This window comes from Pteronotus mesoamericanus, unplaced genomic scaffold (assembly GCF_021234165.1).
Source record: "Pteronotus mesoamericanus isolate MK-2021 breed Mesoamerican mustached bat unplaced genomic scaffold, CSHL_Meso_final contig_20, whole genome shotgun sequence".
Classification (NCBI taxonomy): Eukaryota; Metazoa; Chordata; class Mammalia; order Chiroptera; family Mormoopidae; genus Pteronotus; species Pteronotus mesoamericanus.
This window is the reverse complement of record NW_026555085.1, coordinates 55545864-55671175: the sequence shown is the minus strand read 5'-3', so window position 1 is coordinate 55671175 and position 125312 is coordinate 55545864. Positions and strand designations below refer to the sequence as shown.

Here is a 125312-nt window from a genome sequence, read left to right as displayed (position 1 = left end):
ACATGCAGAGACCAGGGATTGAGCTCTAAACCTTCTGGTGTTCAGGACGATGCTCCACCCAACTGAGCCACCTGGCCAGGGCTATTTTTTCCTTTAAATTTTAGTTTGTTGGAAAGCAAATGGGTTGTTAAATATGTGCTGGATTTGGATTTAAACATTAAAATTAAGAAATTCAGATTATGCTGAACATACTTCTCTATATTGTTCCATAAATATTTTATGGCACCTTTTTTTTTCAGTAGAACGGATTATTAAAAACTCAATTTAAAGTTTCAGTTATGGAAATTTACTTTTTCAACTAATATTTATAATTAGAAGGGCTGACTCGAAATATATTTTTTGCCTCTTGATGTATGCAAGTCTTTGGCTTTTTTTGAAGTTCATTACTGTGTAAGGACATTCACAGGAAGTGTATTAGGGCACTAAAAATTAGGAGCTCCCATTAGCCTGCACTTACAAGTTTGATTCTGAGTCCTCATTCTGTTAGGAAAAAAAAAAAAATGTTGGTATTAAAGACTAATCTAAGAAAAATGTAATGGAATTGATTAAAAAGCAGTTCCCCCCCAAAAAAGTGCATTTATTTTAGAAAGAAAGTTCTAACTTTCGGATATTAAAAGTATATATTAAATGCTGAGAATTGAGGATCATTCATTCAGTAATAGTTACTTCTGTGTTTCACTTGACTACCTGTGGAAGAACATACGAAAATTGTGTGCCTCCATTTAGAATCTCATCTTTCAGGCCAATTTTAATCAAACTCCAGGAGAAATAGGCTCAAAAATACATTGCACATTTTCTTAAAAGATTTATCTATTTTTAGAGAGAGGGGAGGGAGGGAGAAAGAGAAAGAGGGAAACATCAATGTGTCAGAGAAAGATGGATAGATAGCCTCTCACATTCCCCCTACCAGAGACCTGGCCCGCAATCTAGGCACGTGTCCTGACTTGGAATGGAACCTTTCATTTTGTGGGACAGTGCCCAACCAACTAAACCAGGTCGGTCAGGTTGACACCACACATTTTTTTAAAATGCATCTGTAGGGTGAGGATTGCCCAGCTGGAAAATGTTAATTTTGAGAACTATCTGCTTTTAAAAAGTAGTAATCTAACAATTAGTGCTACGGTGGGAAGTTTAATCTGCAACCCTTCCCTCAGGAACTCTGGGTTCATGAGAGTCCCTTGCAAGAAATAATGATGGAAACTTTATGGCTGATAGTCCCACAGAAGAGATTGCACGCTTGTCTTAGAGTGGACAAGAACAAGGCTGGAGAGAGCAAGAAGGTGAATCTGCCCAGGATCTTGGTTTGGGTTGAAATGAACAATTGGGGGACGCTGGGCCGTGACCCGGACCACCTAGGCTGTGAAGGGAGTCCGATCGCTCAATGCAGCTATGATTATAAGCGCTAAATGGCTTAGGGTTGGCTCGAAGCGCTAGGAGTGCTAGGAGTGCAAAGCTCTCAGCACTTAGAAGTAGCAATAGACAATGGCAGTGAAGGTCACACAGCAGGCAGGTGGGGCGAGAGAGAAGTTAAGTGGTAGAGCTTTTTCCAAAACTCCCATGAGGAACAATAGCACCCTTATGCAAAATTCCCATAGAACCCGAGGAATCTTCTGGAGGCAGGATTCTAGGAACTAGCCTGGGTAGCAGACTAGAAAAGAAAACTGTAGTTGTTACTGAAGCTTTGATTTGTCCTCAAGTTGCTATGTTCTGAGGAAAATAAGTGTTATGCAGGTATGTAAAACTTGGCTATATTTGTGTCTTCTATACTTTTCCTGAAGACAAATCATCACACAAAAAAATCATCTTTAATTCTTTTATTTATGTCTAGAAGTTTGTATGAGGTGCTAGGAATGTCACGTGTATCCCCTAAATTATGCCTGAGTGCTCTCAAAGGGAAATGCCAATACCTTTGCAATGCTGACCTTAGGAAACTTTCTACTTTGTGACGATCATGTTTGGATTTGGAAAATGGATGACATTTGGATAGTAAGGCTGAACATTTTGTTTGATTTGGCTATGCTTTGTTAACAGTCATTTTATAGATAAGCTTAAGTCTCCACAAAGAATCTTTCTTTGTAATCGTGTTGCCTTAGAGATTTGTTAAGGGAGTTCCTATTGTTGCAGTGGATTCCACAGTGAAAAATGGGGAAGCTTGTAGAATGAAGTGTGTCCTTTCCCCACCCTAACACAGCCAAATATATCAAAAGAGTTGTCCCCATTTTTTTCACTTTCTCACTTCTCAACTCATTTTGGTCTGCCTTCCTCCATCATTGCTTTGTTGAAACAGTTCTTGCCAAAGTCACAAATTGACTGAGTGACTATATCCAATTTTCAGCGCTTATCTTACTCTTTTGACATTGGTTAATTACCCCATCCCTTAAACATTCTCCATTTCCATGACTTCACCCTCTTTGACTAACTACTCTTTGTCAGTCTAAATCTCCTTTTCTTCCACTTACCCACCTGTTGGCTTTAGTTGGATGGTTCCCTAAGTCCATACTTTTATAGCCTCATGTAAATAAATCTCCTCAAATTATCTTGACAATGCCATCTGTTTCCTTTTGGGACCCTCTATGGTAAACTGACCCACACCCAACCTGTTCTTAAAAACCTTTCAATTTCTGTTGCTCCTAAGATGAAAGGCCTAAATTCCTCAACATGGCTACCAAATCCTTACAAAGTCTGTTTCTGCCTACTTCTCAAACCTCATTGTTTTTTTTTTTTGACAACTTTGCTTAATTTTAATAACAGAACAGTTCTTCACCGGCATTTTTCATTATTTTAAACTTTAATTTTTAAGATAATTGTAAAATAATTTCAGACTTGTTGGGGACCGCTTTGTGTGGTATTGGAATTGTAGCCCCATGCGAGCCAGGCCCTGCCTGTAAGTCTTGACTGGACAGCCCGGGATGCCGGGAGGCAGACATGACCCGATATTAGCACCAAAGTTTCCAGTGGGAGATCGGACCTAAAGAGTGCATTATATTTACTGAAGCTTGCTCTGCTTAGTACTGCCCTGATAAGGAAAAACCAGGTACCTGACTTCAAAGCAGGGGAGAAGATTCCTGAGCCCCTGAACCTTGGTTTCATGACCATCTGGCTTCAGTATGTCTGATAGACCCTAACCCAAGGCTGATCTATTTGTTCCTTTTATTGTTATCTAGAGTCCTCTGACATAAATTGATAAGTTTTGCATGCACCTATGCTGTATACGCTGGCATGTTTCATTTTCAGTAAAAGTCACCTCAGAGACGGGCTCAGGGAATTCTCCACTAGAGATGATCACCACCCGCTTTTCCCAACAGGCAACTCATATATGATACAATTTATTTCTTTGTCTGTGATTGTTGGGAGAACTCTGCGGGACTGGGCCTCCCTCACAGACTTACAAAAAAATGTCCAAAATTAATCCAGAGGGTTTCCATATACTCTTCACTCATCTAATTTTTTTTCCTCTCTCTCTCTCTCTCTCCCTTTTTTTTTAAATCCTCACCCGAGGATATATTTATTGGGTATGTGCCATGACCGGGAATTGACCTCTCAACCTTTTGGTGTATAAGACAATGCTCCAACTAACTGAGCCACAAAACTTTTTTTTTTTTACAGAGGGGAACGAGGAAGAGAAACATCAATGTGTGGTTACCTCTCTCACACCCCCTACTGAGGACCTGGCCCACAACCCAAGCATGTTCCCTGACTGGGAGTTAAACCAGCAACCCTTTGGTTCACAGGCCAGCGCTCAATCCACTGAGCCACACCAGTCATGGCTACCCTTTGCTCATCTTCCCTAAATGTTAACATCTTTAATCACAATACAGTAATAAAAATCAGAAAATTAACTTTGATCCAGCAAACCTTATTTGATCCACCAAACCTAATCTACAAACCTTATTTAAATTTGTAAATTGTCCTACTAGTGTTTTTTTTTTGGAAACAAGATCCCACATAGTATTAAATTGTCATATCTTCTTAGTCTCCTCTAATTTGGGACAGCTCCTCAGTTATAACTTTGACACCTGAACCTAAATAAATAAAGCTTTTCTTGAAGTTCTGAAAAATATTTAATCTATCTGTCTTTATCCAGCTATTCTCATTTATACCTTATCCTTTTCTAGCAACGTTGCCTGGATCTGAACCCTGGAAGGCTGATTCCCAACCCTGTGCACTTTACCACTTTTATACTTCTACCTAGTGTCTGTGTCTTACTGCACTAAAATACTACATGGTCATAGTAGTAGCATAACCACGCATAACTAGATTACTATCACACACTTGAATTGTCTGTTTTCAAGGTAAATCAAACAAAGGCAAATCAAACAAAGCTTCACAAAGTCTAGAGCCTGGGCTATTTGCCTCAGTTCTCTCAGAGCTTCATTACCCTTCCATGTTTACAATAACTACATGCTATTTATTGCAATTTAGTGCTTTAAATGCCCTGAATAAAATTATACTCTTTCTATGTTATAGTTTATACTATAGTATTAATGATAAATTGAAGAAAAGTATTGAGTTAAAATACTACATATCACAAATAGTCAAGCAAAAAAGTCAAAATTTTGGAGATTATTAGAAATGCCTTTTTGATGTGTGCCAGGGACACTCACAGGGCTTCTGAGCCATCCTTCATCTGGAATACAAACAGCATTGAGAAGCATCAAGTAGAGATTTAGAGAAACTGCTCAGTAACCAGGGGCAAGCCATGCTTGCTGGAAATATTGTTTAAACCCGATTGGTGAGTTTCTTGCAATTCCATAAAATATTTGCATCATTATGGGGTTACAGAAGTAGGTCCAAAACATCTGAGAAACCTAAGGAAATGTTGATGTAGAAATAATGATGGAAACAAGACCAAATAAAAGAAAGTGTTAGTACAGTCACACACAGTTGCTTTTATTAACTTACAATGCAAGATTATGAGAAGGGAGATTTTTATTTGACTTTTTTATTAAATTTATTGGGGTGACATTAGTTAATTCTCATTTGACTATCATTAATGAGGTGCAAATTACATGCAAGCCTCCTCTGTGTCAAGGAAAAAAAAAATCCTGACACTGATGGTTTACATGAAATTCAAGCAAAAGAATTTATTGTGAGATCAATAAACTTCTTGTATCTCAGCAAGAAAAGGATACAATCCATATGAATGAGCCACTGTCTAGAAGCAAAAAGGCACCAGTTGGAACCAAAGAAAAGGATATGTTCTCAAGATGATGTGGGCAGAGCTGAGAATGGGGGATGGAGAGTTACAAAGCAAATACAGACACCAGATGTTTCCACTTCACTGGATTTGAATCCTTCTGTCTTGTTGACAAGACCTAAGGGACATAGAACCACTGACAACACATGAGATCTCCACTGGTCTTTTCCGACCCTAAAGCAGACGCTGTACCTGGGGTGTGCAGAAAGGTTTGCAAGGTTCCAGGAACCACCCCCACCTTGGAAATAGGAAAATCGTGCTGAGAATGTCTCATAGCTTTCGTCAGAGTTTCAAAAGTGTTGGGAACTCTCCAACCTGGTTTCAGGAACTGCAGCTTCACCGACAGGCGAGAGGGCCCCAAGGCTGGAGCTGAGCAAGGAGGCCTTGGGAAAACAGGCCACTGAGGAGACAAAACCTGTCCCTCTGGCAGGGGCACAGCCCCTGCCTCCCTCACATCACCCTGCTTGGCCCCGGAGGATGGCTGGTTAGTCAATGACGGATAAGACCCCTCGATGGCAGGGGCAACCTAAGGCAGGCACAGCCACATAGGGGCCATCAGGGTAGGACTTGGGGGACACAGAGAAGGGGAAAAAGTCCCTCAGCCCTCAGCTTTGTCATGGCCAGAGTCCTCACTCTATCTGAAAGAAGTTTCCTTATCTCTTGGCCCCTCTGCTCTGCCTGCCTGGCTCAGGCTTGAAACAATATTAGAGGCAGGTACAGCCCTAAACTGGATTGGGTGGTTCCCGGGGGGTGGGGGGGTGGGGAATCATGCCTAGAAGTAAATTACACTCCTTGAAGCATGCTTTGTTTTTCCCTCAAGCTGTGATAACCAGCTCATGCTGGGAAGGAAATTTACATTATTCATGGACCCTGACCCTAAATCTTTTGGTGCTCTTATGTTTACCCATGCAAATTGGCGTGTTCCTGCCCTTTGTCTTCTTCAATCATCACCTACACTCTGTAAACTTAAGATACTGCTGTAATTAAATTACCTATGTATTCCTGCTACCTAGTCCCACAGATAACCCTTTCAATAAAAGCCATCGAGCACAGGGGCTCGGGGCTTCTCCACTAGAGGGAATTTCCCACCCCTTCTCCTGACAGGCAAATTGTGTCGGGTACAGTTTTTTTCCCCATCCGTGGCGCCCCGGAGCAGCTCTGCAGGACCCAGTTTCCCCCATCACAAAAGGGTTCATGATCACCCCCCTACACACATAAAAAAGGTTGAAAATTACTGCACTTAAATACTGCTGTAGGGAAATACAGAGTATGTCAGCAAAAGTATGGTCACTCTATATTCTACCTGTATTTGGTAAAAGTTAACATGAAGTCTGTCAAAAGTTATGAAAGACAGAAACTGGGACATGATTTAAGTTGTTTCTTTTTGGTCCTTCTTCAGATATTGAATTGGAGAGGCATTCTGGGATGCTGTTTTGAGACTTAGTTTTGTCAGGATGTCATGCTGGAAGAGCAGTCTGGATTAATAATCAGACTTATGTAATGTTTAAAGAATTTGAACTCATAAAAAAAGAATGCTAAGTTTATTTTATTTTTCTCTCTGTCATAAATGATTTTGAAATGCTGTGTCATGTCACAGTATAATACACTTTAAAGGGTTGAATGAGACAAGGGGTATAATAGTCTGGAAAATATGAATATAATAGTAAAGATCATTGTGTTTTTATTTTTCATTTTTTAAAAGATTTCATTTATTTATTTTTAGACAGAGGGGAAGGGAGGGAGAAAGAGAGGAAGAGAAACATCAATGTGTGGTTGCCTCTTGTGCGCCTCCTACTGAGGACCTGGGCCACAACCCACGCATGTGCCCTGACAGGGAACTGAACCAGCAACGCTTTAGTTCACAGGCTGGCGCTCAATCCACTGAGGCACATCAGCCAGGGCTGATTGTTGTGTTTTTAATTTCCTATATGTAAAAGTAACTTGTCAGGGTCTGAGTATGGGATTTCACTGATTTAGATGTTGAAATAATTGAGCCTCAGTCTTGAGGTGGCTCCTTCTTTCTATCCTTAGTTCTAGGACTTCCGTTCAGCTAGTCTTCAGGTGCTTCTCCAGGTTGATTGTTTTGTAATTTAGTTTTAATTTTGATGTCATGGGAAGAGGCAAGTTAATGGGTAGATAGTGGGGGGGGCATGGACCGAGGGATTCTTAGATGATGAGGGATACTCAGCAACGTTATCAAAGAGCCTACAGGCCTTAGTGCAGTGAGATATCTGAGCAGCTGTTCTCTCCACCTCTACCCACCCCCACCCTCACACATACCACCAGGTGGTATCTGCACCCACCATGCAATGACCAGACCTTTGTCCCCTCAGGCCTCTGCTGTCTACCTGAGCACCCACAGGTCTGGCAGTTTTGCACCCAGTACTTTCCCTGAGAACCAGGCAAATCTCTCTATGTTCTTGAAATAGCATCTTCCTCTGAGATCTTCCTCTGAGTTAGTTTAGGCCTAATCAAAGGATCTGCTGGGGCCCAAAGCTTATGACATTTTTATAGCCTGATGAGGATCCATGCTATCCCTAATCATTGCCCAGGATTTAAACACCCCACACCCATCCTTCCCTATAATCTCTTCCCGAGGCTCTTTCTTGAATTGATCTTTTCTGACTCTACTTCCCACTGTTCCTTCGACATTTTTCTGCTGCAACTTCTGCAAGTCCCGTTTCATGATTTACTAATTGCTCTACATCTCAAGTCTTCATCAAAGTTTCCTTTACTTCCTACATTAACTGAAACCTGGCTTTCCTCTGAGGATATAGTGTCACCTGGAGCCATTTTGAGAGGAAGTTTCACATTTTCTGTGACCCTCAGATTTGGGCGATGACGTTTGTGCCCTCTTCACTCACTGCCATCACTGTTCCATAAAGGCTTCCATGTCTCAAAACTTCAAGTCCAGCTTTCCTGTGCTCTACTTGTCTTCTATTACCAACTCCCACTTCTGGTCACTCCCCTCAGTTGCAGGTCTTTGTTCTTCTTCCCCTCCCTAATTGCTCCCACCTTTCTGAGTAACTCCCATGCCTATGGGGAAGCACATGTCCTACCTCATCAGCAACAGGACATTGTCTCTAGAGACATGTGCCTTCATGATTATGCCCCCCCCCATGAGGTCACCTAAGAACATCTGCAATCATAGATTGTTGGAACATCCCATTCAGAGGAAAAGCACCCCCCCCCCCAGATTTATGATAGAAAAACAAAGAAGCCATAGAAGAAAAAATTAAAAAATAAAAAGTTGGGGGGAATATTTGCAAATCAATTCAGAAACAAAGAGGTGTTTTTCTCTAGTAGGAGCTCATATAAATCTAATAACCCAATTTAAAAATGAACAGTTCACAGAAAAGTCAATACAAATGCATCTTTCAAAAAATATACTCAATCTCACACATAAGAGAAACATAAATTCGAAACTACAACGAGATACTTCTCACTTATCAAGTTAGGAGAGATCAAAACATTTAAGAATATGTGTGGTAAGGGGATGCATGAGGGAACAGTCACTTTCAAAACTGTTGAGAGTGTAAATTGCCCTCTGTGGAGGGCAATCTGGCAACACCTATCACAGTTTCAATGCATGGCTCCTTTGACCCAGAAATTCCATTTGTAGAAATGCACATGTATGTATGCATATTTATTTATTTCTGCTCTATTATTCAGCTATAAGAGAAAGAATCAGGAAGCTTGGAAGTTTTATGTCTAAGATAAAAAAAGAAAAAAGGTTAAGGTACAGGATAGACAGGTAAGTGCAACAATTTGTGTATAAATAATTTAAAACTATATATGTACATTGAGACAGGTGCATGTATATATAGGAAATGCTTTTATAATGCATAGAATATCTCTGGGAATAAACACTGAATCTGATGACTGTATTTGCCTCTGGGGAGGGGACCTGGGGACCTGATTATGATGTAGAATGTGTCCCTTATTTTCCCAGCAGGAAACTGAAGTCATGCTCAAATTGGATATTTGGAGGAGCATTTAATAAAAGGACTATTTGCTAAAGTGCAGAGCCGCAGGGCCAGCAACAGCCGAACACCACTAGTACCCCCATGGCAGAAGGAGAAATGTGTGGACTCAATTCCTGAAACCCACAGAGGGTAGCAACGTGGAGAGCTGCCTGAAAGGGGCCGTGGTGTAGGGTGACTCTGCAGGAAAAGATACCAAGGGTTAGACATGCCTTCCTTACTCTCCTCCTGTCCTCCAATCCCCATCTAAGGCAAACCCCATGAGGGAAGTTGCAGTCCATAACACTGGAAGCCACAGTGCCAGAAAGCCAGTGATGTTCTTCATGCAGGTCAGCCTCTGGGGCAAGGAGCATGGTGAAGAGTCAGTGGCAAGGGGAGAATATCTGGCCTAGAGATATACTTTTCATTGCCTTCTTCTTTGTGGCTTTTGAATTATGTACTGTGTTTATGTATTGATATTAAAAACAAAATCATTCTCTTTTAAAAGGATGAAGGTATTTATTTTTATTATTTATGTTTTAAAGATTTATTTATCTATTTTTAGAGAGGGGGAAAGGAGGGAGAGAGGGCAAGAAACAATGCTGTGTGAGAGAAACACTGACTGGTTGCCTCTCGCATGCCCCCAACTGGGCACCTGCTCCACAACCCAGGCATGTGCCCTGACTGGGAATCCAACTGGCAACCTTGTTTTGGTCTGCAGGCCGGCGCTCAATCCACGGAGCCACACCAGCCAGGGAGGAAAAAAAAAAAGTATTTTCCCCTCTTAACTCTATTATTTTTGCTTTCCTCTTTCACAGCCAAATTTGTTGCAGGTATTACTTGCACTTACATTCTGCCCTTCATCTCTCAAGCCCTGCTTCTGCCCCCTTGACATTTGAGTGCGCTCACCCACCAAGGTCAGCAGTGTCCATCCTGCTGGCTAAATTTGTTTTACTTGACTTTGGGGGAACATATGATACTATTGATACCACCTCACAGTTTCTGAAACAACATCCCCCTTCCTTTGGCTTCTGCCACCCCAGGTCCCTCCTGGCCCTTTCTCTCTCAGTTCCCTGGATGGGCCTCCCTTGCTTTGGCCATACTTCAAATGCGGGGCCATCGGGATTCTGTCCTTGGCCCTTCTCTCATCTCACATAGCATTACCCTCCCATTCTCATGTCTACTCCCTGGCCTTTAATGACCTCTAGCCATCTCAATCCCAGGCCCAAACCTCTTATCTAAACTCAGTGGCAACTGAGCACCTCCCCCCAGGCATTGCACAGGCTATTTGTTATGGGCCAAACTGTGTCCCCCTAAATGCATGTGTTTGAAATCCTAACTCCCAGTACCTCAAAATATTGATTTATTTGGAGATAGGGCCTTCAGAGAGGTAGGTGTTGAAGGTAAAATGAGGTTGTTAGGATGGCTCTAAACCAATATGATCAGTGTCCTTATAAAAAGAAGAGATTAGGGCACAAACATACAGAGGAAATAGTCTGTGAAGACACGGGGCAAAGATGGCCATCAGTAAGCCAAAGAGAAAGGCCTCGGAAGAAACCAACCCTGCCAAACCCTTGATCTTAGATTGCTGAGCTCCCGAACTGTGAACAAATATCTGTTGTTTAAGCCGCCCAGTCTGTGGCACATTGTTATGGCGGCTCTGGCAAACTAATACACTGCATAAGCTGTGTATCAAAATGTCCCAAACCGTGCTCATGACTCGCTTTCTCAATTGCCCCTCACTCATCTGAGCCTGGCTGTTCTTTGCATACCTTTTCTTACCATCAAGTCAATCTTGTAGGTAGTGTTTACTGAGTTATAGAATGACCTATACAATGCCCCAAGTCCAGTGAGTCAGAAAGGAGACAGGCAAAGTCACCTCAGGGATTCTTAATTAGGATTCAGGATACCTCGGTAGGGAAATATGAGATCTCTTCTCTACAAATCAAGCCAAGAAAGCAGAAGCTTTATGATAAAATTCAGGGTAATGCTATCAGGTACATCATTTATTTTTAACATAATGTTGAGATATTTAATAAAATGGCACCATACATTTCATTATGTAAAACTGGCAATAGTGCCAACATCACATCCACTTATTACCACAGCAGCAAGGTCTTAAATCTCTTCAGCTATATTTTGAAACATGAAATACATTCTTATGAAAGAAAATTTCCAGAATCAGTGAAATTGATCAAACATCATATGTATTTATGTTTTTTTTGTGTTGGCACCTGACAAAGGTGCCGTGATATCACAAACCCTCCAGGAGTCCATGTCCTCTCAGTCTCCTCTCGGTTCCCCCGACCCCGCGCCATCCCCCTGCCCACTGGCTTCCTCCACCAGCCCCTGTCACTGGGGCTGGGGACTCTCAGGAGAGATATGCATTGCTCTCTGTTCTAATTGCTCTTCTTGTGTCTTGATTCATTTTCTTTCCATGTCTATTCTACTTCTGAGCCAACCCTTTTATCTGCCTGTCTGGTGTCTAAACTCATCAAGAACAATGACTTCATGCCGATTAAGAACCATCCAACCTGTGGGGTCCCTTTGGGTAGGGTCTTTGATCCTCCGCATAGGCCAGTGATCTCGACCATTGTTAATAAAAGGGTGGTCTGGTCTCATCTGGAAGCTTGTCAGAAACACAGAAACTCAGACCCCACCCTAGAACTACTGAGTCGGAATTTGCATGTTAAAAAGATCCCCATTGATTCACAGGCGCAGTAATGCTTGAGAGACACTGATCTAATTGTCCGTTATTTGATTATTATGGCAGAGCCCTCCTACTCTTTAAAGTTTGGGAAACACTGCTTTAGTTGTTGTTGTTTTTTTTTTTTTTGGTCCTATCATCATGGCCAGTCTTCAGAGTCAGGTGGCACAGACATAGCAATATTTGTATAAGGGACTGTCTTAATGTACCCTCTCAAAAGATGACGCTGTAACTGGTAGGCATTTGAATCTTTGTAGCCATTGAATTTAGACACAGTTCAGAATTGAATGGTGTAAAGAAGACTACCATGGACAGCGCTCCCCCACAGGTACCTGGTAGTGAGAGCTCTCTTGGGCCGTCAAAAGCTGGAAGGGCTGGTGGCCAGAGACACAGGGGGTTTGAATGCTGGGTCCGTCATTACGTAGCTCTGGAGAGTGAACTTGTTCATTTCTCTCTCTGAGCCTCGGTTTCCTTACTTGTAAAATGGAGATGACAATACTTATTTAATACATGTTGCTTTGAAAAGTTACTGAAAAAAAATCACTAGACATGTAGGTGTTTAATAAATATCACTCCCTTCCTTTTTCTTGTCATATTGCAATTAAAGTTGGTAAAACAAAGTCTTTGAAAAATAAGAATAACAAGTTGCCTCTAGCCTGGAGCTAATGTGATGATGCCAAGGCTGTCAGAGCTGGTGGTCGGGGCGGGAGGGCGGGAGTAGAGGTCCACTCTGGCTCCCAAGCTCTTCATTCCCTTTCACAGGCTGCAGGGCCCTGGGAAGGGGATCTGGGTGCAGACATGCTCAGCACCCCCCCAGCCCCCACACTCCACCCTGCAGGGCGGGGCTCCGCACAGCCACTTGCAGGAACCTGGGGTTTGAGCCTGGAATCTCACTCTCCGTGGGATTCTAAGGAGCCATTCTTTGAAGAGCTGGTCTCCTCTGGTCCCTTGTTAACCCAGCTGTGTTCAGTCCCCCCCCCCCACCCCGACGGTTAGTCACACCACGGCCACTCCTGTGGGGCTCAGTCTCTGTCCCTGTGCCACACCCTCCTCCTTTCTGTGGCTAGATTGTACCCGTTTGTGAAGCAGCTTTTCCACGCAGGGCTCAGTCTGATCTTGCATGAAGAGTTGGCTAAGGCTTGCATCGCTGCTTTGCCTTCTCAGCTGTAGCTGCTTTCCTTGCTCCCCAAAATTTTGTTTTGACATTTTCATACCAAACTTTTGCCCAACTCTGAGGTCTCCTCAGAGACTACCCTGCCTCCTTTCACCTTTATACAAGCCCAGGTTCTAATAATATTCTGTATTCTATGCCATGGATCTAAAGGTTAAACATTAATCTGCATCAGGTTGTTTAGGATTATATTTTAGCTTTTCTTATGGGAATTTATTTTACCTACACCTTCATCTTATAGGTGTCCATTTTAGGTTGTCTGTGAAAATGTAAAGCATATTTGAACCAGAGACCAGATAATGCTCAAAGATCATCTGATACTCCCAGGAAGCAGCAGTGGGCCCCTAGCCTCCATGAGTGGGTGTGATACAGAGAGATCTGATCAGATCGCTGGGGAGAAGACGGCAGGGGCCGTAGGAGGAGGTAATGGTAAACAGTTTAGGACGGGACTGGCCAAGAAGCCGAATGCCTCCAGAGTGCACGGCATTGTGGGCTAGAAAATTTGACATAAAAGATGTCTTGCTCTCTGGCTCTCTTCTTCCTCGAGGATGCCTGGGTCATCGTGCTGAAGCTGCCTGCCTTTCCCAATGGATGGTATTTTGGATGGGAAGGAACTCCGGGCACAGCTAGGATCAGGCTGGCCTGGCAGAGGGTGGCAGGGTTATTCTCTGGGTGTTCTAGAGGGAACAGGCTCTGAGGAAGAAGACTGACATTTTCCCAAAATTGTGTAACTTTTGTATATTGTGGTTTTTTGTTTGTAAACTAACCCTATAGAAATAACTAAAAACAGGGGGGAAATGCTCGGAGAACCCAGGTGTTAAACGTTTAGCCTTAATTGATAGGCTTAAGTCACTGCTTTTGAATACAGACTCCGTTCCTTTATCGCCAAAACTTTGCCTCTGGAATTTTGCCTGGAGGGTGGCAGTGGGCAGTGATCATTTCATAGCATATCAAATGATATGAAAATCATTTGATAATGATTTCAAAGAGGAAACACTTGAAGCTGGGTCTGTCAGAAGGAAAAATCTGCCTAGAGGGCAAACCGCTGTTTGGTAACAGGTGGGGCACGTCTGCCTACCAGAGCGGCTGTGAACGGGACGCGCAGTCCGCGGCTCTCCGCAATCAAAGTATCAACCTTCATCTGGTTTCTAACTTGTTTTCGGGCATAGCGTTTGTCACTGTGGATTCTCCCTTTTGCTTTCCTTGTTCCTCCACTCAAGGCGAATTATGCCCATCCCCATGGCTGGCCCTAGACAATCCGGCAAATCATTTGGTATGAAATATCAAACTGATATTCTTTAAATAATGGCTTGACATTTAACGAGAGCAAAGGCTGAGTGGTATGGGGGAAGGACAAGGGAGAAGGGTGGAGAATCCCTGGTGCCAATTGTCCCGTCTCAGCAGAGAGCATTTCTGCTCTCACCCCAAACTGGCCCACTCGGCCTCCTACGGACACAGCCCTGCAGCCTCCTGGTCCCTCTCCCTGGACGACAGGCGGGTGACCATCTCCCTGCAGCAGGCCCTCGAATTCCTCTCCTTGCCACCTGCTCAAGGAAGGTTCGTTTCTAATCACACACCGCTTCTTCCAGGGAGGTCACACACGCTTGTACAGCAGTGTTTGGGACTTCTCCGGTGCTAGTGTTTGGCCATCAGCCTGGCCAGCCCCTCCCTTTACCTCAGGGCTGGCAATAAACCCATATTCTAACCCTATGACTGCACTCACTGCCTGTTTTAAGGGCTGTGGGGTCAGAAGCAGAAAGGAAGTCCCCCTTCACCACAACTTCTGCTCCCTCAGGCACAAGCCTGGCGGCGACCTCCCTCCTTTCCCCCTTAGGAGGGATAAATCCCCTGCTTGATTTTTTTTTTTTTTCAGTTCCTCTAAACAATCCTCAATTGCCCATGCTCTTGCTAAAATTTGTGTGTCCATCACAAACTTGTGTGAAACGTGATTACTATTCTTTGTACTTACAAGCCTTAAAAAAAAAAATGAAGTTAAAAGGAAAAAATTGAACTCACACACAGTTTGACAGATTTTCCCCACCGAAGAGGAAAGGAAAAACAAAAACTCCCCACATTAGCGAGTTTCATGATAATGATTTCAAAGAGGAAACACTTGAAGCTGGGTCTGTCAGAAGGAAAAATCTGCCTAGAGGGCATTTTTGGTATTTGTTACACCAGATAGCCTTCCTTGAGCACCTGGCCAAGACCTAAGTAATTGTGTAATGTAATGAGAGTGTTTTGACGAGTTATGCAAAAAACACACAAAAAACAAAACAATCCAGCGCTTTGATGATGGCCAGAAAAATCTAATTCCCGACCGTGATCCGGGTCCTGGTGACCAGCCCCGCCGGGTGGCGTTTCCTGCCCGCAGCTCCGCGCGGCCCCAGGTGAGTCTTGCGCGCTCCCCTCGCTCGGGCCTGCGGGAGGGGCTGGAGCGTAGGCGGAGGGCGGGCCGCGGGTTGCGGGGACCCAGATCCGGGCCCAGACTGCAGCTTCCCTTCCTCGGAGCCTCATTTGCAGCCACATCCTCATCCCTTTCCAGGGCGTGCCGCCTGGAGGCGCGGAGCCCGCCCGGCGCGCCCCAGCCCTGTCGCTCCGGCCGGGGCGGAGGCCGCCGGACCGCGGAGATGCAGGGCGGGGGCAGGGCGCGGGGTAGGTGACTTTATCCCGCCTGTTTCCCTGCCCCGGGGAGCAATGACATCACGCGGCCTTGTCCAGGCGCCGACACAAAGAGAGGCGCGGAGAGGCCGCTGCGGGGGAACCCGGCGGCCGCCCCTGCCGCCCTGGACCCTGGGGTCCCACCGGCCAGGCCCGCCGCACGCGGCCCAAGCCCTTTCAACTTCTCCTTTGCCGCCACCGCCTCGGTCGCCGCTGCCGGCGCCCGCAGCGCGCCGCTGAGCCCGCGCCCGGCCGCGCCGGCCCCTTCTCATGCGGGCGCGGGCCCTGGGAGGGGCGCCCGCAGCCAGCCGCGCAGCATGCACTGGGGGGTTGGCTTTGCCTCGTCCAGGCCGTGCGTGGTGGATCTGAGCTGGAACCAGAGCGTCTCCTTCTTCGGCTGGTGGGCCGGGTCCGAGGAGCCCTTCTCCTTTTATGGGGACATCATCGCTTTCCCTTTGCAGGATTACGGTGGGATCATGGCAGGGCTGGGCTCCGATCCCTGGTGGAAGAAAACACTTTACTTGACCGGGGGAGCTTTGCTGGCCGCAGCTGCGTATCTGCTCCACGAACTCCTGGTCATTAGGTGAGCCGGAGAGGGCCCCGCGTAGGGGCGCCAGAGGGGCTTGGCTACGGCAGGGCTGGCGCAGGGCGGGTGGGGGGCGTGCCAGCCCCTCGGTCACGCTGCCGAAATGACCAGAGGCAATCCATGGGCACCTGGTCGTGAGGGGCAGTTTAGAGTTGACAGGAGAATTAAACTGGTACTGGGAGGGAAAAACGTATGTCTCCCAATCTTTCGGTGCTGAAAGCAAAAAGACTCTGGGTTGTTTTGGACCGAAATAGTCTAATTTGAAACGCCCTTCGGAAGATCCTAAGTGTAGTGTTTTTGCAACAATAGAATTAGGCCCTGTAGGAATACTAAGTTACACTTTTATGAAATGCCTTATTTGTTTATAGATAATAATGCTCGAAAGTTAACCACTAACCTTAGCTTTTACTTAAAGGTTAGTTCTCCACTGCCCCTCCTCAGATGTTAACATCATGAAAAGGCTAAAATTGCAAAGGTCCAGAGACCTCTGTGCCCCTGTGTAGGGATGTATGGCCAGGTGCAGTGGTGTGCAGTTTGCTGTTTTGATGCAGCCTTAACCTGGGTCTCTGCTAATCTGATATTTAAAGCTGAACACCATCTTCAGGTTTAAGTGCCATTGTTGTGTGAGCTGTAGGAGATCCGAGGACAGGGCTAGCACATGGGCCTGCTTGACAAGAACACGGGAGTCGCCAGTGCCATAAACGGTTGCATCGGCTGCCTGCTGCAGAATGTTTACAGGATTGACTTGGGAATACCAGAAAATGGAGGCCCTGCTGTTGGTACATCCAGCTGGACACGAGATCTTTGTCTGACTAGGGTAACACCATCGGCTACTGAGATAGTCGTATGGCTAATTGCTATACTGATTTGTCATTAAAATTTCTGTTCACTTGAACCCTCTGTCACTGAGAAATGACCAGAAATGAGCAGTTTTCAATAGCTTAGAATGTCCCTGTTGGCCAGTATTTTGTAAATACTGAGAAATGGGTCCACACTGCCTTTTTCCAGTGAGTCCTACACAATAGGTTGTAAACAAAGATGGTGACAGGTGACCTTTAATAGGCCTGCAGGCGTTCCAGAAGGACATTGTGACAGGCTAACTCAAGTATGGTGAATATTTCTAGTCTCAGAGGGAAGGAAATCACCTAAGTCTGGGGAAATGTATTGGCTTTCATATTATTTAGTCATAATTGAGAAGCTTTATTTTCACCTTATTATACATTGAATGCCCTCACTTAGCACAGTGCCTTGAATCTAGGTGAACCAAATAAATTTTTAAGTGAACTTATCTCTAGATTATTTAATGTTTTTGCTGCTTCTAAAACCATTTCAAGTTAGGTTTCAAGCTATATGAAAAACTAAACCATTTGTGCAGTAATTTAAACGGTAACCCCATTGTTTCTCAATTATATTCCAGCCCAAAGACTTTTCAGGATCCCAAACCAAGTGGCTTCTCACCAGTTGTCCACTTTGTGGAGGGAGTGAAGGCACAGCTTCACAGGAGTGAGTCCAAACCTTGCTTAAATGACCTTGCAGAAATAGCAAGGAGCTCAGAGCTCACCCTGGGAGCAGGCCACACCCTGGTAGGTGTGGTCGCTGGACACAGGAAAGGCCTTAGGACACAGGAAAGGCCTTAGGACACAGATGTGTCCTTCCCTTCGTAGGGGACTCCTTGGATACTTAGTTGAGATGTTTTCAATCCTTGGTTTATTCACTTTTGTTCTTTGACAAATGCTTAAATTGAGTTGGAAAATCCTGTTACAATGGAAGTAATAAGAGTGCCTGCCCATTTTTGAGCCCTTAGCAGGGTTTCTGCATAGAAATGCTTTATTTGCATGATTGCATTTATTCCTTAAAAAACTAGCTTTGGATGCCTATTCCTCATTTTATGGGTAAGGAAAGTGAGGCCCAAGATGGTTAAGCAACATGCCCAAGATTACACAGCAAGAGTCGTGGGATCCGGATTCAAATCTGAGAATGTGCATCTGCTGAGTCTGAACTTTTCCACCACTGCCTCCTAGAGAGTACCAAGTCTGCAAGAGGTTTCAATGCGGGGAGAGAAAGAGAAATGTAGAGAATTGGGGCATTGCTCCAGGAAGACAGGCCTGTGGTAAGGACCTGAGTTTTTGACAGCCTCTAGGGGCACAGAGAGAGAGGGAAAAACAGACTGGGGAGAGGTTCCGAGGTTGCATAATAAGAGACCTCCACTTAAAGTGAAACCCGTCAGTTATCTGTGTAGTTTAGGGAAAACACAAAACAATGCGATATATGTGAAATGGACAATACACCTTGAAATGGTTACACTAAGTTCACTGGCAGGCGTGTAGTCTTCACCACCCTGCTTGGATTTGCTCCTGTAGGGACTTAACCTTAATGTATGGCTATGTCTCCAGAGTGGAAGGTGAAGTCGTCAGGTGAGAGTTATTTATGAAGTTTCATTAATGAGTATAACCTAAGTAGGTATTTTGGATTTTATTCATGTTTTCCCCACCACAATATTTTTAAACAAGTGTAGTTCCAACCCCATGTTTTTCTCCCTGAGTGGAGGTAGCGTATGTAGCAACTGTCTTTAATTCAATTTGGCATTCGGAAATGTATTGTTTGTAAGTTGAATGACTAAATGAATGACTTTGTTCCTGGCAGCTCATTTGCATTTAAGGCACAGGGGCTCAGCCTGTACTAGAAAACTTAAGGAATCAAGAGCAGTGTCATCTGATCTCCACAAACAGCTCGCCAGCCATACTCAGCGGCCTGGTCCCTGGGCTGTGTTTCACCACGGGAGTAGGGGCGAGTCTCGCTGCTCCACGGGTGTTCTCACAACCCTCATCATAAGGTCACTTGATGAAATACAGCTGTCCAGGAAATAGGTCACCTGCTTCTCTGATCCTAAGCGAGAGAGGTTCCTGATGTGTGGAGGGAGGGCTCTGGGGCCAGGTTGGGTTCAAATTCACTCCGCTCTTAATCAATCATGGGATCTTGGATTGGAGAGTAACCTTTTTGACTGCTGGGTTTTCTCATTTGTAACATAAGGATGGTAACAGTAGCCTTCCTCACAGAGTTGATGAAATGAGTTAACACATATGAAGTGCTTAGCACACCGTTTGACATATAGTGAGCATACAACAAAAGTTGGATATTAGTTACTATAGACATTCATCAGAAAGTTCCAGGCTTGAGTGATCTGAGTCAAACTGGCTCTTTTAATAAAAATAACTGAGGAATTGTCCGTTTTTGTGTAGTTGAAGTGCTTAAGAACTGGGGAACTGGAGCTATAACAACTTGATCTTAAAATGATATTCCTTGGGCAAGTTATTAAGCTCTCAGAGCTTCAGTTTCCTTGTCTACTGCAAATATAAGTATGGTGTAATATACCAAGTTTAAAATATAATATTCATTCTATAGTGTTACTGAAGTCATTTAATATGTGTGTATGCAAAGTCATTGGCATATATGCTTGTCACATAGTTAGCATCTATTCTTATGACATGGCCCAAGTTAACCATTAGAATTAGATTGTTTTGGCCAGTGGCTCAGGGGATTTTATATTTATCTCCTAACCTTTCAGTTCTTAAAATTTTGCCTGGCTAATCTGCATGAAAATACCACTCCATGACTTGAATTATTTGACTGGAAAAAAATCAGTTAGTTGTCAAATCTACCATGTACACTTTCTAGGAACATCGCCTAAATGGCTTCCTAATGTTAATATCTGGTCTTTCAAATATGTCATTGAAGTGAAAAACTTTGATTCATGGCAAATACTGCCAGGAAGCAGCCAATATTTTTATTCTTTTGACCAGTATTTTCAAAATGAGCCATTATCTCTTGAAGTGGAATGGGCACTTGAGTGGTAAACTTCTCCAAAAGAGTTTGTTATATTGAGTGGAGATGCCGCCCGAAGTGGGCACCCGAGTGGTGAGGACACGAAGAGCTTGTCTTCGCTTGCTTAGATAGGAGTTCTGGAGGGATTGCCCTGGGAACAACTGAGGGAGCCAGGGCTCAGGGAAGGCCAGGGAGAAGAGTGGAAAGTTGGTGGGTAGAGTGAAAGATGGAAATTGCAGAAGGTTCCTGTGGTGTATGAGTGGAGCTGTGTGGAATGATGGGATTTTATAGCATAGGGGAATAAGACCATATCTCTCTGAATAAGAATAAAGTATTCTTATGTAATGCTTGATAGCTCACCAAGTGTTTACAGATATTAATTTACTTAATTCTCAGGATAAGAATCTGTACAGGAGAGGTACAATCCTCACTTTTCCTGTGAGAGGAGAGAAGAGGTTGAGGGTCACATGGCCCGGAGAAGGCAACACTTGGACTTGATCCCAAGTGTCCAGATGTGGAATCCAGTGTTTATTTTGCTTTTTGATGGCTATTGAAAACATGTATGAGGGAAGTCCTCCCCACCCAAAAAAAGCAGCCAAAGAAAAAGATAGATGTGTGGCTGAGATGAAGAAGGGGACAAGGTAGGGGCACTCATATAAATGCTGTGTAGTAGAGGTGGGGACCATGTGAAGGTAGAGAGGGTGAGAGAGCCCAGAAGCCAGGTTCCTTGGCACCACAGGTGAAAGGCCAGGTGAAGGCACAGAGAGTTTGAGAGCGGGACCAGAGTGCTCAATGTCTCAGATTCCCTGAAGACTTGGGTCATCTGCACTGTTATTGCAGGGGTCTGTGGCTGAATGGACTGTTTCACGGTGTAGTCTAATGGTCAAGAACATAGGCTCTGACTACCTGGTTCAGTCTAGGTTCTGCCATTTACTAGTAATGTGGCTTTGGGCAAGTTAATCCTATGCCTCAGTTTCCTCATCTATAAACCATGGATAACAAAAGCACCTACCTCATAAGGTTATTGTGGAGGTTAAATGAGATAATACCTGTGAAGCCCTCAGAACAATGTCTGACACATAATGAGCCCAGAATATCATTTTTATCCATCCAACTTGTCCCTGACAGGTGAACAGAGACAGTAAGGGGAAGAGGGGGCCCTGTACCCAAAAGTACTCTTCCTGTCCATTGGTATCAGAGGGAGGTTGATACATAGTTACTTTTCTGAGCTTTTGGGATATGGTAATATCAGAGTTTGTAAGGTTATTTTGTGTTTCAACCAAGCTTCCACTCTAAGTGCTTCTGGGTGAGGTAAGCCCCGTGCCAAACCGATCAGCTTGTTCATTGAGGAGCTACAGCCCAGCAGCGATCTGAGAAACTAAAGGAACTGCATGTATAACACGTGGGTTGTTCTTTATTTCTGTTCTGGTTTTAACAGGAAACAGCAAGAGATTGACTCCAAAGATGCTATTATTTTGCATCAGTTTGCAAGACCTAACAATGGTGTCCCCAGTTTATCTCCTTTCTGTTTGAAAATGGAAACTTATTTAAGGATGGCTGACTTACCCTATCAGGTACTTGTGTCCAAATATGTTTTATTCTCCTGACAGCAGTATTGATTAGAGGGCGGCACCTAATCTCCCATGGTGGGAAGGGCTGGCATTGGTGCTGGGGGGCGAGTATGAAAGCAGCAGTGCCCAGTCCTTGCGTGCGGGGGCTGTTGGTTTTTACACCTAATTTAATGTGGGATCAAAAGGGTTATGAACTTTTGTAGGGTTCAGGGCCATGTTATTTTTTCCTGACATAGAGTACAATTTGGTTAATAGTTTGGATAGGCTTACTGAGCAGCTGTCATCCAGGTGGGAGCACCAATGGCTGACGGGGTGTTATCCCTTAGGTTTCTATTTATTGACAGCATTGGATTTTGTCTCATGCCTCCCGGGGGCAGAGCACCCAGCACGCCACCAGAGAAATACGTACAGATTTTGTGAGAGTTTTCCCAGAGTGTTCCATGTTTTGTGTGGGTGACTCTCAGGGGAACGCTAGCCCAGTTCGGCATTAGAGAGTGAACAGAGGAAGTATAGGGTGAACATTTTCCTCTGAGTAATGCTTGAGCAGTGTCTCACAAATTTGACGGGTTCTCGTTTTCATTGTCATTCAATTCTATGTATTTTTTAAAAAATTCCTTTGTTTTTCTTTTTTACTTAAGTTCTAGCCAAATGCAATTTTTAAAGCTTTATTTTTGTTATTTTTTTTTAATTTTATGATCAGAGCAGGTAGACTTTGTGCTATTAATTCCTTGGAATTTACTGACCCTTTAGCCTAGTATGTGACCTTGTTTTATGAATGTAAAAAACAACTATGTATTCTCTGTGTGGGTGTATAGCTCTCTATGTACTTGCTCAAGCATATTTAGTGTATTGTTTAGACCTATATCTCTGCTTATATTTTGTCTGCCTGTTCTAGCAGTTTCTGAAAGGAATGGGTTAAAATATTAAAGTGTATTTGTTTATCTCTCTTTTTCCTGTCACTCTGTCAGTTCTTTCTTTAAGAGTATTTATATATTTGAGGTTGTATTGTTGGGTTCATTTAATATGAAAGATCATATCTTTTACTGTTTTGTTTCTTTTTCCAGTATACATCGCCCATCTTTTTTCCTTATGACTTTTTTAACCTTGAATTCTGTAATATCATTTATTGAGAATGATTCTTGAGCTTTCTTTTGACTCCTATTTGCTTGGGATATTATTCTTCATCCTCTTTCTTTATATTTTTATTTTTATTTTTTGTCTATTTGTCTCTTTTGGGCAATGTATTACTTATAACCAATCCGAATTGATGAATTTAATACATTTATACTTATTATTGTCTTATTAGGAGTTATCTCTAACATCTCATTTATTACTCTTCTCCTCACTATTCTTAATTTTCCTCATTTCCTGCTTTCCAATGATAGCTAAAATTGTTTCTGTCATTTAAAACAAATTCTATTTTTGTTGTTATGATGGTTGCTCTTAAGCTCCTAATGTGTGTTTATTTATCCCTATTTCTTAAATGTATCCCATTCTGTATTTGTCCTCTAATGATACATGCATGTTAGCAGGTTCATGGGAACCTTGGGTCAGTTTCTCCCCAACCCTCATCCCATTTGCGTTGCTGTTATGTAATATTTTACTTCTGGAATTTTGGAAATGTGTGTGCGCGCGCGCTCTCTCTCTCTCTCTCTCTCTCTCTCTCTCTCTCTCATCCTTTGTCAGACAACAAGCCTTACTAAGTTATTTGACTAGCTTAACTTCCTGTATCTCTGGTCCTACAGGACCTGTTTAGTTTTTATTGGAGTACTTCCTTGATGAGTATTTTTGGCGGGAGCCTTTAAGAGGCAAACTGTCAGTAGCTTTGCATGCCTGAGAACATTGAAGGGCAGACCAAAGAGGTTTGCCCTCATAGATGATAATTCTGTGTTCAAAATTCTTTTCAGTGACTTAAGAATTATATTTTCTTTTTAATATAAAAATTAACAATATAACTCCATTGCCTTTTTGCATCCATATTGCTGTTGAAAAATCTGATATTCATCTGATTCCTTTTCTTTCTTTTTTCCTCTGGAAGTTTTTAGAATTTTCATTTAATCTTGACATTCTTAAATTTCACTATAATGTGCCTTGGTGTGGGTCTTTATATATCTTGTTTTGTTCTTTATAAAGTCTTTTAATTTGAAATCTTTAATCTTTTTAATTCTGGGGAATTATCAATTTTCTTCAGGTATTTCCTTTTCTTTTTTTCTTTTTTATTTGTTTTCCCTCTTTTCTCTCCCTATTTTCTGGGTCCTGAAGGCTCTTCTTTTATTTTCTGCATCAGTGGATGTATCCCTTCATTCTTTTCTTCTTCCTTCTGGGAGAATACATCTCTCTGAGCTTCCATGGCCCTGTTCTTGAATCCATCGTACTATTGCACTCATTTATTGTGTTCAGGTTTTATTTTTCTTCTTAGTATTTCTCCTTGGTTTGTACTGCTGATCTCTACTGTTATCTCTTAGATAGAGGATATTAATAATGCCATTTAAAACGTTTTGTTCTGTCCCAATAACTCTGCCTCATGTTGTAAATATCCAGTCTGTTGCCCTTCTCTTACAGTGGTTGTACGCCTCTGGTTTCTAGTTATTTTGGTTTGAGGTCTTCTTTCACCAGAAATGTCAGCTCGTCTGCCTGCGAATTTGTACTGAGCAAGGGCTAAAGCTCAGGCCACAGGTTGTGTACCTTGCAGGGAGTAGAGAAAGGGAAGATGAGCCTCAGGCATTCTAAAGCAGTGTGGTCTCTCTGGCTTGCTGTCTCTTCTCCAAGTGACTTCCACTGATTGGTCGTTCACCTTCAAGTGCTTACAAAATAGCAGCATTGAGAGAAGGTGATCTCCTTGGATGGAAACAGACCAGCAGAGAGTTTTGACCAGAAGAGCTTCCCTACCCAGCCAAGCTTTGGTCTGCCCTGATAACGATATCCTGCCCCCCAACCCCCCTATCCCCCAACTTTTGACTCCCTGTGGCCATGCTTTCTGAGCCAGCTTCTCCACAGAAGAGGGGTCAGCAGTGATTCTTCTAAGGCAGCACTGGGACAAGATGAATGTCATGCTCTCCGCTTGGTAAGTGCTATTACGGCGGTCCTGTGGGAATATGGTGGAGTGGCACTGAATCCTGGATGTTGGGGGACCTGGGAGGGCATGAGGTCTTTATGGCTGGGAACTCAAATGCAAGTGTGAGTCTGGACAGAGGAGCAAGAAGAAGATTATTCAGGACTTTCTAAGCCAGAGATGGAGGAGAAAATAGCAATAGAAATCAACAAGGCTTGAGTTATCTAAATGCAGTGGATCAGATCTGGAAAATCACTGTTCAGCTTGGTGTTGACAGTCAGTTAAAGGTGAGTGTCACTGAGGGGCGCAGATTGGAGGAGGCTGCTTCCAGCAGCTGCCTGCCTCTTCCTCATCACTCTAGACCAGATTGCTTCCTGTAGCCATAATAGCTTTGAGACAGTTACGGTCCTACACCTGAATTTTGTGCTTCGATTTTCTGGCTGCTTTTGCCTTCATCCCCATGAAGGGATCCTGAGCTTCATTCTGCCCTTTCCTTTCTTGCTTTCCGGCCATTGACCGCTGATTGCTGCCAGCCTGTCTTTACGCGCAGCTTAACTAACTGCCTTTTTTCATGTTTTGGAACAGCTGCTTTTCAGGTAGTATATCTGAAGCAGCAGGGCTTGTGCCTCACTGTGAAGCCTGGAGCTAATACAGGGAAAGGAAATGCTTACTGCCTTCCAAAATTTTTTTTCCAAAAAAGCATTTGAAGCTTTTTTATTTTTTAACCTAAATGAGACTGGAATAAATATTTGATGACCATTAATAAGCACTCACGAGGCTTTTTTTAAAAGCCTGATTTGTGGTCATAGTTATTATCTTTTAAAAATCAGGATATAAATATCAGTAGATAAATTTTTAAAGCTTTTCATTTGGAATTATTTCAGATTTATAGGAAGTTGCAAAACATGCATAGGGAGGTCCAGCAGATATGGTTAATCTTTTTAAAAACAGTTTATTACTTAACATTTTTTCTGTCATTTATTGATTTCAGGGAGAGACGGAGGGAGAGAGGGGGAGAGAGAAACATCAGTTTGTTGTTCCACTTATTTATGCATTCATTGTCTGATTCTGGTATGCACCCGGATTGGGCATTGAACTTGCAACTTTGGTGTATCGGGACGACACTCTAACCAATTGAATTACCTGGCCAAAGCTAGTTAATTTTTTAAAAAACAAAAAGAGTTTTAATATTTTTTTCTGATTACATGTATTCAACATATGGTTCTTGTAAGGATTTCAGAAAACAGAAAAAAGTGTAAGTGGAAAATGAAAATCACATATCTACTAGCTAGAGATATTTGACTGTCCTTTCATTCATTTCTCTAGACATATATGAAGACACCTACATCATTTGCAATAACTGGTTGAGTAAGAAGCTCCTATTTCACACAATAACTGTTTTTAAATAAGATAAAGAAAATAGAAAGACAGTGGCTTCTTTGGAACTCACTGCTCTGGCTTTCAGTTTTAACTTTTGATGTTCTATTTATTTGCTGATATTGCCTTTTTTCCCCCTCATGTCTCTTAAAAAAGTTTCTATGCTATAGTCAAGTTGAAAGAATGGTAGAGTGAACACCCATATGCCCTTCACCTAGGTTCAACAGTTGTTAACATGTTGCTTTCTTTGCTTTATTTCTCATTATATAGACATTTTTGGACAATTTTTTAAATGAACCAGTTGAAAGTAGGTGGCAGAAATCATGGCACTTCATCCCTTGCTATTTCAGTTTGCATGTCCAAAAAATAAGACCTTCCTCTATAAAACTATAATACATATTGAAAATTATTATATAATATGTAATAGAATAGTGGGTGCATGAATCTATTCAGTGTGTTATAACCCACAAAAGTTCCTCAAATTATTTCAAATTTAACCAGTGGGAGACCTTTCAAGATGGCTGTTGCGATGTGAGAGAGAGGAATTTAGCTGAAAATTTGGGGGCAGCATGGCTGTGTAGCAAATCAAAATGACAAGACTTTGGGATTTCTTTGAAGGTCTCAAGTTCTCCATCTACGAATGGTGATGGTGATGTTATTCCTAATGATAAAGCACTTTGTCAAACACTCTATGAGCTTTTTCTCATTTGATTCTAGCAACTGTTATTGTATTATCCCTATTTTACAGATGAGGAAATTGAGGCCCAGGGAGGATTAGGGAGACACAGGGAGGTACAAGGTCACACACCAAATAAATGATGGAACCATACATTTATGCCCAAAGCCTGTGCTAATAATGCAGTGTAGGTGTAGGTGCATTAATCTCACCTGAGACAGATTTGCAGTGGGAAACATCAGGTTGGAAAAAATGTAGGGATTTACCTCTTCATCTTTCCAAAATTATTTTCAGAAACTACTCTCAGTGAGTTGGTCAGACTCCAGTTGCTTAAATAAAAATAGACCAGAAGTTCTTTAATATATTTAAGGAAGTTAAGGACATTATTGTATATATATGTGCATACACACACACACACAGGGGTGGACAAAAGTAGGTGTACAGTTTGTATGGAAAATACAATAATTATAAATAATAATAAAGGGATAAATTGTTTTGCATACCCACAAATGTAGACCTACTTTTGCCTTCCCCTGTATAATATAATATATACCTATATGAATATGTATTATTATTTTTTATTTTAAAAGTAATGTAACCACACTTAGAAAAATTGAAATGAATGGAAAAGGTCACCCGCATCTACCTGTAGTCTTACAATGACTTTTGACATTTTTGTGTTTCCTTTTTAAAATATTTTTTAAATCATCTAATTTTTAGTTATAGAGATAATAGTGTCTCTGAAATGTTGTCTTCTGCTTTTTTTACTCTAGTAAACAAAAGAAAACTTTTACATACATTTTATTGATTATGCTATTACAGTTGTCTCTATTTTCTGCCCTTCACCGCTCTCCACCCAGTCCCCATTCCCTCCAGCAATCCCCTCCCTTAGTTCATGTCCATGGATCATGCATGTTCATTGGCTACTCCATTTCCTCTACTGTTCTTAACATCCCTCTATTTTGTACCTACCAATTCTTAATCCCTGCATATTTTCCCCTATTCTTCCCCTTCTCCCTCCCAACTGAAAACCTTCCAAATGAGATCTCCTATTTATGATTCTGTTCCTATTTTGCTTGTAGTGTTTTTTTAGATTCAATTGTTGATAGTTGTGAATATTGCCATTTTAATGTTCATAGTTTTGACCTTCTTTTCCTTAGATAAGTCCCTTTAACATTTCATATAATAATGGCTTGGTGGTGATGAACTCCTTAAGCTTTGCCTTGTCGGGGAAGCACTTTATCTGTCCTTTAATTCTAAATAATAGCTATGCTGGATAGAGTAATCTAGGTTGTAGGTCCTTGCTTTTCATTACTTTGAGTACTTCTTGCCAATCCCTTCTAGCCTGCAGAGTTTCTTTTGAGAAATGAGCTGACAGTCTTAATGGGATGCCTTTGTAGGTAACCACCTGCTTTTTTCTTGCTGCTCTTAAGATTCTCTCTTTAACTTTAACCTTTGGCATTATAATTATGATGTGGTGTGGTCTCTTTGGGTCCATCTTGTTTGGGACTCTGTGTTTCTTGGACTTGTATATCTATTTCCTTCACAAAATTAGGGAAGTTTTCTTTCATTATTTTTTCAAATAAGCCTTCAATTCTTTGCTCTTTCTCTTCTTCTTCTGGCACCCCTATGATTCTAATGTTGGTACATTTGAAGATGTCCCAGAGGCTCTTTAGCCTATCCTTGTTTTTTTGGATTCTTTTTTCTTCTGTTTTGATTGAAATTTTTTTCTTATGTCCCAAATAATTGATTTGATCTCAGCTTCATTTACTCCACTGTTAGTTCCTTGTAAATTTTTCTTTATTTTACTTTGTGTAACCTTCATTTCTGCCCAGGTCTTTTTTATGCAGTACCCAATGGGTTCCGTGAGCATCCTCATAACTACTGTTTTGAACTTTGCATCTGATAGATTGCTTATGTCCATTTCATTTAGTTCTTTCTGGAGTTTTGTTCTGTTCTTTCATTTGGGCCATATTTCTCTGTCTCCTCATTTTGGCAGCCTCCCTGTTTGTTTCTGTGTATTAGGTAGAGCTGCTTTGAATCCTTGTCTTAGTAGTGTGGCCTGTTGTAGAAAAGCACATAGTTAGCTGGATGGGCTGAAGCCTTAGTTAATTGCCAGGGTGGAGCAACCTGACTCACTGCTCTGTGGCTCTTTGTGAGGGAGGGCTCAGAGAGGGGACAATGCTGCTGCCTGGCCTCTGGAGTTTTGTCTGGAGGAAGCTGCCTTTGGCACTCACCTGGATGCCAGACACTTCAGTTTCTCCCTGTGTGCCACTGGTGCCCTTCCAGCTGTTCCCCTGGTGCTGAAGCCCAGAGGGAATGAGTCTGCATAAGTCCTAATTCCACTGCGGGCCCTTTAAGAGAGATTCCTGAGAATCCTGCTGTTTGATCTCCTGCCCCAATCTCCACTGATTTGCACAGCCAGAAGTTATGGGGATTTATCTTCCTGGCACTGGAACCCTGGACTGGGTGGTCTGGTGTGGGACTGGAAGGGATGGAGGGATCCTTCCCAGTTTTTATCTACCAGATGTAGGTGTGGGACCGCCTGTTATGTGTCTCCGCATCTCTGCGCCTATCCCAGCGGCTCTGCATCTCCGCCCCTCCTACCCATCTGGATGATTGTGGCTTCTTTAACTTCTTGGTCGTTGGGCTTCCATACCGTTCGATTTTCTGATGATTCTGGGTGATATTTGTTTCATAGTCTACTTGTAATTTTTTGCTGTGGTTGTGCGAGGAGGCCAGCTGCATTTACCTACATCTCCATCTTAACTGGAAGTTCTACTTCTCACAATAAAATTTTTGATGAAAACATGCTAGAGCTTTATTTCTGGAAGAGTTGATCATTAATTTTTATGACTACATTTTAAAAGAGTGGTTGAGATAAAAATGCACCAGTACCCAGGAAGAGGGTGTTCTAGAGAGAAAGGCAGATGTGTAAACAGAAATTCTGTAAGAGGCGGGAAGTACACTCTACAGTGGAAATGCAGAAGAAAGGCAGAGAATGGTTGATTTTGGGGAAAGAGTTCACTAACAAGGTGATATTTGATCTGAATTTTTGGGACGGATAAGACTTTGCAGAGAATGGGGACAGGATTTCTGTAAAAAATAAAGAGTCTACAAAGTCAGAGAGGTGGCAAAGAATTTGACTTGGGAGGGTGCACGTAATTTGGAATTCAGGAGACCAGAGGGACTGATAGCGAGGAGGCTGGGCAGGTGGGCAGTGGCTGGATGGTGTGGGCCGAGACTGTATGTGAAGGGAGTTAGGTTGGATCCATTAAAGCCATTGGGTAATTTTGAGCAGCAGAGGTCTTATAACTTATTTGTATTGCAAGCTGTTCCCTCTGATGGTAGTGTGGAGGATGGATAGATTACATTTGTGAAGGACAGACGTTGAGAAGGGGATGTGTTAGATATTTAAGGGTGTGTCAAGAGGAATTTGAAACTAGTGCTATGTTATATGGCAAGTTTACATCTTTACGGCACAAATGGGATGTACTGGCAACTTTTAGAGGTACATGACATGGCTTCTGGTCAGCATCAGGGGTAATGTCGAGGGCTGCTGTGTATGGTTGTGCAGATTGTTCACTGCTCACCAGTGCCTGGCGAAGGAGAGGGCCAGGAGGACTTGCCAAGCTGTGAATCCTGGCACGGGCTGTATCCACCAGAGGAGATTCTGGTTTCCTAATAGCACAGAAGCTAACAGCAGACGTAGCTAAAAGCAAATAGCTAACGGCAGCCCCATTAACTCCCTTTTCTCAGACTGGGCCCAGAATGAATTTCTTTAGAATAAGCAATGAGATAAAGTATCAAGGCAACAGTCAAAGTTCCCAATACGCTTCATCCGAGAGAGCAGTAAGCAACATTAAGCTGCTCTGCTTTGAGCCTTCCAGAAAGGTGTTATTTCCTCAAAGGTCTGAGAAGCCTGGGATCCTCAAGCAAAGTCCAAGCCCAGTCCTTGTGGGAACAACTGGACAGCTACCATTAGGAGTCGTGATGCCTAGCCATAAGCCTGTTGCCTCACTGGAGGCCCATTCAGTGGTCATACATACAACATCCAACATGCAAGCAGTCTTCTTAGACCCAGAGAGAACTCACTCAGAAATTTTGTAATATTCTATGTTTTGTCTCCCTTGTGGTGAAATGTATGGTTTGGTTGTGGGGAAAGGCACACACAAATCTTGGTGTGATTTAGGTGAGAACAATTAGAGCAATAGTCACCTTTGTTAATCCCAGTGATTTCTCACAAAAAAACCCCAAACGGTAATTTTTTAATTTCTTGGCAAATTTTGGTTTCTCGTCTAAAAGAAGGTATGACCGGGGTCTCCTGGAAGGGACCCTTACAGAGTTTGCCATCATCAAGCACTGTTACAAGGAGGTACCTTCTTGGGCAGGGCTTGATGTGTATGGTTACTTGCACTTAACTTTGTTTCTCTAGGATGTAACCAGGCAGAGGTGGGCAGGCTGTGGGTCTGCCGGCCCAAACAGGCAGCCCTATGAGCTAAGAGGGATTTTCACATTTTTAAAGAGTTGAAAAAAGTCAACAGAATAATATTTTGTATTATATCATAGTCACATTCCAGTGTCATAAACAACCCACAGGATTTCTTTTCGCCCCTTTGTAATCCTGCTCTTCTGTTATTTCCTGTCCCTTGTCCTCCCTAGCAAACCCTGATTGGTTTTCTGGTACTATAGATCAGTTTGAATTTTCTAGAGTTTTATGTAAATGGAATCCTACGGTAAATACTTTTTTTTTTTTTGGTCTGGTTTCTATCACTTAGCAATGTTATTTTGAGATTCGTCCATGTTATCGTGTGTATCAGTAGTTCATTCCTTTTTATTGTAAGGTTATACCAGAATTTGCTTATTCATTTACCTCTTGATGAGCATTTGCCCTTTTCCCTGTTTTTGACATTTGCAAAACAAAACTTCTATGAATATTTTTGTACAAGTCTTTGCTTTCTTTTCTTTGGCTCTCTCTTAACAATAAGCCAGAGCCCATGATAAAATCTGCTGGAGTAAAGTAGTGTTTTCATGTGAAGTAAATCTTTTTTTTTGTTCAAGAGTAACCATTTATTCTCTTTAAGAGTTTATGTGCTGAGTCCATTTACTTGAGTAGTACAGTCACTGTCAAATATACAGTTGGAATGTTTGTTTCTGTTAATCATATAGTGAAATTTAAATAAAACATTGCTTTTCTCTCTTTAAACTTTACTCTGTTTAGAACTATTTTGGTGGAAAACTCTCTGCTCAAGGAAAAATGCCTTGGATTGAATATAATCATGAAAAAGTTTCTGGCACAGAATTCATAATTGACTTTCTGGAAGAGAAACTTGGAGTGAATTTAAACAAAAACCTTGGGCCTCATGAGAGAGCCGTCTCCAGGGCGGTGACCAAGATGGTGGAGGAGCACTTCTACTGGTGAGTCCCCGGGGTGTTGGGCGGGGCTCAGTGCCTGGCCCCACCCCCCAGAATAAGCCAAGTTCTGTGGTGCTTTTGAGATACTCCCCAACCCTTTCCTTTTGAAAGTAAAACTTTTCAAAAGTTTTCTGCACTCTGACTGACTTAGGAATCAAACCTATGACTGTTAATTTTCTAGGTATCTAGAGCAGGGTCAACGTTTTCTGTAGAGGCCCTGCTAGCACATATTGTAGGCTTTGTGCACCACATGTCTCTGTAGTAACTACAGTTGACCCTTGAACAATGTGGTGATTAGCAGCACCAACACTCCGCGCAGTCGAAAATCCACATGTAATTTTGACTCCCTCAAAACGTAACTACTAATAGCCTACTGTTGACTGGAAACTTTACCGATAACATGAACAGCCAATTAACACATATTTTGTATTGTATACTGCATTCTTACAATAAAGTAAGCTAGAGAAAAGAAAGTGTATTAAGAAAATCGTATGGCAGAGAAAGTACATTTATTGTACAGTACATATTTATTGAAAAAAATCCACATGTTAAGTGGGCCCATGCAGTTTAAACCCATGTTGTTCAAGGGTCAACTGTACTCAACACTGCCCTATGGTTGTCCTGGGGAAGTGGCCGTAGATGAGATGCAAATGAATAAGCGTGACTGTGTTTCAATAAAAACACAAATTTGAATTTTATTTAATATAAAATGTTATTATTTTTCATTTTTTAGCCTCAACCATTTAAAAATGTAAATTTCTTACCCTATGGGCTATAGTTGGCTGACCGTGATCTAAACTGGCACTCACTGAGGTGAGGGAGATATGTTAATAGGCTGGGCTGTTCACCAGTACAAGCTGCTGAATTAAAATAACATTGCATCAGATACCCAGAGGAGGGAACAGAAAACTAAGACAGAAGAAAAGTCTTAGGTGAAATAAATTACACAAGCTTTGTAAGATTATGGTGAGTTTTACTTAGAGGACGAGAGCACCTCTATATCCAGGAGTAAAGCATGCTGCTGCTTTCTGCGTGTCTTTGCCCTGATTACCCGACTGCTGGCTTGTAGTCCCCAAGTCTGAAGCGTCACACACTGTGCTGATGAGTTGCCCGTCCTGCACATGGCGCTGTGCTGGCTGTGACACCGTGGGAGTTAAATAGACACGGTTATTCTTGCTTTACAAACTCATTGTCATCTGGGTTTTTTTTTCCCTTTTCTTTCATCCATTTATTGGGAGTCATAGTACCCTTCTATATCCCAGTAGATAAGAGAAGTCTTTTCTCAGATTCCTGCCAACTTTATCTTGTTCCAAAGATTGAATTAACAATTGTTAAGCTTGCATTTTTGGCATTAATTGTTCCTCTTGGGTCAGCAGCTCACCCAGTAGCTTTTTCCTCCCCCACTGGGAGATGCGCTCAGTGTGGGGGTGACTGTGGAAGGTTCTTCCTCTTCACCTTCCTATTTCATTCACTCAGCTTTCTAAATAGAAAACTTGTTTTGTCTTTTGGATTTTCAGTGACCCTCTATTTCTCTTTTCATCTTTCTGCTTTCAATTCTTGCTCACTTCATTCCAGGGCCGACCTGAAGACCCAGGCACTGCTCTTCCCCTGTCACGACAGCGGCGAGGTGGGCGGGAGCAAGGAGGGGAGCAGGCAGAGGTGCGGGTCTGTGTGGGAGAAGTGGCAGGCTGTGTTCCGGAAGGAACCCGGCTCTTTTGCTTATGGTAGCACCTGTCGAGAACTGCTGGGCTTCCCTTCCCAAAGACTCTGCAGGGTTTTGCAGTGAGGACCAAAATGTATGACTACGTGTGACATGCGTAGCTTCAGGGAAAAGCCTGTGGGACTGAGCCAGTCTCACCTGTTTGCCAGGTTCCAGTCACTGCTTTGCAGCGCTTAAGGGAAATGAAGAACCAGCACGGGGCCACCCTGACCCTCGTGCCACCGTCTTTGATTGATGGGCCCATTAATGGGGAAAGCTAGCACTTTGTCAGCTGCCTGAAAGGAAGCCTAAAGCTTTATATTGGTTGGTAGTTTTGTTATAACTCTTTGATTTCTGAAGCGGTTCATTAAATTTATATTCCAGTTGGAAAGACTTCTATTCAGAAAGATTCCTAAGTACTCCCTGTCACTGCTGCTTTCTCTGGGTGTGTGGGCCATTTTATATATATTTACTTCATGGTAGAAGTTCATCATCTGCTCGTCCCTCCCCTTCTCTCTCTACAAGGGACTCGGCTAATACTTGCTGGGGGTGGGGTATGGTGGGGTATGTTGGGGAGGGAAGGGCACTTGTGGGAGGGATGGGAGGGAGAGATGGCAGGTGGTATCCTGGTAGGGAGGTATCTTAATTTTATGGACCACAAACCTCCAAGTGTTTGGGTCATAGATAGACTCTTCTCTCTTTTTAATTAGAAAAATATATTTTTGGACGGCTAGCTACTATTTCTCATTTGTGCTCTTCAAGAGTTAATTTGAGGAAGAAATAGTTAAGATGGAGGTTAGGCCTTGATTGAGGTGCACTTGTATACAGCAAACTTTTAAAAAAAAAATCCTAATTCATCCAATTCCCTTAAGTCCCTAGTAACAGAAGGAAAAATGGACCTTCCTCATTTTCATAAGTTTTCCAAACCTTTAGCCAATTTCTTGCTTTGGGGAGATGCTGAGCAGGCTTCCCTGAAAGCTCTAAATCCCAGAGGGGAAAAGCCCTGAGAGAATACGTGACACAGAGCACACATGGACTCTCCACCCTCAGGCCCCTCTCCTTCTTCCCCTTTCCAAGTTTCAGAGGCAAAACACCAAACGTGCACCCTAGGAAACCAGAACCAGCATAGGGGACTGATCACAATATGTAGGAAAACAGTGTAAGTGTGAGCTTTCTCTCCATGAGAGCCTGTTAAACTTTGACGATCCGTAAGCTCCCAGGTGGTGTCTGCACTTACAGCGGTGGAAGAGGAGGGATCAATTGTTTGACTCAATTGATTAAATTGTCTGGAGTTTTCAGATATGTTTTATTTTGGTCTGAAACTTTAAAAATATCCCAGGTATGATTTTCCTGAAGAACAAAAACAATGGCAAGCTCTCACTCTTATATAACAGCACGTAATTCTGAAGCTCTGTTTTAGGTCTGCTCAGATAAGCACACTCAGCTATAAAGTGGGTTTTTTCTTACACTTGAAAGCCATAAAATTATGTCCCACTTGCTTTATAAAGCTATTATGGAAGATGAAGAAGGCAGGTTTTTATCTTCTTTGTTCCACTGAATGCTTCAGTCAGATCTCATGCAGGGTAGCCCATGTAAGGGGAAGTCTGAGAGACACAGGATCAAATTACTGGAGTGAAATTGATTTTGGTTAGCAGATACCACAGCTTCTTCTCTGTGACATACTGCCCCCTTGTGGACACCAGTGTCTTAAGAGTCTTCCAAGCACGTAGGGAAATGTGCAGGGGGCACCGTTGTCAAACTAGTCATAACATCACCTATGAATATATAGGTGTTAGAACAGGAAATTCAGGTTTGCTTCTAGATTGGCCATACTTTTAAAATTTTGAGTTTGTCAGTGAATGGGGAGATGGGAACCTTTAATAAAATGACTTAACACCAAAATCTTCTGATTACAACTTGATGTGTTCTCCTGTGATATGTCCCCTCCCCGTTTTAGTTGTAGTGAGGGCTCCTTTTGGGAGGAGCTAATCTCATGCCTGTGAAACTTAGGAAAATATAGAAACTTATTATCACATGCTTCTGCACCGTTGAGCATTTAGAAAACAAGCAAAATATGGCAAGGGTAGCAGAACGTGGAGAAAGGCGTTTTCATGGTCAGGAAGGCCCCATGCAAAGACTAACTCATCAAACAGTAGTTTGCCATGGCTTGCAGTTTCCCACTTGTTGATGTTTGTTTCTGCTATGGGCCAGGTGTCATATTAAGTTATAACGAGACATATTCATTTAAACATCCACGGTCAGTTTTCCTTTCTTGTCTTCTTGATCTCGTTTAAAAATGTTTGAGCACCCTGACCAGTGTAGGTTGGGTATCGTTCTGCAAGGCAAGGGGGTCACTGGTCCCATTCCTGGTCGGGGTGCATGCCTGAGTTGCGGGTTTGGTCCCTGGTTCAGGTGTGTGCAAGAGACAACTGATTAATGTTTCTCTCTCACATCAATGTTTTTCTCTCTCTTTCTCCCTTCATTCCCTTTCCTCTCTAAAAATAAATCAATACATTCTTTTAAAAAATGCTTGAGCAGGGTTTATTCTTCTGTTCCAAGATAATCATTCTTTAAAAAAAGAACCTTCTTTGACCCCATTTTGCAGAAGAGATCAGATCCATCAGTAGCAATAAAGAACACAAGTATCAACTTCCTGAAAGAGGCTCTCAGAATGATAGATTATTTTAATTGCTTAGCCTAGTCTAGTTTCCAAATGGCCCTCCTTGGCCTCTCCAGTTAAGAATTCATGACTCCTTGTGCAGAGGCCTCTTCCCAGCGGAGAGAGACACAGATCGAAGAAGAGACGGTGGCAGCCTCTTCTTCGTTCTCCATAGGCACTGCAGCTCTTTCCACTTTTTAATTTAAACATTGTCATCCCTTAGAAACACTGCTTAGCAGTGGCTGGCTCAGGAGTGAAGCCTTTTTTTCATTCAATCAGTAATTCATTTCTTCAGCGATCTTAGTGAATGAATGACTACTAGTGGCCAGGCACCATGCTGGACAGCCAGGTAGGGGTACGTGGAGGGGGGTGGAAAGCAAGGTGACGAGATGCTGTTCTGTCCTCAAGTGGCTCCCAGGCTGGAGGGAGACATGGAGCCTTTCTATTGCCCATGCTGAGGAAGAGTTTGAAGAACCAAGGAAAGGCGGCCAGAACCAGCTAGAAGGATGGGGGAAGACTTCCCACAAGCGAAGGTGCCACAACAGAATCTAGGGACAATTAGAGTGGCAGGTGAAGGGGCTGGGTGCTAGGGAAAGATCATGATATCGAGGCAGAGGGAGCAGCGTCTGCAAGTTTCGAGGTTCAAAAGAGGCGTTTGGGAGGCATGTGTATTCTGTGTGGTGGTACATGGGAGGTGAGTCACGGTGATGGGTCACACTGTGGGGGGCGGCCTGGTGTGCCAAGCAGAAGAGCTAGAGGGAGTTAATGAATGACTCGGAGAAGCAGCACCATTCTAACACATAATTACATTTGTGTCTTAGGAAGCTCTTTGTGGCTGCCTTGGGGCAAAGGGATTTATGGATGGCCTTGAAGGGGATGTCAAGAGGCCACTATCCTCAGGGTTGAGAGTGATGAAGTGTGGAACTCCACTGTTAACTGAGTTGGAGGAAAGGGTGAATTCCCAGGGTGATTGGCTGTCAGGAGTGAGGGAGGGGGAGCAGGGAGGAAAACTCCAGAGCTGCTTTGGCCGGGGCGAGGAGAAGCAGATCAGAGGGGAAGGAAGAGGATGAATCCAATTGTACAGCTGTTGGTTTGCAGTTCCCAAGGGTTCCTCACGAGAGTCTGTGCATCTCAGGACAGAGGACTTGGCTGGATATGGAGTTGGAGGCATCACTTTGGAATCATGGGTGGGAAGTAGGTTATTCTCTGAGGGAGAAGATAGAAGGAGTAAAGACAAAAATCTTGGGAACATGTAAGACATGAGAGGAAAAGCAGTGGAGATGTTAGCTAAGGAAGAATTGTAAGACAGATGCCAACATTGTTGGATGCCATAGAGAATTCAAGAAAGATAAATATGGAAGAAGGTTGATTTGAATTTTGCAGTAAAGGAGGGATTGTGGACTTGAGCAAGGTGGTTTTGGTGGAGTGTTATGGGTGGAAGCCCCGCCACGTGGACAGGAATTTTCAGGAAGCAGGGTTGCAGGAGGAGGTGGATTCGCAGTTGTAATGACATGGAAGCATGTGTCAATAATGTCAGTCACCTGTAGTAACTGATTTAGGGATTCATGAAGCACCCCTTTTGTTTGGTATTTAAAGTTTATACACACTTCATGGGGCTGGGCCCTGAAAGAGCCTGCCTGGCTTTCATTATCTCCTCTTTCCTAACACATAAGAATGAAAGAGAGGAAAGAAGTCAAGAGTAGGGCCGGAAAGAGAATGGAGGAAGATCAGAGAGTTTCTGAGGTTACTCTTAACTGCAAAATTCTAAATCAACCCAGTGCTGCTTCTTCTGTGTCCTATAGTCAACCAGCTAATGCAGGTAGAGAACTTTACACATTTCTTTTCATTGGTGGGGGCTCCTGCCTGCTCAGCTGTGTGGCGCAGATACCTATCTCTCCCACCCCCACCTGCTGCTCTACCCATTAGTCTTCGAAAACTCCCCATTGCTGCATCCTTATCTTCTGCATCTGCCCTCGTCTCCTGCTCTACAGAGGAAACTGAAGTCGTCAGGCAGGAGCCCAAACCTCTCTTCAGTTTCTCACCTCTTGCAAGTGGTGCCCCTACTCTTTTCTCTCGCAGAGAAAGCCATGTCCCCTACTTGTCTCCAGGCTGGCCCTTCGAGCCCAGCTCTCTCCTCTTCTAACTTTTCCTTGAACTGTGGTTTCCCCAACACCGCTCCTTACCCTCGAAACTTCCTTAGGCAACCTCATCTCCTCTCACAGCTTTAAAACTGGCCTTGTTGCTCCTGCCCACAAATTCTCTATCTTGATCTAAATCTATCTTCTGAGTTCTTAGACTGCTGGACTCCTCACTTTGGGGGTTCCATGGAACTTTCAAATGCAGCAGGTTAATTCATCTTTCATCAACTAAGACTGTTCCACCTTGTGTATTGCCCTTATTGGGTAATAGCATTATCACCCACAAAAGCCATTGGCCTAGGAGTAAATGCCTTATATCTAAGTTCTCCTTATACTTAAGCCTGTATATCCATTGGCCCTTTTCTCAGGTCTCAGTATTTCCCTGTGCATTCCCTGTTTGCTGTTCCCTCCGCCATTGCCTTAGTTCAGTGCATCATTTCCTGCCTGGTCTTGCTGTGGTCTAGCCAGCCTTCCTCTTCCAGTTTCTCCATTTTCAGCCCTTTCTTCACCACAAGTCTGATCATGTTTTCTGTCTGCTTTAAACCCTTTCAAGTGGTTAAACTTTGATTTCAAAATAAAGTTTAGCCTCCTTTGCTTCTGAACCCTTCCTGACTGATCCTTGTCCACCCTTCCAGCTTCAAGCTCTTATAAGCTTCCTTCCAGCTGCAAGCTCTTATAAGCTTCCTCAGGCATCCGGTCCACCACCCACCTGTCCTGAGTTCTTGCCATTCCTCCACCAGCCTGTGCTCCTCCTGCATGGAGCTTCTCCCCCAGCTCTGCCCAGGGAGCTTCTGCTCATCCTTCAGCATCAGTCAAGCTTGTGACAAAACCTATGAAATTTGCTTACCAAAGAATGCATTTTTTCCCCCCCACATCAACCTGTTAGCTTAGAGCCACAATATTCCTCATTTTTATACTTTAGATGCTTCCTGGATACTGTTATTACCTGGTTGTGCTTAATTTAGAACAGGTTCGTGTTATTCTCAGATCACTGTCTTTCAAAATAATCAAGGACGGTAAAGCCCATTTATTGTGAGTTTAGATGTAGTTCAATAAGAATGAAAGTGCCACATTATTATAAGAGAATATGAAAGTTGACTTAATTGCCAAAGCAAAAAGAAGAGTAAATAGAAAACATTTAGTGTGAATATTTTTAAATTATTTACTAGAATAAATGTGAGATTAAAAAAAAATTATTGATTTTTAGAGAGGAAGGGAGAGAGAGAGAGAAACTTGGATTTGTTGTTCCCTTATTTATACATTCATTGGTTGATTCTCGTGTGTCTCCTGATCAGGGATAGAACCCACAACCTTGACTTACTGGGGCAATGCTCTAACCTACTGAGCTATGCGGCCAGAGCAGATGGGAGATCTTTTATATCAAAAGCTCCATTGACTACTCTGACAGTACATATTAATTAGTTACCATTGTGATATACTTTTTCCTCTGTTCACCAAAATCTATTTCTTGACTCCTTGATACTTTATTTTAAGGAGACTCTTAAAAAAGAGGTACTCAAATCTTTCTAACAAGACTTGTCGGCATTGCTTTTAAAAAGTAACAAGAGTTATGACTGCCGTACAGAGAGTGTGTTAAAATTGGTGGTAGGATCTTTCAGTAAGCATTAGGAATGCTTAAAACTTCTAGAGAAATCTAGTTTTTTCCCCTAATTTTTATTTTTATCCCTTAAAAAAAGAGAACAACATAAACTGGTAAAAATTTCCATGCCTTTTAGAGCTTTTTTTCCCTTGAGGTGGAAAGTAGCTGTAACTTACTATCATCCCTTGTGCTCTCTCTGTAAAAATATTTTTTACTCTTCTAATTATTTTAAAGTGGCCATTACAGCTATATCAACCAGCACTAGGAGTAGGGGTGACTGCTAATTTATCTTTATTGCTCATTATGAGGAAAAAAAACTAAATATCTTAAGCCTGTACACCCACAGCTACATTTTTCTCAGCCTTCGGTAAGAAACCCTTTAATTTGTATCTACCAACGCTATTAACCATAAAGACATTGCTGCAGTTGCACAGGTTCAGAGAACAAGATCAGCAAAGGCGTGGGTATTGCAGCCAGCACATAACACATGAACAGTGAATAGCTGCTTAACTGTCCATACTTATGACATAGGAACACCTGGACAGATGAGAAAGCCCCTCCAGATGCAAAAAAATGATTCTACCAGGTTCCTTTGGTATTTGTATCCACTTTAGAGTTCTGGAGAGCAAACTGAGGCAGAGAATTGACTTTCTGGAGGGTGAATCATGAATGTAGTATTTATAATTTATATACTTTACAATAAACGTGAATAGGTAAACTTACTCCCTAATCCTTTCACAAAGACAAAAGGCTTCTTTAAAAAAAAATCCTTTGATATCATGAAATATAAAATGCATACACAAAGTGTACAAAACAGAAATGTGCAGCTTGATTAACAGAACATGTCACTGTGTAACCATTGCTTTGATCAAAAAAGAGAACGAAGCCAGCACCCCCTGCACTGCCGCCTCCTCCCACCGCCCCTGAAGGTATGCACTGTGCTGCCTAAACCCCTTTGAAAGTGGGCGTCTGCTTGTTTTCTGTGGGGTTGCCTAAGAGAGCTGGAGCAAGGCCGCGGGACTAGGAGAGGGGCCGGTCGGGGGGTGGGCGCCAGGCGGGGTTTGGTGGAGTTGAAGCGTGGCACCAGTATCTGGATCTGCTACCATGTCCCTCACAGGCCCGAAGTCCAGACATCCCCCAGGGCCCGTTGTCGTATCTGCCATGCAGACTGCTCTGTACCAAAACTACAATGATTCTGTTCCTCCAGAGTGTCCTCAGTTCTGAACCACTCACTGGAAATTGACCCTGTGGAGCGGCTATGTATCTAATGCGCAGTAGTAACTTGTTTCCACACACTTCCAGGACGTTAGCTTATTGCCAGTGGGTGGACAATCTCAATGAGACCCGGAAGATGCTCTCTCTTAGTGGTGGTGGTCCCTTCAGCAACCTGCTGAGGTGGGTCGTGTGCCACATAACGAAAGGAATTGTGAAACGCGAGATGCATGGCCACGGCATTGGCCGCTTCTCAGAGGACGAGATTTACATGCTGATGGAGAAGGACATGCGCTCTTTAGCAGGGCTTCTGGGTAATGTACCACACCTTCTATTCTATATTTTCTAACCTTTTTGCATGATTAGTAAAGAACTGTTAGCTTATGGATTTAAAGTGTGATTTTGGTTGGTCGCTTTGCATCCACTTGTAGGCTGCAGCCCCACCATGGGTTTAACTGTGCTCGGGAAGCCCCTCCCAGGGAAGCTGTGGTGTCGGTGGGCATGGGCGGGAGAGGAGGCTGAGAGGGGGGTGACCCGCCCTCGCTCACCTGATTGGCTTCAGGTAGCTGGGCTGATGTGAGTGTGAGCTAGGCAGAGCCTGAGTCTTAGCTGTAATGATTCTTAAATATCATTTGAATTTAGGAGCTTCTATGTGTGAAATGATGGCCTCTCCTGGGGACAACGAATGTTTAGGGAGCCAGGCTCTCTTCTGCGACTAGTCGTATGTCCTAGTCCTTCGGGGCTGCTGATTCTGTTTGAGGAAGATGGGTTTTCATGGCCCTCTCTCGGCACCCTCGTCTCCATTGTGGAGCACATTAGGTACCTCGCCTCTAGGAAGTGGGGTTTGGGATTTGTTTTGTTGGAACCCGCCTGGCGCCCCAGGAACTGGGGGCTGTGCTGGGTGTAACCTGCCCCCTGCAGGGTGACCCACTCTGGCTCCTTCCTGCGCCACATTCCAGATGCCTCTTGGACCTGGAGTCCTCCCCTGAACCCCAGCTTGCAGGGGGAGATCCCGATAGCACATCCCGCACTCTCATCCAGTCTCGGCCAGCTTTGTTATATGGGGGTGCATGGGGGGCGATGCTGGCTGGGCTCCTACTCTAAGCAGACATTGGAAAGCACGGCCTGGCTTGAAGACTGACACTGTCTGGACCTTCTGGCGCTTTTCCTCTCTGAGCCCGGGTTGGCCTGCCTGATGTAGATATGAGTGGAATTAGCCTCAAGTTTGTCTCATTCATTAGGAATGTCGGACTGGACCCCCAGCCTCACGGAGCAGGTGTGCAGAGGATCATTGCCTCCTTAGCAATAGCTCTGCCTGCCCCTGGCTTCTTCCCCTTCCTCATGAGCTCAGCTGTTGGGCGCCCCAGCAAGCTAGGCACTGAGCCCTTGAAGTTAGGACAGAGATTATGTCAGTGAAGTGCTGCTGATCTCTCACAGCTTTACCGTGTGGCTCTTCAACCAGAGAGGGGTGATCTTGACCTTTCTGGAGCATTTCGGATTGGGAGAACCAGGACCAGGGTCCTAGCTGTAATAAGGATAATTGCCGATACCAATGTTTTTCTGGCACTTAATGACTTAGAAAAATGCTTTCTCCCCAATTGTGGTGAGTTGAGAGGTGGATGAATCATCAATAGCTAGGCTGGATGCCTGGCAAGCGTTCAAAATAGCATCACACGTCTAGATGAATTTCTGCAATGAGAAACTGAGTGGGTTGCTCAAAAGCTGAGGTAGCCGGAGTTAGATTCTGTACGGGGGCCCAGGGAGCAGTCCGCTCTCTCATAGAAGCACTTTCCTTGCATTGGGGACAGGCTCTTTGGCTGAACATCAAAGTTTTTCTTACTAAATAAGGCAAAATTATCTACTTCTCCCTTTATCCAGGGATATAACTTTTATTGCCCAGATGCCTAAGAGACTCAAAATGCAAAATGACTTTCTGTTGAAATTGTTCAAGATTTGGGGAAATTGTCCATGGATGTATTTGATTCATCACGATAAAATAGATATTGTTATTTCTGTTTTACTGTCGTCAATGATTTGAACACCTCTATGTCCAGGAGCTGGGGAATAACAAAGGTGAATTAGAGGTCATCCCCACTCTCAGGGAGCTTACAGTCCAGTGGGAGAGATGAAACTCTGAAGTATGAGTAAGCAAATTAATGGGCTCGCTGGTGGCCTGCTATTTTTATGGCCTGTGAGTTCAAAATGGTTTTTACATTGTTAAAATATAAGGGCAAAAATGAAACCGATATTAAATATGGCCTGGGAATCCTAGAATGTTTACTGCCCAACCCTCTGGAGAAGTCTCTGGGCCCCTGCTCTAAAAGTGACCATGCGCAGGTGGGGCTGGGGCAGGTCACGTGATAGAGGCCTACACTCGGGGCTTTGGGGACCCAGCAGACGGTGGGGAGAGCTGGGGAGGGCCATACAGGAGGTTGCAGTCATGTGAGCCCAAGAAGGTAAACAGTCGTCCTAATGAAGAAAATAAGGAAGGACCTTCCGGGCAAATCATGAGAATAGGACTTATGAGTGAGGGGCATTTCGGGACAAAAATGGTTGGAATGAACATTAAAAGGTGGTTGGAGCCATGTTATAAGGGATGAGAATTATGCTACGAGGTAGGTACTTTAGCATACAGAAAACGTGGAGGTTTCTGAGTGTAAGAGAAAGAGCTGTAGCTGTGACTTTGAAAGTGGCTCTTCTGGCGCCATAGAGGATGGATTAGGCCCAAGGAGGAGGCAGTAGAGACTGGAGACAGGCAGTGACTGTCTATGCATGTGGTTTAAAGAATTCTAATTCAAATGAAAATAAAAAAATAAATCTGGAATGAAAATTAAAGTTAGTTACCTTTAATTTCTAGTTACTTTTAATTTTGGTGTATAAAATAGTCTTCACATCCTGACCAATTAAAAACAGAATTGAAAATATGATTTGAAATATGAAACACATTAATAATACTTGCTATGAATAGCTAGGAGGAAGACCATAATTCTCTGACCACTGAAAAGGTATTTGATGATGAAATCCAGTATCTGTTTCTGATAAAAACTATTAGTAAAAGAGACTTGAAAACTAGTTTATTAACATGAGGAAAGGATTCAGCCAATAGCCGGCGGTACAGTTCATGATGAGCCACAAGGATCATCTCCACCAGACCAAGGATGCCTGCTCTCACTAGTTAGTGTAGTTTGCAGAGAGCCTGTCAATGAAAGAAACATGAAAAAAAGATATCTCCAGTGTTGGAAAGAGCAGACAAAGTGATTAACTACAGAAATTAAGGGATTATGTAGCTAAAAGAATGGGGAAACAACTACAGGGATTACTGTTAATGAGAGAACTCAGTAGCTGCAGGTTAATATGACAATTTTTTTGAGCATCCAAATAACAAGTTAGAAATATAATTTTAAACATTTCACTCGCTACAGCAATAACATTTTAAAGCATTAGAAATATGATTTATGAGCCCTGGCTGTTGTGGCCCAGTGGGTTGGGTGTTGTTCCGCAAACCGAAAGGTTGCTGGTTTGATTCCCGGTTGGGGCACGTGCCTGGGTTGTGGGCCAGGTCCCCGGTTGGGGATATGCGAGAGGCAAACAATCAGTGTTTCTCTCACACATTGATGTTTCTCTCCCTCTCTTTCTCCCTCCCTTCCCCCCTCTCTAAGAATGAAAAAAGAAAAAAATCTTAAAAGAAAGAAATGTGATTTATGAGAAATATTCATTACCTACAGAAATAAAATCAAACAATCCTAATAAGAGGTAGGCTATTTTTTTTTTTTAAAGAAAGTGGAGAGTGTACCTTCATTCATTCATTCATTTGTTCATTCAAGATTGATGTCTCTAGAGCCAGAGTCAAAACCCAGTTCTGTCCTTCACTGGCTTTGTGAAGTGGAGCAAGTTTCCAAACTTTTCTGGGCCTCAGTTTCCATATGTGTAAAGTGGGGACAATAATGGTGAGAAGAAAACTAATATACGTTAAGTGCTCAGACTAGTGCCTGCCATGTAGCAAGCAAACAGAAAATGAGCAAATGTAAAATTCGGTTATGACGGGGGTCAGGAAGGAGCAGGTCACCGTGCTGTGAGCCTGCAGTGCAGGGTTGTCTCCTCGTCAGTGCTGTTCCCTGTTTGTTTTGCACATTCCCACGTCTCCTTTGGGAAGGTATGTGTGTTTAAAGCAGAGATTCCATGTATGCAGTGATTGACTCATTTTCACCTCATGCAATGCATACACATATTGTCTATTTCCATCCCCCTCCCAAAAGGATGAGAGTCAAGAAGAGTATGGAAAATGTAAAAGTCAAGAACAAAAATAAAAAAGGGTTGGGTTTTGGGGAAGCAGTGTGGGCAGAGGCAAGAAGCCTGGTGGCCCTCACATGAGAGAGTGAGCTCTGCATTCAGATCTCCTGTGTTCATCCCTTGGACCCTACCAGTTATTAGCTGTCTGACTTCGTATGAATAACTTGTTTTTTCATCTGCAAATGGGGTCAGGACAATAACTACATCATAAGGTGTGAGGACTAAATGAGAATTTAAGTAATGTACTTACTGTAATGACTGGCACATCATAAATGCCAAATAAGTACTAGCTATTCTCATTATCACTTTCACAGATTTTGTGTGTAATGTAACTACTTTAGGAACATTGCGTTCTGGTGGGGGGGAAGGTCTTTGGGGGAAAAAAAAACCTTCTAATTTTTTAAAAAAAGATTTTATATATTTTTAGAGAGAGAGGGAGGGAGAGAAACATCAATGTATGGTTGCTTCTCATGCGCCCCTCACTGGGGACCTGGCCTGCAACCCAGACGTGTGCCCTGACTGGGAATCGAACCGACAACCCTTTGGTTTACAGACTGACACTCAATCCACTGAGCCATACCAGCCAGGGCACCTTTCTTCTGATTTTAAAATTTATTATTTAATTGTAGAAATCTGGGAAGGTTCAGAAAAGCACAGAGAAGGGAAATGTCACCCCAATCTTATAACCTATTACTAACCACAGTTACCATTTCGATGCATATCTTTCCAATATTTTTATGCATAATTTTGAATTATATATGTACGTTTGTGTGTGTGTGTGTGTGTGTGTGTGTGTGTATATATATATATATACACATATATATATATATATATATAAAATTTCTTGACCTGTCTTCCCCCACTTAATATATTGCAAGTGGTTCCTTTTGCTGTTAGGTGTTCAGCACCAATCAGTTTTATGTATCTGGGAGAACTCCTGATGATGATCTAAGACTCATCAGCCAAACTGCACTTTGCCCTCTGCTTCTTTTATACTTTTGTTCTGTTATTAATCCTGAATCTACAGGTACTATATTGAGGCAGAAGGAAAATAAGACAGAATGAAAATAAGAAATATATAGTTGTGTCCTGTGTTAGCACGTAGATCCCCAACTGTGCCTTCAGATGTGAGTTTAAAGTGAAAACAGGAGAGGAAATCCAGTACGAAGTCAGAGTAACACCACCCATTGGCCACTAGAGGAAACGGAGACACGGAAAGGTTAGGTGACGTGCGCCCAGTCTCACAAAGAGTCAAAACTGGAGTCAGGAATCAACTCCAGGCTGTCGGACTCCAGATCCCTGTGATTTCTAGCCCAACAAGCACCCCGAAATTCCTTATGAATTGTGACTTAAAGTGGAGTTGTGTTTATCAAGATGACTCCTTTTGAGAATTTTCTAAAGTTTCCAGAACTAAGCGAGTTAAAATGTGGTTTTCAGCCCTGGCTGTTGTGGGTCGGTGGACTGAGCGCCAGCGAACCAAAGGGTTGCCCGTTCCATTCCCAGCCAGGGCCCAGGCCTGAATTCCAGGCCTGGTCTCCAGCCGGGGGCACACGAGAGGCAACCACACATTGATGTATCTCTCCCTCTTTTTCTGCCTCCCTTCCCTTCTCTCTTGAAAAATAAATAAATATAACTTTTTAAAAAATATAGTTTTCCAAGCAATTTTTAAATGTGTTTAACAGTGTGCTCCTGGAGGCCAAGTAGAGAATTAAATATGGAGTTTTATCATTGATCCAGATTTCCTGGGCTGTGTGAGTTGAGGTCATACCCTTCTTTACTTAGGAGGCTGGCTCCCCAGCAAAGAAATGTGTTAAAACTTCAGTCGGAAGTGCATAAATACTTGAGGAGAAATGATGTCTTTTTGAAGCTGCTACTGAAAGAGCCAAGTAATAAAGTGGAATTCGTTAATGGAAGTGAGAAAAACAAGCGGATTGCCAGCCAACTTCCCTTGACTAACGACAAATGTAAAACACTCCTCCTAGCCCTCAACTCCTTCCCACCCAGTCTGAAGGCTTTTGTTAACACATGTTGGCACATGTCAAGGAGCTAAATCTCTTGGTTATTTTGAATAAACATCAGTATGTGGTCTCAACTATTTAATAAAAAGTAAAGGGAGGCGAAGTGGTGCCTCCTTTCAAAGGTAGTAAAAATGAGTCACCTACCACGTGTACTTCACATCACCCTTGTCACCGTGTCTAGTTACAATGCAGTCTAGTTTTTCAGGATGAATTAAAACAAAATAATTTTTAAAGTACATAGATATTTGATCATTTAGTTCTTAGTTAAATAATATATAGAAGATTAAAAGGAATTTTGTGTTTAGTCATAGAAAAATTCTAGCCCACTGCTAACCAAAAATGCCTTTGGGGTTCCATACCTCCAGACTGGGAAGCCTTACTCTGCAGCGAAGGTGATGCGGCTCAGGAAGGAGGTGGATTGCGGGCGAGTCGGGACTCAGGGAGGGGCGCGTGTCGAGGGAGAGGTAAAGAGAGCACGGCTGCAGTTATGCATGCAAGTCCAGGCCAGAAATCTTTGAAGGACAAGGTGCCACTTGGCATGCCAGGCACGCCTGGTACGCCAGGAGGGGAGAGAGTTAGTCTCAGGGGGCTGGGACTCCAAAGGGGTAAGCAGGACTCTTCCAGGAAGACTCAGATGAGGGGAGGGATGTGGTCACTACAGCAAGGGAGCTGCCCTCTTTGGGGAGTGTGCCGCTGGTTGTTGCCAAGCCCTTTTGGCAGGTTTATACTCCTCATCTTGTTCTCACACTTCTCCGAGTCGCAGCACAAGATTATATTTTAATGCTTTTGGAAGGCAGTTTTCATAGAGTTGAGCTAAGCCTTATTAAGGAAAGCTGAGGTGAGGTCCCCTTGTGCGTGGGTCAGGGTGGATTGCTGCTGGGCCTGAGTTTCCTCTCTTGTCTCTACTGACCCTGGGGCTCAGGCTGGGGGAGCAGCCTGCAGGATGAGGGGGTGTCATAGGAGAGATTGTTACAAACAAGACTCAAGGAAGCTGTGCATTTATTTGATTGCAGTGAGCCGGCAGAGACTACCAAAATCTACTGTTTCTTTGTTATAGATCCTGTGTGGTGACACAGCAGTTATCTCATGGGGAAAACAAATGAATGATTGGTAAACAGATGGTTTGGGAGAGACAATCATATCGGGGGAGAAATAAAAATACAGTTTCAATTATGAGGCTCAGCTGTGCACCGTTGGTAAGCGATAAATATGTGCCGGATGAACAGGTAATCTGGAGTCTAGGATCTGTGGATCTAGGAGTACTTTCTGAGTAAAATACTGAAGTTTGTGAATGCGTTTAAGAAGTGGAATCCGAAATAGTAATGGGGTCTTCAGGGGACATTTGCAGTTTCCAGTCAAAGAATGTAATTTCCAGTCACAGCTAGAGACTTAGGAGAGAGAGAATACTGGTAACAATTGGGATTCAGACAGAAGGGCAGTGCCTTTGACTGAAGACTGTATGGGTGAACCTGTATGGACAAACACACAGAGGTGTGCCAGGCTCTTTGTGAGCGGCTGAAGAGACAGTGGTGAACAAGTTGGGCACAGTCCTGAGTGACCAGAGCTGTTACCCGAGGGAGAGATTGTCAAAAACATTATTAATATAACAACATTTAGGAGAAGTGCCACCTGGAAAAGTGTACAAGGTGCAGCAAGGCATTTTGCAGGGGAAACTAATTTGGCGGGGCGGGGAGGGGGTTGCAGAAGGCCTCTCTGAGGGGATGATGTGTAAACTGGGCTCTGAAAGATAGGCTGGAGTTAGGTAGGGACGTGCGTGGGGAAGAGGAACCAGGGTGGACTGGAGAAGATTAGCTTGGAACGTACAAGGAACATCGCATGGGGAGGCTCTGAGATCAAGAGTCCCTGGGATTCTTTAAGGAACAGAAAGATGGCCAGTGTGTCTAGAAACTGTGCAAGAGCTGAAGTGTGGCAGGAGGTGGAGGTCCGCAGGGGCTAGATCACGCAGGCCTTATATGTTCCCTAAATAATTTTGGGCTTTGTTTCTAAGAGCAATGGAAGCCATGAGAGGTTGAAAGCAGGGAAGTGGCATGACTTTATTTATACTCGATGTGCCAGAGGGGCCAAGAATGGATATGGTGAGGAGGCTGTTGTAGTCCAGGAAAGATAAGATGGCATTTTCAATGATAGCCCTGGCGCTAGAATTGGGCATAAAATGATGGATTAAGGATATATTTTAGGGACAGAATTGACTAACACTCAGTGATTTGATATGGGGCAGGGTGAGGGTGTTGATAGAGAGGGTAGGAGTCGGGAATAACCAAGTGGTTGACAGGAAAACTTACTAAACAAAAAAGTCAATAGACTTGGACACTGGAGAAGAGGAAGGGTTTTGACTTTAAGTTGTGGATATGTTGAGTTTGATATTCCTGTGAAATAGACATGTGGGTGGAGACAAAGAATATGACAAAGGCAGCCATTTCTATCTGTGGAGAAAAGACAGATTAATTCAGTAAATGGTTCTGGGACAGCTAGCTAACCATTTGGAACAAAATAAGTACAATCTTGACTTTATGTCATGCACCTGAATAAATTGCAACTGGATTAAGCATTTGTGTAAAAAATAAAATTATAAAGGTGTCAGGATAAAATGTAGAAAAATTTTTATATAATCTTGACCTTGGGAAATTTTTTCTAAGATGGCATGAAAGAGGGAAACTGTAAAAAAAAAAGTTGAATTGTTAGATTACATGAGAAAAAGAAAACCAACCCTCTCTATGTCAAAAATCATCATAACTAAAATTAAAATTGAAATGGTAAGCTGGAAAAATGTTTGCAACATGTGACCAAAGAATTAATATTATAAAATATAAGAGCTTCTACAAATCAATAAGAAAAATGAGTACCCGAAGGCGAGAATTGGGCAAAAGAGATACAAAGATAATTTGCACAACACTACAAATGATGAATTAGTACATTAAAAATGTTCACCCTCTTTAGTATTGGGTCAGCCAAAAAGTTCGTTTAGCTTTCTCCATAAGCTTTAGTAGTGCTTATTTCATTCAAAACAATTTTGTTAGATTGTATTGTGACAGCTGTCATATCAGCATGCATTTTTAAAAGACATCAAAATTGGTGAGTTTTTGTACATTCATTTTAATATTGAAGATGCAAGAAGATATACAACATTTTTGGTGTACTATGCTTTATTATTTCAAGAAAGGTAAAAACACAACTGAAATGCAAAAAAATATTTTTGTGGTTCTGTGACTTACTGAATGTGTCAAAAGTGGTTTACAAAGTTTCTTGGTACTATTGACGTTTTGGCCAAATAATTCTTTGCTGTGGGGCTGTTTTATGCATCGGAAGATGTTTAGAAGCACTCTTGGCCTATACCCGCTAAAAGTCAATTGTGGGAGACAGCTGACATACTCAGAATATCCAAATCAATAAACTTATTGGTGAAAATTAAAAATGTGCTTCCCAGCACTTGTCATCAGTTTGGCTCAAATAAAATCTTATAAAAATTAAAAAAGAAAATAACAAGTGTGTCTTTTATTTTACAAAAAAAACTAAGCAGACTTCTTGGCCAACTCAATAATAAGAGCAGTGCAAGTTAAAAGATGAGGTACCACTCTCAAATTGGTCAAGTTTTTTTTTTTTTTTTTTTTTTTTTAATAATGTGATGTATTGCCAGGGGTTTGGGGGATGCACTGACATTCTGCTGGTAGGAATTAAAACTAGTACATACTTTCTAAAGTTGCATTCCACAGTTTTAAAAGTCATAAAATTTTAGTAAATTATGATTTATCTATAAAGAAGATTATAATATTAAAACATTGAGATCTTACAGTTGTTACTGGTATGGATTTTTTTATCTTGTGACCCTGGCTTTTGCTTGAAGTGGTAACAGGAGACTTAATTATTTGAGGCACTTGGCTGCGCTCCCTGTCCCTGCCCTCCTCCCACCCCCTTACATTGTCACCTTTAGCTTCTTTCAGGCGGAGGTATAAAGGTTTAACCATGGCAGAACACACGTACACTGGGATATCTTTAGGTGCCAACTCGTGGCTCATTTGTGAGTAATTTGCATTTCTCTTGGGAAAAAGGATATCATTTCACTAGCTCTCTTTGGTCACAGACACGCCTAAAGAAATTGCTGGCGGCTGCAAAGGAAGCTCTGACGAGCTGAGCAGTGAGCTGAGGTGTGAGGGGATGGACAGTAGTGGGCACCTGCAGGTTTTTTTAAGGGTTCAAAGTTAAGTGACAACAAAGAGAAAGTCAAAACACTCAACTCCTGATTTGCTTCTAGGTAGGTAAGAATTGAAATACAAACTAAGTGAGAAGGTCGCCAGAGAACACTTCCATATTTTTAAATGACTGACTGACTAGTAAGCAAACTCATTATTTAAACATTATTTCTGTCTTAGTTATAAACTGGTGCTAGGCTCGGCTCTTGGGAAACAAAGATGAATGAGAATGGTCTCTGTCTTCAAGAAGCTTATAATCTAGTGATGCTGAGGCCCTAGAATGTGAAAAATTTCCCATGTGACCTTAGAACTCTGATTGTAGTCTTCCAGAAATGGGAAGGATAGGGGAAATGTCAGAAGATGGAGATAGGAAATTGTCCCGGTGTCTAAAAGGGGAGGGAGAAATAGAAACTCATAGTGAAATAATGTACTAGAATGAATTATTAAGTAGATAGTTTTCATGAAGGACTTTTCATTGGTTTATAATGAAGAAGTCATACCAAAAAGTGACCACTGTGTCTTCTTGATTTGCTGGACTTATTGGCTGGATGGACCATCTCTTGATTTCTTCAAGCCACTGGATACCATCTCATGATATTCTCGTGGGGAGGATGGCCGGCTTTCAAAGGGGCTCCATGGATGTGGCAGCAAAGTGTGTTGAGTGCTCTGGTGGGGAGGAGAGGGTCTCTCTCCACTCCTGCTTCACCTACAGCAGCTCCTCTGTTATGTTTATACAGAATAGGGCAAAAGGGTTTACAGTTGTTCATATGAAAAACAGTACAGTAATAAATAATAATTCAGGAGTAAACTCTGTGTTTCACATACTCGCAACTATAAACCTACTTTTGCCCCACCCTGTATGTTGGAAATGTGTTTTTCGTTTGACAGACAACTTCCCCTACCAAATAAAAAAGTGTGGAAGTCCCTGGATTAATTGTGGTGGATTTGTGGCTGGTTGAGTGACTGTGTCCTCACAGTGCCGATTAATAGATCGATACAGCCTGAATAGAGCTCGCCAGGGTCTCTGCTCTTGATTTTTCTCAATGTCCCGTTGGCAACTTCAAAGGCATACTTATGGGTTTTTGAATGACTCTAGGTTGAAGGATAGCTAAAAAAAATCGGACAGGAAAACCAGGAATCAAAGCTTTCAATCTTAACAAGAAGAAACCTAATAGGGATGTGTCAAGTTCTGTACCAGGTCCCCAAATTGAATTGCACAAATGCAGGATGAAAAGAGATATGTGAAAAAAGACATTATTTTAGTTGATTTTAATCTCAGGATGTCACCAGAGTGATGGGCTGCTGAAGAAGCTGATAAAAACCTGGCCTGTTTAAACAGAACACAGTGTCCTTTCTGGCATTTTCTCCCAGAGTGTGTCAGGCAAACTTGTTCCATGTTCCCAGGCACCTGATGCTTTCTCCCTCAGAGCACTTCCTGCCCTGCTGCACCTTCTGGCAGTGATTTGGATTGACTGTCTCCTCAGCTGGACTTTGCTCTGCATCAGCTGGATTCATTTCTGTCTCCAGGGCCTGACCGAGTGCCTGGCACACATTAGGTGGCCAACAATTGTTTGTTGAACCAAGAAGTGCATATTCAGTTCTGGGAGCCATCTTCTAAACCTTTTCTAAACCTTATAAAAGATAGTATTTATTTACTTTTAGAGAGAGGGGAAGAGAGGGAGAAAGAGGGAGCAAAACAATGTGCGAGAGATATATTGGTTGCTTCTCACATGGGCCCCTCACTGGGGACCTGGCCCACTACCCAGTCCTGTGCCCCCAAGTGGTGACCTTTCAGTTTGCAGGCTGGTGCTCAGTCCACTGAACCACACCAGCGATGGCTGGGATCTATCTTTTGAAAGGAACTTGGCCAAACTAGGGTATATCCAGAGAAGGTGGTTAGGAAGATGCTTAGTGTCAAAATAATTTTATGTGAGGAATTTGAGAATCCTGGGGGTGGATAGTCTGGAGAAGTGAAGATATATGGGTCATATATTAGTTTCTTTTTTCTTTTTTCTTTTTTAATGTTGAAAATGGGGAGCGACTTAGGTTCCTGCAGATGATGAACACATTTGGGGAGAGGAGGACAGAGAGGAGGATGGAGCATGTATGTGGAAAAATGAGGATGGATTACAACTCAGGGTAAGGTCTTTGAAATAGACCTGCCCAGAATTGGAAGGACTTGTCTTGTGTGCTTAGAGCAGATTTCTTTGGAATACCCCAACGTGTGGGTGATGGATAGGAGAGCTGAGGAGTCTTTTTACAGATGATGAGAGGTTTAACTAGACATGGCCTCTGGGGTTAACTAGACATGGCCTTCCATTTCTGATGGTTTCATGATTTTTATATTCATTCTCTGGAGAGGCGCAAAGATAGCTTTCTAAGTTATCAAACAAGGCAAAATCCAAAGTGGAGATTCAGTCACTTGTTTTGGCTGATTGTGATTTATGTTTAGGTGGCTACTCATGTCTTCTGGAGGCACAGTGCTTTCAAGTGGTCCAAGTTTTCTTTGTATCTTTTGTTATGAAATCTACTTTTGAACAACAGTTGGTTTCTCATAAATCTCCCTTCTAATTTTCTTCTTTTAAAAAGACTTTTACTCAGAGGCTTTGGACACTAGCAAACTTGTTTTTGGTTTTAAAGAACTTGGGAATAGGCTATTTTAATAGCTGTTCTTCCTATCCTGTTCAATTGCATCCTGCAAACGGCACTGCATTCACATTAGGCCCTCAGGCCTAGGAGGGGGTCGCAGGGGGCACCTGGAACACAGCAGCTACACACCAGGCCTCTCAGTGAGTGACGGGGGAAGCTTTCAGGCCTAGGTGGTAGAAAAGGATGAGAAACATTAGGTTATATCTATGCACATTTTAGCACAGTTAGCATATGCTGAATAATTATCAACAGAGGGCTGAGGAGGGGAATAAAGACATAGAAGTAATTTTGCCTGTCAATCTAGGTAGAAAGATGACATCCACAGATACAGAAGAAAATAAACGACAATATGAAGCATGTTCTAGAACCTCAAAGCAGTGTTTCCTTATTGCAGGTTCTACCCTTTCCGAATGGCCTGCCTAGAACAGTGGCTCTCAGTCCTGATTGCTCGTTAGAATCCCCTGGGCGGCTTTTCGAACACAGCTGCACAGGCCTGTGCCAGGCCACATCACTGGGTCCCTGGGAGTGGTGTGGGGCGGGGGAAGGTGCTTTTTAAAACTCAGCAGGTGATTTGAAGGTGTTATCTAGTATAAGGTGAGGGGGAGGACTGAGGGAGGAAGGGCAAAGGGGAGGCCGGAGTGCTGGGAGGAGGACAGTGGGGGAGGAGCCGTGCCTTGGTTTGGGCAGGTAGGAAAGGGGGGAAACTCTAGTCTTCATAAGAGAGACAATAAAAATCAGAACAAACCAGGCCCACTATACAATTTTATTGAGAGGATAGCCCTGCTTGGATCTGTTTGCATGGTACTTAGCCCAGTCCTTCCTGATTTCTGCATCAAAAACCTGTTATGTAGACTGCAGGATTTTTGTATGGGTAAATCTTAGACCCTCTTTCTAACGGCATCTTGAGATGTTGTAGTCTTATAGTGCCTCTGGGAGTGAGTTATCTCACAGGTGAGAAAGCCCAGTGAGGGTCCGAGTGGCTAGAGACTGGTTCTCAGGCCGCTTAACTACTGACTGTGCTTTTTTTCCTTTTCCTGTGCAATTTCTGTGTGTTTGCTTCGGTGCTTCATTAAAATGCTATGCAAGGATAGTAATAATTTGACTTGGAAACCATAAATTCTATTTTTTACCTTTATTAATTTTTTCCATGAGAACCTTAGCTTTTTACGAGTCCATTCTGGAGTCCTGTTCTCCCCAACTCAATTGGAAGGGATTCACACTGAGAGGTCTTCGCATTTTATTCTGTAACTCTAACTTGTTCGATGCTTACTAACAGAGAGGACGATTAGATCAGGTGCTCAGAAAGCATCAACCCTTCTTTTCAAGCATCCTGTCCACTCCAGCCTTCCTGAGGGAGGAATGGATGGCCTGGGGGCCTGGACATCTTTAACTGGCCAGGGATTGGTGGGGACAGGCCCTGCTCGTATTAAAACGATTGCCGCTGTATGGGGATTAGGCAGTGACGGGCCAGAGTTGTGGCTCCCTTCCCATTTCGTTGTGGCCACTAGAAGAATAAAATTAAATGCGAATCAGTACTGAGTTCTGAGACATCTTTGTGGCTAATTTAGAAACCCAAATTGGTTGGTATAATTCTGTCTGAAGCGATCTGGTCTCTACTTTAACCTGGGGATGGTCTAGCTGTTTCTTCCAGTGAGAGCAGCGACTTTGTGCTTAAATTTTCAGGCTTCCAATTACTGAATGATAGACTAAAACAAAGAAAAAATTATAGGATAGCAACATGTAGACAATAGGTTTTTAAACCTATCGGCAAACATTTTGTAGGTGTTTATGCACTAGACTGACACAGACTGAGAAGGCTCAGTGGTTTCCTAGCATGCCAGTGTGGAAGGCCTCCCCATTTGTGTTCTGTTGGCTGATTTTCCCGGATGAAATTCACTGAGCAGACTGCCCAGCTCAGGGAGAAATGATAGATAAATGACCTGATGTGTCCTAATATATTAAGTGCATTGTTTGGTCCTTGGTGAACCCAACAACATATTTTTATTTATTGAAGTTACTCAGTTTGTATTGAAAAAAACTATAATCAACACATAAAAACTTGAAAAGAACTTAGGTATGTTCATCCCATAATTCTATCACTTAACTCAGTAGCTATTTTGTATTTTCCCGCATCTTCCACATGCATATTTTTTATAAATTTTTTTGATGTATACATCTGTTTGTATGCCATTCATTTTTTAAAGCAAACTAAACATTTTAGTGCTTGACATACTTTATAAATTTATCTTTTTAAATAGCTGCATATATTTTATTATGTCGTTAAGTATTACTAATTCCCTTAGACTTGGTCCTATTTTTTTAATAGATAACTCTAAATTAAATATCTTCATGCATTACTTTTGAGGAATCATAGCGTGAAATCCCTGGGTGAAAGGTTATGAACATCGTTAAGTCTGTTCCTAGGCATTGCCATGGTTTTCCAAAAGGGAAGTACAGAATTAGCAAGTGACCAGTAAAGGATTGAGTTTAAAGGCTCACCAGTAACAGGTCTTATTACTGAAAAACTGTTTACCACTTTGTTCATTATAAACTGTTATTTTAAGATTATTTTGTTTTCTGATTCTTTAATCACTTCCAAGAAATGTTTTTTTTTTAAATTTTTTCCTAATTATGTTTCTTCTGTGAATGAGTGTTCCAATCCTTTGTACATTTTTTAAATTGAATTTTAAAGTTTTCTTTAAAATGTAATTGTTCTATTTATATCTCACCGATAGAGTCTCTGAGTGGCATTTGTGGCAAATATTTTCTCTGCCTTACTTGAAATCTTAAAGATTTACGTGAATGGACAGTCTTACTCATGGTCATCCTATTCATTCCCGTCCCACTGAAGGCATTCACAGTGCTCGTGTGGACATTTTGGCCAACACCTTACAGCCTTGCACCCCATCCCTGCAGTGACTTCTGCTCCTCCTATTGAGCCGCCTTCTGCCACAGGCCAGGTCCAGACTCGGACAACCCGTGGGCTGTCCGACATCTGACCAGGACCTCACAACTGCCAGCCTGCTCCTTCTTATACTCTCACTCGATCACTGACTGCCTCCAGATCTCAAGCTTCATACTCCGTCGCCGCTCGCCATTTTATTCATTCCTTATACTGACTTTCCTCTCAGCCAAGCCTGAGACAAAGGGAGCTACTTTCTTCCTCAGTGTCCCCCATCCCTTGGGCCGGTCCTTCACCTTCGTCATCCAGCAGTGCCCCAGTCAGCTCCTGTAGCCTCGTCAGCCTCTCTCTCCTCTCTGCTGAGTCCCAACCTGTCCACCCATGCCTCTCTTCAGGAGACCAAATTCTCTCTCATCTCTTTAACCTTTATTTGTTTATAGGCTCCTTCTACTCACTGTGGTAAGTCTTTCCCATCTTTAAAAATACCACTCCCGCCCTGGCCATGTTGCTCTTTTGATTGGAGCATTGCTCTGTGCACCAAAAGGTTGAGGGTTCAGTCCCTGAATAGGGCACATACCTAGGTTGTGGGTTCGATCCCCAGCGGTAGTACGTATGGGAGGAAACCAATACATATTTCTTTCTCACATTGATGTGTGTGTGTGTCTTTCTCTCTCTCTCTCTCTCTCTCTCCCCCCCCCTTCCCTTTTCCTCCTTTCCTTTTTCTCTCATCAATAAACATATCCCTGGTTGAGGATTAAAAAATAATAATAAATGAAAAAATGACACTCCAATTCTGTCCTAGCTCTTGCTTTTCCTTCACGCAGAAGCTCACTTGAAATGTAGCAACAACCATATCCTTCACCTATCTTCCATTTACTCTTGAGCCGCTGCTTCCTGACTCTTGCCCAGCTCCCAAATTATTTGTGAAGGGGTAAAGAACACACTGCCCATTGCCAGATCCATCTAAAAGCCTTTTATTTTAGTTCTTTTATTTTGACCTTTTGGAAGTAAGAAACTTCTATCTGAGGGAGGGACTTTGAGGAATCTCTTCCTTTATGTTAAGGCCAACGAAAATGAAGTTTATTTGGTGATTGAAATACAAAGGTTTCAGGCTTTCTCTTCCCCATCTTTAAGTCTACAGATTCCCAGGTACCCCGAGGAGGCATTAGTCTCTTGGTACTACAGGTGATGCTTGATCCTGGTTTTTGGGTGTAACCTACTAACACATGTAGGGACTTACTTTTCATACATTGCCTCATTTTCTGCATACAGTGGTCCTGTCCATGAGGAAGTTTAGGCCCAAGAGGTAATGTCCATGGACACCTCGCTAGTAAATGGTGGGGCTTGGATTTAAACCTGAAGTTGTCCAGGAGAAGCCAGAAGTCATTGCTGAACACTCTTTAGCCTTTATCTTCCTCATTGGATAAGTAACTATTTCTAACCATTCTTTCCTGCTTTTCCTTTTCAGGTTTTTAAAGTCTTGATGGTTCTTAGTATTCCCTCCCACCACCGACCATTCCTCTCCTGAGTCCAGCTGTTTTCTATATTTTCACTGAGATGTCCCACAGCTGCCTCAAATTCAGTACATCCCAAAATAGAACTCCTCACCCTCCCACCAAACTAGCATCCCTTCTTGTAACTTCTCTTGGTGAATGACACCATCGTTCATTTAGTTATTCAAGTTGGGTGCCAAAAACTCATCTTAGATTTCTCCTACTCCATCACCTTCCATGTGGCTTTCAAAGCCCCAGCTGCCTGGGCCCTGCCTTTTTTCTAATCTCATTTCTTAACCCTGACCCTTTGCTTACTGTGTGCCAAATATACTGGTCATCTCTCAGCTTCATAGACCCACCATGACCTTAGGGCATTTGTCTTAGCTGTTTCTTTGCCCTGCCTAAAATTCTTATCCTCAAGATCTTTCCATTGCTAGATCCTGACATCTATACCTCTGTGTAAACATCACCTCCGCAGAGAGGCCTTCCCTTTCCACCCCGTCTAAGGTGACTGTCAGTAACCCTCTATTACATCACCTTCCTGCAATTCTCTGCATAACACACCCCCAACTAAAAAGCTTTCTTATGGATTGATTGATTTGTTTATCATCTCTCCATGTGGAGTAGACTCTGTGAGAGCAGTGACTTTGTCTATTCTGTTTGTCCCTGTATTGCAAGCACCCAGAGCTCTTTTTTGCATATAATCAAAATAATATTGATAGGAGCTGACATTTATGGAGCATTTCCAACATCCCTTTACAAAAAGTAGTACAATATATAATATCCTCATATGGTAGTATAATATAAACTTACATAATATACGTGATGTATATTATACATTAATTATATAACATACAATATAAAAATTATAGCATATATAACACACATGTATGTATATGTAAGTGAAATAACTGCTATATATTTGTATAACGTGTGTGTGTGTGTGTGTGTGTGTGTATCGCCTCATGGTAATATAATAACAATACTTATAAGGTTTTGGAAAACTACATTAGCTAGAAACTATTCTCAGAAATTCTCACACATGCCACATGAGGCTGGTATCATCATCATCATCATTGGTATTATTATACCTGGTTTGTGAGTGAGGAAACTGAAGTACTGCACATAATGGTTAACTAACTTACCTGAGAACACATGGCTCAGGAGTAGCGGAGTCAGGCTTGGGCCCGGGAGCTGCCCGGCTCCTTAATCTCCCACCTCCTTTCTGCCCCACAGCCATAGTAGAGGCACCCAATGTCTCATGTCTGGATTTTGCCACAGCTATTTGGCTGGTGTCCCAGCCTCCACTTTTGCTTTTAAATTCCAGTAGAGTGTGGTTGATCTAAAATGTAAATCAGAAGTGTAGGTTCCCAGTTGTTTTAGACTAAAATCCAAACTCCTTTTCGTCACAATCTGAATTCTACTTACATCTCTCTCCTCATCTCCCGCTTCTCCCCCATGCGCACCTTCATTCCTACCACACCACGGAACCCCTGGATTCCTGAAGCCCACGTGCTGTTTGCAGCTTCGGGTCTTTGCACTGGCCTCCCTTGCCTTGCTCAGTGTCACAGTCTCAAGACTTACTTCCACTTCCTTAAAAACTTCTGAACGTCCTCTCCAAAATCCTCTAACCCCATGGGGCTACCCACATCAGGTGTTTCTCTTCTCTCCTGTTCCACTCTCTGCATGCTTCCATGGTGGAAGTACTGCATTGTACTTGCCTGGGCTCTTCCTGTGCTTCCTCCCTCCCCCAGCTTTCCCCCAGCCTTGCCTGTGGACATCATCATCTTGAAGGAATTGGCTCTAACCATGGTACCAACAGGAGGCCTGGTAAATAGTAGGCACTCAAGAACTATTTGCTTAATGAATACTAACTTCCAAAAGGTATTTGAGGCAATCCACATATAAGACAGGGCAGTATAATATATTTAACATTAATACAAAAATTTTAGGAACAAATTTAGAAAAAAAACTCATGTTTTTGGAATGAGTATTTCTGTAATTGGGCACAATTTAACTTTGAGTTTTTCGGCTATCAAGATGAAATGGGAAATGTATGGACAGATTTGTGTTTATTTTCTAGGAAAAGGAAACACACAGGTTCTTCAATTAGGACAAAAAAAATTTTTTTTGGTCCTGAATTCTAGGAATAAATTCTTCTATGGGTGTTACATAAGGGATTTCCTTATGGACAGTGCTTTTGAATATAAACACTTGTGAACAATTGTCTTAATAAAGCTCAAGGTTTAACATTGAATTGCAACTCCAAAGGCATTTGTTTGGAGACTACTTTAATATAATTCCAATATCTTTTTCCTGATATAATTTGTTTTAGGGGTGGAGCTTAGAGGACCTAGAAGTTTTTATAACTTGCCTTACAACCATTGCACAGACACCTCTTAGACCCACTCTGATGTGTTATATTTTTCAGGAAGGGGTTGAGGGCAAGCTTTGGCTAGTCCTGAGTCAGCTATTTACATTTAATTCTTTGATGACTACCAGACGTATAACTCTTCCATGTTGTTGGGTCAAGAGAGCTCTCCTTGCATTACCCAAACTTGGTCCAGCCCCTGGTCCAGCCTTGGATATTCTCTCAGGAGAACTTGAGGGTTGACTTCCTGTGCCACCGGGTTTGAAGGCCATCTTGCCTTGGTGGAAGGTGAGCTATAGAGGTGCAGGGCAAGACCAAAATATTTCTTCAAGAACTACTGCCTCAAGCACATATACAAGCCCCTGGATGACCTCCAGAATTCTGCATCCTAGAGTCCTATACTGTGAAGTGTTGGGAGGGATAATTTTGGTCTAAAAGATTTAAGGGCAAGGTAGTACAAGGTAATCTACAAGGTAATCTTATGGATTAAGGGCAGTATCATCTTCTTGTGTAACCTCCTCCACTGGAGTGCAGGCTGGACATACTGGTTGCTTCTAACAGACTATAACAGAAGCGATGGGATGTCCCTTCCAAGATTAGGTTACAAAAAGACAGTAGCTTCCGTCTTGGGCATCCTCTGTCTCCTGCTCTTGCTCCCTCACCTGCTCTAATGGAAGTGAGCTCTGTTATGAGCTGCTCAGTGGAGAGGTCCACCTGGCAAGGACCTAGTATCTCTGGCCAAGAGCCAGCAAGGACCTGAATGAGTTTGGAAACAGGTCCTCCCGAGTTGGACCTTGAGATAACTGCAGCCTTGGGTGACATCTTGATGGCAGCCTGTGAAAGACCCTGACCCAGGGGCACCCTGCTCAGGCTGCATAAATTCCTGACCCGTGGAAACTGTGAGATAATAAATGTTTGTTGTTTCAGCTGATAAGTTTTGGGTAATCTGTTATGCAGCTAGCAGTAACTAATATACCTACAGAGCTCCAATCCCAGTAATCCCATTAAATGGTGCCTCCTTGAGCTGCTGTTGAGTGTGAAGAGCAAAGCCAGGTGTCAGCAGAGTAAGTTCTTCTCCTGCTAAGGTGGGTGGTGGGCACCAGACTCAGTTGCCTCAAGTTATTTAGATGAAAGATTTTATATCATTTAGAAGTAGAGTCTTATCTTTCAGTCTCTCAAGAGATGAACATTATTACCTGTTCTGATTCTAACAGGAGTATTCTCATTTTAGCAGTGAAGAAACTTGGATATGTTCCAAGATTATGGAACCGGGCACACAAGAGGTTCCTATCTCTGGATTCACTGACCCTGGAGGAAGCAGACAGCTCTGGGAAGAGTTACAGGGGACATTTGTCACCATTTAATAGTCAGGATGCATGGACAAGAGCTTTCAGTAGGGAAGTAACAAGGTTTCCCACAGAGTAGGAGATTAAAAAGTCCTGCACTTGACAAGAAGCATCACACAGAATTTTATTCTGATGCGCAGCATACTCATGGGTATATCATTTGAGAAGGTATAGGATTTCCATTTTTAAAAATGAGGGTGATAGCATTTTGATTTCTTTCCAAGGGACTTGTATCTTGAGTAAATAAGTAAGGTCCACCGTATTTAGGACTCTGGGCAGGTCCTAAACAGTGCTGATGGTTAAAACTATTTACCAGTTTTTAATGATGGTTCAGATGTTTGAAAGTGGATGAAGATCCTAGGATCCATAAAATAAAGTCCTTCGGGAATGTGGAGTCTGCTTGCACTGCCCTGATGCCTGAACACCCAACCTCCCATTAGAATCTATTACTATTTAGGCTCCTTAAAAGGAGGATAAGTTTCTTATAAAAGGGTTTGAACTTAAGTTTCAACTTGACATTGAGTTCTGTCTGATGCGTTGTTTCATTAACTAAACCAGATTCTGGGAGCTACCAGATATTCTTTATTGACTAAAGAGATAGAATGGCTCATTCTTCTGATTGCCCAAATATAGGACAACCAAGACAGAAATGAAATTAAGGGAGAAACTTCCTCTGGGATGTAGTTTGAATTGAGTACTCTGTGTTCTTTACCCTCAGAAGATGCATTTGGGAAAGTGAAACTGGGGAGCCCCATATTACTTTTATACCCTTTAAATCTCACCAAGAATCAATTATGTAGTCAGACTCAGAAATAACAATGTAGCAGCAACCTCAGGAAGAGAGACAAATAAGAAGGCTGGTTATCAGTGGTTCAGTATCATCGCGTCATCGTTAGAGATGCTGTTCTTTAAGACTGCTAGGAGCTGCTGTTTAATGATACTAATTATACTAATGAGTGAGTCTGAGCATGCATTTGCCTTCTCTTCAGAATGCTTTCCTAATCTAGATTTCTTGTGTGTGACGTTTTTCCACAACTGCCACAAAGTTTTCTAAAATTACAATATATGCCCATGGATGCTCTGAGTGGAGTTCAGAAGGTGCTCGGGGGAGTTCAGAAGGTACAGAGGAGCAAGCACAACCTGTCCCTTGTAGTAGGGAATGTACATACTTCATCTCATCATAGGGAATTGTAGGAGCCAGGATGTCAACAAAGAGAAGACTGGGAGGAAGAGGTGAGATGATTGGTTTTGGTGGTCAGTGGGGAAGGGGTCGGGATAGTTCATCCAAGCTGAAAAAGAAATTCTCTCTTGGGTGTGCTTTCAAAGAGTCTGACAGAAAATTGCAGGAATATCTAGTTGGTTTCCATAATGAAATCTGAGGAGAGATTAAATTTAGGGGCTTCTGTTAGTCCTCCATCCACCTTTATCTTTTCTTAGAGTGTGAGCCAATTGGTGCAACTAGTAGATGTCAGAAAGTTGTCAAAGTTGATTATTTTATTACTAAGATTTCCCCATAATCTCACATATAAGATAGCTAACCTCCCCTCTCCCCCACCCCCCATAGCGGAAAGAATCATGTACTCAGTGATTTTAGCTGGGACTATGAACAAGAGCTCTTTAAAGAGAGTCTGATCAGGAGTATAAGAGAGAACAGAAAGTAGATTTGACTTTTTCCAGTAGCTTTGGGAGATTCACACAAAGAAAATGAGCTTATTATTGAGTGAGTGTCTTCTTTGAAGGTTGACTGGCAAGATTACCGTGACCTGTTCTGTCCTTGGGGAAAGTACTTACAATCTTTTGTTTCTCAATTTTTAAAAAATTCCCAATTAATTAAAGGTGAGAGGAACAATTAGAACTATGAATGGTGTCCACATTGACCCTGGAATTACCTGCTTATAAATTGTATCCATGCCCTCTTATAGAGGACTCTATGTAGGTGAAAGATATAATTACTCTTTATTTCTTAGATTAATAGGAAAAAATGAGTGCTTGAAAATATGATTATTCTCTTTAATGTCTCTCTTGAACTTATATTTTCTAGCAAAGCCAGCCTTTTATCTTTTGCACTTAACAGCACTTGAACATTTAGCTAAATGGCATTAGTGGTGCTGATAGTGACCGTTAGCTGATAGTGACTAATTCTGGGAACAGAATTGGTAATGGAGGAAGCAGATGTGATCCCGAGGGTCATTTCTCTAGCAATTTCAGTTCTCTGAAATAACCTTTCTACCCACTCTCCCACAATGATATGTGTGAAAACAAGTAATCAAATTTTACTTAGAAGTACGATAGTAGAGGCTTACTTTCCTAGGAACAGGAAACATGGCCTTAAGTTCTTTGTGTGATTCCAGGGGAAAGACTGGGGATCAGTGGTGGAGGCGCTAAGAAGACGTTTTGTCCCAGTGTCAGAGCTTTGTAGCCACACAGTAGTTTGCCCTGTCCAAGAAGGAAGGGAGAAATCCCCAGCAGGGTTGGGGTCGAGGTCTATGTGGTAGGGAAGTGGGAAAAGGGATTTCTACACTGGCAGAGACGCTGGACAGCTTTTCCACAGGCAGTGCTTGTTTTGATTTTTAGTGATGAGTATAAAATACCTGATGTTAGAATAGCACCTTCTAGTTTGCAAAGTGCTTTCACTTTAGCACCAATACATCTTTTAATTCCTCATGCTCTCTTTTTTTTTTTTTTTTTTTTTTCCTTTTCTTGCCACCATTTTCTTCTCCCCCACCCACCCCCACCTCCCACCCTCAATCCTTCCCCACTTTGGCTTTGTCCATGGGTCCTTTATACTTGTTCCTTGGTTTGACCCTTCATCTTCATTTCCCCATTACCTCCCTCCCTCCTTCCCTCCACTGTTGGTTTGTTTTTTCTTTCAATGTTGCTGGTTATATTTTTCTTGCTTGTTTGTTTGTTACACTTACAGGTGAGATCATATGGTATTTGTCTTTTACCCCATGGCTTATTTCACTTAGCATAATGCTCTCCAGTTCCATCCATGCTGTTGCAAAGGGTGGTAGCTCCTTCTTTCTGCTGCATAGTACTCCATTGTGTAAATGTACCATAGTTTTTTGATCCACTCATTTATTGATCGGCACCTAGGTTGCTTCTAGCACTTGGCTATTGTAAATTGTGCTACTATGAACATTGGCTGTATAGGTTCTTTTGAATTGGTGTTTCAGGATTCTTAGGGTATAATCCCAGCAGTGGAATGGCTGGACAGAGATCAAACATAATTAAGGCTCTCATCACCTTCACTGATGGTTTCTACGCTGATAGGTATCAGATGGACAGATGTGGGGGACTCTATCCTGTGGAGTCCTCCAATTCGCTGCGGAGGAAATAACGAGTCATTCCAGACATGAATTGTCTGTTGAGGAAAGGGGACAGGACTTTTAAGATCCATATGGCTCTCTGTTTTTCTCTTCTTCCCTTGGTTCCCGGCTTACCAAAGCCAGTGTGTATCAGCTCTGTAGCTTGCTTGTTCTCTCAGTTTGGCTTGTATCTTCAGGCTTGGATTCTGGCCATTCTCCTCAGATTCCATGTTGATTTAGTTCTCCCTGGACAACTGTGTGGCTTTGCTCTCTGCACTCTCCCTTCCCTCACATCACCCAGCCATCACCTCAGTCAGTCCCAGTGGGGAGCGGGTAGGAAACAGGGGTGAGGGACCTAGGTGACATGCTCAGTCTTCTTCCACATACTCTCACCCTTGTTGCATCCTGGTGTCTCCTGGTCAGCCCTGTGTTGCCACTCATGATAGAAGTGGAAGACAATTTGGGAAGGGCCAGAGGTCAGGCTTGGAGGTCAGGATAAGCGACCTGGGGTAAATGGGTCACTTAAGGTTTTGACCAATGATTACTGTATGGTCATACCTGGGGTATAAAGAGTAAATATCCTTCAGGGCCCCAGAACATTCTTGTTATTCATGACTTAGTACTCAATTTTGATTATCGTTGTGTACCGCAGTGGTTCTTGCATCCACAACATAGCCTTTCTCATGGGGAGGAGCTGCCCAAATCATCAAGGAGAGGTAGGATCAGATTCTAGAAACACCAAGGACCAGCTATTATTATTTCCTAGCCCTCAGTGCAGCCAACTCCTGCCTCGGGCTCTCCTCCAGGTCCACAGGGCTCCTCCCCTCTGGCTGCTTGGTCATGGTTCTTGCATTTTCTTACTGGTCTCTGCTACTTGAAGTTCCAGCCACGGAGGTCTGTGAAATCACTCTGGGCACCTGAAGTGAAGTCACCCCGCCTCATTGGCTGGGTATGCTGCATGCCCTCTTGTGGTGTGGAATCATGTTCCCAGTCAAGAGGGCTCTGCACCCTCAGGGATGGGGTCTGGGTGCTTGGAAGCTGCTGGTGGAGCATCTCTCGGGGAGTCTGATGTAGCCTGAGTCCCACATCTCCCAGGGTTTCTGGAATATTCAACCTTTATTTGCCCTCACCAGCGGTTCCAGTCCACACTTCCCACCTGGAGACTGACAGGGAGTTATATCTAGGTGCTTAGATATTCCTCAGCTACTTCTGTCCATCCCAACAGAAGCTGGTGGGGTTGTTCAGCTACTGAAAATGAAACTTGAGTTGCGTTATCACCCAAGCCTGCTCCTTCAGTGCCCTTCATGTTTTGTTTCTGCTAAAACCCTCTGATCATGAGATCTGGGATCACTTGATGAAACTTGGGTATCCTACAGACTTGAGACTTCAGCTTGGTTGGTTTGTCTCTAAACAGTCAAATCTAAATGCAAGTTTCCTCTTAAAAAACACTTCCTACCAATGTCCAAAAGCCGCCAAAGCTGAAACAATTTGAGCAACAAAATGAATAATGAGAGTATTGGATTATAAGCACAGAATAAAATAACTATTTGTAAGTGCATACTTAAATAAATAATTGAATGCATTAGTAAATAAGGGATGAAGTGAACAGTAGAATTCTAATCAATACATGTAGAAGAAATAAGATAAATAGAAAACCTTAATTAGGCCAATGCTGCAGTAGTAATTATTTCAGATAACATTCACCAGTGGATGCTAAAATCAGAGGGCCCAAGTTTGTGGAGAAACAGGATGTTTATACAGTTTATTTATTTTATTTTTTTATTTTTTATTGTTCAAATACATTTGTCTCCATTTTGCTGCCACCACTTTCCCCTGCCCCCCTCCCTATACAGTCTCAAAATATTTTCTCCCAAGATTATTAATTGCAAAAAGGAAAAATAGTACCATTACAGTGAAGAAACCTCACCGACACCCCCTCTAACATGGTCGAGGCTAACATCTCCAGTGATAAGACATGGACATTATGGACCCTTGGATTCAATGCCCTGCGAAGGTGTATTAGGATTCCCCAGAGAAAAAGACCAATAGCATATATGAAATTTTTTTTTTTAGTATAACGATTTAGTATAAGGAATTGGCTCATGAAATTATGGAGGCTGACATGTCCAAAGATCTGCAGGCTGAGTTGGCAAACTGGGACCCAGGATAGCTCATGGTGTAGTTTGAGCCTGAAGGCCAGCAGGCTTGAGACCCAGGAAGAGCCATGATTTCAGTTTGCATCCAAAGGCAGGAAAAAGCCCATGTCCCAGTTTGAAACCAGTCAGGCAGAAGGGATTTTTTTTCTCAGCTTGGAAGAGAGTCAACCTTTCTGTTTTATTCAAACCTTCAACTAATCAGGTGAGGCCCACCCACAGTAGAGAGGGAAATCTGCTTTAATTAGTGTACCACTCAAAGGTTAAACTCATCCAAGAACACCCCACAATAGCACTCAGAATAATACTTGACCAAATAACGCAGCACTCCATAACCTAGCCAACTTGACACACAAAATTAATCACCACAGAAGGGTCCGGTATTACTTACGTGGTATTCCTGCCAAAAATGCATGACCTAATATAATCATAAAAACCTTAGACAAACCCAGATTGATGAACATTTTACAAAATAACTGACTGATATTTTTAAAAAGTGTCAAGGTTATAAAAGATAAGGAAAGACAACAATTTCACAGGTTGTGGAGACTGAGGAGACACAACAGCTAAATGCAATGTGAGGTCCTGGATTGGTTCCTGGATCAGAAAAGAACACTATTTGAAAAACTAATAAAATTTGAATGAAGTCTATAGTGTAGTTAATAGCATTGTATTAATGTTAATTTCTTAATTTTGATAAATGTACTGTGATTATGTAAGATGTTAATATTAGCGGAAGCTAATACAGCAACTCTGCTATTTTTATAACTTTTCTGTGAGTCTAAAATTATTTTGAAATAAAAAGTTTTAAAAAGTTTCCTGCCATTTGGTACTCTAAGGACTTTTTAATAACAGGATATTTTTATATTCTTAAAATTTATAACCATTTTGTGAATATACACATATAATTTTGTATCTGTCACTCATTGTTTCCACAAATGATAAATTCCATTAATTTTGTTTGCTAGAAAACACTGAGACTTTTGTTATTTCTTTTTCCCCTTATATTCCATATTCCTTTCTGGCTAAAGTATCTTTCTGTAAATATTCACAGCTTGACCCTCTTGCTGTTCCATGAATCTTTATCTCTGAGATGATGGCCCACTTGGCATATTGGGCAGAGCAAAGAACATTGGGCTAGAAGTCAGGAGGCCTGCGTGCCAGCATTCTTAGTTGGGTTCTGTTATTAACTAACTTAGTGTCCTTCCAGTTTCAGTGTTCTGAGGCCAATGGCAAATTTGGGCTGAATATTACATGTACTAGTTCATGTATAGTTTCAAATGATTATATTTTAAAATTATTTTTTCTTTTTATCAAGGTCCTATGTGTTCTATTTCTAGGTTTCTGAATTTTCTTTTTATTCATATACATTTATCCGCTTGTCTTTGGATTGTACAGTGGACTTCACAATTCACAGACTTTATTCTGGCATTTCCCTGAGATGTTTTAGCAATTTGAGGAGATTTATGTTTTGTTTGTTTTGTTTTTCTTCTTTTGATTACAAAGAAGCTCCCCTCTATATTACCTTCTCTGTGAAATGGTGTGTAGGCACCCCTTCTCACAATACTCTTTAAAATTCTCTTGTGGCTTCCACCTGGTGGGCTTCCCACATGCAGACCCTGAGTGGGCTGAGCCATGGCATAGTTCCCCGGGGCAATGGCTGGCACACCCCTCCTGTACTTGCAGGATGATGGTCCAGGAGCTTGGGCCGGGGTCCCTCTGCCTACCTGCATCACTGGTGCCAGTAGGGGTGTGGCTGAGACACGGAGCCAGCAGGATGCACCATTAAGAAGTAACTAACACTCTTGAGGACAAATGATATACTTCGTTTTTCTTTGTTCTTTTTCCCTGGGTAGTAATTTTCCCTTGTATTCCCAGTATTTGGGTAGTAGGTTTAGATCCCAGATTAAGACTCAAATGATGGAGAAGTTGGTTGACAACTGAAAACACCTAAGGGCTCTAGCATGGACAACTTGCTTTTGTCCTTACCGCAAAAGACAACTCAGTTAGGTCCAGCAAATTGTACTAGTGTAGGTTATTCCTTGGTCTGTGCGGAAAATAGAGTGGAAGAGATTTTTTTAAAAAACATCTCCAGCTTCATAGAGTGGGCTTTTTGTTGTTTTACTTTTTAAGATTGAGATATAATTGACATATAATATTGTAGAAGTTTAGGGTATACAACTTGTTGATTTGATTTACGTCTCTACTGCAATATGATCGCCACCACAGCGTTCACCAACACCTCCATCAACCTCCGGTTCATGTGCGCCAATCCGTTCACTTGCATTCCCCTCCTGGCTTATGCATTGTCACCAGATACTTAATTTTCTCAGCTTGCCTCTCAAGAACTGGGCAGATATTTGTAGAGTATAGCAAGTAGAACTGTGCCTGGCATGTAGTAAACACAGTATTAGAGTTTGTGGATAAAAATAGGAGATTACACTTACTTTTAAAGGGCTCTCCATTAAGTTGGGAAGAGAAAACGAACACAGGAAGAACAACCAGTATGTAGAGCAGAATGGAGAAAATGCCACTCGAGGGGCCTGGATGAGAAGAGGCAGGACCTCTCTGCTGTGTGCTCTCCTCAAGATATCGCATTTGATTTTTTCCCATTTCATGGTTCAAGAAACTGAGGTTAATGGGCATTAAAAGACTTAAAGTTCTCTACGGTTGTACATGTAAAAGTGAAATTTGAACCCAGGGCTGTCTGAACTGAAAGCTCCTGTTGCCACCAAATAGATGAATGCAAAAAGCTTCAAAAGGAGGCTAGAGCCAGACCTTGAGGGATGAATGGGATTTATCATGTGTAGAGAAGTGGGCAGCACATGGGTTTTGGGGGACAGGGAAAGGCGTAAACATAGCATGAGCCAAGGTGTAGCAGTAGGGAACATAAAGTGTCCTGGATATTGGGGGGTGTTCCCTAGATTTGCTAGGGAAAGGGAGGAATGAGGGATAAAGCTGGATCATGGATTGGAGGCAGAGTATAATGGGCCTTGAATTCCAAGTTTGGATTTTATTTCATAACCACTTTTGTAAACCATTAAAGGTATTTGTGAGAAAGTGAGTGATATGATGAAAGGGTATCTTGGAGATTTAAGTTCAGGGGTATGGGATGGACTGGAGACCCAGATGGACTGTTATCATGACAGCTGATGTTTATTGAGTCACCCAGATACACTGCTATGGGCTTTGCATGCATTATGCCATTCATCCTCACAGTAGCCCTAAGAAGTGTGCCCTGTTAATATCATCCCCACTTTCCATATGGGAAAACTGAGGCTTTGGGAGGTTAAGTAATGACCAGACTCCCACAGTGAATGTCAGGATGAGAACTAAGTGGATCACTTCCACCTCGGCTGCCTCTGTGTGCTATAGCACCTGACAGCAGCCCAGGAGACAAACTTGGGGTGATTTTCATAGGTCAGATGTGAGAGTCAAGGTGACAAGGCCTGAGCTAGGTCACAGTAGTGGTGGAAAAAGAGAGAGGGGAGCAGCATCCTTGTATAGGAGCCTGATTCTGGGGTTGGGTCTGTAATCTGGCAGTTTTTCTTTAGGCAGTGTTTCCCATGGAAGCTGGTGCTCAGTGGTGAGAACCTTGCCAAGACCTACGGGTATCATGGAAGACTATGCCTCCAAACTTCTTAAGTAGCTTAGGCCTCTGGGTTTTCCCATGGAAATGTCCTAACTTGACATTTAGAGTAAGTGCTGAGGCTGGGTGTGCTTGACTGGGGTTACTTTGAGATGATTTAAGCAAACTTCAGGGGTTCTCAAGCTTCAATCCCTAGACGAGGAGGTCCTTCCAGAGGCTTGAGGGTGATTGGTTGTCCCTTTTTTCCATAAACCTCTTCCCTTATCTATTTATCTTTGTATCTTCCCAGTTACTTCCCTGCTTTGCTGTTGTATAGGTTGGTACATATCACAGAATTGTTTAATTTGTTTTACTTTTGTTTCTAATTTTTTTTTTTTTTTTTAAGAAAAAAGGGGTGCATGCATTTTGACTCTGCAAAGTGTTGGATTCACAGTTGAATGGGCATGTAATGCAAGTATGCGGAATGTCCTGTGATCATGTGGGGCGGTGCAGGCCAGCAGTGACCTCTCTGTTCTGTCTGCTGCAGGTGATAAGAAGTACATCATGGGCCCCAAGCTCTCCACTCTCGACGCCACTGTCTTTGGACACTTGGCGCAGGCAATGTGGACCTTACCTGGGACGAGACCTGAGCGGCTGATCAAAGGCAAGCACTACGAACCTCTTCAGGTTTTGACAGTTGCTGGGACGGTGAAGGGTGGGGTCACACAGTGGAGGACTCTAGGCCAATGCCTGTGAGCTTGCCAGTGCTTTAGTGGAGACACCAGGCTGTGGTACCCAGGGCCAGGCTCATTTTTCTGTGCTCAGGTTATGTACGGGTGGAGGAGAGACTGGGCTTCTCACCTGCCATCCTGTTCACATTGTGTCTGGCAAAGCCGACACATGATGCCAGGTTCTGCACCAGGGCTTTTCTTCTGGCACCTTACGCAGTCGACTTAACGCTTGTTGCTGAAGCAGGGCTTGAATTCTACCCAATGCCCTTGTTTTGTTGATCTTTGCTACTTTTCTTGGCACAGTGGGGTGGGGATGATGGACTGACTGCCTGTCTCAGGCGCTCGTTTTGTCTTGCTGGATCTTTCATATATCACACGCAGGTCAAAGTATGTGATTCTGTCCCATTTGAGTTCAAAGCCCTCCTTTCTCCTATTGCAGGGAAGTGTCTATAGATCATACAGACAACGAGGAAAACGTCGATAAATGCTCTGTAAATCTGGTGCTATGCAAAGTATTATTGTTAATGTTATTGTATGTACATTTTGACCAAAGGAACACAATCTTGTGTCTTCATTGTGTGGTCTTGGCTGTGAGAGCGGTGAGAATTGCAGTTCTGGGCTGGAGGGATAGAAGTGGAGATGAGTGGGACTTGAGCTAGAGGCTGGGCGTGGGGGTGGTAGCCAGGAGTAAATTTCAAGTTGCCCCAGGGCAGGGAAGATCAGCTCAGCTGGGATTGCTGTCAAGGGACCAGACCTTTGTGTGTGTGTGCACACGCCTGTGTGTGGTGGAGTGGCGTGGTGGGCTAAACAAGGCAGTCTGGGTCTCTGGGGGAGGCTCCCCTTCCATCTGTGGGTGGGACTGTTTAGGGTCATCTCCAGTTTGAAGCAGTGTCTAAACAAGTTCCCCGGGGGACCGGGGATGTGGGGATCCAGGTTCAATATTTAGGTTTGGGGAAGGGGATTGACCGGAGTTAATCAAGGTGTTTATGGCCCAGCTGAGCAGGCTGGAGGTGTAGATGAGATCACCAGTGAATGGCAAGGCAGAATCGTGCAAGAAACTGAGGCAGGTGAGCAGCCGTGTGTGGTGATGAGGGGTGGGTGGGTGGCGAGGTTGGTTGATGAAGGCGGTAGCTTTGTGCGTGTGTACACACTCATGTGCACTCAGGCGCATGCCCAGAAGTTCAGAGCAGGCTATGGAGTCACTCTCCTGACCCTCCTATTGGTGAGGCTGGGGCTCCACAAACAATACCAGGTTTGGTTGGAATGGTTTAGGCATCGATTGGAGGTCTTCTGGGACTTCAGCTGAGTGGGGCTAGGGATAGAGTGGATTGACCATCTACTTTCTTAAATGATCAGCATGGAGATGTTCCTTGTCTTGTGATGCATTAGAACGTACCTCATTGAATACGTTATAATATTGGTGATAGCTTTTAAAATGTTAGCTTCCTTTTTTAAATCACAGTGTTCTAAATTATATTGACTCCTTTTAGTTCATTTAGGAGTGTGTTTTATATTCACTCTCCCTTCTTGTTATTTCCTACTCCCTCTCTCTGTTCTCTCCCTGCAACCCTTACACACCCACTAGCACCCCCCCATCTACTTACATACTTTTATACACACCCACCCCACACACACTAGCTTGTACACATAAACTTATACTGCTGACCAACCCCATTTGTGTGCATGTGCGCACACATACACATCCTATGCATACACATATACCCATCTATTGAGCTTTTTTGTTACTTAGTGAGAAGCATTTAGGAATCCATCATCAGTGGCACTCTCATATTCTATAGTGTCCTTTCTTAAGAAATGAAGCATCTTTTATTAATTTATTGATGACTTGGCCCTTTCTTCTGATGCTTCCCGGATGGACCTGAAACATTTAGTGTTCTTTTTGGAGAAACAATCAGCCTTTTTGGAAGCTTGATTTGAGTCCCAACCTGAGACACACATTTGGGGGCATCTGCCACCATCATTTGTAGGGAGCTTCTGGCACATAGTTGCACGTGCTTTGTTTCTTAAAACAAGTTAGTAGCTTCCAGTTCTCTGTGGGGATGGGGGTAGCATGAATTATTAAAGTGCAGAGAGTCTCTAAATCTCACTTGAGTCATTAGGCCCAGGCTCCTTCCGAACCTTTTGATCCGAACTGCTAATATGCAGGCACACTACTAATTTGGTCTCAACTTATTTCTCTGCTCTGTGTGTGTGTGTGTGTGTGTGTGTGTTGGAGACTTTCCCAAGAAGTAACAAGAGAAAGGAAATGTAGAAACAGCCTAGAGCCTGAATAATTTACAACTGGCTCAAACCCCAGGAGTGTGAATGGCTTGGATCAGGCAGTTTTCTGCCTTAGCTTTGGAACACACGTGTGTGTGTGTGTGTGTGTGTGTGTGTGTGTGTGTGTGTGTGTGTAAATATTAGCTTTTGGTTCTAGATATTTATGATATCTGTCACACAAGCTACTTCTGGAACTATCTAGATTAGTGAGAACAATTCCTTAATTTAGGTTAGTAAAGGACAGGCTATGAATATTCAGCAACTCTTAAAATATTTATGTGTTTGTAATAATAAAATATTATTTCCTTACTGAAGGAAATTTAGAAAAGATAGAAAAGTTAAAAAAATAAAAAAAGCAACTTGTGACCCCATCACTCAGAGAACTGCTGTTAATATTGTGGTATGTATCCTGTCTTTTATTAAGTGCATGTATGTCTATATTTTTAAAAATTGGGATCATGATATTGATACAATTATTACCTGCAGTTTTTAAATAAACTATGTATTATTGCCATTTCTCTTGTCATTAAATGTTCTTCAAAACAATATATTTAGTATGTGTATAATATCCTATTCCTATAGCTACATTGTAATATATGTGATTAGTCTTTTTTTCTGGGCTGTGGGTTACATCATATAATTTTTACTAACATTCTGTAGTGATTATTGTATAAATATATATTCCTGTTTATCGCTGGTTATTTCCTTACATTTCAAGTTGGGAAATTACTGTCTCAAAAGGTATAAGCTCTTGATCTATATGGCTAAATTGCTTCTAGAAAGACTGTTGCAGTTTGTTCTCACAAGCATTTGAAGCATTTAGAATTTTGTTCCTCAGTTGGTTAAATAATTTATTTTGAAATTTTTGCCATTTTTATAGTCAAAAAGAATCTCAATTTTATCATCACTAATACTCTTAATGAGGAGTCAGATTTGATATTCTGATCAAGTGTCCTTGTTAGAGAACTGCACATTGACTTGGGCGCTCTTTAACACAGACATGGAGAGGCGAGAAAAGCGCAACCAAAGCAGCGGAAGGGAGAGGGCTCTGCGACGCCTCTGCTCGCCCTGCAGAGCCATATCCAAACCGCAGCACCTAGCACGGTTTTTCTGAACTTGTAAGAAATGCAACCTCAGTGTTCTAAGAAAAATCTTGATCAGCAACTCTTTTACCAACAGTTATTTATTGCATTTTTTTTTGCTTATAATTTAATAGATTAAAAGGTGGAAAAAATGCTGCATATCCTTGGAAAACATGTAAGTCCACACTCGTACTGTTCTCCATCTCGACGTGCCCAGGAAGCGGTTGTTGTGGGACATACAGGTCCCAGCAAAGGGCTGGCTCAGATGCTTTTTGTGGGTCTTCGTATTTTAAAGTCTATGAATTAGTGTACTTTGGCTTCAAGGGGACGAGGGCAAGGTGGTGTCCTCGTTAGGGCGTTTAAGTTTGCTAAGGACCTTTCTAAGAGGATATGCTCAGTGCCCTCCCTGCCTGTGTGCCAGAATGCTAATGGGAGCAACCAAGGGCACGCCAGTACCTCACATGGGTGTGGAACCGGGAGGTGCTGAGTAAACACCTGTAGATCAAATGAGTGTATGGGGTTGCCAGCTCCATGTTTTCCATTTATTTGCTGGCTAATGTCCAAGGGCTGAGCAGGTGATGCTGGGAGACATGGGCAGGCTTCTTCCTCACTCACCTTCCTGCTGTGCATGATTGGCAGCAGGAGAAACTGAGTCCTTGATTCTGGGTCTGGTTGACGATGTTTTCAGTGTTAAATTGTACAGAATGTTTTTGAATATTAGAGAAATTGGAGTAACATGGGAAAAATAAAACACGTCACTTTTTTTCAGAGAGTGGTGGGGGACATTTCCATTTGAGGAACTCCAAGAGAAAAGTTCTTTATCTGGGAGCGTGCTCTGGTTAGAGGGCCATTTGGCTTTCTGATAAATATTCACTTCAGGTGTTTGAGAATATCACTAATCACTAATTAGTATTTTACTAATTTATTTTATTGGATTTTTATTTATTGTCATAATAGTTGAATAATACAGGTATATTTTTAAAGATTTATGATCTCTTCATCCATGTCCAATATCAGCCCCTATGGAATAATCAGCTATTAAGGATTTGGAGTAAATCCTCTGTGTCTTTCTTTTTTATCTACAAATTTATATACACATATATAGCTGTTTTGGTTTGGTTTTACTATCTTTAAATTAAATAATGAAATTACATTACAAACATTACATGCTTTTATTTTAGTAGAAAAGATTCCTAAAAGTGGTTTGATACATACATTTAAAATTTCAATAGACAACATCAGGTTGCCTTCCAAAAAAGTTGATGGCAATTTAGGCTTCCACCAGCCATGCAGCACAGTGCCTGACCCTCTACATTTGGATATTATTAGATTTTAATTTTTACCAGATGGATGAAATTATTATCTGATTGTTGAGTATACTTTGACAATGCAGTTTTTCTATTGTTTCACAAAGTTTACATCTTCAATACAGGCATTTATGTTAATATTCACCCCTCCCCCCCAACTCTTCCTCTCATACGCCCCATCCCCATATTGGGGAGGGATGGGGCGTGTGAGAGAAACACACTACAATCTGTTTCCACTGACAACTTTTTTCTATTCTTTTGGCTGCTAAGCATGTTGAGCAGGTCTGCTAAGGAAAATCTAGGCACAGGAAGTATTGGCAAAGCCAGATAACTGTAGAAGTCAATTACAGATTTTCGCTCTTTTTATAAGGGGAAAGACATGGGGTTGGGTGTGTGAGCTCCCAGTCCTTGCTTATCAAAGCAAACCCTTTCTTAGCTGCATGATAGACTAATCGCTTCCTTCATGACAACTCATTATCTTCAAGGGGCAGCATCTTAAAATTCTTTGAGACCCCAAAAAGAATTACAGAAAAATATTCTGTGACAGATGGTGCAAAGCTGCTAATTCCCAGGCCTGACTGGCAACACACCAGTAGACAGGCAGAGTCAAGGCGTAGTGAAGGGCAGAGAGCCTGGAGACTGCTTGTGTTTGATTCCTGGCTCTGCCACTATCTAGAACTTGACCTTAGTCACCTCTCTGTCATAGTTTTCCCAGTGTTTCCTGTCTGACATAGGATTTTTGCGAGGACTGAGGGGGTTAAATATGAATTCGACAAATGAAAACAAGCTGTTCAAACAGTGCCTGATACACAGTAAGGACTATATGTGTGTTTGCTGTTCTTACTAATTTTTATTATTGCACAACTGAAGTGGTAGTGTCACACAGTCATGAAGCGGGCAGGGATCCTGGAAGAAAGGTAAAGTAACAGACTGTGGAGAGAACAGCCGCAAAGGAAGTGGGTAGAGTCACAGATGGTGTTGATCCTGTGGATCTTGTGATGGATTCTGACTTTCTAGGAGTTCCTAGGGAATGGATTTGACTGAGGCAAACAGGGCTCTCCCTAGACCTGTTCTGGAGTGGCCATAATTATTTTTGATGTTTCCTTTCGACCCCCTTTCTGCTGCCTCCATGTCTTTATCCAAAGCTTGGTTACCTGGGACTGGCAGCTGTAACTGGTGAGGTGTACCTCATGGCTGTTTCCTTGGGGGAGAAAATAAGTGAAGAATTTGCATGCATCTTTCCAAAAGGGACAGTGACATTGGCTTTTCTGCTTCTGGCTTCTTAGTGTGTACATAAAAATCCTCAAGTAGGGAGCAATAAGAATGGACTTATATAGTGTGACTTGAGCTATTATGATCTGCTGGGACTGAAAATGGTGACCTGGAGCAAATGCTAGAACAGTGGTTTACAGGATCCATGAGGCAGGGAGATTGGCTTTATTTGTTTTTGTGCTTTGCTACAATATATATTGTGCTTTGTAGGGGGTGTGTTTATTTAAGCAGAACAGCAATCAGGTTTTGAAAAACTTTAATGACATGGGAAAACATTTGCATTAATGTTACAGGAAGTAATAGGTAATCATAATAACGACAATAAACAAATAGGGAAAAATACTGAATTAAAAGACATCAAAATGTTGATTCTGATTATCTTGGATTGATGGGATTATAGATCCTCTATGTTTTCTTCATGATTTATAATTTCTCTACACAGACTTATAATTTTCCAAAACGGGAATATATTATTCTTTGATAGAAAATAAAATAGGTAAGTTATAGATTATAATTAGTAGTACTATTCATACAGAAACAACCTAAATGGGCTATGATAGGGGATTGGTAATAACAAAATAAAACTATAGTACATATGTATAATGAAACACTATGCAATTATCAAGGTAGTGTTAGTGTGAAATTGAGACATTTTTGTTATATATTGTTGAGTGGAAAAAAGTAGAATAAGAAACAGACTATGTAGTAAATGTTACACAGCAAATGTAAATATATATAAATGTAAATATATTCTGAAAGAATGTAAATGTTACTATGGAGAATGGTATTATTGGTAATTCATTTATTTTTTTGCTTATCTATATTGTCTAAGTTTCTGCAATAAAATGTGATTACCTATCTACTTAATAAGTGGATGGTTATAAACCTTATAAAAAGTAAACATCCAAAGAATATTTTTAGGGCAATGAAGTCTTCTAAGACACAATGACAAATTACATATTTATAAGCAATATTGCCATCTGGTGGATTAAAGGCAAAAACTCACCCTTTTTCGTCCTCATTTGAAATGAGAAAATGAAAGCCAAATACTCATGTTTTAGACAAATGCCTGGATGATTTTAGTGACTTAACCATGCATCCCTTTGATTCACATGAAAAAGAAGTAGTTCAGTCACTGACTGAGAATACAATTGTGGGTGCAGCTGTAAAATTTAATTTAAAAAATTAAAACATTATCTGCTTTACTGTGGGTACTACATTCATCCAAGAAGGCAATTCTGAGTTATCCATTTTATGGATTATTTAGAGCAAAGTTTCTGTCCTAACATAACATTTCTCAACCACTTGGCATAGTACCCAACCTATAATAATACTACAAATATTTGTGGAAGGAATGATTACTTCCGGTTCATTTAATCCAATTGTCAGTTGGTGTATTTCCACGGATTATGAATTAATTTAAATATGAACCAATGGAAGCACTAGTTTTCTTGATATACAAACATAAAATGTTAAAATACTTCACAAAACCAAATTATGATAGTTTAGCCACCATTTTGGATAAACTACCCACTCCCAATTTGCCATCACCATAGGACTCACTCCTTAAGTTCATCTGACCCCTCGCTGAATTTAGCTTTTCCCATTTACCTTTCTTATTATGTGTAGAAAATCTAAATATTTTGACAGTTCCTCTGTGGAAAACATTTTTAATGTCTACCCCGCCCCATTCTTTCAAATTTCCCAGAAAGCCAGGTGGCGGGCCGATGGTTGCCTTTGAGAACTAACCCTCACTGTCCTTACCACACTGCAGGTGAGCTGATCAACCTCGCCATGTACTGTGAGAGGATAAGAAGGAAATTCTGGCCAGAGTGGCACCACGATGACGACAACACCATCTATGAGTCCGAGGAGAGCAGCGAAGGCAGCAAAACCCACACGCCTCTGCTGGATTTCAGCTTTTACTCAAGGACAGAGACCTTTGAAGATGAGGGAGCAGAGAACAGTTTTTCCAGAACCCCAGACACGGATTTCACTGGACACTCGCTCTTTGATTCTGACGTGGACATGGATGACTACACAGACCACGAACAGTGCAAGTGACGTTCAGCCTCACCGGCCCTTTTCTGCTGTGGCTGCCACTCCCCGGGGCTGGTCCAGTTTCCCAGGTGGAAATCCATCCGAGCTGGAGGGGATCTTTGTGCCTGGCACAGTTCTCACAAGCTAACTGGACTACAGCAGCCTTATTTCTTTTTTGTACAAACAAAACACAGAACCATTCAGATGGCTCCATTTCAAATACACAGAATGAACAGGCAAAAACAAACAAACAAACAAAAAAAAGTCAGCATGGTTCCTGAAATCCACTTTTGTTTTCATTTGAAAACCTATATTGAGAGGTAGACCCAGGTATAAGAGCAGGTTTTCCTCAGATTGTTTACGCTGATCCTCTTCAACCTGAGGGCTTAGTTGTGAGAAGAATTCTTGAACGTCCTTCATGCACCAGGGTTTGAAGTAATGAGAGATGTCATCAGAAGAAATGTAGGAGATGAATGTTCTATGGCTGCTTGTATTTTGTATGTATATTGTATGTTGAGAGAGAAGTCCAATAAAATCCATAGATATTCAGTGAACACCTACTATGTGCAAAGCACTGTGCTAGGTGCTAACCAGTATAAGTTTTTTTCTAAGCCCTGCTGGTGACTAGCTGTGTGATTTCAGGCAAGTCTCTTAATTCTTGTGTGCCTCATTTCCCCACCTGTAAAGTGGGGCTAACAATACTCTCCACCTACCTACCTCACAGGGGTGTTGTGAGGATTCATGGGGTCACATTTGGAGCTTTAAACCTCTTAATAGAGGTGCGACATAAACACAACATTTTATTCTTTATTGTGCTTCATACATTTGAAGATTTGAGAGCAAAGGAATTCACATTCAGGCAATAGCAGCCATAGTCCCTCGAAAAACCCAAGCAGGTGGAACACACAGACACAGTTGGGACTCTGTCGTCGTCCCTCTTGTGATGAATTGAAATTTTTTGTTGAAAAAACCTTGGAAATATTTTTACAAATCATCAACAGCTACAGGTGGTCTTTAATTATGTATTCTTGCAGAAACGCCTTTCTTTCATTGCCTGAACGCACACTGGAATGTCGTCCTTTGCTGATTTCTGCGAGTTAAATTGCCTGTGTTTGACTTCTTTGGCGGGAATAAAGCTCAGGAGTATGATGGGCTTAATGGAGGGGTAGGGGAAAGTATTTGATTGATTTTTGTAAGCAGAAGTTTGCCAGCTCGTAATGTCTTTTTGAAAACACGTTGCAGGAGATAAAAAGCAGGAGGAGGAAGAGGATCGTGTTACTAGTATCAAAGCACTTTGTGCAGTGTAGACTCTATGCAGTTACATGAGTGCAACTTTTCTGGAGTTCTCAGCCATGGCCTAGTGAGAAGAAGACAACGCTGAGGACAAATTTTAATGTTTCTTAAGGGTCTCCCATTCCCTCCCCATACTCCTCCCTTCCCTAAGGGCCCATGAACTCTGTATTTACTGTACATAGTAAGGCGCTCTATCTCTGAAGACACGGTTTTTGTTGATGTTTTTCCATTGAAGTTTAGGTTGAAGATCCTGGGGTGGTGGCTGTAGATTTGGGCTAATAGAGTCAGTGTTAAGATTTACAGCTGCAAAGAAAACTGCTTTGTTTCTGATTACAATGGACAGAATGGGTAAGGATTATTCATTATGGGCTTAAAGAGGCATTTCTTAAAAGACAGCATTTTCCTTTGAGAAGTTCTTCAAAAAGACTCTTTGAATATAGCTTTTGCAGAACAATCCTGAGATGCTGTGGATTCACAGAGATGAAGGGGGCAGTTTTGGAGGCTGTTTACCATTTAAGCAACTGTGTAAGGGAGATGGAACAGTATGAAATGCTGAGATATCCTATTCTTCAGATTATTTCGTTGTTAGTATCTTATTAAAATGATTTACTTTTGAGAGGACTGATGCCTAATGAGAATGTAGTGGCGAAGATATGAGTGGATAAACCTGTTTTTTTTGTCTCCAGTTTCATGTGGGAGGACTATTTGCTGCTTTTTTCGCTAGTAAGGTGTCCCAAGGCCTGCCGGAGATAGTTCTGTGTGACAAGGGACGCTCCAGACCTGAAAATGTGAATGTACTGAGCAGATGGACTATGGAATTATCTCCACAAAGACAAAGTCACCCTTTTTCCACCCACAGCTGGAAAGAGTTGTATTTGAAATTTTGCCCACAATTTATTCTTCTTGTATAGCATTGTTTGATGTATCTCCACTCCAAGAATGATTAAGTTATGAGTCTGTAGGTTCATAAACACATATTTTTCATTGTGTTTTACTTGGAGGACAAGTACACGGAGAGCCAACCTTCTAAGTGAAGTTGTGGAACGGTTGGTTCCATCCAGGTAACTCCAACAGGAGCTCGAATGGACATTGTCACCAGGAGGCTTCGGTACTGGCCTGCCAGCTCCTGACTGCAGCATCAGCGTTGTGTAGGTGCAGTTTAATCTGGAAATCTAGAATATATTCAGGTTTTACTTTCCCAATATATGTTATGGAAACAAAACAGCCAAGACAAAAATCACTGTGGTGGGGAACGACTTACACAGTTTTTATTAGGAGAGCTTTAATTTTACGTGGTTCATTCTTAAGCTATCCAGATTCGAAGCGTTCTCCAATTTGGTGAACAGGTGCTACTTATTAGAAAAATTAACATCAAGAAATTAGGGGACAAATTGGTCACCTGGCTCACTTGTTCCACTTCTGTGTTTCTTTTTACTGGAAAGTCACTTAAGAAAATGTGCTCTTTGATGTTACCTTGTGTTTCTGGTTGGACAGAAGACCCATAGGCCACTTGTTCTCTTTCACCTCTAATTGTGATAACAAATTCTGCCTCTCTGTGCACTTCCCTTTGCCCTCCCCACCTCCACATGCCAGGATTAATGAGCAAGCAGTAGTGTGTTTTGCATATATCAGAGTAGATACAAGGACAATATAAATTTATGCAGAAGTAAACTATATTGTTAGTTTACCGTTTTGTTATTGTAACATAATGAATTGTGAACAGTGACACTACCAAGGCCATGGGCTACCCAGGAGACTGATCACAGACTTAGAGCATCTGGGACGTGCATCGCAGCAGCTGTCTAGTCCTCCAATGAGCCCTGCTGGTGTGTGCTGGGGTACTAGGATATGCTTTTGTGAAACAGGGTTCAAGAAAGGTAGTGTTAAGGATTAGCCTCATGGGTCTTGCTTGGATTACTTGAGAGTGTTGAATCATTGAAATGGTTAGCTAGGCCATGGATTAGCTTTAGGAAGCCCCTAACAAGAGAGCCCTGAGGTCATTATTGACTCAGTGTCACATAAATATTTATTTGCAAGGCAGGACCAGGAACTGAGTGAGATCTTTCACTTTGCCTTAGATTGTTCTTGTTATTATACCACTTTGACTTGATTTCCTTTTAAAATACACACGCCCTGAGAGATCACTCCTAGAAGTTCCTAGAACTAGCACACCCCCAGCCTCCCAGAGAGTGATGGGAATCCTCCACCTTTGTCCCTCATGTCTGTCTAGCCTGATCCAGGCCAATTCAAGAGACCTTTCCTCAGTATCTACTCTCTGCAAGGCACTGCTAGGCTCTGTGAATGACACCAAGATTGATTTCCAAGTCACCAGTACTCCTCATTCTTTGTTATTTATCTTTTAAGCATCCACACCCATCTGCTCACTGTCCACTGGACACCTACCCTGTGCCTTGCCTGCAGGTCCACTGTATTGAATGATGAACAGAGCAGACATGAACCGCGCGTTCAGCACATCCTCTTCTGGCTGGCTGGACCTCTGCAGTAGCCTCCTTTACATGCTTGTCCACTTCCCAAACCCATTCCACCTACCACCACCAGGTCAATCTTTGTATAAAGCTCTGGCCCTCATGGGGTACCATATTACCTCAGGGTGAGGGTCATTTCTTAGGGCGGGATGTCCTTACCTCTTTATTTACCTTTTCACCTGGAGCTCCTTCATGTGAGCCTTCCAGGTGCATCCAGGTTGGTTCCTGTGCTGTGGCCCAAACATGCCTCATGTGCCCCCACTCTGTGTCTGTTCATGCCAGTCCCTCTCGTGAAATGCCTGCCCTTCCTCTTCACTGGCCCAACTCATACCCACCTATCAAGGCCCAACTTCACTGGTTCCGCAAGAAGGTGTCTCAGCTCATTATAATCTGCCTTTCCTCTGGAAACACTACATTCATCATTCCCTTCCCTGAAGGCTGCGTGGGAAAGGTGTGTTAAGAAAGTGGGCCACAAGCTAGAAAGCAGTGCTTTCAAATTTTTGTGTCTAATGAAAGTCATATACCCTATTCCCTGAAAAATACACATATGCAAATATGTACAATTTACATACAAGTTCAGGAGATTCAGAAACCTTTTGAAATTATCTGTGGATTCTTTAAGGAGTTCATGAACCCTAGGTGAAGAAGCTTTCTTCTAAAGAGCCTGTAAAAATTGTTGTTAGTGTTCATTCTTTCTTGCCTTTAACATATCCAGAGAGGAGAAAAATTGGCATGGGATGTGCAAGCAGAAGTAATCTCTTATTTCCCTGTTGAGTATGTTCTGAGTGACAGGAAGGAAAGAGGAAGAGCTGGCTTGCTTTAATTGAAAGAATAACTTTGTTTTGACAGATTTGGCATTTTGAAAGTGATGGGGTTTTGTTGTCACCATTGTCATTTATCCTTAAACATCCAAAAGGTTGATTTATCAAAATTAGTTGAGGGCCAGGTGAGCTTCATTTGAGCCCTGAAACCCACCGCTTCTGCATTGTGCGGGCAGGCTGACTGGCCTGCCACTGAGGTGGGAGGGAAGAGGCTGGATTTTTCATTACAGGAAAAAGGTCTGCACAAGCAGGTTTTTCTGTATTCATTCATTCACTCATTCAACAGTTGTTATTTTCCCTAAAAGGATAATGACTTTTGTTGGTAGGAAAAAGTCAGGTTTTCTTCTTTTCCCCTCCCTCTTCCCTTCCCCTCCCCATCCTCCTTCTCCTACTTCCAGGGTGAATTTATTTTCGTTGCTCCTGACTATGACGCAGATTGTTCTCCTTTCCACAGTGTTATTTAAGTTGAATAAGAACTGATGGCAATACATCAATGACAAATACTTCTGAGTCAAAATGGTGAACTCTGGCCACCCCTCTTAACAGATCTAGGGATCAATTGCACGTGATTATGGAGTGCTTGACTTTGATTCCATTCCTTCCAGTGGTTGGATAAAATTTCAAATTTTCAAAGTTCAAAAGGGTCCCCTTGGTGAGTGAGGCAGGAGGTGCCTCTTGCCTGCAGAGCTCTTGCTAGTGCCAGGATTTTCATCGTTTAAATTCTTCACCAGAAACTTAGATACTCAGTCTTTGACTTTAAAGAATATCTTTATTTTCCCCCCTTACCTGAGGACATTTTTTTCATTGCTTTTTTAGAGAGAGGGAAGGGAGAGAGAGAAACATCAATGTGAGAGAGAAACATCAATGTGAGAGAGAAAAGTTGATTGGTTGCCTCCCATACCCATGTGGACCAGGGACTGAACCCGCAACCTCGGTATGTGCCCTGACTGGAATTGAACCCTCAACCTTTCAATTATGGGAGAATGCTCCAACCAACTGAGCCATACCTGCCAGGGCTTTAAAGAATATCTTAAAGATATTTAAGGTTTCTTAATCTTCAAGATAACTTGAGCCAGCCACATATTGGCCTTGCTCCTTAGGGAAGGTTACAGAGAATACTGAAAAACTGTAAAGAAAAGCAACTCACTGACCGTGACCACCTCAGTCATTATGGCTCTCGCCGAAGCAGAGAGCTTGTCTTCACAGCATAGCTCTCCGGCTGCTGCTGGCTAGACCATGACAAATTAGGATGCTCACATTTTCAAGGAATTTCTTCTTCATTAGGGGCGACATGTTCGTGTGACTCCTGTCAAAGTGATTTATCATCAAGTAATCCATCTCATGGGATTATGCTGATTGTAAACACATGTTTTTCCTAGTGATCTGCACCATGCAGAGTGTCTGACAACTCAAATGTGGATGATGAGGGTGATGGTTCCTTGATGGTGATGGTGGCAGAGTTGGAGACCCCAGTCCTTTATTGGGTGGTATTCAAATTTCAGTGAGTAGGAAGAAACAAAATGACACACTGGGGCTGCAAGCAGCCAGGGGTATGGCTGGGTTAGAGGTGTGTCAGACACATGGAAGTTTTCTAGGTTGTAGCATCTTACTAAAGTACAGGTTTTAAATAAAAAATACAATCTTAAGGAAGGGTGGTGTATGGATGTACAAATGACTGGTGCAGGAAGCATTGCAGTAACGTGATCTTTCTCACAGTTTATATTTTCATGCTCCCGGATCGTCCCAGCTGAAGTGGCTCCTGGGAACCGGGGAAGCAGCCGAGAGTGGCCAGCCCCAGTGTGTTCACGCCTGTGGTTCTGCAACTCCCTTCCAGCCTCTCAAAAGTGTTTGTGGCATATAGTTTTCATTTTATAAATATGAAATGTACAAAGTAATGTATATTTATTGTACAGAAATCCTTTAAAATGTTTGGAGAAACCCCAAATCATCCCTATGTAGGCAATGGTCTCCAATCCTTTATGCTCATTCACCTCACCAGTAAAACTTCCTGAGCATGCCCCTCAGCATATTTGTTTATCAACATACACTTGCTGCTCACACTGCTGTACTTATAGAATATGTACATTGAAAACCATGGCAAACATAGAAATTTACAAAGAATATTCTCCTGCACTCCATAGAGAAAGAGACAAGGGTAAGCACTTAGGGTAGCACCTAGAAGGCTGCAACGGATTAAAGAATGTTATGTACCATTTGTGGCAAAGTGGATGTAAAATAAGCATGAATGCATGATTTTAGGTCAAGGTATTTCATTAGTTTTACTTTATACAGGCGTTTTTGGTTAAGGGAAGAGAAGATGTCACCTTTACAAGATGTCATTTTAATTTCGTTTTTGGAATCACTCAATCTAGAATGTCTTGAAAATTTCTGAAAGATTTCATAGACACTGATTTAAGCAAAACAAGAAAAGAAAGGATGGGAAAAACCCCAAATAATGCGAATGCAGGATGTCTCGCCTGAGGATTTGAGCAGCAATCTTAAAAACATGTTTTGATAATTCCTGATTATCATCATCTCACTGATATGCCTGTCTTCTATTTGTTTATAACCTCGTGTCTCCAAATGTGTGCAAAATGTACATATTCATTTTCAGATATCTGAGATTGGGAAGGACCACTGTTGGTATTATTGGAACCACATTTCAGCTGCTTGGGGGCTGATGGGTGGATGCTCCCTGGAAACATTTACCTGCACCATCTGTTTTGCAACACAATGACTAGCATCTTGCTGGATGAGGGCCTCAACATGGAGGTAGCATTCCGATGTTTATTTCTGAACCTATGAATTACTTTAGCACAGTTATTGTTAGTAGTTTATAAAGCCATATTTAAACTTGTATACTTGATTGTAAGATAGATTTGAATTGTGCACTCTGTTGATTACTGTATATAAATGTGGAAATTCTGTATATTTGGTCTGTATGTATTTGATGTGTAAATGATAACTAATGGATATGAAATAGCTTTCTGTGAATGTCTTTATTCCAATTCACTTCTCTTTTGCAAATTTAAATCTTTAAACTTTACACCCATGGGGAAAATAGGAAATTTTTGCTGGGAGAATATTTTAGTTGTAAGGCTCTTGTATAATTAGAACAGAGGCAATGAATTTTTTAGGCATATAATTTTCTGACAGAATTTCAAATTAATGTTTTTTAAGTGGAAAAGCAGGTCTTTGAATATGCTGTCCTACCCTCTCCTGCCCTTACTTTATACCCAGTGTGTTGCGCCTCAGAGCGCTCTGAGGAGTGATATGTACTGGTAGAGGGAAGGAAAGGAGAAGGAGCGAGCAGGCCATGTTATCAAGACCTTCCCTGGCTGTGACCAGATAGCTCAGTTGGTTAGAGTAGTGCCCCTATACACCAAGGTTTCAGGTTTGATCTCCAGTCAGGGCACATACAAGAATCAACCAATGAATGTGTAAATAAGTGGAACAACAAATCAATGTTTCTTTCTCTTTCTAAAAATCAATAAATAAAATTAAAAGAAATAAAGACCTTCCCTGTGATAGGTAAGCATATAGTAAGCTAATTTCCCTTGCTATAAATATTTCAGTTTTTGTACCTCTTCAATCAAGAAATTATGATTCCCATTTTACAGGTGAGGAGAGAGGCTTGGGGAGGTAAATTAGAGTAATATGGTTAAGATATGCTAAAATATCTTAGGGACAGATTCACAGAGAGGTTTTGGAAATACACATCTTATTACCATTTCACACATGTGTGCACAAACTGAAGGATAGCTGGGCATAAGGGCATGTTGGGATTGAGACATTCCAGACAGTTTAAATCAAATCTACAAATTTGACCAATTGTTATTCAAATATTAACTCTTACCCTTTAGAGCAAAGTACAATAAGGTAACATCCAAAGACATCAACTGCCCAAACCATGGGACTATCTGTTAAGTAGAAAATAAGAGAAACCCCTAATCATACTTCTAGAGATACTAGTTTATTTTTTATCCTTTTATACCCCCTTTCTCTCTTGACCTAATAAATCCCAACTATTCAGTCCTGCTTATTACCATAGATCCTTATTGGAAATGTTTTGGGACAAACCTATATCTCCTTCAACTTAAGTTGACTCCAGTTCCTTCCAGGACTCAAGTCGGAGGCACTCAAGCTTGGCATCGGTCCCCTTAGAGAAGCTTTGTTCTCCTTGCTTTCAGAAGGCAGCAGAGGGAGGGAGGTTGTTTGCCTTTCTGACACACTGTGCTCGCTGAAGTGCTGAGAGAAATGTTTTGCTGCCAGTTGTATTGACTATTCCATGAACTGATTTTTCATATTTTTGTCTTTTCCGTCAGAGGAGAGGCAGAACAGTTGGAGTCCTTGCCCGCCCAGGGGCCGCCCATTTTGTTTGTAGCGGATGCCACTTTTGGTACCCGCTGAGCACTTACCAGCTGGGTCGCTTCCCCTTAGCAACAGACTTTTCTTCTAAATTCTGTCAAGGTTAGAGGAACTCATCCTTTGGATGAAAGGGAACTTTGGAAAACAAAGAGGTAATTACTGTGTTGCTGTCCTGCATGCCTAAGAGGTACCTGGTCTACTTTAGTGGCATGTTCTTGTGTGAAGACTTAGGGAATGTCATCAGTTGAGGGACATTAGGATTGGAGGTTTGCATACCTCGGGGGGTGTTTGGCCTGGGCAAGCACACTGGATAACTCGTGCTCACCACGCATCCAGGTAAACCCTGATTAAAACAATATCACGGGCAGCCTTGAAAGGGAGGAGAGTGGAGGAAAGGGCTGTGTGTGGAAGGGAGCGGCCCTAGCCCTTCCCTGGCCCTCTTGTGTCCCATGTTCACTGTGCGGAAGCCCTGCTGCTTCCTTTTCCACCTTGACAAGTCTCCCTCCACTTTAGCTGGCGCATTCAAAGGAAAAGAACAGAAATTTGAAGGATGGCTTGAGGATGTCAAATAGTCCAGATTTGCTGGTGGCGCAAGCATGGGAAAGGGAGGCAGACTGTTATGAAGTCATCCCTTTGGGGTGAGAAGGGTTTTTGAGCAAGGGACTAAGACGAGGAAAGAGTGAGTAAATAAGATTTATCTGACAGCAATGCGGATGCGGGACTCGTCAGAGAAGAAGCTGCAGCCCAGCGACTGGAGCTGATCTCAGGGTCTCAGAGGGAAGAGAGAGGTGTGAGACGGAGGTGGGCTGGCATGGGGTGGGGTGGTGGGAATGTGGAGGGGGAAAGAGCAGCCACGGAGCATGTGGGGACACAGAGACGCTTGGATGTGGGGAGCAGCAGGTGGCTGGGAAGGAGATGACGAAGGGAACCCTGGGAGATGGGGGACATGGTGACATGTAGGAAATGAGGAGGGCAGGGCACTGGTTTGGGGGAAAAGCATTGTCCTGTTTTAGCCACACTGAATTCCAGGAATCAGTAGGCAATGTGGGACTGGAACTTGTGAGGGGGGTAAAAGTGAATCCATAGCCCCTGGGGTTGCTGAAGGGATTGCTGAAGGAAGTAAGCTGGAAAGATGCTAAAAATCAGTAGTGCCCTACATCTGTATATTTGTCTTTAAGATACTGTTAGAGACGGTAACACCTGGACCATGTCCCTTGTACCCTCATATACAAATGGACAGTTCTGGCAGGTTGATCTTTAAGATCCTTCCAGCTCAAATGTCCTTTCTTCTTTCCCTGAGGTTGAATACCACTTCTCTGTAAACACTGATTCCATCTGCTGCTTTGTGGATTCTCATTGTGCTGAAGAGAGTTTATTGGCCACATCAACTAATAATAGCTGACATCTACATATTAATTACTGTTCTTAGCAACCTACCAATATTGACTCAGTTAATCCTTCTAACTCCCCTATGGGAAAGGTACTATTATTGTCACTTCATTTTTATCATCATCACCACTTTCATCACTATCATCATCATCATTATCGCCACCCTCAGTTTACAGATTAAAAAAACTAAGGCAAAGAGAGATGAAATACAGTGATACCTCGATGCTTGTTGTTAATTCATTCCAGAATTTGCGACGAGTGCTGAAACCGATGAGCACCGAGCAAGCGACGAGTGCTGAAGCCTTTTCTCTTGTGGGTCGGCATCATGACTCACACAAGTTCTAGCAAGTGCGAAGAGTCTCAAGCAAGCGCCACGTGCTGAAACATATTTTTCACGTCAAAATGGGATGAGTGCAGGGTTTGACGAGTTCTGAAACTGATGAGTCCTGAGATTTGACTCTAACTTGCCCCAGCTCTCTGCCAAGTGAACAGAGGAGCTGTGGTTTAAATGCAGAACCTGAGAATAAAAGTCTAGCTTTGACACTACTATGTGCCACTACCTGTACACCTTTCAAGGGATAAAAGGAGGCAAAGAAGTGGCAGGAAAGGGTTAAAGTGAACAAGGAGTGCACCTGTGGTAGGGAGGGACGAGGTTTTGCTGGGAGGCTTTATACCAGCTGCTAGGAGGTGGGTGATATGGGTTGATTGGGTGTATGTGTCTCATGACTTAGCATTGGCTAAGGCAACCTCTTTCCCCTTAAAAGCAGCTTCCCCAAGTCACTGTGCAGTAGCTTTTCCCTATGAGCAGAGCCCTGGGAAACTGCATAGAGAGAACCCTGAGGATGGAGCACTTTGGGAACTGTGCCCCACAAAACCCATGGCTGTATCCTCATTAGACATTTTAGTTTTTGTTTTTGATGGGGTTTCACTCCAGCTGGCACACATAGGATGTCTGATTTCTGGTGGTGTTTGGCTTTAAGGGCGGGAAGCCTGCTGCAGCCGGAGGCCACAGGGGCTACACAGTCCACCTCTCCCCACATCATGGTACATACATACATGTAGTAAACGCTCAGTAAAGACTGGTCACAGGAATGGGCAGATTCTCGGGTACAAGACAAACCAAATTGCAAACAAATATCCCAAGTTCAAAGTTCAAGACAGGCTCTGCAAAGGCAGTAAATTACTCACAGAACAAACCAGAAGTGACTGATATATGGGGTAGTAATTCCTGCAGGCGCAAGTGGTTTATGCAGTCCTCAGGGGCCCTCCCTGCAATTATAGCCCCATAATTCAAATGGCTCCTGTTTCCTTGACACACACATACCACAGATATGAATCCAAAATCTCGCTAATGGTTGGCACTGTGTTTTTTCCCACCTTGGCGCGCTTATGCTGCCCAATAAATTCTTTTATTAGAGCTGCTAGTGTGAGGCATATTTGCCTATTTTTTGTCTTATATTGTTTCTATGTATTACAGGATATTTAACTCATTAATGAGACTACATACATTATAACTTTGTGAATAGCTTTATTTGGGGTTCTTAGAAGTTCATTCCTTTTAGCTGTAGTCTTTGCATTCTATAGGAAGCAGAGTGAAGTTAATGATACATTCTTTGCTAAAGGACTGGCACATACGGTTTTAGTGCAATCTCTGCACACAAAAATAGGAGAGATTTCTGACAGCTAGAAGATAAACCTTCTTCTTTTATCTTTTCTACTGCCTGCTTCAACTCTTTTCTGACATAAGGAATTTGAGTTCATAGTAATATGCTATTCTATTAGCTCTCTTTCCTATATTGTTGTATACATACATATATAACTAGTACCTTAACAACAGACATGAGACATGTCAAGTACAATTACAAATTCACTTTTTTAAAATAACTGCTCCTGAAAAGTTACTGTGTGGGGCAGTTTTTCGGTAGCGTTGGATAAAATTTTAGGCAAGCCTCATTGTTTATTGGCTCACTCTAAGTCAGTGAGAAGTTGTGTATCTCCTAAGTCCCTCGAAACAGCTGCAGCTCTGTTATTAACACAGGCAGTCAAGCATAATAATAAGAATTCTGACTTGTGTTCAACACTGACACTACTCTCCTGATTTGCTGCCTTTCTATTCACATTGCTGATTTCAATTTGGGTCCTTATTGCTTCTTGTCAGAACTTCTTGCTCAGATACCTTTGATGGCTCCTCACTGTCTACAAAATAGTGTCAACTCTTTAACCTATTTGCCAAGGACTTTCAGAATTTGGTTCCTAAATGTCTCATTTTCCTGCTGTCCTATGTGAAGCATCCTCACATGAGCTGCGTTCTCCACCCAGGCCGCTAATTTACTCAAAATTGCGTCATACATTTGGCCACCTTCCTGTCTTGGTTCATGGGGTTTCCATCCTCTTGGCTTCCTTCTGCCCATCCCATGCATTATGGCCACAGCAAACTCATTCTTCTCCAGGAAATCTTCCTGCTTTGAAAAATGGTCCCTATTTCTTGATGTCTGAAACAATCATTGTTCACCTGTTCTTTGAGCACCTAGCATGTGCCTACATGCATTCCTATTCATCTCTTGTCCCACTTTCTAGATTATAAACTTTCAGAAGAAATGTCTGCGTTCCTATATTTTTAAACTTTTCTCTGAGCCTTTGATAAATGTACGTTGTCCAAGGCAGGGACAGTGGGAATAGGGGGGAAGAGACATTTGCATAGGAAGAATTCAGAGAACTTCTGGAGGAAGAATTCACAGACTTTGTTATTACTGACTTATCTAAATCCTTCTTAGGGAATTATTTTTATTAGCATGCTGTTCAAACTCTTGAAATGATGGGTTCCATATACATCCATACTATTGTGCAAACAAATTCTTCCTTTTATTTGTCCTAAGTTGCCCTTTATACTAATGATCCTATTTAAAGCATAAGGTCTATATGCCTTTTAAAGGTTAGGGCACTGTTTAGCCAGACACCCAAATATTTATATACTGAGACCTACATGAGTGTTGTCTGATTAATACCTGTCTTCTTGGGAAAGCTGTGAATAATGTCAACATGAACTACATTATTCCTGCTAAAAATTCATCCATTTAGTTTAACTTGCATGTACCGACACCTGAAAGTCAAGAGCTGTTTGCTGAGCGCTGTTGCAATACTGTTGTAGCTCATTCATAACAAATGGCAATGAAGTACCTTCAGCATACCGATTGGGAGAATCAGCGTACACAGGAAATTTGGGGGTTTCTGGGAACCTTTAATATGTGATGAATATAAAAGGAAAATGCAGTGGGTCTCAGCGAAGTCTTTAGGAAAAAAAGACACCTTTGGCAATAACATTGATTTGAGAGTTAAAACTATGTTATTAGCCAAATGTCAGTTGAAGTTTCTCAGAATAGCTAAACAATAAAGAAGGTGGAGATGGAGCTATTAAATAGACCAAGGAAGGGCTGGGGAGGGCACAGCTTCTCCATTCTCTTTTCACCTTTCTCTTTGCTCTGTTTCGATTCCATCCTTTCTCTCCTGTCACGTGATTCTGTTTATGCTCTTCTTCCCTCATGAAAGCTTCTATTTTCCCTGGCCTGCCATCAGCCTCCCCTCTTTCTGTAGCTGCAGAGTCCTTTTTCCCCTCCATCTTCTTTCCTACTCTATGTGAATCATATTCCCTCTCTGTTTTAAGTTACAGAGTTGTGCAATGCGAGAGACCTTGAGACTATCTAATTTGGTTTCCTCTTCTTATAGATGAGACTGAAAAGCCCAAGAGAAATTAACTTACCTACTGAAGTCACCCAGACAGTGAGTGATAAGATCCACACAAGATGTAATGCATCTTAGTATTAGAACGAACCGAGAAGTCATCTATACCATTCATCCATTCAATGCAGAAGCACATTCTAAAATATCCGGAAATATTTAGCCTGCTTGAGACTATTTCCAGGGAGGGTAGGTGCATTATTGTACTGTTGGAGAATTCTGATAAAAGCTGTTCTTTAAATTAAATCCCTCCTCCCTAGAATTTTCTTTTTACTGTCCCCACCTCTGTCTTCTAGAGTTACAAGGAAGGCTTTCTTTCAAGGGCTTCCTCTTAAAACTTGTGATAAATCACCTGGACTCTCTTAGGCCTTTTCTTCCTTACACCAAGCATCCCCAGGTCTGTTAATGGTTCTTCACGTCACATGGTTTATACTTCTCTCATCACTTTAGATCCCCTCCCCCACGATCTCTAGTCAGTGTCATTCTTGTAGGATGAAAATGGATTTAGACACAGTATTTCAAATAATATTTAATGCACACAGACTGCAGAGTCATTGTTACCTATCACAATCTGGAAATTTGATCAATCTCTTAGTATCATCCCGTTGTGCTCATGTAATGTTAGCTTACTGTGGATTAGCTGCAGCTGAAACCGTCAGGTCTCTTCCAATCAAACTGCCAAGAATCCAGATCTTTCTAGCTTCTCTTATGTGATTATGTAGATGATTATAACTTTAACTTAGGTCTTAATCACTATTCCTGTAGTATTTGATCATTTTGGTTTTGGACCATTTTCTCCCCAGCAATCTGAGTTCTTTTTAGTTTGACAGCATTTACCCAAATCCCTGGGCTTTACAATGTGCCAACAGCTCCCTACTGGTCAACACTCAACTTTGATCAGTGTGTAAATTTATCTTGGCTATGACTTAGTGTCCGTATTGTTACAGTGATATCTGCCAGATAGAATATTCACGGAAGAGTCGCGTGCTACAGAGTGGAATGGAGTACACCTTGGCTTATATCAGTTAACATTCATCTGATTGCAAGCAATAGAAATCAATTGGAAGAACCTTTGTATCTCACAAAGCTAAAGAAAGAACACGAAAGCCAAAGCTCAGAATGGGCAATTTTATGGAAAGCGTTCATCATGTTTATAAAGATTGGGGACTCCCAGTCTGTGGGTCAGGTGCATTCTCTGAAAGATGTTTCAGAATAAGGGAAGCTGAAACAAACAAACAAAATGTATATAAATACTCTACCAAACGCAGGGCTGTGATGTTCCTCTTCTCAGGAATAAACCCTGACATTCAAAGCTGAGTGAAGAGAAGGCCACTCAGCTTTAAAATTTTTTGGTGAAAAAATCTGATTAATCCATCTTGGGTGCCACTGAGGTCCCTGGAACTATCTCTTCCTCATGGTTATCTCACTGTGCTCTGGGTCACGTAGTCAGTGCTGCAAAGTTTTGTTACATCCACACAGTCACCAGGACCCAGCTCCTGTGCCCTGGGCTTCCTAGCAAAGGAGAAATACAAGCTGGGCAGCCTCAGCGATGCCTGTTAAAGAAGAGACTGCGAAAGCACGAGGGTGTATCTATTGGAGCATGTACGAATGTAGCCTCATTAGTACATAAAGAGAGCAAGGTCAGGGCAATAAAGGATTGTCTCAAATAGCTACACAGCATTGAAGGGCGACCACAGGACTAGTGAGAAGTATAAGGACAATGCACAATGTAGTTATATTGTAGGAGTGATTCTGCCATAATTTTGCGGACCTCATTTGCTCATTAAATAGTCATCAGATGCTTATTACGTGTTTACTATGTGTGAGTCATTATCGTAGGAGCTAGCGAAACCACAGTGAATAAAACATGTGGCTACTGAGCACTTGAAACATGACTAGTTCAATGGAGGGACTTTAATTTTAATGAATTTAAATGTAAATTTAAATGGCTAATGGCTATTGGACAGTGCAGCTTTAGAATATATGGGGGCATGAGAGATTCTAGGTAAGTCAGTCATGCAATTAAATGTATGTTTAATGAGTCCTCAAACGGAGGAATCATTAATATGAAGCTGTATCTATGCAATGCTAGGACAATCAATCAAGTAAGAAAAAAAATTCTTTGATTGGTTTCTGCACAGACCAACCTTAGAAATAAAACAACAGTGATGTGAGGGGTGGAGGATGCTCATGATACAGGCTTTTCTAGCCTGAATCCTCATGGTATCAGAATGAATGCTGCTTTAAAACCTTGATTTTAGTAATAGTATTAGTAGCTGTTGTATCGTGATATAACGATAAAAAAGATAACAAATAAGATATTGTTTTATGAAGGCTCTTTCCTTAGGTTATTATGTCTCATTTCTGTAAAATTTCTGAAATTTTGTGCAGGTATTAAGAATCTAATAATTTAAAAAAAAAATCCATCCTGGTTCATTTATCTGTCTCTAGTTAAGTTGCAAATGATGTGGCAGCTAACAGGGAAATCTTAAATCTTTCATTAGCACAGGGTAGTCTCCAGAGAAACTGTGACTTCAACACACATTTTGGATATATTCCAAGCTATGGAGGATATCTTTCAACATTTCTGAAAACAAAAACATTCCTTTTAGTGCTTGAAGGACTAAGGTTTTGTTTGGCCCGCTGGGGACGAGACTTGGGCTGCCAGGCGGGGGCACAGCATCTGCTTCCTGCCCAGGCCACTCAGTGCAGACCCACCTCCCCTCCTGCCCCTGAAGCCTGGTTTGTTTTCACAGTACATCTAGTTCAGCATTTCATGATGGGCCGAAGCCCCTGGCCTCAGCTACTCTAGAGAAGATGTAGCCCTCAGGACTGGTCTTGAATATCTCATCTTACTAGCTTTCCCCCCACCCCCTGCCCCAGCTGGGCTGGCCCCGGGTTGAGCCAGCAGTCCAAACCCAGATTTGTGCCATTGGAAAATTATAAGCACTATGACAGTTCAGACCTTTTGTTATTTCCCCTCCACCTTTTCTTCAAGACTAAGGACGTATTCAGACTTCCCTTGAGTACACCAAGCCCTTGCCAGAACTAGACAGATTTCTGGACACATATGGGAAGTTTGGGAGCAAGCAGAGGTGTCATATTGCAGGTCCTCTGCTGAGGTGAGCTGGGCTTTTGGGCACCATGTATACCGCCTCCCACCCTACCTTTTCCATGTGTCTTGTCTTGGAAACTGGACAGAAGGATACCAAGTCACCCACAAGAGGGCAGCAAATGATTTCCATTCTAGCTTTGTTTCTTTTCCACGGAGCCTCTATTTAGCCAAGAAAAAAAAAATTTAATGCTATGGGAGGAATGGGAGCTGGGTTTCATTTCCCTGTGTAGCTTTCTGTTGCACATTTCCCAGGTATCCTTGTTAGTACAGCTTATCGCTGGAGCGTGGCCAGTCCTGGCTGGTGGCTTCCTGGCCCAGGCCTGTGGGATGGAGAGGTCTATGGGGATCCGCCTTCTCTCCTTTCAAGGTCAGGGTTTATTTCTGAGAGGAACATCACAGCCCTGCATTAGTAGAGTATTTATATATATATTTTGTTTCAACTTCCCTTGTTCTGAAAGATTCTTCCGATTGTCTCTCGGCCCAAATTATCAGACGCTGCTCAGTTGCAGTTTACCGGCACGGGAGGCTGAATGCGGTTGGGACGTCTCCAAGGCAGCCACCTTTCCCTCGCTGGTCATCTCCCCGAGGGCCGCCCTGTTGGTGGATGGAGTGTGATGGTTCCCGTGTTCCCACTGTGTGAGGAGCAGACAGGCCTGGGCTCAGCCGCGAGCCTGGGCCGACCGAGGCATCCTGTGAGCGCCTCTCTGTGCCCTTTTCTCTCGTGGGAGGGGCTTTCTGTGGTCTCTAATTCATATCAACTAGTGTTTATTAAGCACCTCTACTGGGGAGCCACTGGGTAGATGCTCAAAGGGCCATCCAATGGCAGTAACAGTGACAATGTGTTAAATGTGTCTGCCGCTCACTTCATGACATTTCAGGAATCCTGTAAACAACCTTCTGAATTAGGTATTATTCCCAATTTGCGGATGAAGAAATTGAGGCTGTGAGAAGTTAAGCAATTTATCACTTAGTCAAGGGGGAGGAGCAGGAATTTAAACCCAGGCTTGGCTGACTCCGGGACCTTAACTGAGCTGCTATATTGGTTTTCTTCCAAAAGGGCCTTTAGTCTCAAAGGCCTTGTAATTTAATGCGGTGCTTTTCCAACCTGGGTGCACATCAGAATCACCTCTGGAGCTTTGAAAAATCCCAGTGCCCGGAGCTTATCCCAGGCCAGCTAACGCAATGTGTGTGTGCGTGTGTCTGTATGTGTATTTGAGGGTTTGGAGGTGCCCCGCACTGACATTTTATAGCGCCCCCTGGGTGATGCCTCTGTGCAGTCAGAGCGGAGGAGCTCTGCTCTTGAGGAAGAGAAGGAACGGGTGATAAGAGGTCCAGGCACCAAAGTAAAGAGAGGGGTGCGTTCGTTTTGGTGGGGATCGCCTGTCAGTGCTGCCCGCCCCTCCCCCGAAGGTGGTTGGCCATTCCTGTCAAGTTGGGCACCTATGTGCGGAAGGCGCTCTTCTTTGGTAACAGTTATAATAATTAATATTTTTTGAGTGCTGGCTCCTTGTGAGGTAGTTTTACATTTTTACCTATATGAACTCTTTTAATCCTTACAACAGTCTAATGCAGTAGGTCCTACATTTTCATCAAGTCTATGATGCTGTACATTCTAAGACACATCGTCATTTTATGTACACTAAGAAATAAAGAGAAAAACACTTCTGACAAATTGTAAGTCTCTGCAAATTAGGATTTGTTTTATTCCAGAGAAGCTGAAATGCGAGAAACCATGCATCTTAAAATTAATAAAATATGGTGGTGTTATTTCCACTTACAGATGAGGAAACAGAGGTAAAGAAAACTTAAGTAATGTGTCTCAGATTGCTCAGCTAGGAGCATTATGAGCAGTTACCACGCCATCAATATTCTTCCTAAACATTTTTAATGGCAACATTAAGTTTCATATAAATATACTCTAATTACTTTAATTACTCCCCCAATTTTAGTTGATTATATCTTGATGTAGGTTTTTATATGTCTTTTCCCGGAACATTGCCAACCATACATTATGTGCTGATTATTTTACAGCCAATAATTCAGTTAAATCATCCCCACTGATTCTCCATGTGTCTTATGTGGAGGAGATGCTGGGACATCACAGGCCTCTTACAGAGCTTTCTCTTTTTCCCCTGCTTTCTGTTGTGGCTTTGTGGATGGGGAGATGCTGATTGGCTGCCCTTGGGTGGTTTCATCACCCAGCATCTCCAGTGCATCGGCCTCAGGTCAGGCCTTTCCTGTGGCCTCCTCCAGCTGCTCTCTGAGACCTACTGACCAATGGTTGCCCAGTAAATCATGTCTGCAGTGCATCGTTTTTCCTTCAGCATGGGGAAGTGAGTGGAATTTCAGACCTGAGGGGTGAGCACAGTTGGTGATCAAGGAAAAGTTGCTGGGGCTTTTTGATTCTGGGAAATCCAACCCTCTTCATGGTAAACACCTTTAGACGCCTGTGCAGATTTGAGATAGGGGAAAGACTGAGACTAAAATCGGACAGGATCACTAAGGAAAACTTTAGGGATGTTAACAAAAAGAGTGAAGACTCAACAGGGCCAAGTAAGTGTAGGCATAGGGAGAAGGTAGTGTAGTACAGGCTTCTCAAACTTTTATGTGCAAGAAAGTTACACAGAGGTCCCGATCTTATATGTTTAGGTTGGGGTCTGAGAGTCTGCATTTCTAACAAGTTCCCAGGCATGACTGAGGCGAAAAGCGAGAAACAACCTTCAGGATGGAAAAAAATAGGTGAAGCTTTTAGGTGGTGTGAATGTTAAAGGAGTCACTTTTCTGTGAGCGGCCCTTGCAGACATTTCTCAGCAGGACTAAGGAAGGTTGTGAGGCAGTGCCCGCTGTTCCAGAAGGCAGGTGTGCGAGACGGAAATGGCCCAGGTTTTGTCTGTTTATTTGGAACAATTTGGCAAGTTGAATTCAGCTTTTTTCTAAAATAGTCCTCACTCGATACTCACCTTCTTCCAATGTCTTGGGATTCCATTTTTCTAGCCTCACCTGTAAAATGCTCTCAGAGATTCATTCTTTGGGGAAATGGGGAATTTGTTAATTTTGAAACTGCTTTGAGGTTCTGGACACATGTTATGATAGCCCAAAATTCATTTGAAGATCAAAGTGATGTTTGAAGACTTCAGACAGTCAATGATGATGAGAAATACTTGGGGAAAAAAAAAACCTATCTAAGGACTATTTCCCATTTAGGGCTGTTCTTTATTTTCATTTTTCTTACATGGCAAGATTTACCTTTTCTCAGTTCACTATGGTAACCATTCTAGATAGTGTGAGTTTACTTCTACAAATATGCTTCTAGTCTCCTAATAAAACCCTGTTAATTCTAGGGGCACTCAATCCTGGCTAACTAAGGAGGAGATTCAAAAAACCAATGACCCCCACTGTAGCTATATGGAGGTCCATCACTTCAGTCCGTCTGAGATAGATGGGCTCAGGACCACCATTACTTCCATGGAGAGAACTGGGTATAGGCTATAATGGGAGGTTAACACCTCTGTAGATTTATGACTCCCAACCAGCTCCAGCCACCGTTCAGATAGACACTATCTCCGTTTATCGCATCCCTTTGGTCCTAACCTGGAGATTAGAGTTAGCGTCCAAATAAATGATACCACTCAAGTTCAATTGATGGTTTTTGTATCATAATAGTTATTTCGGGTGTACGCTCCCAAGTGCGATGAAATGCACTGTCATGTCTTTCTTTGTGTGTAGGAACTGTTGATTTGTAATACTCATTTTCCAGATAATTGTTTTCCTTGGTCTTGTACTGTTGCAGACCACTCCCTAGAAAGCTAATATTGTATCTTTTTCTTCTTTTAAAGTGGTCTTGTGTAGATAAGGAAACATGATTTCAGATTCTTATCCAAAGCCTATGCAAACCACTTTGGTTTAGAAAATTGGTCTGTAAATCTTACAGGGTCAAGGATTTTCTTGGGCATTTCCATGGTTTCAGGTAGATCAGAAATATGGATGCTGCCTATCCTTAGAAATACAGCTTTGCCTTCAAGCCAGCCTATAATTGCAAATACCGCGCAGTGTTATGAGATGGAAAGAAGTTCTTGGTTGTTTTGAACTCAAAAAAGAACTTCTGTTTCATTTCATTGTTAGCTTAAAGGCTAGTCTTCTCCAATATTAAAGCTTAGTATTCCTCTAGGCAGCACCTAGTCTTGATGAAACTGTTTGCCTGCTCTCCAGGGGCCACAGGTAAAGGCATCCGGATTAGGGTAATGCTACACCTGCCTTGTCTGGTGAAGTTGAGCTGTGTGTGCCACTGTGTGTGGTAGCCGGTTACAGAGAAGGTAACAATGGTGCACAGGATGCTGATGTGCATGACTCGTCAGGGGAGTAAACAATGATAACTGCTACCATTTATTGTATGCCCACTGCATTCCGGGACCTGTGCAGGCATCGTATCATGTAATTCCTTCAGCATCCGTGCAAGATAGGCATCATCATTTTCATTTCCCAGTGGGAAAATTCAGAGCTTGGGAAAGGGAGATCTTCAACTTTTTGCCACGATGACAACAGAAGGACCTGTCAATAGAGCTAGCTGTAACGGTGGCAAAAAGTTAACTGGGTTAGTCTCCCCCTCCAACCTCACTCATCCCTTTAGCTTCTTTGTCCTACTCTTTTCCCCTTTGGGAAGCACAGAAGGGTTTGAGGGGAAGAGGAGGAGGAGCAGAAAAAAAATGATATTAGTGGTTCAAGTTTGGAAAAGGCCTGCACAGCCTCAGAAAGTGGAGGTGAGTGGAATAAAGTTGCTCTGTCTTGATGCTCTAGACACTGACACATGAGCATTTTTTTTTCTCTGAAGGAGACTCAAGTGGTCCAGGTAAATTCTGCTTTAGAATAGTGTAGAGGGAGGGGCGGAGGAGAGGCGCCCTGGGAGAGCACCCTGGGAGAGGCGCCCTGGGAGAGGCACCCTGGGGTGAGCTGTCCCAGGCATCAGTGCCTGCACCAAGGGCGCTGTGGTGTGGAAGAGACAAGAACCTTCCATTAGTGAGGGGGAGCTCTCCTATCCTTTAAAGACAGGCCAGGGGCTGCTATGTTATTAACATTCAGAATTCTGATAGTTTTTATTTTATTTTTTCAGCACAGGGAGTCAGCCTCTGGGGGAAGCACTTCCTTTCCTTCATTAGACTGACACTCTGTCCTAGGGGTAAGGATGCTGCCTCACAGAGCTTCACAAAGTTGTGGATTGAGGCACCACAGGCGCTGGTTCTGGGAAGTTGAGTCTCCCTTCTGGAATCCTCCATAGACGCTCTGGGTTTGCAAGGCAGCTGTCTGTTCTTTGAAACTGGGGTTATTTGCAAAGCAAAGGCAGCACCATCACATCTTGCTGATGCTTCTAGCAAACATCAGTAGCAAATGATCCTCTTAAGCAAGTGCAAGTGGCTGGAGGCAATGCTGGGGGCTAAAAATACCCAGTGGACTAAAACCAAAACAACTGCTCCACCTCAATGCCACCGTATCAGAGGACCCCTTCAGAATACTGATATGGGGAAGGTGCCTTAGAACCAGCAGGTTGATGAGTGGCAGAAGGGGCTTCTTTCCTTATAAGCAAGCTGTTCACATTCTGGGGCAAGTCAGTGGCTTCAGTTCTTCTGCTTTTTCTGTCTAGTTAGAGAGAGGCTCCTCCACTGAGGCGAACTTGAATGAGGATGTAAGAGGACTGGACCAGAGCTGGAAAGGGAAATGCCTTCGGCATACTCTGGCTCTTTGATTTCAGCTCGCATTTTTCCTGTGAATCTGATGGACCATTTCCCACCCCTTTCAATGGATGGCAGAAGTCCCTACTACAGTCTATGTTTTCATTTTGGAAAAGAAAATCCTTGCATATTTTTCACATAATCCTTGCCCGATCTTAACATTCATGTTAGCAGTTTATTCTAAATCACAGGAATTCCCTTTCCCTATGGAAGCCAGGGACAGGGATTTTTTTCATGGAAAGGACGTCAGGAAATGTTGATGGCTAGTGGCACTTGTGTTACTACGTTATTAGTAACATGAGGTTACTAGTGTATTTGGGACACATTGAAGTAGGACCACGTGAGGATTCAAGCTTCTTAACCGTGAAGCTCTTTGTGGGGTTGGAGGCGTTTTCAGAATATTGTTGGAATGGTCCATGGGGTTTGATATTTGCATTTTTTCTGGAACCCCATCTCCTTTCTCTTTACTGGAGTCATTGGGGACCTGTTTGCTTCCCAGGTTGTCTGATTTCCAGCCTTTGTTGTCTGCTCTCCCCAGGGCTGGGTCTTCCTGAACACAGCTGTAGTTTCGGCTCTGCTCTGGGCTCAAGGACTAACTCGGCCCATTTCCAGGTAGGAGAGACTTAAGGAGTTTTAGACTTCAACATCAAGTGGCCTTTGGTGCTAGTACAGACTTGACCTCATGCGCCACTTCTGATGACTGAAGTTGTGTGCTGGTCCTGAGCCACCTCATTCTGTGAGGTCTAAAAACTGAGCTTCTGCCTCGTACTCAAAATCGAATTGTTGTGGTTCCCTCATTGGAAAGTATAGTTTTTGTGTTGTTTTCTTGTTATAAATGCTTGTTTTAACAATCTTCCATTTATTTTGGTTTCTCCAGGATGGAGGTTCTGCTTTAATTAGATTCCTCCTGCTCTCTGTCCCTGAATACCTTCCCCTGCTGATAGAGTTCTCTGATGCTACCTTCCTATCAAGGCTGCTGAGTTTCTCATCTGTCCCTCATGTCTCCTGATTTGCTGCCTTTACAGGTAATATGCTATCGCTTTTTGGACTCTGACTCTGAATGGCTGGCTATTCATCTATTCATCCATCTATCCAGGAGTTACTGAGTCTGTACTATGTGCCGGGAAGAGTCTTCTATGACTATACTCTTTAGAGAACATGTTGCACCTGGCAGGTTATGTTTCCTTCCAGCACTTATAACTGTTACTGAATAATGAACCCATTGTGAGGGAGCCCTAGATGCTATTACTGAAATAATAGCATAATGAAGAGGGACCCCCACCCCCTTCCCTGGGGTCCCTCTGTTCTAGGTTTATTGCCCACCGCCCTTGAAATCATGGCTCTCGGTGGCAGTTTGGTGAAAAGGAAAAGAACTATTTATTCAAAAGTTATACAGGTTTACAATAATGGCTAAATGTTGCTGTTAAAAATCTCGAAATCCCTTTAAAACATCCACCAACACACACAGTCCTGCCTTCCGCCTTTTGCCCAGTCAGGCCAGTCAGGGGTACCGTCCTTCAGAAGGAAAAACAGGAGTCTGGGGCTCGGCCAGACAGGCCTCTCGCGGTTCCCAGCACCATCAGCTGTGTCGCTGTGATCTCCAGCTCTTAATCTACACTCACACGGCACCTTCTCCTGGCTCACTAGTGAGAGTCCTTTCTCCCCTTTCCTTCCTGCTAGGTCTTCACATTGTTCCCCCAGTCTGTGCCCAATTTCCTCTCTTGCAGGACATGTAACACCCCCCAAGTTACACCCAGTGTTAAAATTATGCAAACCTTCCTGGTTAGCCTTGTTGATAGGCAAAATAACTGTCTTTGCATATGAGGTCTGAAGCTATCCTGCTGTTATTCACATTCAAAATGACTCTCAATGGCCCTGCTCCTTGTCAGGTATGAGGCTTGCCTGTTATTGATACACAAAGTAACTCTCAATGGCCCTGCTCCCTGTCTCCCATCCCCCATGGTGACCTTCCTAGGGGAGAGGGGAAGAATATCCTACATTTTTCTTGGACATCCCAAGTTCTGGACCCCATTACAAATGGGGCCCTGGCTGTGCCCCATTACATAACTAGATCTATCATTCAACGCCACTGAGTGAACTCAGGCACGGGCATTCTCCACCCAACTCCCTGCCCCTGGTGTTAGGCCCTTCTAGCTGTTCTGTCTTGTACTTTATTGGGATTTCTCATTTGCCTCCATATAACAGAATCTTCAATTCAGTTTTTTTCATTCTTTCTTTTATGATTCTGATCACTATTATGAAAATAGTTTAACATTTTAAATGCAATTATCATTAACTTCATGGTATTCCTTAGACTTTGTTTATGAAAACTCAGGATCTGGTTAGTATAAACGTAATCCTGTTGTTCAGATATATTCAACTTTCTTCTCAGTTGTACAATTAGTTCATATTAATTCCACTCCTACTTTTGTCTTGACAAATTTTAATGTTGTGTTCTGAGATTTTACACCATTTTGTCAAAAATCTCTCATATTTTCTAGACATTATGAATGGAAAAAACAAAGTGGCAAAAAATAAGTGTCTTGTCAATTAGATGACCTCAGAGAGTCTAAAGAGAAAGACTTTTGGTACACCCTCTTTTAGACTACTCAATAGGTGATTATTGTTCTGCTTTTCAAATAATTGTTTAAAATTATTTTCTTTGAAATGGTAGATTTGTTCTGCAAAACAGCAAAATTGTAGAAAAGAGTTAAACAATTAAAAGACATAATAAAATTATTTGGTTTAAAAGAGTATGAAAATACTTTTAATATAATCTGAAAATATGGTAAATGAATTTTTTTTACTTAAAAATTAGTGGCATGTATAATAAGTTAATCCAAAAGCAAGTGCTAAATACAAACTAAGTGCCCAACTCAGTGAACTGGTAGACATCTCAGGGAGAGGGGATTGGTCCTTTTTGAGGAAGATTGTTGGAATATAGGTGCTGCTCTCTGGAAGGTCAAGGTCCCAGGACTTGGGTGGTGACATTTAAAGATAAGCAGATGCCACTGGAATCCGTACACTTTCATTTAAGCTTCCAGACAGTGTGTTCTGAACGAGCACTTGAATAGTTCCTCTGGGCAAAGTCCTTAGATGTGGTGGCTGAAAGCCAGTCCTATTATCTCCACAGTCCTCCTCCTCTCAACTTTATAACAATCCACTTGATTCCCAAGTGAAATATTTCTCTCCCGTCAGAGTCTTTGATCTGGCATGTCAGCGTCACATCAGATTGCGTCACCTGCTCTCTTCTCTCCTTGCTATATCATCTTACTCTGTTTCTTCTGAACTGCATGTCCCTTCACATTTGGATGATTGTCTGAAAACGCTGCCTCGACATTTTCCCTATTGTATCATGTGTCTTGTGCTCCTGCTCTCTGGTGGAAATGAGAATGCACAGTTAAAAGAAACCCAAACATTTTAGTTAACAAGATAGGATGGAAGCCTTGCTGTGTGTGCCAAGCACCGGAGTACATCTGAAGACACATCCTTAAGCAAAAAAGGACTTCCTTTAAAAGCATTGCATATAATTCATTTAAAGCATTAAATTTAAAGTTTAGAAAACTCTAAATCTGCATAGAGTCTGATTGTTTATTTTCTTCTCGCTCTTTTTTTTTTTCAATTTGTTAAGATGGGCATGCAAAAATATATGGTTCTCTCAGCTATTTATTACATCATGGTATATATAATTTATTATGAAATAGTATTATAGTACGTTCTATGCTACTTAAGCATTATCACAATCATATGGACCTTCATCAGACGTATAATTATTATAGTTCTGACTTATTAAGCACATACTATTTAAAGCAGTGGTTTTCAAATGAGCGCACCTCAGAATTACCTAGGGAGCTTTTTAAAATCCCACTTCTCTGGCCACTCCCCCAGACCAATTAAACAAGAATCTTGGGGAATGAGACCTAGTCATCAGTGTTTTCTGAAGTCCCTTGGTAAGGTGTATCAGTTTTGAGAACCAGTTACATACAGCCTTGCTACTCCAGTTGTTCTGTACATCCGCAGTATTGGTGTCATCTGGGAGCTTTTTGGAACCCTCAAGCCCCAAGATTCACTGAATTGGAATCTGCATTTTCTCAAGATCCCAAGATGCTTCCATACATGCTTTAAAACTTGGGAAGCACTAATGAACATGGAAGGGCACTCTGCTAAGCATCTCAAGGCCATTCATGAACAATTTATTACCCTTCTCCAGTGTGCTGGGCACCACAAGAAACTTAAATTCATCACTCCCTGGCAAAGTGGTATTTGTGCATTATTTTATGAAGAAACTGAGGCTGAGGCAGGCTGCGTATCTCAAAAGAGGCTCAGTGGGATTTGTATCCTGGCCTGTTACTCTAAAACACAGCTTTTCTGACAACAGCAAGCTGTTTCTAAGCATGGTTCTACAGTAAGCCAAACACACAATGCTTCCTGAATCTTTACCCTATTAATAACATCTTTAATCTGTTTATCAAGAAAAGAATTAAAGGTAAGATTGCCTGGTGAAACCACTCATTCCTGACAGAGAAACACAGTAAGGCAATGAGTTGTTTGTCAGTCACCGATGGAGAAGGCAGGAGTCATGACAAAAGTATTCCCCTTTCCTTAGGAGTGAGTCCCAGGGGACACACTGAATATTCATTTTAAAGAGGAAATATCTTCAGTTAGTCGTGTGGGGGCTCTAGTATGCCTGACTTCGGGAACTGGTTTGGAAGAACCAAAATTGCCTGTGGGGTAGCTTCATGTATTTCAACATGCATTCTTGTCATCTCGCTCAGCTGTTTGCCTCAAGGGCATCATTCTGGGGCTACTTGTTCAAAGATTTTGTGTAAGCAATTCATGGGGACTCTAGTAGCTGGAATGTGAGGGATATTTGATATGACTGGAAATGTGCTCAGTGATGTATATTGTAGTACTGATATTATTTTAACTAAATAATAATAATGACCTGCCACTGTAGTTCTTTTTTCACAAATGTAACTCCTAGCTACCGTGTGTCAGTTTCCTTCCCAAATTAGAGATGGCTTTAGTGAAACATTTCTAAGATAAATTGGATGTAATAAAATGGAATAGGTAAAACAAACCTACCTTTTCGTTTAATTATATTTTTCCTGTCATTAAAAACCATAAACATGCAACAGTTTTCAAAATTATTGTTGAACATTTTGACCTATGACTATTTCCTAATGTACTTTACCATCATCACACCTTGGCCACCTCACTTTTTTTCAATTTTATACGAACATTTTTCTCCATAAACCTTTGTGGATAATTTAGGTAATTTCCTTAGGATGTGTTTCCTAAGTGAAGATAGTGAGTTAGAGAGTATGAACATTAAAATCAGAAAGGGAGTATATTAATTTACAATGAAAAAGATAATTATCAAAAAGGCCACTCACTAACACATTCTCTCCTCGTCATAGAACAGTACACATATTTTGCCCTGACTGGGGTGGCTCAGTGGGTTGGGTGTTGTCCCCACTGACTGAGAGAGGATGATGCCCCTCCAGATCACTGGTTCAATTTGTGATCAGGGCACATGCCTGGATTGTGGGCCAGGTCCTCAGTTGGGGACATACGAGAGGCAGCCAATTGATGTTTCTCTTGTACATTAATGTTTCTCTCCTTCTCTTTCTCCTTCTCTTCTCCTTTCTCTAAAAATAAGGAAATAAATAAATCTTAAAAAATAGTACAGCTATTTTGAAGGTCCATGATATATATTGTAAATTTGCTTTCCAGAAAGTTCATGAAAGTGTGCATTTGCACCGAAGAGGTGGTGTTTGAACACCACCTGTCCCTGCAGGGCTTGTGATGGATGGAGGTCAGTGTGGTAGGACATCAATCCGAACAGGAACAGAGCTGATACAACAGGAAGTTAACCCCAGCTCTACCACTTTCAAGCTCTGTGATGTTGGTCATTATCTGTTTTCAGAAAAAAAAAATTCAAGTTATTTAGCAAAAACAAGATTTCAAGAGGATGGACCAGGCTACAGGCAAAACCAGATCAATTGGACCAATTGCTGTCATTGGGACATTGTTTCCTTTCCCAGAACATCTTTTGTCTCTTTGGGTTCATTTTCAGGTGGAATTTTTCCACTTGGTGGCAAAATATCTGCTTGGGTAGCTTGAGACTTAGATATGCCTCACAAATAACAATCTAGGGTGAAAGATATGAAGTCCTCTTACTCTATATCCAGCCAGTTTCTAAAAGTGATTCTAATTCTTTGTGTCACATATCCATCCCTGGACCAAGCGCTGTGTCCTGGGGATGTGTATTTTGATCAGCATCCAGGATCATGTGCCCATTTCTCTGTGTGAAAGTCTACCAGGATAGAGAGGGGAAGGTGCTCAAAGAAAAAGTTTGAGGACAGACAAAAGAGTAAATGTAGAAGACAAAAATTATTCATTGTGTGATTCTCTGGGCTCCAGTTTCTTCAATAATATAATCAAGGAGTTGAATAAGACAATCTCTAAATTTTTTAGAAAGCTTTATTAACTTGTTTGACTCTCAAGGTAACATATGTTGGTATAAAAATTAAAGCAATGCAAAATTAATTAATTGGTCAATTAATTAATTAGGATTAGTATGCAGTAAAGTTTGTTTAGCATCCATTCTTCAGGAGGACCTTCCACAAGTGTCATTTCAATAAACAATTCACTTATTTATATGTAAAAGAGGAAAATCACCTAAGCTCCAACTTAGTATATGTTTTCTAGGTACCCCCCCCCATGTATCACCAATGTTATTTTACAAAATTTTATATACTGCAGGGCTGCTAGAATAAAATAACATAGAATGGGTAGTTTATGAATAGCAGAAATTTATTGCTCACAGTTCCGGAGGCAGGAAGTCGGAGACCAGGGGGCCAGCATGGTAGGGTGACGCGGGCCCCCTGTCAGATTGCACACTTCTCATTGTATCCTCGCATGAGGGAAGGAGGATGGGAGTTCTTTGGAGCCTCTTTTGTAAGAACAGGAATTCCATTCATAGGGACTCCACCTTCATGACCTATTCACCTCCCGAACATCCTACCTCCTAATGCCATACCATTGGAGGTCAGGATTTCAGCATATGAATTTGGGGGAGAAAACAAACATTTAGTCTACAACAAGTAGCATGTTCTTTTATTTATTTTATTTTTGATTTAATCTTTATTGTATTTTTTCCCAGTACCTTTTAGTTCCCTTATACCCTTCCCCCCAGCAATCACCACACTGTTGTCCATGTCTATGAGTCCTTTTTCCTTTTTTGCTCAGTCCCTCCATATATACATATATGATGACTCACCAAAAGGCTGTATGAATTTACATTCCCACTGACAGTGATTGAGAGACCTTGCTGCCCCATACCTTCATCAGCATGAAGTGGGGTCTGTTTTCTTAATTTTTATCAATCCAATAGATAAAATGTATTTGACCAATTATAATTGACCAAATTCTTCAATTTATTTTTAAGGCTTGTTATAAGTTGATCCTGGCTTATATAGTTAATGATCATTTTTATAATTTCATATAAATGGAGTCAATATGGTAAAATTTTATGAATTTTGAAGGGCTGCTGTGCATGAACCACAAAAGAACAGTACATGACTGTAGTTGAAAGTTCTGCATATTAATTTATTCAAGAACAATTTATTGAGCACTTAGTATGTGTAAGACACTATGACTGATAGTGGTTATCTAGAAGTAAATAGATATGATTCATGTCTTCCTTAAGAAAAGACAACAAACATTGCATAATTGATTACTAAAAGGAAAATAGGATGCATTGAGGATTTGAAATAAGGGGACCAGATTTTATCTGGAGAATTACCAAAGCTTCTCTGAGAAAGGGACATTTCAATTGAAACCCAAAGGATGAGTCGGCTATGAATGAGGGCAGAGCAACTTCCAGGCAGAGGGTGGGTAGTGGGGAACATGGGGAGGACTGGAGTTGAGAGGAGCACGGTCCGTCTAAAGAAATCCAAAGTGGCTGAGGAGAGCGATACAGGCTGTGCTGACCCGATGGGTAGGGCCAGACCATGTGGGTCTAGTGGGCCATGGTAGAGATTTTGGGCCTTTTTCTAAGGAAAATGGAGAACTACCTTCATGTTTTAAGCAGCGGAGTGCCATGATTGTGTTTGCATTTAAAAAGATCACTCTAGCTGGAGTGTGAATAATGGATTGGAGATGAATAAAATGAGAGTGTGTAGAGTTCACCAGAGGCTGTCGCCGTGGTCCAGGCAAGGCAGGGAGCAGGTGAGGACAGCAGAGGCAGAGAAATGAGGAGGGATATGGGTGATAGGTAGAAGGAGAAGCAATAGGACTTGGGGCTGGGGGGAGGAGTTAAGTGTGCGTTTGATAAAAGGCTTGCTTAGATGACATTCAGATTCCTTTGCATCGCTGAGGTGATAACATTACAGGAGCCTTGGGCATAAGAGGGTCACACAAATTTGAATTTTTTTCTGCTAGGAAATATACTTGGCTCTAGGGAGAAAAAGAAAATCCTCAAACACAGCAAGATTCCTCAAAGCTGGAATAAAAATAAGCACAACAATGGTAATAATAAAGCTTGTGTATTACTTTTTCAATATTTGAAGCTTATTTATTTAGGAGCAGCTTTATTAATATATAGATGGCATTCAGTAAACTACATATATTTAAAGACTACAACTTGATACATTTCGACGTATGTATACAACCAACACCATCACCACAATCAAGAGAGCAAATGTATCCATCACCCCCCAAAAACGTCTCCTTGTGCCCCGGGGTAGCGCCCCTCTGCCACCCCATCCCCAGGCAACCACTGATCTCTGTTTTGTTACTATTGGTTAGTTTGCATTTTTAGAGTTAAATGAAACCATACGACTTTGCATTCATTGCTTCTTTTTTTGGTAGGGGGAGGTCTAGCTTTTTTCACTCATGAAGCGCTTTTACATATATTTGCCCTATCTCATTATTATGGCAATAACCTTACTATCAAAAAACTGATATTCAAAGAGGCTAAGTCCCAAGGCTACCCAGCTAAATAATGACAGTGATGGTCTCAGAGCCCATGTTTTCTCCATGGCCACACACAGAGCCTGGCCAGCGCACCCCACTGTACCAACAGTCTCAGAGGTGCTACATCTCTATGGGGTGAGTCCAAGAGAGTGGTCTATCCATGTCTTATGGGTTTAGAAGTTAGAATCATGGCCTGGAGTACCTGAAGATGAGCCCCTTACCACCCATGACAGTGTACCTGTGAAGGATGTTAGTGGTAGAGCAACAGACACGAGTGGTCTGGCGTTTTGTAGGATCTTCAGTCGTGAAGGCCCCTGGAGGCCTGGTCTGGTAGGGACAGAGGGAGCAGAAGAGATTGTAGAGGTTACACCCGAAACTCAGGGCTGACCTGGGCTTAGCAGGAGCTGGGAGGAGAGCACTGGCTGCCCAGCTCTGCCTCAACCAGGGCAGCTCTGTTCTTACCTGTTTCATATATCGTGCCTCTGGGTAAGATCCTTTTTAACAGAAGATCTTTGTGCTTAAAAAGGTTTGAAAATCTCTGATCTAGTTTAATATTTCACTTACAGATGAGGACACCGAGACCTTGAAAACGCTGCCAGAAAAAGCACAGGATATACAATCAAATTTGAATTTCAAATGAACAAAAAAAATTTTTTTTAGTTTCAAATATAGTATAGAAGATTATTACTATAATAATAAAGGAAATTATTAATTTTTCCTGACTCTGACAACACTAAGCCTACAGAGGTAACTGCTCTGCCCGGGGAAGGTCGGGGCCGACGGGGTATAGCAAGGGAGGTGTGAGGCTGATTCGGATGAACAGTCTCCTGTCCAGAGGTGGACCTTGGAAGGACTCTACTGCATAAAAGTACAGATCCTCCCTTGCTGGAGGCCTAAAAATTGTTTTCAGCAGAGCCACCTTTGTCTAAGTGTTGGAGTGAGAGAGGTTAGTGGAGGCAGGCCAGGACGAGGCCCGTGGCCCACTGGCGTCCACCATGCCTGCCTCGTCCCTCGGTATCTTCCTATCTTCCCTTCCCAGCTGTTCCCTGGGATCTGGGGGGCAGAGCAGCCCATGACACTTGGGATGACGAGCCCCATGATGGCTCCAGCATGGGCGCCTGGCGAAAGGGGCACGCAATCCTTGTCCTTTAAGCTTCCAGCTTTCTCTCTGGAGCATGGGTGGGAAGAGAGGAGGGGGAGAGAGAAGAGGCCTGAAAGTTAACAAGCAAAATCACTCAAATGATCTCCTGTCTTCCTCTTCCCTGACTCGGCCTCATTAACACAAGGAGGCTAATATTTGGCTCTGGAGCACGGCAGGACTGAAGCGCTCTCCAGGGGCTCTGTTAAATGTCATAAATTGCGAGAGCGCGGCTTGAGGAGTTTGTGAATGGCATCTGAGCCTGAGGCCATCTAGTAATATTTATACTGTGGAAGTTCAGCCCTTTTCCCCCTTTAGAAAAAGTTTCCGATTTGTTTCAGAAGATGTCCATCTTAATCACTGTTTCTGGTGCTCTAATGGGCTAGAAACTCAGGTCCTGGATCCCAGGGAAAGGCTGTGGGAGAAATAAAAGTTTGCACTTGGGGAGGTGCTCGCAGGAGCTCATTTTCTGGACCCTTTATTCTACCCAATGCTTTTTTTCTCTTTCGGGTACAGTTAGGAAACAGGTCTCTTGCTGTTGTGGGCAAAGAAAATCATATTTATTTTTAATCTATAAAATACGAGAATGAATTAAATTGACTGTTTAGCGATGTCCAAAGGGCACAAAACTGCTCAGCAGGCATGATGGAATATTACCAAAAATAATAAAATAATTGTTATATATATTCATTTTATCCTTCAAACAATACTATGGGGTGGGTACTGTTATCCCCGGTTTAAAGGCTGAGAAACTAATCTCTGTTACAGACTCAAGTGGAAAACCATGTCGGCTGCTCACACTGAGCTTGGCCTCTGAACCCCATGGCCGGGCATTCTAGGCCCCTCCCAATGCACCCTCCGCCTGCCTTTTCAATTTTATCTCGCACGACTCATCTGTGGGCGCAGCTCAGGTGTGGCAGGTCGCACGGCCCCTCGGCTCATCGGGCCCATTCCTCCTCTGAGACTCTGAGTCCGTTGGGCATCTTGGCAACGTTGTCTGCCCATTTTTCCAAAGTATTCTATCCACCCTTGGGTCAGGTTCCACCTTCTACCCAGGCATCCTCACGGCCATTCTAGACCATCGAGATTTCTCTCTTGGTCTGAGTTATTGAAGAACTGTTCCTCAGTTGGTTAAGCCTGTACAGTCCTGAAGTCATTTGTTCTATCCCTAAAGTCACTTTGTTCTGTCCCTCAAGTCTGTGCTGTTTCTTAATGACTCATCTCTCTGTCTTCTTCCCTAAATAAATTATAAGCTACAGAAGGGAAGAGGCTCTGTATGAACATAATGGTCCCTCCGTCAGGATAAGGGGCTGGGAGCTTTATTTTATACTCGCTCATTCTTAAAAGAATCACCAAAGTGGTAAGTGATGGTCTTCACGAGCAACGGGATGCTCTTTGTGGCTCTTGGATTAGGCATGGTCTAAAATTTAATATTGAATATAAGCAGACAGCTCTCTCACTTATGCAATACTGGTCTTACACAAATTCATTTTCCTCAAATTATTCCATAAAATACATAATGAGATTTTGGAGTTGGAGAAAGTTTGTGTTCTTACAGGAACAAAGAGTCAACTGTTGCGGGCAGTGGCTGCTGTAAGCAGGTCTTTGCCTTTCTTTCTGGCATTACTTTGGTGACCATAAGACTCATGATACATCAGCTTATCATATATCAGTGTTATTTGTGTCATTTTCCCATTAATTGCCATGAGTTCCCATTAAGTGCCTTTCCCATTAATTGCAGACCAATGATTTAGGAGAGACTAGAAGTCTGACTGAAGATGTAAGGGGAAAGTGCGGTGGTGCCAGCTCCGACTTTGTGTCTAGCTGTGGGCCATTCAGTAGATTGAGCTCATGCTTATTTTTATAATACGAAAGTGAGTTCTGAGGGGGGACTGGAAAGAATAGAATTTATGCTGCGATATTCTTGACTTTCACTAAATACAAGTTTTGCAAGAACTTTCCTACCTGAACAGTTGAGTGTCTCAGGGAACATTTGTGATTTGTGAATCTGGGTAAGGTAAACCGAAGGTGAGATATTTCTGGAAATGTATAAGCATTTTGTGTCTTTACCCTTTGTGAGGTCTCTCAGCTCACACCTGTGGTACTTCTGGCCTCCGGGCCTGTCCTCAGCTTTCTTCCTTGTCCAGAGAAGCTGTCTGTCCTTGGACAAAGGGGAGGTGGCCTTCTGGGGGCAGAGAACAATGATTGCTTTTCTTTTATGTTCATTACAAAGATCGATAATCCACATATAATTTCCACATTGGGCCATAAGTATAAGTAATTACAGAATAATTAAATGTGCTAACGGTGGCCAGAACTGTTAAAAGAGCAATTATGTCACTAACCCCTCTGGGCTGCCTTCACTCTGAGTTGGAATGAAATAATTTGAAATATAAAATCAGATTTCAGAACGAACATTTCAGAGTCCTCTTCTGTTATACACTGTTTACCTATAATAGAACTTCGTTTTTCTTTCTCAGAATTTAACAAACAGATACTAGACTTAGGACCTCAAACAAGGGCAGGGACAAAGGGAATTCAACACTGTACCAAGGTAAGGCTGTCCCTACCTGCTTTGTGCATGTCTATACTAGATTCCTGCCGGTCTTTCAATATCTTGTTCAAATGCCATTTTCTCTTGACTTCTATAATCTTATTTGTCTGAGTATCCCCTAGCCATGGTACTTGCTACTTCTGTAGTAGAATTCAGAATTCAAATTTATACATGAAGAAACTAGAACTCAAATAACTTAAGACTTTTAAACTCAAATGCTTATAGGAGCCAAACAAGATTTGAGGATCACTTTGGTACTGCACATATTGTAGTTTATGCTGACTGATACATACCTGAACAGATTATTCTACATTTGTATTTGCTTGGCTCCTATAGGCATTTGAATTTAAAAGTCTTATCTTAAAGCACTTGAGTTTAGTTTCTTCATCTGTAAGTTGGCATTACTGTGTACCCCTACAAAGTTATGAGGATTGAAAATGAGATAAGCTACATGAAAAATGCTTTGTAAATTATAAAGTAATATAGAAAGGTTTTTATTATCAAGTAGTCATAAAATAAGACCGATTTTAAATTCTACTGTAGAAGTAGAAAGTACTATGTATCAATCCAGGTTTATTTCTCACTCTGGTTTCATGTTCATTACAGGCTGACTGAGGCCCTGCTCCATTTATCTTAACTTTGGGATCCCGGCTGACACAGGGGCATTGCTAGGGGTGAGGCACCATGTGATGGTACATATATCTCTTCTGCTCACACATCGAAACATTTGTGAATCCCAAAACGTTTGGGTTTCTCTAGTACATCTGCATGAACCAGACATTCATCTGTTTGCGTTAACGACGCATTAAAACTAACGCATTAGTTTGCGTTAGGGGTTGGCAAACTAAAAGGTTGACAAAAATCAACAGAAGAATAATATTTTGTGACCTAAGAAAATTACATGAAATTCAGATTGTGGTGTTTTTATCAATTAAGTTTTATTTGGACAAAGCTATTCCATTTGTGTATTGCCTATGGCTTGTTCATGCTACAATAGCAGAGATGAGTTACAACAGCCTGCAAAATTTGAAATATTTACTGTCTGGTCCTTTACAGAGAGTGTGCTGGACCCTGACTTATATCACTAGTCAGAAACCAACTCGATCAGGTAGGAGCTCAATCTAGGTTAGTTTTAGCTGTTTGTTTGTTTTTTTCAATTGCTATGGACAACGTATTTGCAATCCAGGGCCGCTATGTACTGTGGTGCATACCAGGGGCTATTGCTCGAATAGCTTCTAATGTGACTGGAGCTCCTGAACTCATGTGATGAGGTAACAAGGCTATTAGTGTCTACATGCAGAAGGTTTCTCACCTCTTACATAGAGCACTTTCAAAATGGCATTGAATTGTAATTAATGCAAAAATACCCTAAATTACATTAAAAAGCAAATGATAGCCTATAGGAAATATTGGCAACAAATATGGTACACAAAAGATGGTTATTTTAATGCATAAAAAAAGCTCTAGCAAATTAATAAGAAAAAGATAAATACCATAATTTTAAAAATGGCTAAACATATTTAAGTAAACTTAATTTAGTAAATGTAACTTTAAGTAAAGTTAAAAATATTTAAGTTAAGTTAATGTCAAAAATATATGGTAAAATTTTAATATCACCAATAAACAAAGAAGTGCCAATTAAAACAAGAAACTCCAAATTTTAACTACTAAATTGGCAAAATAACAGACAAGTCCACCGTTGCAAAGGTGCAAGGAATAGGGCACTTTCTATAAATGTGCCCAATTTTGATGGGTAACTTGTTAAGATAAGCTGAAAGCTTAAAAACATTTATACTCAGACTTTGTCTCAAGAAATTTATCTTAAGGAACTAATAAGTGGAGATGCACAAAGAGATTGATGTAGAAGAACTTTTACTACTAAAGTTATTTCTAATAGAAGCAATTTAACTATCTAACAGTAAATACTAGACAATCCTTGACATTATATTGTAGAAGGAAAATTAATGTCATGGGAAATAGTTTATGATGTATCATTAAGTGAAATAAACAGGATACAAATAATGTATACAATATATTCCAATTTTTCTAAAAACAAAAGAAAGAAACATATATGCACAAAAAAGGGCTGGCATTTATTTACTAAAATGTCAATAGTGGTTATCTCTGGGTTACTGGATAATGATTGATTTACATTATTACCTTTGTACTTTTCTATACTTTCCTAAGTTTCTACTTTATAAACACTTACTACTTCGGTAATCAGAAAAAAATTAAATATATTTGGCCTCCGGAAACTTTGATTTACAAGATGCTTCTGAGTATATTGGAGCCATGTAATCTTCTGCATTATTTCCTTAACTTGGAGAAAATTATTTTTTGAACCACTTTTTGGGTAAATCGTGGACTTTGTTTTCTTTGACATTCCAGAAAGTGTGTGATTCCAGATGTTCTCAGAGGAACATCCTGCTTTGGTCTCTCTTACCTGGGCATTGAAGAGAAAATATTTTGCTTGGATGTTCTGAGGTATTTAGAGAATTGTCTCAGCTCAGCAGGCCACTTTATTACCGTAGCTGTGTCTTAATCAGAGGCCAGAGTGCTTTCTGAGGTGGAATGATGCAGCTTTGAATAGAAGTGGTCTTCTAAATTGGGGTGGGCCTGGCAGCATGTGGTCTTCATTGAGAGTCTGCACACTTCCTCACGCCTGGGATGCCTGCGCGCCGCCTCACCCCAGCCCAGGCTCGGCTGCACGTCCGGGAGGAGCAGTCTGCAGCCGGCCTCCCTTTGCAAAGGTTGCCGATTGCTACTCAAGAAAATTGCTTTTGTTTTCCAGTTCTTGTTACTACTAATATGGCCCGGATTGTCTGCAGTAAATGAAATTTTAAGCAAAGTTTAGAGAAAGTTGAATACTTTTCTTGGGTCTGAGGCTAGGAATCTAGAAAGTTCCAGGCAAAAGCCTGTTTATTTCTTTTGGAAGTCAGTTTCTGCGAGGCCTTTTAGACACGGTGCTATCACCGTGTGTTACCTGACATCTCCGGTGCCATGATTCTCCCTGTCCTTTCTTAGGATGCACACTGCCGTGGGCCAGGTGTTCACAGGCAGACAGGGCAGAGAGGGGAGGCCCAGAATGGCCCTGGTCAGCCTGCAGGGGCTGAGGGAGGCTTGGTCTGGCCCCCACAGAAGATATTCCAAGGAGCAGGGAGCGAGCCTGGCACAGCCCGGCAGTGCTGTCTCAACAGGTAGAGTTATGCGGTGAACGTGTTCTGAATTCCTGGTTAGCAGCCAGTCGGTGGGTGGCAGGGCACCAGCCACCAGGTTCAGAGGTGCCGGATGCTTAGCCCAAGAGCATGGTACGTGTCTTGCACTGGCCAGGTGGTACCGTGGAAACGTATGGGCTTTGGAGCCAGACAGACCTGGGTTTGGTCCTGGCTTCACCACTGCCTCGTTGTGTGCTGCTGGTGGAAGCCTCACTGTCTTACCTACAAGTAAGGCTAACCCCTCCTAGCTCCGCAAGGTGTGGGGGGAATTAAGTGAGGAAGGTTGTATAATGCATTGCAACAGAGCAGACACACAAAGGGAACTTCATAACGCTCTTGCGCCCCAGCTCAGAGTTGGAACTGGGAGTTGGGCTGGGCTTGCAAATGGAGAATCAGTGGTCCCAGCCAGGGACCCACTGTGCTGAGGCTGAAAACCAGACTGTTGATGGCAATTTTAGGAAAATATTCCTACTGCTTTTCCTACTTTCTTTTCTAGTGGATTCTCTTTGGAAACTCAGGGACTTTGATCTGATTTGATCAAAATCTTAGGGGATTAAGAAAGAATGGGGGTGGTTGAAAACAACTGATCTTGAACCTGTGGAGAGACTTCCAGGATGCAGCAGCAATTTTTGCAAGGATTTAAAATTATAAATGTTTGTTGAGAGAGACAATAAAAATGTAAAGGTAATTGTTCGTTGGACACATTGCTTTCCAGTTTTAAAGAAAATGAGTGTGAATCTATTCTTTAGGTTTTAGACCCTTTGCAAATAATCTCAAAAGATTTTTTTATTAATCTTTATTTAAAAGATTTATTTATTAAGGGGAATATTTATTTTTATTAGTTTGTAATACCCCTGTAACCCTTCCAGCACTGCATTAAAAAATTCCAGGTTTGCTATCGCCAGGCCATAACGCCCACTCTGGCATTCGATGAAAACAAAACAATGACGCCAGCTCCTTGGAGCCTGCAGGCATTGTGCCGCGTTCACCTCTGCCCCTCTGTTCCTCAGCCCAGGGCATTCCTCGTTCTAGTGGGTTCTTAATAAATGTTGTTGAACTAAACTGAATAATAAATACCATTTTATTTTATCACAGCCCTATTGAGATATAACTGATACAAAAATCTATGCATATTTAAGGTGTACAATTTGGTGAATTTGAAAAAAGCACACACCTGTGATGCCAGCGTTATGATCAAGGTACTAACCCTGTCCATCACCTTCAAAAGCTTCCTGGTAAACAACCATTTCAGTTGATGTGCTCTACTCAAAGAAAATCCAAAGACGTTCAAAATTGATCAGACAGAGACCTATGGTGGTGGTGGTTTGGATGTGAGGGAAGTTAAAATTCATGTTGGAGAAACTCATCTTTGCATTCCTTTTTGGCGACATGATCATTTAGGAAGTAAGGAACATAGATCCTTCTTTTTCTATTAAAGTCATTACTCATAAGTTTTTTAAAAAGCCTGGCTTTCCTTGAGTTGTCAGAGAATGTGTGGTTCTCTGACCTTGATGAGGAGAGGAGCTTCTTGCGTTTTGCTATGGATCTGAAACCTCAATTCCTAAGACTGAACTTCTAAGCCCTTCTGCAGCGCACCCACTGAGGAGCCACAACTCTGTTTGTGCCCTTGGACATGTGGCAGAGCAACAATCACGGGAACAGAAAGTTCCTGGACAGTAGGTGTCAGTGTGCCTTTGTCCCACAGACTCCCAGGACAAGTCATGCTCGGCGTGGGAGTTCTTTTCTGCAGAGAAACGAATGTCTCTGTGGGTGCTTGAGCTGTAGGGAGAGATTGCAGTCTCAGGACACCTGAGAGTAGATGCAAGACATTAGTAGAGAGGTGATATACTCAGAGAAGACAATTCCTAAAATATAGACGGTAAAGTGAGTTATTTAGCTTGTTTGCATTGCCCTGTGTGTACTTATTGCCAATGCTGAGAGCTACATCACTGATGTACTCAAAGCATTGTTTGTGGATCATAAAGATCAACCATAGTTCACCAACAGGAGCTTTTCACAATCAATGTTGGTGGCCACTCACAGACACAAGTTTAGCCACGAAGGCAAAGTAGGTGAGGTTTGAGCATGTCTCTCAGTCAAGTTTGCCATTGAGATAGAATAAGGTTCTTTATGCAGAGATTGAATTTTTAAAATGTCATCTGTATTTCTAAGATTATTTCAAAATATCCATACTATACATTGATCCTAGAGCACGTGAAAGATAATCTCGTGTTCTCATAGGTGTCCTACAGCCCCACAGTACGGATCCTGAGGTCCAGCTTTGCTGAGTTGTTCACTGTTCCCTTTTTACTGCCCGTGGCTATTTGCCTCTGTGCCTTTGTTTGAGCTGGTCCTTCACCCGAGACCCACCTGCCCTCCACAACGCAAATGCTATTTTTTTCTTTAAGAGCCTGCTATGCACAATATACATTTTTGGCCTCCCAAAATTCATCCATTGAAACCTAATGCCCAACATGATGTTATAAAAAGCAGGGCCTTTGGGAGGTGGTTAGGCCACAAGGAGCCCTCATGAAGAGGATAAGTGCCCCTATAAAGGGACCCGACTGAGCCAGGAAGTGAGCTCTCACCAGACACTGAATCTGCCTGCACCTTGATCTTGGACTTTACAGTCTCCAGAACTTTGAGAAATAGATGTTTGTCTGTAAGCCAGTTTATGGTATTTTTGTTCCAGCCCACATGGACTAAGGGGAGACCCCACTGGAGTCTGATTCTCCACGAAGACTTCTGTAGCATTTGCTGGGTACCCACCCACATTCCCTTAGCCCACCTAGGGGACTCACAGGCAGGTCCTGTTAACTCTGGGACTTCATGCCCCCTGCTTGAGAGAGTATTGTCTGGCCTAAGGCTGGGGTTTGGATTGCTGGGCATTGAAATTTAGGGTCGCGGCCCTTGATCCAGAGAGGTGGGAGTTGTGGGACAAACACGCCGGCTTCCTCACTCCTCACGCTGATGATTCTGAGGGATGTTCAGCCTCTTCCAGAGACTCCCCGTGAGCGTGAGCCCCAGATGTTTGTGATGGTAGCTGATCATTAAAGTATCCTGTGTCGGTTTTCCTGTTCTTGCTACCTTGAATTCCACTCCTGGTGCTCACCAAGAGCTTCTCTCTTCCAAATTCACCACTTGCACTTATGCTTGTTTCAGTACCTGCTTTTGGGGAAACCCAAACTCCAGACAACTCCCCTGTATTCTGAATGACAATAACGTCTTTCCATTCCTGAGACACATGCCATGCTCTCTGTACTTTTCTCATAGTTTACCTCATCTTAGAGAAAACTATAGCTATGACATCTCCTCTACTAACGTCCATACTTTTGAGGGTAGGACACCTCAGTACTGTGTCTAACACAATACTTCTCACAGAGTAAATATTCAATATATGTCCATTGAATAAAAGGGTAAGTGAATGATGAATGAATGACAAAGTTTCTGTTCACTTTGTTGTTGATGAGAGCAGGGTCAGGCAGCACATATTCCAGAGATTCTGCATCCTCCCAGTCTTTGCACGCAGGAGGTGCTCAAAAGATGTTAGTGGTATGAAAGTAAAGTATATTTGATCAAAAAAATGCAATCTGCAGGAGGGGCCAGAGTCCCTTATCAGGCCTAGGTCCAGTTCATGATAACTTGATCCAATGATATTCGGGACGCCTGGATGTTCTGCTGACTTTTGAGGCCATTGGTAGCCAAATCAAGTTTGCTGGGGTTTCGTGGAACCAGCCAAAACAGTCTGTCAGTCTGGGCTCAGTCCCTGTCTCAGTGAATGGGCCTCAGGATTGGCTGGAAGCAAGAGGGAAGCTTGCCTCCCCAACAGCTGTCGGCTGCCCATGGACAGTGGGAAACCAAGTCAAGTTATAGCTTATAAAATTCAGACCACTCTGAACCACTGAGGAGAAGCCTTAAAACCCCTTAGATAGAGCCCTAGGGCCTATCTCAGCCTGAAGAAGTCCTTGGGGGCCTGGGGCTTGGCTGGACTCCCCAGGGGATGGGTAAGAAGAGGGAGCCCAGAAAATTCTTTGGGTTGTAGAAGTGTGGAGGAGATAGTGATTCAGACGCTCAGCTGCTTGAAGTATTTTCATGCTGGTGTACTGCTTCATGCTGGACACCCCAGGGTACAGGGTGGCGAAGGGGTGACACCTATTTCCTTGTATCAAGGGAATTGCCTAGTGTGTTAGGAAAAGACACAAAAAATGAGGGGCACAGGCAAGGGCACTAGCAGAATTAAGTGACTATCCAATACAACCTCTTGCAAGGAACAAACTTGGGAGTTGAAATCACTGAGGGACAGTAGAAAAAGACACACCCAGCTCTGGTGCTTGTAAGTTCCAGGGCTTGTGCAAGTTGCACATATATGCTCAGCCACAGCTGCCTCCCCCGTTATTGGGAACAATAATGACAGTCTAGGACCATGAGGAGAATTGTGCGAGTTGTTCTTTCTTTCCATGCTCTCCTCTCCCTTCTTTTCCATTTCTTATTTATTTCCATTACACCTTGAAAGAAAGAGTAATAAACTGGCAAGTATTCTTGAAGTATTGAGTTTTTTGTCCTTATCACTAATAAACTATTGACTGGTCTTTTTTCTTTTCTTTTCTTTTCTTTCTTTCTTTCTTTCTTTCTTTCTTTCTTTCTTTCTTTCTTTCTTTCTTTCTTTCTTTCTTTCTTTTCTTTTTTTTTTTTTAACACTGCAGAGATACATGCAGGAGCAGGTAGGTTCTAGTCAGTTGTCAAGGGCAGCTTATCTGAATTCTTCTCACTGCTCATCTAGGTCCCAGACTTGGGGCACCCCTCCGCCACCCCATCCTTGTGCCTGGGCTGGGGCCAGTTTTGATCCTGGACCACAAGCTTCTGCCCGAGAGTCGCCCAAGGCAGGCCCAAAAGATGGAGACAACCTCATATATTCCTGTCTCCTGAAAGGAAGCATAGAGAATACTTAGTTTAAAAAGAGACAAAATCCACTAGGAGCATCCCATCCAACTCAGAAAAGACATGAACAACTTCATAAGTTTTAGAGCTAGAAAGCTAATAATTTAAACATATGCTTGATAACAGACAAACAGGCATGTGGCATAATAAACTTTTTAACACTTTTATCTTTGTTGGGAGGTTGGGAACAATGAATGGAAGGTAAAAATTTATAAGCCAAATCTGTTTTTTAAGGAGAGAAAACAAGTTTTAAAAATTTCTTATTTTAGATCAGTGAGAAGTCTCTTCTATCACAACTTTGCTTATAATGTTGGCAGCTATGCTTTTATTACTTTATTAATATATTTATCTAATATTCTTTTATAAAAGATTCATGCTTCAACAGAGCAACAGAGAGCCTTGTGGATTTCTATTGATCTCTGTCAATAAAACTGAGGCAAAATACATTTTGATATAATGATATAGAGTGTTATAGCCCTATCTTGGTATGCACGTCAATTAATCAAATGTTATGGGTTAGATTTGTATATTTTACTGCCATAAATTGCCAATGAAAAGAACTACATTGGCATTCCAAATTTTCTTTTTCACTTTTTGAAAGTAGAAGTACCTTAAAGTGTTTATGTATAAACAATGAAGTGTCCAGAAAAAAATATTTTTCCATCTCTTTCAGCCTCAGAACTGCATGTGAACTTAGTTGTTGCTTAAAGCGATCTGTCACCTCGAATGGGGATGTGTGTACCTGTGGTTGCCGTAGAGGCTGCAACAGGCCTTGAGGGGAGAGCGTGAGGGGCTGGGGTGGGTATGCAGATGGGCAGGGGCAGAGTCAGGGGACACTTTCCTACTGGAAGGTTGTTAGAGAGTCAAGCTAAGATGAGGGAAGCGCGTGTCTCCATCTGTGCACGGCGATCAGTTGGCCTCTTACAGGAAGGGGTGTGGGAGGGCACAGAGTGCCTGTGGGCAGCAGTGAGGAAAACACGAAAGGGAGGTCAGATGGTCTGGCACAGCCTCACTCCTGTCAGCCATGGATTTACC

The 125312-nt window shown here is 42.3% G+C and overlaps 1 protein-coding gene across 2 annotated transcripts; it reads left to right on the top strand.

The window, feature by feature from the left end:
• Positions 1–15331: 15331 nt before the first annotated feature.
• FAXC (failed axon connections homolog, metaxin like GST domain containing) lies at positions 15332–85396 on the top strand. 2 transcript variants are annotated; one of them, XM_054569744.1, is made up of 7 exons: positions 15332–15424; positions 16157–16278; positions 21542–21677; positions 32001–32197; positions 41593–41816; positions 72356–72472; positions 80255–85396. In XM_054569744.1, the coding sequence occupies exons 2-7, from the start codon at positions 16172–16174 to the stop codon at positions 80542–80544; spliced, it is 1071 nt and encodes a 356-aa protein (XP_054425719.1). In that variant the 5' UTR covers positions 15332–15424; positions 16157–16171; the 3' UTR covers positions 80545–85396. The 2 variants fall into 2 exon arrangements, with proteins under 2 accessions (XP_054425719.1, XP_054425718.1); XM_054569743.1 differs by lacking the exon at positions 15332–15424 and having other exon boundaries at positions 16012–16278.
• Positions 85397–125312: the final 39916 nt, after the last annotated feature.

Bases quoted from the DNA above. Each gene is read 5' to 3' on its own strand.
- FAXC (XM_054569743.1), top strand. From the start codon at position 16,013: ATGCACTGGGGGGTTGGCTTTGCCTCGTCCAGGCCGTGCGTGGTGGAT. The intron at 32,198-41,592 runs GTGAGTCCCCGG...ACACACTTCCAG, and splicing joins GTGGAGGAGCACTTCTACTG to GACGTTAGCTTATTGCCAGT. The intron at 41,817-72,355 runs GTAATGTACCAC...TGTCTGCTGCAG, and splicing joins CTCTTTAGCAGGGCTTCTGG to GTGATAAGAAGTACATCATG.